At 38.5% G+C, this 123,334-nt stretch overlaps 2 protein-coding genes and 1 pseudogene across 2 annotated transcripts; 1 reads left to right on the forward strand and 2 right to left on the reverse strand.

Annotated features, from left to right (window-relative positions):
* Nucleotides 1–11,132: 11,132 nt before the first annotated feature.
* Nucleotides 11,133–11,907, forward strand: LOC107811161 (homeobox-leucine zipper protein ATHB-52-like). The gene has a single exon (XM_016636040.2). It carries the CDS (start codon nt 11,206–11,208, stop codon nt 11,722–11,724), a length of 519 nt encoding a protein of 172 aa, XP_016491526.2. The 5' UTR covers nt 11,133–11,205; the 3' UTR covers nt 11,725–11,907.
* A 28,419-nt stretch (nt 11,908–40,326) lies between these two features.
* LOC107811165 (glutaredoxin-C9-like) lies at nt 40,327–40,716 on the reverse strand. Its single transcript, XM_016636042.2, has one exon. The coding sequence runs from the start codon at nt 40,714–40,716 to the stop codon at nt 40,327–40,329; it is 390 nt and encodes a 129-aa protein (XP_016491528.1).
* Nucleotides 40,717–42,259: 1,543 nt separating this feature from the next.
* LOC107811160 (MLO-like protein 6) lies at nt 42,260–114,055 on the reverse strand (annotated as a pseudogene).
* Between the last annotated feature and the right edge of the window lie 9,279 nt (nt 114,056–123,334).

Below are 123,334 nucleotides of genomic sequence, written 5' to 3' on the forward strand. Positions count from 1 at the left end.
TACAAAAATAAGATAGAATGCCACTGGGAAGAAAATCAAAATATCAGCTCAGAAGCAACCCTACAAGTACAAGAGCGTGGAGGTAAGTAACTACAGATAATTATAGTTGAGGAAGGACATCGAAAATTCCGTCGAGTATATGATATAACAAGCTTGCAACTTTATAAGAGCCAGAAGGTCTCCTTAAGTACTACACAGAAAGACTAGCCGAGGAAATAAGGAAGAAGGCTTCAACTTAAGCATAATGACATAAAGAAGAAATGGTCATGTAACAATAGTTTCACTACAATATTGTATACACTCCATAAGAAAGTGGCACCATCGTGGCTAATGAATAGGAAGTAAAGTCAAAAGTAATATTCGAGATCATATGAGTTGCACGAAAATTCCGGCGTGCGCGGGAACTAAGATAAGCTAAGTATGCACGCAACAAGGAGGCAGAAGACCAGGAAAAGTAATAGCTTACATTTAAAGAAAGTTGAAAAGGAATGAAAGGAACTATTCGATCAATGATCCAGAGTTGGTTACGTTATGAATGCACTTGCGATTTCGGAGTATACATATATGTTGACAATCATACAGCCATAGAAGACTCCAATATAAGCTAAAAGGAAGAATTGAGTCCAGGTCATAGACACAGAATTGAATTGTTAAAAGATTATATCCTGGATATTCTATAACGTCCATGAAGGACTAAAGTAATAGATAATTCCATGAGCCGCAGATCGGAAGATAGCTTAAGCTTACACGAAGGTTGATCAAAGGGAAGAGGAAACTAAAGAGTTACATCAACTAAGTAAATCAGGAGTCTGATTATTGGACCTAGAAAATTATAGAAATCGTGATCGAGAACATTGCAGGACCAGCCTTAATATCAGAGGTTCAAGAGAGATAGTACAACAACTATAGTCTATAACAGCTCTACGATAAAGCCAGTTAGAAAAGTAACAGCCTCATAAGAAGTCAGTATAAAGCTCCCACCAGATTGTAGTATTATAATAAAGCTCCAAGTTGGATGTAAATCATACCTATGTGGAAGGGAGGTTATGAAAGAGATGCAAGATGTGATGCATGGTTTTAAGGTAAGTAATGTAAAGGTAAACAACATACGAGATACTCAAATGCAGAAGGCTGTGAATAGTCCATACTTCGAATATAAGGCTAGAAGCACGGGGATTCAGTATCCAAGAATGATAGCAGCATCGTCAATGGTATATTTTTCAGCCTATGGTTTCTAGGTACCGAGAGATCTAGCCAAGAGAGTAAAGAAGAGCTAGAGACGATGAGATGTCTCGCTTGATGTTCCAGAATAATACAAGGAAATCTATGGTGCAAGAAAGATTGCGAGCAGTATAAATGGATATATGTAGGTCGCAAGCTAAAGTATGATAGAGCGACAAGGTTTTAGGAAGACAAGAGTAAGAACAAGAAATGGTGAGTGAGAAGGTGACGAGAATGAATAAGTTCTCGGGATTAAGCCCATGAAAACAAGAGAGCTGATGGGTTCTCTAAGTAATAGAAGGCTCAGTATAGCCTGAATGAACTCAAATGAGTCTAAGACTAGTAGCATTTAGAAGAGATGGAATGTTGACCTGGTAGTGAAATGAAGGTATAATTGTGACAGATAAAAGATAACATTTGCGCCTTCGATTGAATAATGATTTGAAGAAAAAAAAGGAGAATAAGAAAAGATTTTGCGGACAGCACGAGATCAGAATACCCCCATAAGGTGAATCACATCGAGATACTATGTAATATGATTATGGAAATAACTTCAAATATTCCTCGATGCAACGTAAGCCCTAGTGGCAAGGTCTTACGTAAGAAGTTTCAAGTTATCAGTGGTATATTGCAGATCAATATTGAGGCAAATCATAATGGATGGACAAAAGTCACAAAGTATGAGCTGAGATTAGGTCGTCATTCTTAAGATGAACAATAACGAGGAAGCACTAAAGGACTTAGATTTATACATATGGATAAGCAACAAGAGTAAGCTGGAATTTGATAGCAGACCTCCGCAACGATAAATCGAAGTAAGAATTATGGTATAGTATGGCCTACTTAGATGTAGTAAAGCTAATGACGCCCAGAGGGACAACTTGACATAATTTTTATATGTTCACAAAGTGAAGCCTAGAGATTGGCTAAAAGCTGGAGGAAAGAGAAGAGAAGAGTCGCATAGGCGCACATACAAAGTTAGAGTCGTAAAGGTTGCATGATAGGAGGTAGAAACCGTTACGAGATTAGAAGAATTCCGACTACAAGTCGTGGTGTGAGAAAGAGGCTTAAAGAGGGGAATGCCCTGGCCTTTGGGATGCATTCACAGAACAGTTGCCTAAATAGCAAGAAGATTATTAAAGTATTCGCAAGTGCTATGGGTTATGAGAATGATAAGTGCATTAGTCAACATTCGAGGACGAATGTTCCAAAGGGGGGAATGATGTTACACCCCATGTATTCGTACGTAAAAGTATGCCATAAACAAATTGGTGAAAGCTCGGGAATGAGATATTACATCCCGCATTTTCGTACGTTAAAGTTTCGTCGTAAGTTAATCAACATAAATTCGGGAATGAGATTATTTTGAGATTATAAGCATTATGCTATTTCAAATAAGTGATGAGTAAATTCGTGAAGTTGAGAGGGTAAGCAAGTCGAAGAAAATGAATTTCGTCGAGGTTTGACATTTTGGGATAAAATACGACCCGAACTAAAATACCCGGTATTTATGAACTAGTATCATACAAGGTACCCCATGGCCATGATAGTAAGCTGTATAAGGTGTGTTAAAAGTGAGTAGTATTTTAAGTAATTTAAAATAATTCTTAATTATGCGAGTAATTAATTAATTATTAGTTAATGGGAGATTAACAAGTTGATTAAGGAATTGTGGATAATTAACTAAGGTCTTTGGATGAGCTCAAGGTGTAGAAATGTGGCATCCAATTATGTTCAAATTAATGACTCTTAATGTCACATGAAAGGTGGCAAAATTTGAAGAAATTATTGGTCAACTAAGCCATCAAGTGGGGCCACTCCCAAAGGTTAAGAAATCCTTTCTAAGTCTTTTTGTAAATCTCTACAATAACAAGAAAGCTTCAGCCAAACACATAGAAACGTTACCACTGAAATCACTTTCTAATCCAAGAAACATAGCAACTTTAATTCACTTTCCAAATAGCAACGTTGTTGCAAAATTCTTAAGGAAAGGTTTCGGTCAAGATTTTCTTTGCATAAGCAACGTGATTGCTTCGAGTTTTTCATACGACTTGTTCCGTATTTTGTCGCAATTAACGCATGTTAGAGGAATTGTCAAGAGAATCGACTCAGGTATGTTAAGGCTATCCCTTCTTTCTTTTTGGCATGACCCAAATGATACTGAAAGAAGCGAGCAAACACACAGTTTTCATAAATGACTCTATTTATAGAAATATTAGGGGTGTCTATATTCTTGATTCCCCATGTGAATTATTATTATATCTTCTGTTCATGGGTCTCAGAAAAATACGTATTTGATAAAATTTATCCGACAGGCATATTATTTTTATAACATTCCGAGAAAATCTTATTAACATATTTCTTAAGGCATATTATTTTTATGACATTTCGAGAAAATATTATTAACGTATTTCTTATGCATTTCATGCATTTATACATATACATTGACCAATGACCATATGACGTTGTATACGCGTAAATATGTATATTATATGTATATGGGATATGGAAAAAGGTTATGGCATTATATCCACACCACCACCTGATCAACTGGTATACGTTGATGATTTGCCCACAGTGGCCGAAATAATATGATGGGATACCCTTAGAGGCTTGACGATGTTATGAACACATATACCTATGCATGGTATGACATTTATATGCATATTCATGACATTATAAAGATGAAATGATTCACAGAGCTATGCAGACGTACATGTCGAGTCTTTTACTCCATGTTTCTCTCATGTCTATTATTTACTGATTTTTATTCCTTACATACTCGGTATATTATTTGTACTGACATCTCTTTTGCCTGGGGACGCTGCGTTTCATGCTCGCATGTCTCGATAGATAGGTCGAGAGTCCTCCAAGTAGGTGATCAGCTCAACAGAAGATATTGGTGCACTCCATTTGCTCCGGAGTTGCTTGTTTGGTCAGTATGATTTAGATATGTATGGTTTGGTATGGCGGGGCTCTGTCCCGACCTTTATAATATTTATGTACTCTTAGAGGCTTGTAGACATATGCCGTATATGTGAAAGATTGTACGGCCTTGTCGGCCTATGTTTTGAGTTTATAAATAATCATATTGGCCTATTAGGCCCGTATGTTACGTGTATATGATGATGTAATAAGAAAGATACGTTACGTTGGTACTCGGTTGAGTAAGATACCGGGTGCCCGTTGCGGCCCATCGGTTTGGGTCGTGACAGGGTACCTACTAACAACCCATGTACGAGGTTTAGCAGTAGAGAAATTCTCTTCAAAATCCTTCGAAGTACTAAGCCTCCTTGGGATGATGGAATCCACTGTTGGAGGAATGGAGTCCTCGGTTTTGTTCTTATTCTTTGAAGAACCACCATGTTTGGAAGAAGAAGCCATTGAAAAAGAATAAGGTAAATAGTTTGTGTTTGAAGAAAATCAGGAAAAGGATGGAAAACAAGGATGCAAATCAGAAACTCAAGCAATTGTGAAGCGTAAAGGAAAATAAATTGCATATAAGTAAAATTCTGGCGGCTAAATTCATGACCATGATTACCTCGATAATCGGCAAAAGCTGTGCTGAATCATGGGATGACGCGTGTTCAGGGAATTAAATGCGGAGAGACATGTGCCTAATCAACTGTCAGAGACCTTCAGAGGGAGTTATAGTAATTCTCGCCAAAAAGGTGTTTCTACCAACTTTGCGGTAACACAAAGTTATGTCACCGGAAACCAGGGGGACTATCTGTATAGGGTAAAATATGATATGACACGTGACTGACTAAAAGGAGGATACGTGGAATCCAAGGTAGGATGTTTGAGGACCGAATGCAGCCACTGCGCTTGTCACCAGAATTGATAACGTTCATAAAAGTGTATTAAAAGTTCTGCGCCCGATAGCATTTACTAAGAAATATTCTATAGCATTAAGAGCGACAGTTCGTTACAGAGAATTTGGCATTTATGTTCAACGTTACATCTCAATCAATGACCCTCATAATTGGCATTAAAGGAGGGCATGACCCTAAGACCTTTTTCCCTAGACATAGCTATAAATAGTGAGCTCAGTTACCATTGTAAAGGACACGAAATTCCTGGCAAGAACATATATTATATTCTATACAAAGTTTTATACAATTTTACTCTCTTGCTTTTTGATCTCATCATTGCTATGTTCGGGAACGGTATTCACGGAATCGTCGTCTTTGCTATTTCATCTACTTTCTAAAGCTAAGTATTGTGTATTTCTTTAATTATTATATTATTTCATGATCAAATTAGTTCACTTATATAGAAACCACGTATAAATTCAACTGTATCATTTTACGGGTAAATTGTTCCCAAGTTAACTTTGTAGTTCAATATGTAAAATTTTTGTCTCTCTGTCGTTTAGCAGAATGATCCTTAGCAATGTAGAAGGTGGCTCTATTTTCTTCATTCATAACTTGCTGACGCATTTTATCTAGAACATGTCAATATATTCCTGATCCTCTGCAATGTAGAGTATATTCTTTGTCTATTTGTTTCCCAAGTTCCCTTCTCTTTTAAAGTTTCTGTTGGATATACGTGTGTGTGAAACAACGTAAAAGTAATACTATTTTAAGGTAAGAAATTAATTAAAGACCATAATTAAGACGCAAAGCATAAACAAAACTTTGAGTTAGGATTAAAATATGTATCGTTCAATTCTATTTATGTACCAACGAACTAATCATCGGTTAAGCCCGAGAGTTAGTTTCTAGTTATCTCTTTTCCCAGGTACTCAAGGAAATAGAATAAGCTAGAGTTCTTCTTATGATAGCTCAGGAAGGGGATTTGACCTATTTCTAAAGAGTATCTACTCATTACATACCAATAGTTAATGAGCCTTATTGCTTATCTAGTATGTATAATTTAGAATCATATATATATATATATATATATATATATATATATAATTTTCACAAGTTGGATCAAGACATTATGTATACTTTTCAAAATCTAAACCATATATAAGTCCAAATTCCAACATTTAATTCCAAGGAAAAATTTGTATCTGGAAAGAGAGAAACGAAGTATATGTGAATGCGTAATCCCTTATTAGTACCGAATGCTTTTAAAATACAACATGGTAGACCTTCTGTAACTAGAATAAGAAATTGATTTAACAATGTAGAGGTTCAAAGATGAACAAACTTTAAAGCATGGGTGAGGCACTTTTAGCTGGCAAGATAAGAAATTAATTAAAGAAACGTCTAGTACAATCAGCATCATATGTCACAATTTACAGAAGATATAGGTATAATTTGCTTTAATAGCTCCCCTGTTCTTTTATCATGATAATATTAGAGTGCAGTCACCCTAATATGGCCCGAATGTTATGGAAGTGACCAGTATTGACTAATCAATCAGATTTGATAACGTAGCAACATACCATGTGTTATTGACCCGATCGACTAAAAATATGTCATATCTGCTTAATACTTTAGTGCGATCTCTTGTGCTCTATCTGCAATAAAACTCAGAATTTGTTTTCTAAATTTGGGCAGTCCTCAAATTACATATATTTTTTCGTATTTGTACTCTTTACTTCAATAAATGCATGTCGAGGTGCTGAAAGGTTTTCTAAAGTTAAACTATCAAATTCTTTAAGCAGTAATTAATCTAGTAAAAATGGTAATTAACATGCGAGCTAGCTATGTGCATATAACTTAAAATCCAATTAAAATAGTTGGAGCCAGTGGCGGACCCAGAATTTTGTGCAAACGGGTTCAATCTTAAAAGTACATAATTTTAGTCGTAAAATAGTAGTTGTCAAGTGGGTTCAAATAAAATATTTATACAAAATTTACGCAGTTTTAATCCTAATTTATACATATACATAATATTATTTTTTGATGAAGCGGATTCAACTAAACCAGCTTGCCACTACTTGCGTCCGCCGGTGGCTGGAGCTACCTGCTTTTAGAATGTTGACATCAATAAGCCAAGCTAAATGTAGAAAGTGACTACTCAGAATGACAGCCTCATTTCTGTTCTTGTGTGTTCATTAGTGCTTTCACTTAATAGTATTAAATGAATAACTTCTGAGTGAATCTAAAACCAGGATTATTATTTTTTTCTTTAATTTGGAGTTTTCGTCATGATAGGTAGATTAGTGTCTTTAAAATCAGATAAACGGACTGATCGATGGTGGTAACTAGGATATACCAAAAGATACTTAAATAGTTGAAGATCTGAGGTTAAATTCATACAACTTCGTCTGTAGAAAATGACCTTTGTTGTGTGGAACAGTAAAGAGACTTAATATAGTTTAATACCGTGTGCTGATTATTTAAGGAAAACCAGTAGAATAAGAAAAAAAGGGAACTTACATAATTACAAAGATTAAAATTCAAATGTTCCTTCGAGGACTAGGGGTGTACAAAGAAAATCGATAAATTGCATCAAACCGATAATCCGAGTCAAACTGAGAAAAAAATCCCGACTATGGTTTGATTTGATTTGGTTTGGTGTTAGAAAAAAAAACCCGAATATAATTGGTTTGGTTTGGTTTTAACTAAAAAAAGTCAAACCGAAACCAAACCAACCCGACATTACATATATACAAGTTTTAAAAATATTTTATACATAAAAGTAATTATTGTAATGTAATTTATAAATATTTTTTAAACTTTTTCGTAGTTCTCTCTTTTAATATATTATTTCAAGCTTGAACTTAGAACTTTTGAATGGTCAAATATGTTTTATAACCCATAAAAGTTAGTGATTCAAATAAAGTCCAAAGCAAAATCAAATCAATGAAAATGCTAACAAAAAAATTCAATTCAACACTAGGAATGATAATAGTATCGGATATTTATTTTCTTAGTTTTTCATTACTTTAGATAGTGAAAATGCATAACTTGCTTTTAATATTATTTAGACATGTAATTAATATTTAGTTCTTATTAGTCGTGCTTATATTTTAACATGATTTAATACTTTTAGATTATGTTTATTTTTATTATGGTTTATTAATTAGCAATATTTATTTTATGCGATTTGTTAAGTATTTTAGTATAATCATGACTCATCTCACATTATTTTGTATTATTTTATTGGGTAACATCTTTTATAGTTTTATCCTACTAGGACCTAAGAAATATTAGAGCACAAATTATAAATTTTATGCTATGAAGATTTTGTCGGGAAAAACCCGAAAAACCCGAGAAAACTGAAAAACTCGAAAAAAATCGAGATTGAAAAATCCGACTTTTGTTGGTTTGATTTGGTTTATAGATTTAAAAATCCGAGACAATTAATTTGGTTTGGTAATTGAAAAATCTGAAACAACCCTACCTATGTACACCCGTACCGAGGAGATAGCATTTGGAAGATTGTGGGATTATAGGTGGACACGAGAGTGGTCCAATAGCAGTTCATCATTTGATATATCACTTAGGAATCTAAATTTTACATTTTGGAAAAATAGAGTGCTGGAAAATCGCTTTGTTACAACAATTAAAATATATGTGAGAAATATAAAGCTTTTGTGCTTGAATTCCAAATAAAAATAGCATCCCATTAAACTAAGATTATGTTACAGACATGGTTCTAAAAAAGTTCGAATCACATTTGATCTAATTATTATGTTACAGACATGGTTCTAAAAAAGTTCGAATCACATTTGATCTAATTATACTTAATTTTACCTTGTATTTCTATAAAAATATTGTGTTTAATTTTATGACTATCCCGTAATTTTTGCTAATCGTTTGACAATAACTTTTACGGTTACGCCAATTAGACTTTCTTTCCTGCGCTCCAATTCCAAATTCCTTCAAAAGTATACTTTTTGCAAAAAAAATTGAAATGACAAGATATAGCGTGACATGATACGTCTATAGATCAAAGTAACTACACGGGCTTCAATACACTGAATATAGTGTCTTACGTAATATAATTGAGGTAGTTTCAGAATGAATTTTCTTTTTGTTTTATTTCTTATACTCCAATTGTTTCCAAATTCACACGATGTCTTCAAATATTAATTTATGGGTCCTCTATCCCTTGGTCAATATGGTCTACTCTCTTCTTTATGTCCCTTCATACTATGCTAGTTCTAATTAATACTTTGAATTCAAATAGGTCAAGTTGTGAGAAGGGGAATGAATGTAGAGCGTTTCAATGTTCATGCACTTTCCCGAAAAAGCCAAGTACTCATGATTGTATACGTGCAAAGCTTCAAAATTCCTAGAAAATGGATTTTTTAAAGGATTTAATTTAATATGACTGATAATGTTAAAAAAATTAGGTTATTCGTATAACCTAACTTGTTGGAGTATGTCACATGCTTTACTTTTTAGCTTTATAGATCGCTAATTTCACTTATTATGATCTCTACATGACTTATAGTGAATTTTTAAAAGTTAAATTCTTTTTTAAAATAACATGTCATGAAAAATGCCAAAGAATAGTACCCCACTGGTACAGATGAAAATTAAGTATAAATTTGGCATTTATCAACCATTGTGAAGTGGGGCTAATATTGCCCTCCTTCCAAACGACAATTTCTTTCAAATGCGATATCAATTAAGCATTGGAAATAGTAATTTGCCCTACCCAAAATAGTATATTTTTTTTATCAACAGCCGTACGTAGCCTTCTACAATTTTGAGTAGTTTTCTAACATTTTCTGTTTGCAACTTCTAAGGTACATTTGACATATTAAAAAAAGAAAAACATATTGCTAACCTATGCAGAATTTTATAAAATTTCAAATTAGAGGAGTGTATGTTCTGTACACGGATACTTCAAATTAAGTCCAACAACTAAAACTCTTCATATCAAACCTTATACAATACTAGCAGGAAAATAGAAATTAAATTTTACGGTTAACGTAAAAATTCTTTACATGTTAGTCTATATAACTGGAACTCACTGTGTGATAAAAGATATGAAGAATGTTAGAGTAGATTCCAACCATATTCAAGGTCTAATTATAAGTTTCTGATAGTCATTAATATGTAAGTATTTTGTCATTCCTTATCCTTTTCCTTAATGCTTGGTGCGGGGAGAGAGAGGGTTTGTGGGTCTGGCCCGGATTGAATGGGTAGTTAACATGTCCTTATAGCTGATTTAAAGGAGGATCAAAGTCTTCTAATCAGAGTTCAAAGGAGTAACAGTTAGTATTAATTATGTACAGCTAAATATTATCCACTAACTTAAAATCTTCACTATATATTAGAGCTTTAGTGGTTGATTACTCTATTATCTCTAGTGTTAGCACCTTGTGCAACTAGGACGTTCCAATTGTCTAGTCGTATACAGTTACTAGTACTACTACTACATGATTTTCATTAATTAAGTTCTCACTTTAGGAGGGATATTACTATGTATATGAGGAAGTCAAATAAGAACCAAGTTGTTTGGCATTTGCATGCTTCTCTTTTGTATTTTTAATTTTTTTGAAATCATTGAAGTTGGTCAGCAAACGTATACTTCCCATGTTTGTCTTTGGTTTTTGAGTCTTTGGCTTTTAAGTGTTTATGGCAGTGGTCTCGATCCATGTAATGTTGCTTTTCTTTGTTTCCGTTAATTTATTATAACCACTTATGTGTCTTGAGATTTCTCTATATAAGAATATTCTAGAAACACAATGATATCTGCATTCTTGAAAATCATAATTATTTTATTTAGCAATTACAAGGTGGACACCTAAGATAATAAATCTTCAATCAAGTTTTCTACTTAAATACTTCGAAGTTAGACATAAACCAAACCAAAGCTTACTAATTACAGATTTAAAAGTATCATACGTATAATTTTAAATTGATCAAAAGATTTAATGTCAGTGTACTATCATAAGTAGGCCACACCCACGTGATGACCTCGTGTATGCATGAAAACGATATCTTGCCCAACTTTCTTTCATCTCCCCTAGCTTCTAGCTAGTTATGGGATCAAAACACAATCATTCTCTCCTTCTTATATGACTCCCAAATTCTAGCACTTTTCATAAACTTCCTATTAATCATAATGGATTTCTTCAATTCTCAAACTCGGAAGAACAATCTCAAGTGTCACAAGAAAAGGCTCACTCAAGATCAAGTAAGGCTTTTGGAGATTAGCTTCAACTCCAACAACAAGCTCGACTCCAATAGAAAATCCCAGCTCGCTCAGGAACTGGGATTGCCACCCAGGCAAGTTGCAATATGGTATCAGAACAAGCGAGCACGATGGAAAAGCCAGAGCCTTGAGGTTGATTACAAGGCCTTGCAACAAAGATTAGATAATGCTATGTTGGATAATGAGAGGTTAAAATTGGAAGTTGAGAGGCTTAAGGAGGAACTAAACAAAGCTCAAGAAATGTTGTTGGCATTCAACACCACAACTAATAATTATTCATCAATTTCAAGTTCTTGTGATGAAGTTGGGAGTTCATGTTTGCAGCTTCATGATCAATCCAAACATCATCTTGATAAGGAGCTCTATGCTTGTTTAATTGGTGATGAAGGCCACTTTGGCCATAATTTCTTTGCTTCATCTATGTCTTGACCATGATATATTAAGCTACATATGCATATGGTAACTAAAGTACATGGGCCACAAAAAATGAAGGATGTTTATGTGAGATGCTGTTTTTTTTTTCTCTTTTAGCCGCCATAGTAATTAAGGTTTTCCTTTTTCTTCTTATTATTATAAGTTTTTCTTTTATATTTATTCCGCTACTTTTTTCCATTTGAAAATTTCTTGTGCATAAAACAAATAATTGAGCCAGATAATTTAAAAATTAATGCTAATTTATTAATGAACAATGTGGTAAAAATTTCAGATATTTAAAAATGCCCCGGTTTCACCTTTTCCTCCCTGCAAAAGTTTCCCAATAAGAGGAAAAGGAAAATTATATTTTCCTATAATCCTTTGTTCTACGTTGGACTAGACCAAAAATGTCATGCGCAGTGTTAAGTTTAAGTAAATGCACTAGCTGGCATTAATTTTAGTGAAACCTAGCCATCGTGGTGGAATGTTACTGTTCTTTTATCCTTAACTAGAGGTTTTACTTTCGAGCTTTGAGAATGAAAGAATTTTTTCAGAGAGTGCTTCCCCTTTTAGTAGACTTTATGCGGCAGGTATCAGAATTAATCGAAACCTCAAAACGTGTACCGGACAACGTGCGAGAAAAAAACTGTATAATGGTTTGAACATATTGCATCCCATGTCTTAATTAGTGCAACCTAACAGTTAAAATAGTTTGCTTATCTATCCACTCCTTTGGTTTCTTTTAATGTCTACTCAAAATTGCTCCCATGCATGATTCACGACAATTTCTAGAGACTAGAGAGTAGGGCAAAATTGGTTCCAAAGTGACCACGTTCTCCTACGTTTTGCACTATAGGAGTATAGGATGATGAGCGAAGAAATCGAAAGTGATTTGAGGCAAAATACAAAGCCCTATTTTCAGAAAAGAGAGAGCTTCTATATTATTATAGAAATGATCCCTAAAAAGTCTATTGTACATGTGTGGCCCTTTTTATCTTCTTAACACAATGAAATGAAATATACAGAAAAAGAATAACTTGGGCTTCTGACCCGATTGGGCCTAGTTATGAAGTTTGGGCCTGGAATATGACTCTGTTATCAGCCCCCCTCAAGCTGGAGGTCGACTGAACTCCAAGCTTGGATAATAAACGACGATGAGGAACACCAGAAAGAGCTTTAGTCATCAAATCAACAAGTTGATCAGAAGAGGGAACATGGAGAAGAGAGATGACACCAGACTGCAGCAGATCACGCACATAGTGACAATCAACCTCAATGTGCTTTGTGCGCTCATGAAAAACTAGGTTTCGGGCAATGTGAATAGATGACTTGCTGTCGCAAAAGACAGAAACAAGAGGCGTAATGGAGCAGCCCAGATCATGAAGAATGCGTAGCAACCAAGACACTTCAGCAACAACCTTGCGCAAGGCCCGATACTCTACTTCAGCAGAAGATAGAGAAATTGTAGGCTGCTTCTTAGACTTCCAAGAAAAAGAGGAACTACCAAAAATAATGTAAAACCCAGAGACATACCTCCGTAAAATGGGGCAAGCTGCCCAGTCGGAATCAGATAGGAAAGAAGAGAAAAATCAAAAGAAGCACTTAGAAGAATGCCCTATCAAGGATCATTAAGAAGGTACCTCAATACATGAATGACACCAAGCATGTGTGGCACCTTAGGATCCTGGAGAAACTGACTTAAATGCTGGACAGAGAAAGCAATATCAGGTTGAGTGTGCTGCAAAATATTCAATTTACCTACAAGTCTTCGATACACAGAAGGATCAGGCAAGCAGTCAGCCTCAATTGAAGATAGCTTCATTAAAATATCTACAGATAACCTTGAGAAGTATGATGTACCTCAAGCCCCAAGAAATAATGAACATCACCAAGGTCTTTAATTTTGAACTGTTCATCTAAAAAGGACTTAAGTGCGTTCATTTCAGTAATATCAGAACCAGCCCATAAAATATCATCTACATATACAACGATGACCACCACAAAATCACTAGAACCCTTAGTGAACAAGGAATTATCATTTTTACTGGACAAATAGCCCTAAGACAGTAAGGACTCACAAAGCTTAGCCAACCATTGTCTAGAGGCTTGCTTCAACCCATATAATAATTTTTTGAGTTTGCAAACTAAAGGAGAAGAGGGGAAAGAGGAACAAGGAGTAGTGACAGTCAAACCAAGAGGTACATACATGTAAACTTCTTCATGTAAATACCCATGAAGGAAAGCATTATTGACATCTAATTGGTAGACTGTCCACCTTCTCTTGGCAGCAACAGTAAGAAGACATTTGATAGTGGTAATCTTGACTACCGGAGAAAAAGTCTCAGTATAATCTACACCCATCTAACAACTAATCTAGCCTTATACCTTTCAATTGTGCCATCTGATTTTTGATTTATCTTGTATACCCATTTACAAGGAATAACCTTCTTTTTTGGAGGAAGATGAACAATGTCTCAGGTCTTATTTGCATCAAAATCTTGGAACTCCTTCAACATAGCCTCCTATCATGCAGGATTAGAGGCAGTCTGGTGATAAAATTGAGGCTCTTTTAAGTGAAGGTCAGCAGAAGTAGCCTTAGAATTAGGAGCAACATGAGAACAAATGTAATCTTTGAGATAATAAGGATGATTGGAGGGTCTATTAGAACTTCTAATAGGTGGAAGGGAAGAAGGAGTATCCTGAATAGGAAAGGCCGGAGACTGAATATGAGAAGGAGCAGGAAGAGGTGAAGGTGAAGGGGAAGACTAGGAAGAAACATGGATAGAGGAATAGAAAGAGTAGGGGAAGTTTGAGGGGGAGAAATAGACTGAATGTCAACAAAAGGGGAAGTATCAGGAGGAGATAAAATGGGAGGTGTAGGAGAGGAGGAGTGGTAAGGGAAAATTTGCTGATGAAAAATAACATCTCTCGAATAAAAAATGGAATGGGAGGAAAGATTAAGAAGTTTGTAACGCTTTTTACCTAAAGGATATCCCAAGAAAACACAAGAAGCAGCTCTAGGTTGCAACTTGTCTCTACCATATTTAGGAAGAGTAGCAAAACAAAGATAACCAAAGGATCTCAAATGTTCATATGATAGAGGGAAACCGTGAAACTTTTCAAAAGGAGAAACATTTTGTAAAACAGAAGAAGGAAACATGTTAATAAGATAAGTAGCAATAAGCACACAGTCTCCCCGGTATTTTAAAGGAAGTTTGGATTTGTATAAAAGAGCCCTAGAAGTTTCAAGAAGATGTTTGTATTTTTGTAACGACCCGACTGATCGTTTAGAGAGTTGTAGCCATGTTCCTCCATTTACTACTCATTTTTATGCTTTACAATTGTTATCTGACTTGCCGAGGTAGTTGGTTCATGAACCGGAGAGGTTTCAGAATGAATTGAGATGGTTAATCTCAAGGATAAAAACTTAAGTTGAAAAGGTTGACCAGATGTGGACTTATATATTGACGACTCCAGAGTGGAGTTTTGATGGTTCTGTTAGCTCCGTTGGGTGATTTTGGACTTAGGAGCGCGTCCGGATTGTGATTTGGAGGTCCGTAGTGGAATTAGACTTGAAATGGCAGAAGTTGGAAATTTGAAAGTTTGACCGAGAGTGGACTTTGTGGATACCGGGTTCGGATTGGGGTTCCTGGAGTTGGATTAGGCCCGTGGTGTCATTTGTGACTTGTATGCAAAATTTGAGGTCAATCGGATGTGATTTGATAGGTTTCGACATCGTTTTAGAAGATGGAATTCCTTAGTTTTCATTAGGCTTGAATTGGGGTGTGATTCGTGTTTTTGATATTGTTTGGTAAATTGGTATGGTTGTACTCGTGGTTGAATGTGATTTCGAATTTTATGACTTTTATTGGGTTTCGAGACGGGTGGGCCCGGGACCGACTTTTGAGTTGACTTTTGAATTTTGATTAATAACTTAATATTTTCTTATGGAATTGATTCCTTTAGCTCGTGTTGATTGTATCGAACTATTTGTGGCTAGATTCGGGGCATTTGGAGGCCGATTCACAAGGCAAGGGCGTGTTGGAGTAGGATTTGTACGAATTGAGGTAAGTAACAGTTCTAAATTTGGTTTTGAGGGTATAAAACCCCGTATTACGTGTTATATGATTGGTTTTGAGGTGGCGCACATGCTAGGTGATGGGCGTGTGGGCGTGTACCATAGGAATTGTGACTTGGTCAATTCCATGGAACTGTACAGTTGAATAATCTATTGTTATTTGTATATTCTCCATGTGTTATAAAAATTGAACTGCAAATCATGTTAGAAATCATGTTTAGGTTATGTGTTGGCACTGTAGGGACCCACAGAGGTCGTGTTACATGTTGAATTATCTGCTAAATTGTTGTTTTGTACTCAATCACATTTTTACTGCATATTATATCCCAGTCTCTATTGTTCTTTATTGATAAATTATATTATCGCTGTTTGGGCTGATTATCGTGATTATTAAGAGCCCGAGAGACTGCAGATATTGATGACTAAGTAAGGTCGAGGGCCTGATTGTGAGGATATTTATAGGAGCGATCTGCACGCCGCAATATGTTTTATTGATTTATGCCATGATTGACTTGCTATAGCGCTTGGGCTAAAAGAGCCCCTCCAGAGTCTATACACCCTTAGTGAGCGCAAGTACCTACTGACTGCGAGCGCGAGCGCGAGTGCCGAGTTTCTGAGAAAAATAAGAGATTGTGAGGAATGAGTGACTGTGAGGTTGGAGTGAATGGGAGGACAGAGTGTTTGTCACCCTGAGAATATGCACTTGATTTCATTACTGTTGTACTTCAACTGGCATATATCACTGTCATGAAATTTCTGAGAGATACTATATCATGTTTCAATTGAACTTGGCATGAATTTTCTGTTTTAGCTTTAACTGTCGAACTTGAAAGCATGCCTATTTTTCTGTATTGTATTTTCTGAAATTGAACTGTATCCGTGAAGCTTGTCACTACTTTCAGTCCAATAGTTAGTCTTGTTAGTTCCTGAGTTGGTTGTATTCACTCTACACCCTGCACTTCGTGTGCATATCCATGTGTTTCCGGACTCGGTGGGTGTTGATTATATTAGCCGCTTGACCATTTCAGAGATTTCAAGGTAGCTGCCCGGCATTTGCAGACCTTAACTCTTCCCCCTATCTTTCAGCTTTATGTATTTAGTTTCAGTTTTTCATTGACAATATTTTCAGACTTGTGTTGTATAGAGGCTCATGTACTCAGTGACACCCTGGTTTTGGGAACTTTTGTATTGATTTTTGACTTCCTATCTAGTTTATGAGGACTTTAGTTATTCAAACATGTATTATTTTATTGTTTACTTTAAAGTGTTGGAAATATTTTGAGGTGTCGGCTTGCCTAGTACCAAGTTAGGCGACATCACGACATGCTAAGTTTTGGGTTGTGAGAAGTTGGTATCAGAGCCTAGGTTACATAGGTCTCACGAGTCATGGGCAGGTTTAGTAGAGTCTTGCGGATCGGTATAGAGACGTCTGTACTTATCTTCGAGAGGCTGCCAAACCCTTAGGAAACTTCACATTGTTGTATTCTTGTAATGCAGATTTGTTGATTCCGGAAACTAAAATATTATATTCTATTCTCTCACAGATGGTGAGGACACGTGCTACCAGATAGGACGGCCAGCCACCAGTACCACCAGCTAGGGCTACGAGAGGCCGAGGGCAGCACCTGCAGATCTACCAGTTGATCCAGCTCAGGAACAGGTTCCAAATGTGGTTGAGCTAGTGGGGCCAACTCAGGAACCAACTGTGCCCATTGTGATTCCAAGCCTTTAGGAGGTACTCAGGCTCCCATCGCCCGTACACCAGAGCAGGTGATGCAGGGACTTCTGACACCAGGGGTACCACTAGCCCAGCCGATTGCAACTACTCAGGCCAGGTAGGCCCCGTTATGACTGATGATGAGCAGAGGAGACTAGAGAGATTTGGGAGACTCCAACCTCCAGCATTCAGTAGGGCTGAGTCTGAGGATGCCCAGGACTTTTAGGATAGGTGTCAGCGGATTCTTTGCACGACATGTATTATGAATACAAGTGAGGTCTCATTCACCATTTTTCAGTTTACTAGGACTACCTTCAGGTGGTGGGAGGCTTATTAGAGGTGCAAGCCAGTCGACGTGGAACCACTTATATGATGTGAGTTCTCCGTTCTCTTCTTGGAGAAGTTTGTGCCACAGTATCGCAGGGAGGAGCTGCGCAGATAGTTTGAGCAGCGATGTTAGGATGACATGTCTGTGACCCAGTACGAGATGAGGTTTTCTGAGTTGGCTCGTCACACAGTTTGGTTGGTTCCCACGGATAGGGAGAGGATTAGGAGGTTCATTGATGGCCTCACATATCAGTTGAGATTTCTCATGACTAGGGAGAGGATATTTGGTGCTACTTTCGACGAGGTGGTCGATATTGCTCGGCAGATAGAGATGGTCCGTAGTCAGGAGCATGAGGAGAGGAAGGCCAAGAGGCCTCGAGGTTCGGGTGGTCCCAATGGTGTTCATTCTGGGGGACAGTCTTACTACAGTAGGGGACGTCCTTACAGGCATGCTCAGATGGCCTATCCAGTTCATCGTGGAGCATCATCCTGCTATGGTTCATACAGTGCTCGTCAGAGTCAATCATCTCTCAGTGCCCTTCCAGATTAGAGTTCGTCCCGTGCTCCATCAGTTCTGGGTTCATCTATGCCAGGCCCTTCTAGAAGTTACTCTGGTACTCGGGGCCCGATTCAGTCCCCGCCACCACCACTTCTGAGGAGTTGCTTCTAGTGCAGGGAGTTTGGGCATATATGGAGGCAATGTCCTCATCGACCGTGAGGTCCAATGCAACAGAAGAGTTAGGTTATGACTTTAGCACCAGTTACTTCACCACCCACTCATCTAGTTCAGGGTAGGTCCTAGGAAGCTAGAGGCCGCCCTAGAGGGGGAGGCCAATCAGGTGGCGGTCAGGCTCAATTATATGTTATTCTTGCCAGGCCAGATGTTGTTACTTCAGATGTAGTTATCACATGTATTGTCTCAGTATGCCACAAGGATTTTTCCGTATAATTTGACCCTGGTTCTACTTATTCGTATGTATCATCGTATTTTGCTAATTATCTGGATATGCCCCGTGAGTCCTTAGTCTCATTTGTCCATGTATTTACGCAGTGGGCGATACTATTATTTTGAACCGTGTATATCGGTCATGTGTAATGACTATTGGGGGATTGGAGACTAGAGTTGATCTCTTATTGCTTAATATGGTTGATTTTGATGTGATCTTGGGTATGGATTGGTTGTCTCCATGTCATGCTATGCTGGGTTGTCACGCTAAGACCGTGACGTTGGCGATGCCGGTGTTGCCAAGGATCGAGTGGAGAGGTTCTCTAGATTATGTTCCTAGTAGGGTGATTTCATATTTGAAGGCCCAACGGATGGTTGGGAAGGGTTATTTATCTTATTTTGCCTTTGTGAGGGATGTTGGTCCTGATACCCCTACTATTGATTCCGTTCCGGTGGTGCAAGATTTCTTGGATGTGTTTCCTGCAGACCTACCGGGCATGCCGTCCGATAGGGATATTGACTTTGGTATTGACTTGGTGCCGGGCACTCAACCCATTTCTATTCATCCATATCGTATGACACCAGCTAAGTTGAAGGAATTGAAAGAGCAGCTTCAGAAACTTCTTGATAAGGGGTTTATTAGGCCTAGTGTGTCGCCTTGGGGTGCACCGGTTTTGTTTGTGAAGAAGAAGGATGGTACTATGCAGATGTGCATCAACTATAGGCAGTTGAACAAAGTTACAATCAAGAACAAGTATTCTTTATCGCGCATTGATGATCTATTTGACCAGCTCCAGGGAGCGAGGGTGTTCTCTAAGATTGATTTGAGGTCTGGGTATCACCAGTTGAAGATTCAGGACTCGGATATTCTAAAGACAACATTCAAGACCCGTTATGGTCCTTATAAGCTCCTTGTGATGTCTTTTGGGCTGACCAACACCCCAGCAACATTCATGCATCTGATGAAACAGTGTATTTCAGCCTTACCTCGACTCGTTTGTCATAGTATTCATTGATGATATCCTGGTGTACTCTCGTAGCCAGGACGAGCATGCCCAACATTTGAGGATTGTGTTGCAGCGGTTAAGGGAGGACAAGCTTTATGCCAAGTTCTCCAAGTGTGAGTTTTGGCTTAGTTCGGTGGCGTTCTTGGGGCACGTGGTGTCCAGTGGGGGGATTAGAGACATAGTGAGAGTGTTTAAAGTGAAAGTGTTCAAAAGATGAACCATACGAAGAATACCTACCTGCTTGACAATCAACCCATAGATGATTTTCACCACATTTAAAACACATAGCAGACCGCTGACAGTGTTCAACTGCTAACTCGTCAACCGTTTTTATAGGCTGGTTGTAGGAAGAATACCTACCTTCTTGACAATTAACCCATAGACGATTTTCATCGCATTTAAAACACATAGCAGATCGCTGACAATGTTCAACTGCTAACTCTTCAACCGTTTTCTTAAGCTGGTTGTACTCCATCTTCACATCATTTAGAGTTCAATAACAAGAATATGTTCTTCGAGATTTTTTTAAAAATAAAAGAAAAAAAATTAAAAACTAATTCCTGAATTAGCACTACGAACTACTTCAAACACCATTAATTGCCAATCCCTGGCAACAACGCCAAAATTTGACGAGCGCAAAACACACACTTAAATTGTGCTCGCTAGTCAAAGATAGTATAATATAATTATCGTGTCCACAGAGATTGGATTTAAACAATATTCTCGTAATTTATAGCTTGATTGCTATACAGGAGGATCAACAGTTGAGATTTATATGATTAATACTAAAATTAATTAAGAATCTAAAGCTAATTAGCTAATGACAATCGAAGTAAGGACTAAGAAAGAAAGATATCAATGGGAGAAAATGAGGTTTTGATAGGATATGTGCAAGATAATTGTCTGTGATTTAACTCTAGATAATTCACTTCTAATGTTCAAGTGAGTCTCTTGAATTCACTTAATTATCAGTACAATTATTTAGTAGAAACTCCTCTCTTGATTAAGTCTCAACCTCTCAATATGGACCAATTTAAGCTCTGTGAAGATATGTAAGAATGCGTAATGGATTGGTCTTTAGGAGAACCGCTCTCGATTATCCTCCTAACTAGGTTTAATCAATGATTCAACTAGCATGTTTCAATTAATTAGAAGAATCTATGAACTCAACCAACAATATAATACAAAGATATCACAAGTTATGCCTCTTTCGATTACAAGAACAAGTGAATATATATGCAACAATTAAATCTTCTAAAATATATTCAAATACATAAAAATAGAGTTATAATCCACAAACAATTATCAATACGCCAAATCTATCAAAACCCAAAAGGTTCTACTCCATAGACATGGAGAAGTTCTTCACAAATGTAACTAAAGTATAGGAAAACATAAATTCAATCCACTCCTTAGGTCGAAACTATGTCCAAAAGTTTTAGAAATAGTGTTTTTCCCATGTATTTAAGCTATCCCCAATAAACCCTGGACGAAAATACCCCTTTTAGAGGAAATGGAAAGATACTCTAAGATTTTTGTACTACCACAGCGCATGTCGTGCCGCGGCATGCGACACGCTTGTGGCAATTTCCAGAACACTTCGTAAAATGGATTCTGGGCATAATTTGCACAGTCTCCCCGCCCCATATGGCGCCCCAGGTGGCATGGCTGTGTAATTTTCTTTGAGTAAGTTTGTTTTTCCAATTTTTGACATCCGGACTTGGTACTCGACCCCCGAACGCGATCCCGGTTTAATCCCTTGGGCTTCTACTCAGACTTCAACGCTCCAAATATCTCGAATTTGCTCTGTAACATCTAAATAACTCGGAATCACTCCTACATGGCATAAAACACACAATAAGTGTAAAACACTACTAATTAAAGCTCAACATAAGTAAAGTGCAGTAGAGTGCAATAAGTGACTAAAATACGAGATTATAGCCTACCATCAACACCCCACACTTAAACCATTGATATCCCTTGAGCAATCAAACTACATTTCACATAGACACGACCTGTTTGTTTAACAACTCTCCTAACTCATCACACTAAGAATAATAAAACAGATTAAGCACAATACCGTGACATTCTCGCCTCAAGATTTAACTCAAAAGCACCAAGCATTTTTTACAACCCGCTCACTTGCTCTAACACAGAGGTCAATGACATTACCTATCCTTTATGAATTGAGTGCCCTCACACACAATAGAGAGTAGTTCCACACACAATAAAAGTTAAGAATAATTAGGAACTCAAGATATAAAGAATTCAATCACTCTCAGAAACAACATTCATATGCCACAAAAGATGCACCATAGGTTTGCCCGTAGTGTACTACTCTACTAATCGAGCTTATTTAGTCAAGGATCAAGTAAGACTTTAATTGGTTGTAATGTAGGCTACGGGACGGGTATGATACATTTAGATATAAGAGTAAATACACCTCCCTGAGAAATTTTAATACATATATACTTAACCTTTAAACCCCACACTTAAGTCAAACCATAACTCCACCTTCACATCCGCATATGTCAACTCCCAACTTCTTTAAGCACAAATACATCAAGGGTTACCATCATCAATGAATATAAACTATTTTTTCTTCATTTTCTTTTTCGAATCAAGTGGCTCATACTTTTTCACAACAGTGCACCTTTCTCCTTATATCAATAGTTCCACTCAAGCCAAACCAACCACCCCACACTTCAACTTTTACAAAGTTCATACCAATTCAAGTGCTCACGAGAGGTAAATGGTTCAAATAGATGGTCAATTCAAACAAAAGCGTAAGGCCTGTAATGTGGTTACCAAAGAAACAGATTACAGGCTCAACGAGATTAACTACGATACATATGAAATTGGTGGATAAAATATATAGCTGGCTCAACAAAGAAATGCATATATCACTTCCAAGACTGAACAAATCTACTATTTCGCTTTGCAAACACACGTGGCAAGTTCTAGACATCAAATGTAATGCACAGAATATACAAACCTCACACACACACACATGGCACATAATTCACTCAGGATCGGACTCATCAAGATACTCCAATCAAAGTAGTTAAGCAAAGTTAAGATCATACAATTTAAGGTGCTTATACAAAAGTCAAAAACTGAGCATAAGCGTCACAAATAAAGCACTTACTATTCTCAAGGCATAATAAAGTCAAGAGATATTGCTTTTATTTAAAATCACAGCACAAGGTCTCCTACTCCAAAAACAAAAAAAACTAACTACATCCGATTCAAACAAAACCCTTGGAAAAGAACCGCGGCACAAAGAAAAACCAAGGGGGAATTATATATATATATATATATATATATATATATATATATATATATATATATATATATATATTCGACTTTAAAATTTTCAATCAAAAGAAACAAAAACACACATAAGAAACAAAACCAAACAGTTATTTACATATTTACATCCCCATCCCACTTTAAATTGTGGCATGTCCACATGACACACAAATAAAAAGCAAGAGGTAAAGAAAACTCTCCTGGACTTTTTCCGTTTCCGAGAACTTGTGAACTCCACCCCTAATTCTGAATGCATTTTTTGATTTTGCTCCTCGGGATTCTCTATGGAGCTTATCAGGCCAAAGTCCTTTCGGGATTTTTGAAAGACCCATTTTTTTCTTTCTTTCTTGGCCTCATTTTGAGCGGTGGATTGTTTTTGTATGATTATCCTCAACTTGTTTATTCATTTATTTACAAGATTAATCCATTCATATTCCTATAAATCCCCAAAAATAAAATCCACATGATCAAGGTTAGAATAATAAAATGAAGAAGAGGGGTCATGTAAGTGTTCCTCTAGTATGTCCAAGACCATTTGTTCCTCATTCTCTTCTACTGAAAATTGTAATTGTGGATAGGTGGATGTGGTTTTGAACTCTTCTTGTATTGCTTCATAATTAACCAAAGCCTCATTTTCAATCATCTCAGTTGAAACAGAGTCCTTTTGTGGAGTAGAAAACTCTCTCTGTAGATGTTCATCATATCGGGTAGGTTCATTTTCACATGGTATCTCTTCCATATATTCACCATCACAATGCAACGAACTAAGTCTATTTACTAATTGATTCACTTGTATTGTTAGGTTGTTAGTGGCTTCATCATCTTGTATAAATTTCTCTTCCACCTTATTTATGAACTTATACATAAGCTCTTCTAAACTACCATTCTCCTCTTGAGGTGGTTGTCTCACTTCGCTTTTATTCCAGTCATAATAAGGGCATTCATCCCAACCAGAGTCAGAATTGTACCCATATGAATCCTCATACCTGTACGTACTAGAGACAAAGTGAGAGTGTTCAAAAGATGAACCATACGAAGAATACCTACCTGGTTGACAATCAACCCATAGATGATTTCCACCACATTTAAAACACATAACAGACCACTGACAGTGTTCAGCTGCTAACTCATCAACTGTTTTCATAGGCTGGTTGTAGGAAGAATACCTACCTGCTTGACAATCAACCCATAGATAATTTCCACCGCATTTAAAACACAAAGCAGATCGCTGACAGTGTTCAGCTGCTAACTTTTCAACCATTTTCTTAGGCTGGTTATACTCCATCTTCACATCATTTAGAGTTCAATAACAAGAATATGTGCTTCGAGTTTTTTTTAATAAAAATAAAATAAAAAAATTAAAAACTAATTCCTGAAGTAACACTACAAACTACTTCAAACACAATTGATTGCCAATCCTTGGCAATGACGCCAAAATTTGACGAGCGCAAAACACACACTTAAATTATGCTCGCTAGTCAAAGATAGTATAGTATAGTTATCTTGTCCACGGAGATTGGATATAAACAGTATTCTCGTAGTTTATAGCTTGATTGCTATCTAGGAGGATCAACAATTGAGATTTATATGATTAATACTAAAATTAATTAAGAATTTAGAACTAATTAGCTAATGACAATCGAAGTAAGGACTAAGCAAAGAAAGATATCAATGGGAGAAAATGAGGTTTTGATAGGATAGGTGCAAGATAATTGTCTGTGGTTTAACTCTAGATAATTTACTTTTAATGTTCAAGCGAGTCTCTCGAATTCACTTAATTATCAGTACAACTGTTTAGAAGAAACTCATCTCTCGATTAAGTCTCAACCTCTCAATATGAACCAATTTAAGCTCTGTGAAGATATGCAAGAATGTGTAATGGATTGGTCTTTAGGAGAACCTCTCTCGATTATCCTCCTAACTAGGTTTAATCAATGATTCAACTATCCTCTTTCTATTACTTAGAATAATCTATGAACTTAACCAATAATATAAAGCAAAGATATCACAAATTATGCCTTTTTTTATTACAAGAACAAGTGAATATAGATGCAACAATTAAATCTTCCAAAAACGATTCAAATACATAAAAATAGAGTTATAATCCACAAACATTCATCAATTAACCAAATCCATCAAAAACCAAAAGGATCTACTCCATATACATGGAGAAGTTCATCACAAATGTAACTAAAGTATAGGAAAACATAAATTCAATCCAAAGCCGGATCTTGAGTGAGGAAGGAATGATGAAATCCTTGTGCTTTTATTCTTCCAACTCCTCCTTAGCCTCCTTGGCCTCCTTAGGTCAAAATTTTGTCCAAAAGTCCTAGAAATACTGTTTTTCCCGTGTATTTAAGCTATCCCCAATAAACCCCAGACGAAAATACCCTTTTTAGCAGAAATGGGAAGATACTTTAAGATTTCTGTACTACCGCATCGTGACGTGCTTGTGGCAATTTCCAGAACACTTTGCAAAATGGGTTCTGGGCACAATTTGCACATTCGCCCCCCCCCCCATGCGGTGTGGCTGTGTAGTTTTCTTTGAGTAAGTTCGTTTGTCCAATTTTTGACATCGGTACTTGGTACTCGACCCCCGAACGCGATCTGGTCTAATCCCCTGGGCTTCTACTCAGACTTCAAAGCTCCAAATAGCTCAAATTTGCTCCGTAACATCTATATAACTCAGAATCACTCCTACATGGCATAAAACATACAATAAGTATAAAACACTACTAATTAAAGCTCAACATAAGTAAAATGCAGTAAATTAGAGTGCAATAAGCGACTATAATACGGGATTATAGCCTATTATCAATCGCATCAGAAAGCGCCAATATGATGATCCCCGTTTGCTTGTCCTTAATGACACAGTTTAGCACAGAGACACCAATGATGTTACTATTGGGGATGATGGGGTGTCGAGGATGCAAGGTCGGATATATGTGCCTATTGTAGATGGGCTACGTGAGTTGATTCTTGAGGAGGTCCACAGTTCGTGGTATTCCATTCATCCAGGTGCCGTGAAGATGTACCAGGATTTGAGGAAGCATTATTAGTGGAGAATAATGAAGAAGTATATAATGGTATTTGTAGCTCGGTGCCTTAACTATCAGCAGGTGAAGTATGAGCATCACAGACCGAGTGGATTACTTTAGAGCTTAGAGATTCTAGAGTGGAAATGGGAGCGGATCACCATGGATTTTGTAGTTGGGCTCCCACGAATTTCAAGGAAGTTTGACGCTGTTTGGGTGATTGTGGATCGACTGACCAAGTCTGCAGACTTCATTCCAGTTGGGACTACTTATTCTTCGAAGTGGTTGGCTGAGATTTACATCCGCGAGATTGTTCGCCTTCACAGTGTGCTAGTGTCCATCATTTTAGATGGGGGCTCGCAGTTTTGGAGAGTGGTACAATGAGAGTTGGTCACCCAGGTTGGGTTAAGCACATCATTTCACCCTCAGATGGACGGACAGTCCGAGCGCACTATTTAGATATTAGAGGACATGCTACGTGCTTGTGTCATTGATTTCGGGGGTTCTTGGAATCAGTTTCTGCCGCTCGCGGAGTTTGCCTACAACAACAGCTACTAGTTGAGCATTCAGATGGCTCCATATAAGGCTTTGTATGGGAGATGGTATCGATCTCCGATGGGTTGGTTTGATCTCGTAGAGGCTAGGCTATTGGGTACTGACTTGGTTCAGGATGCTTTGGACAAGGTTAAATTGATTCAGGATTGGCTTCGCTTAACGCAGTCTAGACAGAAGAGTTACACTGATAGGAAGGTTTGTGAAGTTGCTTTTATGGTTGGGGAGAAGGAACTGCTCAAGGTGTCACCCATGAAGGGTGTTATGAGGTTTGGGAAAAGAGGCAAGTTGAGCCCTCGGTATATTGGGCCGTTTGAGGTACTTCAGAAGATCGGAGAGGTGGCTTAAAAGCTTGCCTTGACACCTAGTTTGTTGAGTGTGTATCGAGCATTTCATGTTTCTATGCTCCGAAAATATGTCGGCGATCCGTCTCATGTTTTGGATTTTAGCACGGTTCAATTGGATGGTGATTTGACATATGATGTGGAGCCGGTGGCCATTTTGGATCGGCAGGTTCAAAAGTTGAGGTCAAAGGACATAGCTTCAGTGAAGGTACAATGGAGAGGTCAGCCAGTTGAGGAGGCCACTTGGGAGACCTAGCGGGAGATGGAGAGTAGATATCCACGCCTATTTGAGAGGTACGTTTCTCTACCCGTTCGAGGATGAACGTTTGTTTAAGAGGGGAGGATGTACTGACCCGGCCGGTCGTTTCGAGAGTTGTAGCCCCGTTCCCCTATTTACTACTAATTTTTATGCTTTACAGTTGTTATGTGACTTGCTGGGGTAGTTGGTTTGGGACCGGAGAGGTTTCAGAATTAATTAAGACACAGAGTCTCAAGGATGAAAACTAAAGTTGAAAAGGTTGACCGGATGTGGACTTATGTGTAGACGAATCTGAAATGGAGTTTTGATGGTTACGTTAGCTCCATTGGGTGATTTTGGACTTAAGAGCACATCCGGATTGTGATTTGGAAATTTGAAAGTTAGACCGAGAGTGGACTTTGTGGATACCGAGCTCGGACGTAAATTGATAGGTTTCGACATCGTATGTAGAAGTTAGAATTCCTTAGTTTTCATTAGGCTTGAATTGGGGTGCGATTCGTGTTTTCGATGTTGTTTGATGTGATTTGAGGGCTCGACTAAGTTCATAATGTGTTTTAGGACTTGTTGGCGTGTTTGGTTAAGGTCCCGGGGGCCTCGGGTTGATTTCGGATGGTTAACGGATCGAAAAATGAGATTTAGTGCATTATTGAACTAGGAGCCTTCTGGTGTGAATCGCATCTACGAGGGTCTTGGCCGCAGGTGCGGCTGGAGTGGCGCAGAAGCGAGGTTGATCTGACTTTGGGTGTATCGCAGGTGCGGAAGGAGGAGCGCACATGCGAGTTCGCAGAATCGGGTTTGTGGTCGTAGGTGCGGAATTGGGAACACGGCACTAGGCGTGCAGAAGCAGACGCTGGGCCTCAGGTGCGGTCTCGCAGGTGCGAGACCTTGGCCGCTGAAACACGACTCGGGGGTTGAGTGTAAGACCGCAGGTGCGGATCCCTGACCGCAAATGCGGTGCCGCAGAAGCGGAGCCACTGGAAGTGCATATTAATTCAAGGATTCACAATTTTTCTTCATTTTGAACATTTCAAGCTCGGGATTGGGCGATGTTTTAGAGGATTATCTAGGGGTTTCTTGAGATAAGTTACTTGTGGTTAAATTCATTCAATTTTTTTGTTTCCCCATTAATTTTTCCACCTAGATTGTGTAGTTTTGAGGTGTAATTTTGGAGTTTGAGGCTAGAGATTTTGAGAGTTTAATTTGGGGATTTGAGTGACGATTTGGTGTCGGATTTTGGTAAAATTGGTATGGTTGGACTCGTGGTTGAATGTGCTTTCAGAGTTTATGACTTTTATCGGGTTTCGAGACGTGGGCCCGAGGGACGACTTTTGAGTCGACTTTTGACTTTTGATTAGTAACTTAGTATTTTCTTGTGAAATCGATTCCTTTAGGCCGTGTTGATTGTATCAAACTGTTTGTGGCTAGATTCGGGGCATTTGGAGGCTGATTCACGAGGGAAGGGCATGTTGGATTAGGGATTTGCACGGATTGAGGTAAGTAATAGTTCTAAATTTGGTTCTGAAGGTTTGAAATCCCGTATTACGTGTTATGTGATTGGTTTTGAGGTGATGCACATGCTAGGTGACGGGCGTGTGGGCGTGCACCGTAGGAACTGTGACTTGGTCAATTCCATAGAACTGTATAGTTGAATAATCTATTGTTATCTGTATATTCTCCATGTGTTATAAAAATCGAATTGCAAATCATGTTTAGGCTATGTGTTGGCACTGAAGGGACCCACAAAGGTCGTGTTACATAATGAATTATTTGCTAAATTGCTGTTTTGTACTCAGTCACAGTTTTACTGCATATAATATCTTAGTTTCTATTATTCTTTATTGATATATTATATCATCGCTGTTTGGGCTGATTATCATGATTATTGAGAGCCCGGGAGACTGGAGATATTGATGACTGAGTAAGTTTGAGGGCCTAATTGTGAGGATATTTATATGAGCAGGTTGCACGCCGCAACATTTTTTGTTGATTTATGCCATGATTGACTTGCTATAACGCTTGGGCTGAAGGAGCCCCTCCGGAGTCTGTACACCCTAGTGAGCGCAGGTACCTACTGAGTGCGAGTGCGAGTGCCGAGTTTTTGAGAGAAATAAAAGATTGGGAGTAATGAGTGACTGTGAGGTTGGGGTGAATGGGAGGACTGAGTGACTGCCACCCTGAGAATATGCACTTGATTTCATTACTGTTGTACTTCAGCTAGTATATATCACTGTCATGAAATTTATGAGAGATACTATATCTTGTTTCAATTGAACTTGGCATGAATTATCTGTTTTAGATTTAACTGTCGAACTTGAAAGTATGCCTATTTTTTTGTATTGTATTTTCTGAAATTGAACTGTATCCGTGAAGCTCGTCACTACTTTCAGTCCAATAGTTAATCTTGTTACTTTCTAAGTTGGTTGTACTCACGCTACACCCTGCACTTCGTGTACATATCCAAGTATTTTCGGACACGGTGAGTGTTGATTATTTGAGCCGCTTGACCATTTCAGAGATTTCAAGGTAGTTGCCCGGCATTCGCAGACCTTGACTCTTCCCCCTATCTTTCAGCTTTATGTATTTAGTTTCAATTTTTCATAGACAATATTTTCAGCTTGTGTTGTATAGACGCTCATGTACTCAGTGATACCATGGTTTTGGAAACTTCCGTATTGAGTGTCGACTTCCTATCCAATTTATGAGGACTTTAATTATTCAAACCTGTGTTATTTTATTGTTTACTTAAAAGTGTTGGAAATGTTTTGAGGTGTTGGCTTGCCTAGTTTTGGGTCGTGACAGTTTTCTTTCAACCACTCCATTTTCCCGGGGAGTGTAAGGGATTGTGGTTTGATGCAATATGCCAACAACAGAAAAGAGAGATGAGGCTTCAGAGCTGCTGCCCAACTCATATGCATTATCAGACCTAATGGTTTGATTAGAAGATTTGAAATGAGTTTTAACCATTAAAACAAAAGCTTTGATGATGTACATGGAATTACTTTTGCAGGAGATAAGATGTGTCCAAGTTACTCTAGTATAGTCATCTATAATTATGAGAAAATATTTTAAGCCATTGTAAGTTCTAACACTATATGGCCCCCAAACATCAATGTGTAGAAGTTGGAAAAGCACGGTAGATTTTATGGAACTATATGAAAAAAGTAATTTTTGTTGTCTTGCCATTGGACATACAAAACAGAGAAAAGGTTGTTTAGATGAAAGTTGATTTCTTATAAAAGAGAAAGACAACATTCTATTGTAAGGCATATGACCCATTCTTTGATGCCAGAAAATAACAGTTTTATTCATATTTACAGAATGTACATTGCTGTCAGTACATGAATCAACATTGAAAAAATGGGAATTATTTATAGTGGGGGTAACATAAGACTGGAAATAAGCAGTAGAGTGAGCAACAGTGGCAGAATCCTCGGAGTGGAGAATGTAGAGACCATTTAGAGCTTTACCCATTACTGGTGGTCTCTTCAGAGAAGGGCCCTGCAGTGTGCAAGAACATTTGGTAAGTAGAGCAGAAGACCATTGAATTTGGTCAAGAAATTGACTAACTGAAATGAGATTGAATTGAAAAGAAAATACAATTAAGACATCATGCAAAATAATATTAGAAGTCAAATGTAAGGCACTAGTAGAAACTACTTTAGATCTATAAGCATTAGGGAGAGTAACAAGTTTTGGGAAAGGGAGAGGAGAAATATCAGAAAGTAAGCGTTTGTGTGGTGTCATGTGATTTGTTTCCCCTGAATCTAATATCCAAGGATCACTCTTTATTTGATACAAACAACGCAGAAGAGTACCCACAACAGCAACAACAGAACTACATAACATACCTCTAAAGCTTGTAGAACCAGAGGAATTGTTTAAGGGATCCCGCGCTACTTGACTCAAATGAACTTGTTGAAAGAGTGACATGAGATGTTGATACCGTTCCTTACTGAAACCATAGGGATTATGCTCCTCAGCACCCTTGGAGGAACCACATTTAGATTTATGCTTCTCACTTTGGACACAAGAAGCAGACCTCTTACCCCTAGTGAACTTGAAATCAGATGGATATCCATGTAATTTGTAGCATTTCTCAATTGTATGGCCTGGTTTCTTGCGATACTTGCAAGAAACATTGGAGGAACCTCTCTTAGGGTCAAAATTCACTCTCTGGCCAAAAGGTCTATTGTTGGTGGTGTTGTGAGCAGAGGCAGAAAAAGACATGGAGTCATATGGAAGTCTAGGCACAGGAAATGAGCCTTCCTTTTGTTTCTCATCGTGTTGGAGCATGGAATATGATTTACTGACTTTAGGATAACGAGATATCATGAGAATGTTGCTTTTAGCTGTAGAGTAAGACTCATTAAGTCCACTAAGGAACTGAAAAAGCTTCTAGTCCTCAAAAAATTTAGGTAATGCCCCACAAGAGCACACATGTCCTATATAAGTTGTGTTGAGTTCATCCCATAGACTCCTGGGCTTTGTAAAATAAGAGGCAATATCAGAAGAACCCTGGGCAATAGAACTGATTTCTTTCTGTATCTGAATGTACTTAGAACCATTCGATTCCCAAACCACTCATTAATGTCCGTCCAGATTTCTTTGGCTGTATTAAAATAAAAAAAATACTTAACGCAATATCTCTGGACAAGGAATTAGTAATCCATGCAATGACCATGTCATTGCAACACTCCCAAAATGGATAATAAGGTGAATTAGGTGCTAGTTGAGGAACCAAACCATTGGTTAACCCAAGCTTGTGCGGAAAGCGAAATTAACATGCTTTTCCTCCAAGAAACAAAACCACTTCCATTGAATGGAACGGGTACCGGCTGAGTACTTGGGTTGTCGGAGGAATGAACATAGAAAGCATAGGACAGAGGAATTGCTCATCAAAACCGGCATCGGAAGAAGATGAACTATCATGCAAATTTATATTATGCGCTACGCTCCCCATATCTGTACAATCATTACACAGTAATACAAATGACCATTCTCAAATGAGATAGATGAGAAATTACCAGACTTCTTCATTAGCTTGAAGAAGTAAAAAAAATTTTGTCAGCAAAGTATGTCGCCTGAACTGCCTCGGAAAGCATAAAGCGTCGCAATCCACCAAAGAAAAATCAATATCCCACAGAATAACCATAATCAACCGCAAAAATAGAGATAAATTTGAAGCCCTAAAAAAACTTAACTTTGAGCAAGCATCTGAATCGAGCAAAAAAACACCAACCAAATTCGACGGGGGTAACACCGGAAGGAAGAGCGGGTTGAGTACTACTCAAATTCCAGCTCCGATACCATGATAAGCGAAGAAATCGAAAGTGATTTGAGGCAGAAATAAAAATACAAAGCCCTAATTTCAGATAAGAGAGAGAACTTTTGTATTATTATAGAAATGATGCCTAAAAGGTCTCATGTAGATGTGTGGCCCTTTTTATCTTCTTAACACAATGAGATGAAATATACATAAAAAGAATAACTTGGGCTCCTGAACTAATTTTAAGCACGTGAAGATATGCAAGAATTCGTAGTGGATTGGTCTTTAAAAGAACCTCTCTCGATTATCCTCCTAGCTAAGTTTAATCAACAATTCAACTAGCCTCTTCCGATTACTAAGAAGAATTAATGACTTCAACCAACAAAATATAATGCAACAATATCACAAGTTATGTCTCTCTCGATTACACGAACAAGTGAATATAGATGCAACATATTAAAACATCCACAACGATTCAATACATAAAAACTAGATTTAATTATCTACAAACAAGTATCAATATACCAAATCCATCAAACCCTAAAGAGAACTACTCCATAGATATGGAGTAATTCATCACAAATATAAAGAAAAACATAAAACGATCCAAACTCTTGTCTTGAGTGAGGATTGAATGATGAATCCCTTGTGCTTTCGCTTCTCCACCTTCTCTCTAGCCTCTTTAGGTCTTAGATGTGTCAAAAGTCCCAAAAATAACGTTTTTCCATATAATTATACTAAGTAGGGTCGGGCCCAGATGAAAACATGTTTTCCTATGCGAATTTAGAAAACACTCTGTAAAAAATTGCACACGCGCGCCGCATGGGGCGACGCGCCAGGCGGGGCGGTTATGGGGAAATCCAGATAGCTTTTAATTTGACAGGAGCACAAAAATGTGCAGCCGCGGCGCCCCACGCGCCGCGGCTGTGGAAGTTTCTCAGAGTAAATCTTTTTCGCTCGCTTTTTGATATCCAGGCTCGGTCCTTGACCCCCGAACGTGATCCCGGCTTAATCTTTAGATCTTTTACTCATACTTCAAAGCTCCAAATCACTTTAATTAGCTCCATAATATTTACATAGCTCAGAATCCTCCTATAACGTATAAAATAAATAATTAGTGCAAAATACTAGCGATTAAAGCTCAAAATCTATTAAAGTACAGTAAATTAAAGTGCAGTAAGCGACTAAAACACGCAATTATAGCCTACCATCAAGTATGTTAAAATACAATACTAAAATTCATAACCAACAATAGAAAACAGGAAGAAGAAAGGAAAAACTCATAGTTGAATCTTCCTCCTTGTTCCTAGTGTATTCTTGCCTCCAAAGGTGTTGTGTAACCCTAAAGTAGTGTCTCCTCCTCTAAAGTTATGTAAAAATCATGTTTAGTGTGTATTTATATGACCTAGATAGGGTGGAGGGCCGTCCAATACAATCCAATCTCGGACAGGAGAGCTGGAATCTGCGTCTGCGTTCGTGTGTCGCGCACCCATGGACGCGGACTTAGCTTTTGCAATTTTCCGGTTCGTGAAGCGATCCGTGCCTTCGTTGTTTTGTGCCTTCAGTTTTCTCCTTTTTCGCATCCGTTTTCATGCCACACATGAGATTGGACGAGCTCCCAATTCTTTGCATCTCTTTCTTTTTGTGTCAAATTGTCATCTTTTGATCATTTATCATCCAAACTCGTTCATACACATAAGAAACACATAATGAGAATATTTCACTTCAAAAATCACGTAATCTCTCGCGACTCACATAAGAATTATATGCAAATATAGTAAAAAATATGCACTTTTCATCATTTATCATCACCCCACACTTAAACTCTTGTTCGTCCTCGAGCAACTTAAAATTAAGCACGTCGGCAAGTACACTTTTCAAAACATACTCAAGCATCCTACCAATGACAATGGTTTATATCAATGCTTAGAACTCGACATAAGGATACTTCATACTCTCCTTATTTTTTGACTAATGCCAAGACTATTTAAAATATTTGTGTGACTCTTCTAACATCCTAACCTCAAAAAGTGACTCCACTACATTCCTCTTTATGACTCGCTTCTTGTGCAAACTAAAGATACGAGTTTCTTACCAATTCGTTGTAAAGCATGTGCCCTCACCAACAAAACAAAGAGAGTAATCAGTCTGCACACTCAAATATGAATTCAAGTATAATTTAAGGAGTGAGGTAATGAAATTATTCACTCACTCTCGCAAATAAACTCACGTGCCCCCAAAGCTCGTACCATAGGCTTGCCCGTAATGTAAGTCTCTACTAATTTAAGCTTGCAAAGTCTAGGATCAATTAGGTCTTCATGGGTTGTAATGTAGGCTAAGGGATGGGTAGGATAGATATGGATAATAGTGACTAACCCTCCTAAGCACTTTTAATACAATACACTTTAACTTTTAAGCACATCCTCTTCATGATCACCATTGATTTAAGCACATCTATATAAGAACTAGCACATATTAGAGTGAATTGGAGGGACTTTTTTATTTTGTATTTTCTTTTTATTTCCTTTTTTTCAAAATCTTTTCAACACCCTCAATAAATTGGTATTTCCAACTAGTGGCTTTCTCAATACACATATGCACCTTTTGGCCTTTCTTTGGCTCTACTCAAAAACTACCCAATCTCTTTTCCTTCTCTTCTAGCGACTTAAGTGCTTTCAGAGGTAAAGGTTCAACAAAATTTAATTAAGAGCAAAAAGGATTCTTCTTGTTATGTGGGTACCAAAGAAAAGGTTTACATGCTCAAATGGGCTAACAACGAATAATTTTATCACTGATAGGCAAGTAGTTCAAAGGTCAATCAAAGAAACACCTATATCATTTTTTAGACTCGCAAAGCTTACTTATTTCGCTTCAACTCATACACAGGGCAAGTTCTAGACTAGCAAGGGACGACACAGAGTACAACCAAATATCTCTCCCGACACAATGCACATGACTTACTCAGGATAACTCAAACCCAACTCTCAAGTTAAAGCAACTAGCACAATCATCATATAATCCAAACACTAGGAAGTAAAAGGAGTCAATAGACGAGCCCAAGTGTCAAAAGAAACACATATACTCTCAAAGCATATAGTTACAAGAATAAAGAAGGAAGTACTCAGTGCAAATGCTCCAGCTCTAAGCCCCAACATAAAACATGTCAAAATGCATAGATACTCAAGTTCTTCCCATCTGAATTATGCGCTACACTCCTCATATCCGAACAATCGTTACACAGTAATACAAATAACCACACTCAAATGAGATAGATGAGAAATTACAGGCCTTCTTCGTTAGCTTGAAGAAGTAAAAAAACTTGTCAACAAAGTATGTCGCCTGAACTGCCTCGGAAAGCATAGAGCGCCGCAATCCACCGAAGAAAAATCAATATCCAACAGAATAACCAGAATCAACTGCAAAAATCGAGATAAATCTGAAGCCCTAAAAAACTTAACTTTGAGCGAGCATCTGAATCGAGCAAAAAAATACCAACCAAATTCGACGGAGGTAACACCGAAAGGAAGAGCGGGTTGAGTACTACTTGTATTCCAGCTCCGATACCATGATAAGCGAAGAAATCGAAAGTGATTTGATGCAGAAATGAAAATACAAAGCCCTAATTTTAGAGAAGAGAGAGAGCTTCTGTATTATTATAGAAATGATGCCTAAAAAGTTTCATGTACATATGTGGCCCTTTTTATCTTCTTAACACACTGAGATGAAATATACTTGAAAAAGAATAACTTGGGCTTCTGACCCATTGGGCCTAGTTATGAACTTTGGGCCTGGACTATGACTATGTTATCATTGGACCACTTTAAAGAAGAATTAACCCAAATAGCCGTCCACCCAATCACTTAAACTAAAAATAGCCGGAAGATGTATAATATAGTCATAATTTATGTATTATATGTGTATAATTGTGTATAATCAATGTATAATGTATATAGATGGCTAAAAAAAGTGAATAGTAAATATGGTCGGCTATTTATGTAAAGATCACTTGTAATTTTACTTATAGATTTCTCAAAATATTTGCTCTAGTCCATCATGGTAACAAGAAACTTGTCCATCAAACAGAAATAGGAAAAAGAAAAGTAAATGATTTTCGGAAAGAGTTAGAAATCATGGTCAACACTTTTTCGGTGCTTTAGCAAGCTTTGGCCTTTTTTAGTTTTTGGTGTTTAACCGGTTCGAATGATAAACTGTCAGTTAATGACTTCAAATGAAAAGGAAGCAACTTGGCAAAAGAAAACACTTCCAGGATGCGAGGATATATGCAGGAACTGTTTAAATTTGAAGCTAAATTAGCTAGTACTAATGAAACAAAGGTACACAATTAAGATCATTTACTATTTAAATTTAGTAATTCAATTTTTCGAACTAAATCTATAAAATTCAACCCATTTCAACTCATAGCACTTTTAGTAAAATCTACTCCAAGAGAACGTAAACTCCTAGAAAATAATATTGGGTTATTTTTGGATAATGGGCCTAGAATTCGTAAAAATAACACGGGCTAGCCAGTTTTTGCCAGCGTTTGCAAAGTCATTAAAAATAGTCAGTATTTTGTTAAAATACGGAAAATTTCAGTATAATATGCTGGAATGTGGAGTTCTTGCGTATAAACTTCCAGCATACGGAAAGTTCCAGCATAATAAGCTGGATTATGGAGCTCCTACGTATAAACCTCTAGTATATTATGTTGGAACTCCAACACATTATAAAAATTCCTGTACATTATGCTCGAATCTCATATATAAAAACTTCAAATTCTAGTATATTATGCTGGAATGTTTCCGGATTTTTATGGAAGGTTTTGTTTAGATTTTATCTTTACATGAAAAAGTGGCTACCTTTGGATTACTTTTGAAATTGTGACTATTTTTTCAATTATCAATTGTAAATCTGACCATTTTTTATATTTTCCCCCCATAATTCTTTCAAACAAGAGACCGACTTACCTACATTTCCGGCACTTGTTAATAACCTACATTGGCATGAAAGAAAGAGCTCAAGGACCATTGACCCATACAATTCTAAAATCTTATGCATGCGTTTAGAGGTAATTATTTTTCTTTTCCTTTTTTAAAAGAAAATATCATAGGTCTCAATTCGTGCCAGTGTAGTCTTCTTCAAAAACAATAAAATCAGAGCCTTAAATAAGTCTCTAATCGTCATATTGATATTTGGTTGATTCTATGTATTTTACACTAGCGTTATCTTCCTTCTAACTCTTTCTCACTTGCTCTTAAACTTTCCCTCTCATGCTCTTAGTTTTTGTCACTCAGTTTTTTAACAAATATTTTCTCTCAAATTTTAGTTTAGTTTTTGTGTCATTAGTTAACCATGTTTGATGTCGGACATAGTTAATGACATCAAAGATGCTTAATTAAATTAATTCCTACGACTTAATAAGTCCTGTAAATGACACGAGAAAGGTAAAGTTGGTGAGACATAAATTAGCTAGCACGTCAAGCTAGACCTCCCTTGATGTACTAAACGATAATTACAAGTTTATAGTTATTTTTTATCTTTCATAATATCTTTATAATTACGTAATTTGATTCTAAAAACTACTGTACTAATAGGGAGGACGCGGCTCCACTCAAGTTTTCCCCAGTAGTCAAAAGTCAATGAAGTCAAACTGTTAATATTGCAGTTCTAATTATGACCTCGTAGTCTATGAGTTGTCTCCACGAGATTATATATATCTATCATAATGTTTTGACAAAATAAAATTTTATTACTAGTTCTGAAGGAAAAAAAAAGTTAAGATAGTGGAGGTTAATGGGGCTAGTACAAATATTTCTATTCGTGAATATGAAAAACTACAGTGTTACACCAGCCACACACTGGATGATCTGTATGGTGTAAGCTATATATCCTTACTAAGGACGAAGGATTGACATGCTAACTAGTTATTAAGTAATATAATTTGGATTATCATCTCCATCATCAAAGCCATAATCCATTCTATTAATATTCATGTGATGACGCATATAGTTGACTTGAGAACACCACTGTTCCTTCACAAAATATGAGATCATCTTGAGCAACAAGAAGAAAACAAAAAATAAAACAATTCGGATTCGTTTTCTACATAACTAATTCATTTTTTCATTATTGTTTTGAATAAAAGGCACTAATTGTAGAAGCCATCCTAGTCAACGTAGGTCTAGTCGTAAGATTCAGTGGATTACAAACTATTAATTATTTGATGTCACGCAATTTACAATCACATTAAACTAATTCAAACAGTAAACACGGTTGTCTTAGACTCTTAGTCAAATCTTTAGACCACTGTATAAGGACGGCATTTAGGTTTGCTTCTAATTTAACTTATGTGAACAATTAATTAGAAACGTTTTAGTGGTTTCGTTATCCATTATATCATCTATTGCGCTGTTCTATTCCATCCCATTTGTTTTTCTCATTACACGATTATCGTGAGGTTTCAGTATGAGCATAAAATATGATACACAGTACTCATATATTCTAATCTATAGCAGTACTCACATATTCTAATCTATAGTCAATTTGGATAATGAAAAATTAAATCATCATGTGAAGTGCGGTTGGCGCTTCGTAATTATATTGACCGTTTACGGTCATGAGTCAACTATTGAATTAATACTACTACTGAGATCGACAAATCTTCCTTGAGGCATTTTATGATCAGTAGTTGGTTTTTGCTGACAGTAGTTGTTTAATATGTTATACTTAAACCAATTATACACGTAACTAATTAACTTGATCTCCAAGAAGACAGTTGATATTAATGATAAGAAAATCAACTAATTAAATTATGAGGGGTAGATTTTTCGCTCTGGTTAGAATATTTTTTAATGATTCTGGTTGTTTACCTGAACATTTGACTCTTAAATATTGCAAGCAAAAATGAGCTAATAATTAAAAGTACTGCAGGAACAAAGAAATATACTAATTTTACTGAATTTTAGACCAATATTTAAGTAGTTGTAACGGTTTTAACCCTTGCATAAAGATTATTGGACTATTAAAACATTTTATCAATAAAACTATTGTATCAATTGCAACCGTTGCCATATATACGTAGATATAACGCTTGTCCAAAAAGAATATGTCTATAGAGCAACGGTTCGTTAATTAACTTTCTCGCTCTATTTTTTATTTCTTTTTTCCTTGTTTCTTTTTCTTTTTCCCCTCCTTTCTTTTCCGCCGTCAATTATAACTCATGTGGATCAGCTTATTGCGAGGCAGCAAAATTGTATCCAAATTTTTTCTTTAGTCCACTTTGGATTCCTTTATAACAAATTAAGTGTCAAAGTAGACTCACGGTAAATGGGATTATATACAAAATCTACATAGTGACATATTCCTAACTTTGACACTAACAACTGATCTTCATGGATTGGCATTAAACTTCTCATTAAAATTCTAAGAACTTATATTTTTGTATTCATACAATTGTTTTCCAACCGAAATAGTTAATGCCTTATTTGATCGTTAACTGTGTACTTTAATTTTCGCCTTTTTCCTCTTGTTTGGAATGTTCATGCTAACATGAATTTTAATGTCATCTCATGACCAAAAAAGAAGTTCTTAATTAGTGAGGAAAAATGGTGGTGAGGAACTGCAAAATACACCACATTAAGGATTACTCAAAATCATAGAAAGATAAAAATGGATATTCTTCTTCTCTTTGCTTTTTTTTTTTGTTACCACCCAAAAGATTCCTAGATTTTTTGTCAATAAACACGAAAGACAGAGAATTAAGAATGAGTAAAAGTCAAAGCCATAAGGCTCCAGCTTTTTTAAGCAAGGGAACTAATTCACCCGAAATGTGAGTCTCCATCACTCTTTCTACCCCTCCTAACAATTTCCCTCCTACAAACACCGCCGGCAACTTCTCCTGACCGCCGCCACCGTCAATTCTCGACAGCTCCTCCAACACGGCGGCTTCTTCCTCTGCATCGATTTCGAAAATAGTAGGGTTTACTCCCAAACCCAGCAGCAAATGCTTCACGACAAGGCACATGCAGCACCCACGTGTGGCTACCACGATTATCGCATTTTCCGCGACCAAGTTCGCCAACCTCGTATTCATGTTACTCTCACTAGGCTGTGATCCACGACTGGTGGAGCCGCCGCCGTTCTTGGTGGCGGAGGAGGAGCTCATGCCTCCGCTTCCGCTGCCGCTGCCTGTAGGGGTAGTTTGATTCTTGGTATTGATAAATGGCAGGACCGAGGCCGAATGAAGGGGGAGAGGGAAGTGAGGCGCAGGTCAGAGTGGAATATATACAGTTGGAAGCGGGAGACTAACGTCAACGGCTGTGATGTAATAGTGGGCGTCACACTTACTATTGCCTACGTGTAAAATACGTCACAAACTACTTTTCTATTCCAATTGACTACTTCATTTGATTGTGATGATCACTTTTAGTAGCTTTTTGTTTTACCCAAAATAATTTTGATCCAAAATAAGTTTTACTTTAAAAAATTGGAGCATTCACTTTACTTACGTTGGAGTATTCCCTAATAACAAGGTACAATCGGAAATGCATATGGATTTAATTTATAATACTAATAATCACGATATTAGTAAATTTTAATTTTAACATGTGATAACACGTTAATTATTAGTTTTTTCAAGTTACCTGCTAGTATTTATTAAAATTTACTTATAATTACCTAATAAGTAATCTAATTGTATAATTATTTTTCAACCAACAAATCCTTCTTTTATGACAAGAATAAATTTGACTAATATTAATATCACCGCCAAATTCCTTTTTCTCCATGTCGGCTGTTAGATTTTCTTCTATCATAATTAACAGAGAAAGATCGAAATCTAGCTGGTCATAAATATTTAAGAAATCTAGAGATTTCAAAGTTTTAATACTATGATTTGCATATTGCACGCTGGGATGGTGTAGGGATATTGTCCTGCATCTCTTTTCGCATCTTATAATTACTCGGTCAGGAGTAAATTGATTTTTATGACATTTTCAGTTATCTTATGTACAGAGACTTACTAACATGAGACATATATATAAACAAGATGAGATTCGAAATTATATGTTCAAGTCAACTTTAAATGTGAACACACAGAATTATTTGAGAAGTGCTCTTAACAAATTAATCAGATTATTTATGTATAAGATCATAGCACGTCGATTACATGATTTTCAACAATCAGGGAAGAAACTAGCTAGGCTCTATGTAGACCACCTCAACTTTCTTCACAATTCAAAACCAAATATGTTAGAATGGACTCAGTCGGTCCTTATTATTATCAATATATATATATATATATATATATATATATATATATATATATATATATATATATATATAGAATCAGAGGCGGATGCAGGATTTGAAACTTATGGGTTCGGAATTTTAAATCTTTTAAGTTATTGAGTTCTAAATTAATAATTTATACATGCTCAATGAATTTCTTAAGACAAATACATGGTTTGAACGAAAGCTACTGGGTACGGCCGAGCCCGTAAGTTATACTCTCCCTCCGCCACCGTAGAGAATCATGTATATATAGCGTAAAGGGTAATAGTCATCTATCCTTCTAAATGGGCACTTAAATTTCTTATATACTAGCAAAACAATGTTCCCATCAATATAATCAATTGGAGAAGAAAGCATACTTAAAGTTCAAGATAAATATAAAACAAGTTGCCTAGCTCTTTAAATCTTCATTATTTTCAAATGGGAGTGTCCAAAGAAGTTCTAAAAGATGGTGGAATTTCCAAAGACACTGCAGTATGCACCAAAAGATGGTGACATATCCAAAGAAGTTGATGCCAAGTAATTACTATTTCTTTGAGCCAAGTTTTTCTTTGCTTGTGCTTGCCATCTTCTTAGCCCTCTAATCATCCCATCAGTGAAAACACACTTTTTAATTTTAGTTCACATCTGTTCCAAAAGAAAAGGAAATTATACACAACTTAATCAAATATTAGCTTGAAAATTAAAATTAATTTTTTTTTTTTTACTTATACGATAGAGTGGGTTGGTTTGTCATTTGTCAATGTATCTATGAACCTGGGAGACGAGAGCATATAAAGGCAGTGTGACATATCCACAAAGGAAATGTACACAATCCTTGTGACAATGTCTACTGTATTTCGATGAAAGCAAGAATCCAACCCATACGTGTACTGCTCAAAATAACAACCAAAACCAAATTAATTACTACACTAGCTAATTAATTAAAAATTGTGCTTAAGAATCCTAAAGGAAAACAATTAGAGAAATTTAAGTTGTATTGTGGTCCAAAATCATGGAATCAGATTGTAAAGAAGCTACAATGCGTGTCATTACAGTTAAACAAATATAATGTCTCATATAAGGTGTACAACAACAACAAACCCAACATAGTCCCACAAGTGAGGTTTGGAGAGGTTAATCATACGTAGCCTTACACTTACCTTGTGAAGGTAAAGATATTGTTTCCGATAGACCCTCGGTTCAAGAGAAGCATATCAGGTGTACTATAAATTTATTTAACGCGGTTTATAAAAGTCCTTAACCATACAGTGGCTTAAATTTTTTTGATGAATGTCAAGAAGCTTACCGTGGTCCACGTAAAGAATGCCAACTTGATAAGTTATGTGCCTTTTTGTGTTTTGATGATCTAACAAGCTTTATGATAAGAACCAGATCGTAAACTTGTTACACATCCTCAAAATGCTCAAAAATAACAAGTCTCAAGTCGGGCACACGTTCCAACAACTAGAATCAAAGAAACGATAGAGGGAACATATGGACATCAGTTCCCTTGCTAACTGTACCAGTCAACTCCCCACAGCTGTAAAGTCGCTGTAACTGTTCCTCTGCACACACACAACAATGCAAACAGTGCATCACTCACTTTATCGGGAATGCCATGTACCAGATATTTGCTTGCATCATCCAAGTGACATAACTTGGATACTATTAACATGAAGCAAAGGAAAAACACACACTCACACATCTAAAAATCAATTGAGTTTCCTCTCAAGTGTGTTGCCATCTTGCAAGTGACTTCCAGGCTTCAAGAACAAAGAAGAAACAAAACGAAGGACCAGTTTCTAACACTGTGTTATTATATGTCCTTAGTTGTATTGTACTTTTGTTAAAGTAATCTACTTGTAATTCCTACTTATCTTAGTTAGAAGCATTGTGTAGAAAACCATTTGTAAAACCATAAACCTTGTATTTGTGTCTTGGCTAGAGTTAATTGAGTTGTGAGATTTGTAATAGAGTTATTACAAAGAGGCTTGTAATAGAGTTATTACAAGTGAGTAAGGGATTAAGAGTTTAATTCCTAGGCTACAACAGGTTGTAATCTGAAGTTGCTCGGTTAGTGAAGTTAAAATCTTATGAGTGTAGGTCATGGTTTTTAATCCCGTGAGCTGGAAGTTTTTTATGTAATACTCTGTTGTGTCATTTACTTATCTCTTATTGTGTGTTATGTGGGAACTGATAGAGAACCAGGTTCTCTATATAGTTTTGTGAACCCTAAGCTTCCATCAATTAGTTTAAGAGCAATCTCTTTCTATCAGGCTAACACCTAGAAAGGATCCAAATGGATACTCCACCAAACTTTGAAGAAGGTCAATCAACCTACAGACCACCAAGATTCAATGGACAATACTACGGATGGTGGAAGACAAGGATGCATGATTTTATCATGGCTGAAGATTCAGAGCTCTGAGATGTTATCTGCGATGGACCCTTCGTTCCCATGAAAACTATTGGCAAGCCAGTAGTGACAGTTCCAAAGACAAGGAAGGAGTACAACGATGCTGACCGAAAATCCATAGAGAAGAACTTCCGAGCAAAAAAGATCCTCGTATATGGTATTGGACCAGACGAGTACAACAGAATCTCTGCATGTCAATCTGCCAAGGAGATCTGGGAAGCTCTCCAAACAGCACATGAGGGAACAACTCAAGTCAAGCAGTCAAAAATCGACATGATCACCACTGAGTATGAACTCTTCACGATGAATGATGATTAGTCCATTCAGAACATGCACACTCGATTCACCTCTATCATCATCGAGCTCCACTCTCTAGGAGAGATCATTCCAAGAAACACACTTTTTAGGAAAATACTTAGTGTATTACCTGGTTCCTGGGAAAGCAAAGTAAATGCTATCACGGAGGCAAAGGATCTGGAAAAATTGACCATTGATGAACTCGTTGGTAATCTGAAGACTAATGAAATGAAGAAGAAAAAGGACCATGAAAGTAGAGATCCCAAAAAGGAGAAGAACCTAGTCCTCAAGGCGATGCTGACATGGCCTACCTGACGAAGCGATTTCAGAAAATGGTTCGCAGGAATGGAGGCATTCCAAAAAGGGGTAGCTACACCAAGCCAAGAGGTTATGACTTATATCATAAATGTGGGAAGCTAGGACACTTCATCAAGGACTTTCCTCTCCTCAAGCAAGATCAGTACAAGTACAACACAGACAAGGCAGACAAGAGGAACCCGATTCCCGACAAAAGATTCAAGAGAAAAGATGTTACTGACAATGTTGTGAAACAAGCTCTTACTGTATGGGGAGATTCTTCTAGTGAATCTGGAGAAGATGATGAACAAAGTGACACCTCCATGATGGCAGTTGAAAGTGAAGCAGCTGAATATGACACTATCTTTGCCCTGATGGCAAAATTAGACGATAATGAAGCTGATGATGATGATGATGATCAAAGAAATTTGAAGTCTTACTCTCAGAAAAAGCTTATATCTTTGGAAAATGTTTTAATTAATGCTTATCATAGTCTTATAAATGATAAAAAAAATGCATTAACTGTGGAACTAGAAGAGATAGAACATGAGATAGATGATCTGGTAGTTGTAGTGGTTGACCTAAAAGAAACTATCGAGGTTCTAAAGAAAGAAAAAAATGTAATGACTGAAAAAACTGAAAATGTAGAACATGAGAGAGATGACATGTTAGTAGTAGTTGTGGATCTAAAAGAAAAAACCGAGGAACTAAAAAAGTGAAACAGTTCTGGGAACAGCCAAAAGGGAAAAGAAGTTGCAAGTGAGGCACACATTAATCTTGAAAATGAACTCAAATCTGTGAAATCTAGTCTGTGTGCTGAACTTGAAAGAAACACACAACTTCAAAAAGATCTAGGTAGAGTTAAAAATGACCTAGAAAAATTTCTAAAGTGAACCTGGTCCTCTGATACAATCACTACCATGTATACAAGCATGGTGGGAACGTGTAGAGAGTCGGGTGCCAAAAGGAAAGGACTCCCTACAATCCGCATAGCAAGTATGTTACTGTCCCTGATAACTGGCCTTGCACTCACTATGGCAACACTGGACACTTTAAAGAAAACTGTAAGGCTAGAATACAGTCCCAACACAAAAACAAGATTTTTGTTGAAGAGGTAACTAGTGCCAAGGAACCTGTTTCCTCCATTAAAAAATGTGTATTGCCTCCTTGGACAAAAAGAAGTTTAATTCTCTATTTTCCTCACTACAAGGGACCCAAACTTGTTTGGGTTGGGTTTCTAAGCCTAATCCTTGATTTTCTTGTGCAGAGAGCAGTGCAAAAAAATATCCAAAAATGGTATATGGATAGTGGCCGCTCTAAGCATATGACTGGAAGCATTGATGATTTTCTTTCATTCAAAGCCCTGCAAGGAGGGAGTGTGTCCTTTGGCAATGGCAAAAAGGGATACATTTCGGGAGTAGAAAGAATTGGGAAGACGCTCACTCATTGAATTAAGAATGTGTACTACGGGAATGGCTTGAGATATGGCCTACTAAGTGTCTCTCAAATCTTCGACAAAGGAAACGAAGTTGAATTTTTTTATCAAAAACCTACACAGTCACAAATCTCGTGACTGGTGAAGTGGTTATGTTGGCAAAAAGATTTAAAAATATCTATGTTGTTGATTTTGAGTCCTTGCACAATGGGGATCTTATATGTCCGAGTGCTGTTGATGATGATGCTGTGTTGCGGCATAGAATATTGGAACATGAAAGCTTTTCATTGTTGAACAAGTTGGTCAAGAAGGACCTGGTCCATGGGCTGCCCAAGTCAAGGTTCAAAGATCACAAGGTGTGTGATGCTTGTATAAGAGGAAAGAAAGTTAGGTCTTCTTTCAAGCCCAAGAATAAAGTAAGCACCTCAATGCCACTTGATGTTATCCATATGGATCTATGCGGACCTATGAGGGTGCCAAGTAGAGGATGAAAGAAGTACATCTTTGTCATAGTTGACGACTACTCCAGATTTACATGGACCTTATTTCTCAGAACTAAGGATGAAACCTTTCCAGTCTTTGTTGCATTTGTGAAGTAGATTCAAGTGAAGATGAGCCAAATTGTTATAAGTATAAGGTCCGATCATGGCACAGAGTTCGACAATGCAAAATTAGACGAATTCTGTGCTGAAAATGGCATAAGTCACATTTTTTCAGCTCCCAGAACACCCCAATAAAATAGTATTGTGGAGAGGAAAAATAGAACTCTTCAAGACATGTCAAGAACTATACTAATTGACAGTGGCATAGCAAAAGGTTTCTGGGCAGAGGCAGTCAACACTGCTTGCTACTTGGTGAACAGGTGCATGATCAGGTCCCTCCTGAAAAAAACTCCATATGAATTGCTAAACGGAAGGAAGCCCAAGCTAACTCACCTAAGAATGTTTGGATGCAAATGCTTCGATCTCAATAATGGTAAGGACGCTTAAATTTGACGCCAAAAGTGATGAAGGAATCTTTCTTGGATATTCCTCACAAAGGAAAGTATACAAGGTCTTCAACAAAATCTCTCAATGTGTTGAAGAAAGCATACATGGAATCTTTGATGAACCACACCACCGATGTAGGGAAAATTCACATGATAAGATTGATCAAGACAAACAGAAGTTGAAGGATCCTGGAGAAGTCACTGATATGGAAAATGGAAAGGCATAATTGATGAGCCAATTCAAGGAATTCAACGAAGAAAATACAACAGAACCCTCACTTGGTGCAGAAGAACCTGGTTCCTCCATCACAATAACTGAAGCAGAGGATAAAGTTGCTGATGTCGTGCAAGAAACTCCTGATACTGAGTAGAGAAGTGGTACTCACCCATCCATAGATGCCACCAATGGATCCCATTCTGAGGAACCTGGATCTTTCCACAATGAGATTCAGGTGTCTAACTAGAAGCATAAAAGTTCACATCCTCTCCAAAATGTGATCACTCCTCTTTATTCAGGAATTCTAACCAGATCAAAGATAAGAAACTGGGTTGCCTTCTCAGCTTTCCTTTATCAAATTGAGCCTAAAAATATCAAGGAAGTGTTGAAAGATTTTGACTGGATTACTGTTATGCAAGATGAACTTCATCAATTTGAGAGGAACCGTGTATGGCACCTAGTCCCTCGACCCTCAGATATAACAGTCATAGGAACCGGGTGGGTATTCAGAAACAAGCTTAATGAATTTGGGAATACAACAAGAAATAAGGCCAGGTTAGTAGTTCAAGGCTGCAATCAAGAAGAATGGATCAACTATGATGAAACTTTTGCTCCAGTTGCTCGAATGTAAGCCATCAGAATTCTCATTGCTTTTGCATCTTATATGGAATTCAAATTGTTCTAAATGGATGTCAAAAGTGCATTTCTGAATGGATATTTAAAGGAAGAACTCTTCGTCAAACAACCACCTGGGTTTGAGTGTCATGAACATCCTGAACATGTATTCAAACTTGACAAGGCATTATATGGACTGAAGCAGGCCCCTCGTGCATGGTATGAAAGGTTGTCCAAGTTTGTTTCTTAAAAATAGTGTTACAAGAGGAAAAATTGACAACACCCTATTTCTGAAGAAACGGGGAAGGAACCTGCTCATTGTGCAAGTTTATGTTGACGATATCATTTTTGGTACAACAAATTACTCCTTATGTGAGGAGTTTACAAAGCTTATGGGAAGCAAGTTTGAAATGAGCATGATGGAGGAATTAAATTTTTTCTTAGGGTTGCAAGTTAAGCAAACCCCTAAGGGAATGATGATAAGCCAGCAGAAGTACATTAAAGAGCTCCTGAAGAGAGTTGAGATGGAAAGTTCAAAAACCATTGATACTCCTATTACCACTACCACCCGTCTGGACTTGGATGAACTTGGTTCTCCTGTGAACGGAACCATGTACAGAGGCATCATTGGTTCACTCTTGTATCTTACAGCTAGTAGACCTGATATTGTATTCAGTATGGGAGTATGTACTAGATTTCAATCCATTCCAAAGGAATCTCATCTTAAAGCTGCCAAGAGGATTCTAAGGTATCTTAAAGGAACGGATGACATGGTTCTCTACTATCCTTTAAGGGATAATTTCAATTTAATTAGGTATATTGATGCTGATTATACTGGTTATCTGGTGGATAGAAAAGTACATCTGGCATGACACATTTTTTGGGATCATGTTTGATTTCATAGGGTACAAGGAAACAAAACTCTGTGGCTCCTTCAACTGCAGAAGCTGAGTATGTGGCAGTTGCCTCTTGTTGTGCTTAATTATTGTGGATCAAGCAACAACTGGAGGACTTTGGTGTATTTTCTGATTGCGTTCCATTACTGTGTGATAATACCAGTGCTCTAAACATGACAATGAACCCGGTTCAGCATAAGAGAACAAAGAATATCGATGTACGACATCATTTTATCAAAGACAATGTTGAAAATGGTCTTATCTGCATGAAGTTCTGCAAAACAGAAGACCAAGTAGCAGATATCTTCACCAAAGCACTGAGCAGAGAGCACTTTGAAAAGAATCGATTGGCACTAGGGTTGATAAAATTAAACTGAGCAACCTGGTCCCTCAATGATTGGCTATAAAAGAAATGAACAGGTAAAACAACTAAAAAGTATTTTTGGCAAGTTCTAACTCATCTTTATACCGTTACAGGTAGACATGCATGACAACTACAGAGCAAACAAGCAACTAATGACATTACATATATGTAAAAGGATGAGGCTCACATTTACAAAATTAAGTCAGGGAACCCGGTTCCCTTGTACTTTCATGCACGTTTTTAACGACTATAAAAGTGCCACGTCATTTAAAAAATCAGTCTTTATCTCTCATTTCTTTAGAACTCAAACGTCACACATGTTACCAAACGACCCGTCTACCCAGTAATTCATGCCCGTTTTGTAATCGGTCCCTCACTTCCTCTAAATAACCCCCAAACGTTGTCTCTTTCCTCACTATTCACATCAAAGTCAAAAATTCCCTTTTCTCTCTTAAAGCAAACACTCTTACTCTTGTGTCCTCACTTCAAATCTTCACTATGTCTGAGAACTTCAAAGTTTGAGTCCCCTTTGTCACCCAGTCAAAACCCCATACCATACCAATAACCACCTACTACTTCCTCTCCAACCCAATTGAATTCTAGTTCTCACCGCAGTCATAAGTCTCAGAACCATAAACGTTTCATTGCTGCAACCTCCCCTTCTGCCTCCAAAAACCAAATGGCAGAAGGCAAAATAGTAGATGGAGACGAGGGTCAGGAAGTTTCTAGTCAGAATATTAGGGAGAGTTCTGAAGCCCAACAAAGTGTGTTTTGTAGTAGTGAAGACTCAGCATCGCCCGTTTCAAGCTTTGATCTGAATATTGCCAATCCTACAGGTAATGTTCCTCTTGTATCCTCTGATTCTACCTTGGGGGTGAATGAACAAGAAGCCATTGAAAATAAGTTACTAATCGTTGTAGATGGAGGTTTGGTTAGTGGGTATGAGCGTGAAAATGAGACCATTGGGTCTCAGGGGGAAGGTGAAAGCTATAAGGATGAGGGTAAGGAACTGGTGCCCTCTGAAAATTTGTCACCTATCAGTACTACTGGGGAACCAAATGAGGGACCTGATCCCTCAGCCCAAGAGGATCCCTCTGCTCCTACTTGGAATGAAACTCCTTGCTCCTGAAAAGAGCCCCAGGTTAGTACTGATCCTGCTCCTTGTCCTCACTTTGATGTTGAGCTGTTAACCATTGTCTTTCCTGAGATGAGATCTCTATCTGAAGAGGAAAATAAAAACAGTGAGGATGTCTATGACAATGTGTCTGTAGCAATCTTCTTTGCGTCTAGGGTAGAAGGGCAGTTCCCAAAGAACCCACTCCTAAAAGACCCACTACTAGGTTGCAAAAGAAGGAATCCCTTGAATCTATTCTGAAGAAAAACAAAGATGAGAAGAAAATAAGGAGGCTGGTGAAAGGGGGAAAGCTGGTGAATGAGCAATAAGTGCCTATAACACTTGTTGTTAATGTTGACTATGAAGAGGTGAATGAGGAACCTTCTTCCTTAATTCGTAAGTCCTTTAAGTGTGATTCCAAAGCCCAGGAGAGAGCTATTTGTGAAAGCTGTGGAAGTGAAAAATATTGAGGTAGACAGGTCTGGTGAAAATGTATCTGAAAAGTCTGGTGAAAATGTGTCTGAAAAGTCTGGTGAAAGTTTGTCTGAGAAGTCTGGTGAGAAATTGTCTGAGAAGTCTGCAAAAAAAGAGAAAAGTGTGAGAAAGTCTGTGAAATGGAAGAAAACCTAAGAAAATGGAGGGTACTGCGGGGAAGAACATTTCCCCCTGACATTCTTGATATGAAAGGAATGCTTCAAGTGGTTGATATTTGTGAGTTTCAAAAGTGGACACACTTGTTCACCAATGAGAGCCCCAAGGTGTATGAGGAAGCGGTGCGTAGCTTCTACGCAGACATGTTCACAGTGGAAGATGATAACATCTGCTTGAAGGTCAATAGAGTAGATTTTGTGATAGACGAGGCTGTGTTAGGGAACATTTTGGGAGTGCCTACTGAAGGGATCTCATCCATTGAGGGGACTTGTTCTCCCAATTTCAGAAGTTCCATTCTGAAGGATGATGTTGTGCAGCAAGGGAACGGGGGTACAAGAAGGCCCTCCTTCGAGTGTATCAATTTTTTTTGAGATGGTGAATAAGGTCTTGCTTCCCCGTGCGGAAAGGCGTTTCATTACTTCAAAAGCAGATCTATTCCTCATGAAAGCGCTGGATGCCTACACCACTATCAATATGCTTGGTCTGATGATAGAGCATATGAAGAAAGTGGCAGACTTCAAGGATGGTAATCATGGTTTGCCCTATGGGTTCCTCCTCACTAAGGTTTTAAAATTTTTCAAAGTCCCCTTGGGAAAAGCAAAAGTGGGAACACGCAAGTAGACCTTCTCAAAGACCACCTTGGAGGAATGTGAGTGCATTGATAAGAAAAGAGGGGTTGGCATCAATTACACTATCTCTCAATTGATTGATGCTCAAAATGCTACAAATGAGGATATAAGGAGGTTGAATTCACGGAATGCCGTTCTTGAGGGCCAGCTTAGTCAGGCCCATTAGGCACCTGGTTTCAGTAGTGCACAAGGTACAGAGTTGCTCGCCTGGGCAAGAAAAATACAGATCTCAAAAAATAGGTCGAGGACCTGAAGGAGCGGGTGCTTAGCGAACAAGTGTCTGCAAATGCTCGAATGGATATTCTCCTCAGAACACTTGCCTCCTCATCCCTGCCTCCTCCTTCTAGTGCTCCTTGAAGCAGTTCCCTTCCCAGTATCCAGTTAAATATTGTTTGTCCTACCTTGGTCCTCCTTTTTGTTATTTTTGTGGCTGGTACTTTTAAGTTGTTTTTTTGTGAATGATTATGTAACAATGGTACTACTATTTCTGTTCTCCTTTCCTTCATAATTAATGAGCATCTTGTCTTTTTGCTATGCATGTTATACTCTTATGCTCTATTTTTTGCCACACTTGTGTTCACACAAGTGGCATGAGTTAAACATGCTGGACTTCTTTTTTGCTTATTACTTATGATTAATCTTTTTTATGATGCTAAAAAGGGGAAGAAGATTGAGAGGGGGACGAAGGGGGAACAGGTTCTCTCAGGGGGGAATACCGAAAATATTGTATGGTGATCTGGTTCCCAGGGGGAACTTCAATTATAAGTTTGTCATCATCTAAAAGGGGTAAATTGATAAGTTATGTGCCTTTTTGTGTTTTGATGATCTAACAAACTTTATGAGAAGAACCAGATCGGGAACCTATTATACATCCTCAAACTGCTCAAGAGCAACAAGTCTCAAGTCGGGCACAAGTTCCAACAACTAGAGTCAAAGAAATGACAGATGGAACAGATGGGCATTAGTTCCCTTGCTGACTATACCAGTCAACTCCCCACAGCTATAAAGTCACTGCAAATTTACTTTGCACACACGCAACAATGCAAACAGTACAACAGTCACTTTATGGGGAATGCCTTGTACCAGATATTTACTTGCATCATTCAAGTGACATCACTTGGATACTATTAACATGAAGAAAAGGAAAAACACAAAATCGCACATCTAAAAATCAATTGAGTTTCCTCTCAAGCGTGTTGTCATCTTGCAAGTGACTTCCAGGCTTCAAGAATAAAGGACAAACAGAACGAAGGACTAGTTTCCAGCACTATGTTATTATATGTCCTTAGTTGTATTGTACTTTTGTTAAAGTGATCCACTTGTAATTCCTACTTAGCTTAGTTAGAAACATTGTATAGGAAACCATGTGTAAAATCATAAACCTTGTGTTTGTGTCTTGGCTAGAGTTAGTCGAGTTGTGAGCTTTGTAATAGAGTTATTACAAAGAGGCTTGTAATAGAGTTATTACAAGTGAGTGAGGGATTAAGAGTTTAATTCCTAGGTTACAATAGGTTGTAATCTAAAAATTGTTCGGTTAGTGAAGTTTGAAATCTTACGAGTGTTAGTCGTAGTTTTTAATCCCATGAGGTGGGAGTTTTCTACGTAAAACTCTGTTGTGTCATTTACTTATCGCTTATTGTGTGTGTTCTGTGGGAATTGATAGAGAACCAGGTTCTCTATATAATTTGGTTGACCCTAAGCTTCCATCATAACTGATAAGAGCTCTGAAGTTTTTCCAAAACTAACAAATTAATTGAGAATTAGTAAACATATGATTTATTTTAAAGTAGAGAAGTTATGACCATTTTAAAGAATTTGTTTTGAATCGGACTTTGTTGAGACCCAAAAGAATCATAAAAGTACCTGAAAAAGGACGAAGTGCATGAGATGGAGAAGCAGTTTGGGTTTTCCAAACCAGAAGAAGTGATCATCATGTCTAACCACTAAGTTTCCTCAAACAACATTGACTTATAATTACTGTCTAAGCACATTTTTGTTATAATTCCTTGTAGCTTTGTTCCTAGCACCACTAACATCTTTTGTGGTTCAAGGAAATAAAAGAGTGTTGGTGAGCTTCATCTAATTACTCATTTTAAAAAACACCAATTAATTAACTTTTGGACAGTTACATATAATTATTTTTTAGATAACTTGATAGTGTAATTTGTTTCTTATACTGTTAGTGTGTAAAAGTTAAACGCCAGAAACACACAATAGAGTCTATTCTGTTCTTCTTTTCATTGACTTACCACTATAGGAATGAAAGGAAGCCAGTAAGTGCTGTGAAACACTGCAAAATAAACAAATAAATTAAATAAATATTGTTGACAATTTCGTCATAGTTAATAGATGTTTGTTGTGCAAATAAAAATAATGTTCAGTCTTTCTTAGGATTAATTGTAGATACAATACGGTGATATAAAAGGGAATGGCTAACTTTAAAAGTTAGGGGATACAACACAACCCCCCAGGTGTATTATTCTGTACCAAGTTCAGAATTAACATAATTAAAAATGTTTACTACAAGACCAAGTACAGTGATATTGGAATCTATAAATTTGATACGCTGGGATAGGATTAAAGATAGTTAATTTTACACTAATGGTTACAATAGCATGTGGAAAGAAGATTAATTAAAATCGTTAGCAACTTTAATCATTTTACCATTATTGTATCACAGGATAATTGACAAAATAAAATTATGTTTATAAGTTATTAAATTTGATACCATGTAGAGTAGCTTAAGAACTGCTACCATATGCACTGAAGAACATGAAGATCACAGAGAACGTCCAAATCCATGGGCTGCATCATCAACAAAGAAAAGCAAAAACATGTTTAATGTCCAGAAGTCATCTCCTTGAGTTTAAATCCAATATGAAAAAGAAAAAGTATTATTCCAAATAATATACTTACCTAATTTCCACCACCACTTTAAATTCTTTATCTAAAGCTCTTCTTATATACTTCTGAAAATCAAAGTTTGTTCCCTCTGCAAAATGGGCCTAAAAAAGAGGCGTAAAAACAAAACCCAGATCAAGAATTAATCTTAAAAAATTCGCTATATGATTGAACTATTTTGTTTTTCTTCATAAAATGACTTCTTTTTTGGGATTCTTTTGGAAAATAGTTTTTGATATTTGGTTGGAGAGAGAAAAGTACCTTTTGAGAAAAAGTATTTGCTCCTATTAATGATTGATCATAACGTTAGCAAATTAGATGGTGCTTTACGACTTGTTTGGATGATTGTTATGTATCGTTTCATAATATATCATATCATATTGTATTATATTGTATTGTATTGTACTGTGTCATTTTGATGTATATAGTTTTTGTATAGATTGTATTGTTTGTTGTCGTTTATCTACTAATAATATGAAGAATTAACTTGCAATATTACAAAGAAAAAATAAGGTACGTCATAAAATTATTATATAAAAAGGTATGATAAAAAATAAAATAAAATTATTTAATAACAAGGAAGGGCAAGATGAGAGAAAAACAAAAGGAAACGACGTGATCACACCAAATCAGTCGTTCCATAAAGTGACGCTTTTCGTTTATATAACGATGGATTTAACGATACTATACATTAGAGTTTAAGTAACATATTGGTGTATATAAGTGTTAGTTAGTTAGTACTATGGACCTTAGTGTACATATTAAAAGTTATGGTATGTTATAGTTGTTGTTAGGAAGTTAGTACCTAATTGTTAGTTAGGACTGTATATAGTCGGTTGTGATGATCCGATAAGTCATTAATAGTTTTAACCCTACATTCGGTGTTTCGAAAACCCGAATAGTTCTGTTTAGCCTTCCTCAATTTGCGTGCGCAGTCCGTGTCATTTTTTGAAAGGTTTTTATGTGAATAATAGACGAAAATGTGATATCGTGCTTTAAAATTCATCTGAGTTGACTTCAGTCAATGTTTTGAGCAAACGGAGCCGAATCAGTATTTTGACGGTCCCTATAGGTCCGTATCATAATTTGGGACGTGGGCGTATACCCGGAATCGAATTCGGAAGTCCTTAACTTGAATTATCGCCATTTGTTTAAAACTAGAAGTGTGAAGGTTTAAAGAAATTCTAAGTTTGACCAAAGTTTGACTTTGTTGATACCGGGTCCGGATTCTGATTTTTGAACCTGGTATAAGTTCATTACAATATTTATGACTTGTCTGTAAATTTTGGTGTAAAATGGAGTTGATTTGACATGATTCGGACGTCCAGTTGAAAAGTTACTTGTTCGTAAGTTTTATTGAAAATTTCATTCGTTTTGGTATTCGATTCGTAGTTCTAGGTGTTATTTTAATGTTTTGATTGCGCTAGCGAGTTCGTATGATATTTTTGGACTTGTGTGCATGTTTGATTTGGAGCCACGAGGGCTCGGGTGAGTTTATGATAGGCTTCAGAGTGCTTTTTCACTTAGAATCATAACTAGTGTTGAACTGTAGATCTCGCATTTGCGAGGTCTGGCTCGCAAATGCGAGCCTCGCTTTTGCGAATTACATTTCACATTTGCGAGCATGGGATGGCTGGGCAAGACTCGCAATTGCCAGGAAAAGTTCGCATTTGCAGACTAAACAATGATCGCATTTGCGATCTTAGAGTCGCAATTGCGGCTCGACAGTGTTAAAGCAGGCTTCACATTTATGAAGTAAAAGTGCGCAATTGCGGAGGCTGGGTGTTCGTAAATGCGAACAAATTATCGCATTTGCGACTACAACAGACTCAGTGACTTCTTCGCATTTGCGAAGGGTTGATTGCAATTGCGAACTATATGTCGCAATTGCGATAAATGTAGATGGGTAAAAGAAGGAAAAAACGGGATTTAGCTCATTCTTTCAAATTCTCAACCCTAAACACCTTAGAGGCAATTTTTCTAAGAGTTTTTCTTCCTAAATTCATTGGTAAGTGACTTTAATCTATTTCTTTTCAATTACCCATTATATTTCATAAGATTTCAATATCAAATCTAGGATTTTCATGGTAGGAATTAGGGATTTGGTTAGAATTAGGGAGTTTTATAAAATTGGGATTTAGACCTCGAATTGAGGTCAGATTTCGAACTAAATTGCATAACCGGGCTCGGATGTAAATGGGTGATCGGATTTTGGTCCAAACCTCGTGTTTTGACCAAGTGGGCTGAGGGTTGACTTTTGTTGACTTTTTCAATAATTATCTAAATCGAACCTCTTTCATTCGTGAGTAGTTTCTAAAGCTTATTTTGAATCGTTTGGTCAATAATTTGCTAGATTTGGTTGGTTTGGAGGCTTGTTCGAAAGGCAAGGCCATGGTTGAACTTTGAGTTGATTGCAAAGTGATGTAAGTATTGGGTCTAACCTTGATTTGAGGGAATTAGGAACCCTTGAGCTATGTGCTATATGAATTTTATGAGTAGCGGCGTATACGCGAGGTGACGAGTGTCTATACGCCGTCAATTACTTGTTTCCATGTCTACCCATATTTCATTAATTATAGAATTCTATGTCTTGATTGTTACATGCCTTAATTGCTTCCTATGCCTTAACGTGCTACTTGTCATTTATTATTCTCGTATTATAAATGTTAACCCCTTTCATGCTCACATGCTTAATTGATACTTGCCTTAATTGTCTTACTTGTACCCTTTAACTATCATATATTTGACTAGCCTTATTGTTCAGTATTAATTGTAGCTCTTTATGATTTGGTACGAGATTCCTTCTTAATTTGTAGCTTTCTTATTCGCTAATCATAGAGATTCTTGTGATCCGTGTTGTTAAATTGATTGCACTTATTGACTTATTTATGGATCGGGTTGTACGCCGCAACAAGAGAAATAAGGGAGGATTTATATTGATACGGTGGTATCGGGTTGCGCGTCGCAACAAGTGAAATAAGGGTGGATTGATATGGTGAAATAAAGGAGAATTATGATATTGACTCTGATTATATGGTGGGATCGGGCTGCGTGCCGCAACATCTATTTACTTATTATTATTGATATTTATATGGTGGAATAAGGGAGGATAGTGTTGTACGGTGGGATCGGGTTGCGCGTCGCAATAGTTTATGTGTTTTCTATTCCTTATTGTATTGTGTTGGTTTCGGTACTTCCGTACAAGATTCCAAGGATTTGGTAATTCTGGCATTTACTGGTTTTCTTTGAGGATTGAGTTATTCTCATGAGTTAACTGCCCTATTTCGTTTTCGTATTTTTCTTTCCTATCATTATTTTATATTGCGTACAAGTTATTGTAAGTGATCCGCCTTAGCCTCCTCACTACTTCGTCGAGGTTAGGCTCGGCACTTACAGAGTACACGGGGTCGGTTGTACTCATACCATACTCTGCACTTCTTGTGCAGATTTTGAAGTCGGTCCCAGCGACTGTCAGTAGATTGCTCGGGTTGACTATCGGTACGGAGACTTGAGGTACAACTGCTCGGTGTTCGCAACCCTGAAGTCCCCTTTTGCCTTACCTTAGTTGTGTATTTTCACTCAGACAACTTTACTTTCATTCAGACCTTTATCTGTATTATTTTAGTAGCTCGTGCACTTGTGACACTAGATTCGGGGTTGTATTAGATATTTCAGTTGTTATGATTTTCCTCACTTTACTTCAGAGTTATTTTAGTTATTTTAGCTTCTTTATTATTATTTAATCTGAATTGTTAAAAATGGATAAACTATTCTAACATTGGCTTGCCTAGCAAGTGAAATGTTAGGCGCCATCACAGTCCCGAGGGTGGGATTTTCGGGTCGTGACAAGTTGGTATCAGACCACTAGATTGCCTAGGTCTCACGAGTCACGGGCAAGCTTAGTAGAGTCTGGAGGATCGGTACAGAGACGTCTGTACTTATCTTCTAGAGGCTATGGAGTTTAGGAAAAATATCACTTCTTTCTTACTCTATCGTGCGATTTTATTCTGTCATTGAAGCTTGAACCCTTCTAGTCTTACGCAGAGCCCCCTGTAGCAGCTACGATTAGGGGAAGAGGTCGAGGCCGAGGTCGCGCCAGAGGTCGAGACCGAGGCAGAGCTCAGCCTAGAGCTCGAGCAGCAGCACCCACAATGGAGCCTCATGCGGATTTCGAGGAGGAGGTTCCATCTCAGACTGTACCTGTCGGACCAGCTCAGGTTTCGGAGGGGTTCATAGCCACTCCAGTACTTCAGGATGCCCTAGTCCGTTTAGTGGCCTTATGGAGAGTATGGCCCAGACCGGTACCTTTCTGGTGGCACCAGTTGTCTCTCGGGCTGGGGAAGGAGAACAAAGTCCCGCTACTTACACCCTGGTGGTGCATCTTCTGAGGATCTATAAGATTTTCTGGACCGTTGCCACGAGGTGTTGCGCAACCTGGGTATAATTGAGACCAATGGGGTTGATTTGCAGCATTTCAGATGACTGGTTCCACTCGGAGATGGTGGGGAGATTATATGTTGACTAGACCAGTTGGGTTGCCTGCACTTACCTGGGATCAGTTCTCATAGCTATTTCTAGAGAAGTTCATCCATGTCATCCTAAGAGAGGAGTACCGCAGGCAGTTTGAGCGACTTCAGCAGGAGGGTATGACTGTTACCCTGTATGAGACTCAATTTGTGGACTTAGCTCGCCATGTCACTATACTTCTTCCTACTGAGAAGGAGCAAGTGAGGAGATTTATTGATGGGCTCACTTACACTATCAGGCTTCAGATGGCCAAGGAGACATGGAGTGATATCTCCTTCTAGACGGCCAGTGATATTGCCAAACGTATCAAGTTGGTTTGTGCTAAGGAGAGGGGGTCGGTGTCAGATAAGAGGTCCCGTCATTTTGGTAGTTTCAGTGGTTCCTCATCTGGAGGCAAGGGTGCTTTTGATAGAGGTCATACTCCTAGGCCATTTCATTCAGCGTTTCAGGCATATCACTGTGCTTCAGGGAGTCGTGGTCCTTATGTGCCTTATTCTGGGCAGCCAATCTACAGTGCACCATCAGCTCCTAGCAATGCACCTCCGATTCAGAGTTATCACCGTGGTTATCCGGCCCGTTCAGGTGAGCTTCAGTTTCAACAGCCACAGCAGCAAGATGGGTGTTTTTAGTGTGGTGGTATTGGGCATATCAGGAGGTCTTGTCTGAGATTATTGGGTGTCATGCCACAACAGATTTCTCGTGCCATGGTTCCGGCACCGGTTGCTCCACCGCCCGCTCAGCCAGCCAGGGGCAGGGGTCAGGCAGCCAGAGGTAGGGGTCAGGCCGTTAGAGGTGGAGGTTAGGTCATTAGAGGTGGAGGCCAGCTAGCTAGAGGTCGTCCCAGATATGAAGTTCAGATTGGTGGGGGCCAGCCCCGATCCTATACTTTCCTAGCTAGGCCTGAGATCGAGTCATCTGATGTCGTTATCACAGGTATTGTTCCCATTTGCCATAGATATGTATTAGTTCTATTTTATCCGAGATCTACTTATTCCTACGTGTATCCTATTTTGTTTCATAACTGGTTATGCCTCGTGATTCTTTGAGTGCTCCTGTGTATGTGTCCACGCCCGTGGGAGATTCTATTATTGTAGATCGTGTCTATCGCTCGTGTGTGGTTACTATTGGGACTCTTGAGACTAGTGTAGATCTTCTACTTCTTGATATGGTAGATTTTGATGTTATCTTGTGTATGGATTGGTTGTTACCTTATCACGCTATATTGGACTGTCACACCAAGACGGTGACCTTAGACATGCCGGGGTTGCCTCGATTAGAGTCGAGAGGGACTTCTGGCCACTCTACCAGTAGAATTATTTCTCATGTGAAGGCTCGATGTATGGTTGAGAAGGGATATATAACTTATTTGGCCTATGTCCGTGATTCTAGCGCGGCGGTTCCATCCATGGATTTAGTACTAGTTGTTCATGAGTTTCCCGAGGTGTTTCCTGCAGATCTGTCGGGGATGCCACCCGACAAAGATATTGATTTCTGTATTGATTTGGCTCTGGGCGCTCAGCTCATTTCTATTCTGCCATATCGTATGGCCCTGCCAGAGTTGAAGGAATTGAAGGAGAAACTGCAAGTTTTGCTTGATAAGGGCTTTATTAGACCTAGTGTCTCGCCCTGGGGTGCGCCTGTGTTCTTCGTGAAAAAGAAGGATGGGTCGATGAGAATGTGTATAGACTATCGGTAGTTGAACAAAGTCACTATCAAGAACAAGTATCTGTTGTCGATGATTGATGACTTATTTGATCAGCTCCAGGGTTCCAAAGTGTTTTCGAAAAATGATTTGAGGTTTGGCTACCATCAGTTGAGGATTAGGGCATCTGATGTCCCTAAGATGGCTTTTCCGACTCGGTATAGGCATTATGAGTTCCTAGTGATGTCATTTTGGTTGACAAATGCCCCAGCAGCATTCATGAATTTGATAAACCAGGTGTCTAAGAACTACTTGGATTTTTTTGTGATTGTATTCATTGATGATATCTTGATATACTCCCGCCATTGAGAGGAGCATGAGCACCATCTTTGGGTTGTACTTCAGACTCTGAGATATAGCCAGTTATATGCCGAGAAAAGTGTGAGTTTTGGTTAGACTCAGTCACCTTTTTGGGGCGCATGTTGTATCGGCAAAGGGCATAAAGGTGGATCCTAAGAAGATTGAGGCTTGAGGTAGTTCTGAACTGGCCTAGACCTACTTCAGCTACAGAGATTCAGAGTTTCCTGGGTTTGGCAGGTTATTATTGCCGGTTCGTGGAGGGTTTTTCATCCATAGCAACCCCATTGACTAGATTGACCCTGAAGGGTGCCTAATTCAGATGGTCGGGAGTGTAAGTTGAGATTTCAGAAGCTCAAGACTCTTTGACTACGACGTCAGTGTTGGTGTTGCCCACCAGTTCAGGATCTTACACGATGTATTATGATGTATCTCGTATTGGGCTCGGTATAGTATTGATGCAGGATGACAAGGTGATTGGATACGCATTACGGCAGTTGAAGGTTCACGAGAAGAATTACCATGTTCATGACTTAGAGTTGGCAGCAATTGTTCATGCGCTAAAGATTTGGAGGCACTATCTTTACGGCGTGTCGTGTGAGGTATTCACGGACCATTAGAGTTTTCAGTATTTGTTCAAACAAAAGGATCTCAATTTGAGGCAGATGAGGTGGTTGGAGCTGTTGAAAGATATATCACTATTTTGTATCATCCCGGGAAGGCCAATGTGGTGGCCGATGCTTTGAGTAGAAAGGCTATGAGTATGGGCAGCCTTGCGTACATTCCAGTTGGTGAGACGCCGCTTGCTACAGATGTTCAGGCTTTGACAAATCCGTTTGTGAGGTTAGATGTTTCAAAGCCTAATTGTGTTTTAGCTTGCACAGTCGCTCGGTCTTCCTTGTATGAGTGCATCAGAGAGCGTAAGTATGATGCTCCATATTTGCTTGTCCTTAGGGACATGGTGCGGAACTTTGGTGCCAAGCAGGTTACTGTAGGGGATGATGGGGTTTTGAGGAAGAAGGGTTGTATTTGTGTACCTAATGTGGATGAACTTCGTAAGTTGATTCTTGAGGAGGCCCACAATTCCTAGTATTCTATTCATCCGGGTGCCACCAAGATGTATCAGGACTTGCGGCAACATTATTGGTGGAAGAGGATGAAGAAGGATATAGTTATAAATATAGCTCGGTGTCTAAATTGTCAGCAAGTAAAGTACGAGCATCAGAGACCTGGTAGTTTGCTTCAGAAGTTAGAGATTCTCGAGTGGAAGTGGGAGCGTATCACTATGAATTTTGTTGTTAGACTCCCATAAACTCAGAAGAAGTTCGACGCGGTATGGGTCATTGTGGATAGGTTGACCAAGTCGGCATATTTCATTGCAGTGGTAGTTACCTATTCTTCTGAGCGGTTAGCCGAGATCTACATCTGAGGGATTGTCCGAATTCACGGTGTGCCCATGTCTATCATTTCTGATCGAGGTACACAGTTTACCTCGCACTTCGGGAGGGTCGTACAACATGGTTGGGCACGCAGGTTGAGTTGAGCACAACATTTCATCCCAAGATGGATGGACAGTCCAAGTGCACTATTCAAATATTGGAGGATATGCTTCGCGCTTGTGTTATGGACTTCGGGGATTCTTGGGATCAGTTCTTGCCACTTGCAGAGTTTGCCTACAACAACAACTACCAGTCGAGCATTCAGATGGCTCCATATGAGGCATTATACGGGAGGCAGTGTCGTTCACCAGTTGGATGGTTCGAGCTAGGGAAGGCTCGGTTGTTGGGTATAGATTTGATACAGGATGCCTTGGAAATGGTCAAGATTATTCGGAATCGACTTAGCACCGCTCAGTATAGGCAGAAGAGTTATGCCGACCGTAGAGTTCGTGATGTTGCATTCATGGTTGGAGAGAGGGTATTCCTCGGGGTTTCACACATGAAGGGTGTGATGAGGTTCGGAAAGAAGGGTAAGTTGAGCCCTAGGTACATCGGACCCTTTGAGATTCTTGAGAGAGTGGGTGAGGTGGTCTACAAGCCCGCAATTCCACCTAGTTTATCAACAGTCCATCTAGTGTTCCATGTGTCCATGCTCCGGAAGATCACAGTAATCTATCCCATGTGTTAGATTTCAGCTCAGTCCAATTGGACAAGGATTTTACTTATGAGGAGGAGCCGATGGTTATTCTAGCCTGGCAGGTCTGATAGTTGAGGTCTAAGACTTATCCTTCAGTTCGAGAGCAGTGGAGAGGTCAGCCGATCGAGGAACCCACTTGGGAGTCCGAGTCGCATATGTGGAGTTGATATCCACACCTTTTCACCTGTTCGGGTACTTTTCTATGTCTGTCCGAGGACGAATATTTGTTTTAGAGGTAGAGAATATGATGACTCGTTAAGTCATTTATAGTATTAACCCTATATTAAAGATCGAATAGCTCCATTTAGCCTTCATCGATTTGTGTGCACAGTCCGTGTTTTTTCTTGAATGGTTTTTATGTGAAACATTGACGAAAATGTGAAATCGTGCCTTAAAATTCATTTAAGTTGACTTCGATCAACGTTTTGAGCAAACGGACCCGGATCAGTATTATGACGGTCCATATGGGTCTGTATCATGACTTGGGACTTGGACGTATTCCCGAAATCGAATTCGGAAGTCCCTAGCCTGAATTATCGCCATTTGTTGAAAATTAAAAGTTTAAAGGTTTAAAGAAATTCCAAGTTTGACCGTTGTTTGAATTTATTGATACCGGGTCCGTATTCTGGTTTCAGAACCTGATATAAGTTCATTACAGTATTTATGACTTTTCTGCAAAATTTGGTGCAATATGGAGTTGATTTGATGTGATTCGGACTTCCTGTTGAAAAATTGCATGTTCATAAGTTTCATTGAAAATTCTATTCGTTTTGGTGTATGATCCGTAGTTTTAGGCATTATTTTGGTGTTTTGATTGCACTAGCGAGTTCGTATGATATTTTTGGACTTGTATGCATGTTTGGTTTGGAGCCACGAGGGCTCGGGTGAGTTTCTGATAGGCTTCAAAGTGGTTTTTGACTTAGAATCATAACTGGTGCAAGTTTTCATCTGGTGCTGAACTGCAGATCTCGCATTTGCGAGGTCTGGCTCGCAAATACGAGCCTCGCTTTTGCGAAGGACACTTTGCATTTGCGAGCATGGGATGGCTGGGCAGGACTCGCAATTGCGAGGAAAAGTTTGCATTTGCGGACTAAACAATGATCGCATTTGCGATCGAAGATTCGCAATTGCAGCTCGGCAGTGTTAGAGCAGGCTTCGCATTTGTGAAGTGAAATTGTGCAATTACAGAGGCTGGGTGTTCACAATTGTGAAAACATTGTTACATTTGCGACGACAACATGCTCAGTGACTTATTCGCATTTGCGAAGGGTTGATCGCAATTGCGAACTATATGTCGCAATTGCGATAACTGCAACTGGGTTAAAGAAGGAAAAATAGGATTTTAGCTAATTCTTTCAAATTCTCAACCCTAAACACCTTAGAGGCAATTTTCCCAAAAGAGTTTTTCTTAAATTCAGTGGTAAATGACTTTAATCTATTTCTTTTCAATTACCCATTACATTTCATAAGATTTCAACATCAAATCTATGATTTCCATGGTAGGAATTATGGATTTGGCTAGAATTAGAGATTTTAGTAAAATTGGGATTTTGACCTCGAATTGAGGTCATATTTCGAATTGAATTGCATAACCGGGCTCGGGGGTGAATGGGTGATCGAGTTTTAGTCTGAACCTCGGGTTTTGACCAAAAGGGCCCAGGGTTGACTTTTGTTGATTATTTCAATAATGATCTAAATCGAACCACTTTCATTCGTGAGTAGTTTCTAAGGTTATTTTGAATCGTTTGTTCAATAATTTCTATATTTGGTTGGTTTGGAGGCTTGTTCGAAAGGCAAGGCCATGGTTGAACTTTGCGTTTATTGCGGAGTGAGGTAACTGTTGGGTCTAACGTGCTACTTGTCATTTATTATTCTCGCATTATAAATGTTAACCCCTTTCATGCTCCCATGCTTAATTGATACTTGCCTTAATTGTCTTACTTGTACCCTTTAACTATCATATATTTGACTTGTCTTGTTTCTCAGTATTAAGTGTAGCCTTTCATGATTTGGTACGAGATTCCTTCTTGATTTGTAGGTTTCTTATTCTCTAATCGTAGAGATTCTTGTGATTCGTATTATTAAATTGATTGCACTTATTGATTTATTTATGGATCGGGTTGTACGCTGTAATAAGAGGAATAAGGGAGGATTTATATTGATACGGTGGGATCAGGTTGCGCGCCGCAACATGTGAAATAAGGGTGGATTGATATGGTGAAATAAAGGTAAATTATGATATTGACTCTGATTATATGGTGGGATCGGGCTGCGCGCCGCAACATATATTTACTTATTATTATTGATATTTATATGGTAGAATAAGGGAGGATAGTGTTGTACGGTGGGATCGGGTTGCGCGTCGCAACAATTTATGTGTTTATATTCCTTATTGTATTGTGTTGGCTTCAATACTTCCGTACGAGATTCCAAGGATTTGGTAATTCTGGCGTTTACTGGTATTTTTTAGGATTGAGTTATTTTCATGAGTTAACTGCCTTATTTTGTTTCCGTATTTTCCTTTCCTGTCATTATTTTGTACTACGCACAGGTTATTTTAAGTGACCCGCCTTAGCCTCGTCACTACTTCGTCGAGGTTAGGCTCGACACTTATAAAGTACATGGGGTCGGTTGTACTCATACCACACTATGCACTTCTTATGCAGATTTTGGAGTCGGTCCCAGCGGCGGTCAGTAGATTGCTCGGGTTGACTATCGGTACAGAGACTTGAGGTATAGTTGCTCGGTGTTCGCAGCCCTGAAGTCCCCTTTTGCCTTACCTTACCTGTGTATTTTCATTCAGATATTCATTCAGACCTTTATCTGTATTATTCTAGTAGCCCGTGCACTTGTGACACTAGATTCAGGATTGTATTAGATATTTCAGTTGTTATGTTTATTTCACTTTATTTCAATTATTTAGGCTTCTTTATTATTATTTAATCTGAATTATTGAAAATGGATAAACTATTATAACGTTAGATTGTATCACGATCCCAAATCCATTAGTCGTAATGGCACATAACCTAACCCGCTAGGTAAGCCAACTAGTAACTATCCAATTCCAATGATATTAACAAGACAATTAAACGAAAGTAATTTACTGAATCTTATACATTTCCCAAAGACTGGTAATACAAATCATAATCTTCTAAGAATAGAATTCACAAAGTTGAAATGAAATAAAAACATCGTCTATTTAAAAAGTACATAAACAGAGTTTTATAGATCTAAGGCTACCACGAACAAGAGGCAGCTACAACCGGGACGCAGGTATATCTTCAATCCACTCCCATCGATCTCAGCAACATCAGCAGCCAACATCTGCATGTAAGGTGCAGAAGTATAGTATGAGTACAACCGACCTCATGTACTCAGTAAGTGACAAACCTAACCTTAGGTTTAAAGTAGTGACGAGCTAACGTAAAGGTCGGGTCCAACACCAATATTCCATAACAGTTCATAACAGCATAGTACAAGTAATAAATGAGGTATCTCATAAATAAAATGCTCAGTCCGTTCACAGTTCCCAAAAAAAAATAGGCATGCTTTTCAAGTATCTCAGTAAAAACCCACATCTTTTACCTAAAATGCCAAAATACGAGTAAGTTTGAAAACTGTGATTTTTCTCAAAAATCCTTTCAACAATAAGTAAGATGTTTTATTGTCAGATAGCATGCGGAAAGTACGTCTCTATGCCTACATCTCAAGATACATGTAAAATCATAAATGTCCCCAAAACTGGGTAGCAGAAGGAAATGCATCTCCATGCATGTATCTCAAGTACGCATGACAAATGCAATGCATCTCGATGATGAGCTTGTGTACTCACACTCCCAGAGTACTCAATCTCACGGTATCGCATTCTCTCTCACTATGCTCAATGCTCAGCACACTCGATCACTCAGTGATGTACAATAACTGCTGCGGTGTGCACCCCGATCCACATATGACTATAAGGCCCGTTGCGGCGTGCAACCCGATCCACATATATATAGTCGATTGCACTCACTGGGGGTGTGTAGACTCCGGAAGGGCTCCTTCATCCCAAGTGCTATATCGATGCGGCGTGTAGCCCGATCCCATAAAATGTAATCAATATAACATATTGCGGCGTGTAGCCCAATCCCAAAATATCACTCACTCAGGCCCTCGGCCTCACTCGATCACCAATCTCTCCAGTCTCACTCATGGGCTCACAATGTCATGAAACTAGCCCGACAATAATGATATGATGTATCAATAAATAATAACTGAAACTGAGATATGGTATGAATGCATGGATATGACTGAGTACAAAATACCAATGAAATCAGTGAGATTACAGTAAGAAACGACCACTATAGGTCCAAACAGTATCGGCATAATGCCTAAACATGATATCTAGCATGATTGATATCTTAACTACTTTATCACATGGTAGAAAAATGGATATCAACAAAGTAGGACCATTATACAGTACCATAGAGGCAATAGAGTCCCAATTCACATAGTGCACGCCCACACGCCCGTCACCTAGCATGTGCGTCACCTCAATACTGATCACATAACACGTATTACGGGGTTTCATACCCTCAGCACTAAGTTTAGAAGAGTTACTTACCTCGAACAAGCCAATACCAATGCCGAACAAGCCAAGCGATGCTCCAAAGATGCCATCACGCGCGTGGCGACCCTTGAATGGCTCAAAACTAGACAAAAGCAACTCAAATACATAAAATAAAGCCCAAGGAAACAATTCCAAATGATAAAGATCGAATCCATAATCAAAACCCAAAACCGGCCAAAACTCACACCCGAGCCCGCGCCTCGGAACCCAACAAAACTCATAAAATCCGACAACCCATTCAATTACGAGTCCAACCATACTAGTTTCACTCAAACCTGACTCCAATTCGATGTTCAAAACTCAAAAATTCATATTATGAAACTTTAGGCCAAAACCCCCAATTTCTCTTTAAATATTCATCAACTAATTGCCAAAAATGAAGCTAGATTCATGGAATAATATCAAAACCAAGTGTAGAACACTTACCCCAATCCTTGTGATGAAAATCACTCCAAGTATCGCCTCAATCCGAGTCCCACATCTCAAAATATGAAGAAAGAACCAAAACATTGATTTATAGCTTTTGCCAGCATTTTCGCACCTACGGCACATTAGCCGCTTCTGCGGCGTCACTTCTGCGACATAACCTCCGCTTCTGCGGAATTAGCTGAGGACAACATATTTTCTTCTGCGACATTGCAGGTGCAAGCCACCATCTGCACCTGCGAAATATCTCGCTCCTGCGCTCCATCACCACGCACCTGCGCATCCGCATATGCGCCTAAATCTCGGCTTTTGCGGTCTTCCTCACCCAATACTCTCCCCACCTCTGCGACGCCTCTGTCGCTTCTGTGGCCATCACACCTGCACAAACCAGCCGCAGGTGCGATCACATCAGAACCAACAACTTAGCAAAAGTCCAAAAATGTAATGAAATGATCCGAATCTCGTCTGAAATTCACCCGAGCCCCTCGGGACCCCGACCGAACATGCCAACAAGTTTTATAACACAATACAGACCTACTCGAGGCCTCAAAACACACATAACAACGTCAAAACAATGAATCACACCTCAAATCAAAATCTATTAAATTTAAACTTTTCAACTTCAATAACTCGTGCCGAAACATAGCAACTCAACCCGGAATGAAACCAAATTTTGCACAAGAGTCCAGAATAACATAACGAAGCTATTCCAATTCCCGGAACCATAATCTGGATCTGATTTCCTCAAAGTCAACTTCCAGTCAAACGTTTGAACTTTCCAAACATTTAAATTTCCAGATTTTTGCCAATTTGAGCCAAAACCTTATAGAAACATCCAAATGCAAATCCGAGCACACGCCCGAGTCAAAAATCACCATCCGGACCTAACAAAACCATCATAACTTCGTTCTGGGGTCAATTTCACAAAAAGTCAAACTTAGTCAACTCTTTCAACTTAAACCTTCAACAATGAAATTCATTCTTCCAAATCGATTTCGAATAACCTGAAACCCAAAACTGACGATTCACATAAGTAATAATACATCATACGGAGCTACTCATACCCGTAAACTACCGAGCAAAGTGTAAATGCTCAAAATGACTGGTTGGGTTATTACGGATTGCCTAGTAAGTGAAATATTAGGCGCCATCACGATCCCGATGGTGGGATTTCCGGGTCGTGACATCAGTGATTATGCTTCAAACAAATCAGTTGAGCTAATTCCAAATTACTGATTCTTCTCAATTCTTCTTTCTTGCTAATTCTTACACGGTATCAAGTTGTGTCTCTTACATCAAGTGTCTATAATGACAATTGGATAGTGGACTCATGTCACGACCCCAAATTCCCTCTGTAAGATGTCATGATGGTACATAGTCTATAAGACTAAGTAAGCCTAACAATTTGCGGAATAACTGAATATAAATCTGAAATTAAATCCTTAACAGCTGAAATAAATAAATACTGCAACTTAAACAAATTACAACTCCCAAAATTTGGTAGAAATAAGTCACAAGCTTCTAAGAATTTATTCTAAGTGTCTATGTACATTAGAATCTAAAGAGAATAAGGAAAGCGACATAATTAGGATAGAAGGGAACTCCGAGGTCTGCAGACGCTGGTAGATATACCTTAAAGTCTCCGCGTATGACTAGTTCACTGATACCTGGTTTGATAGAAAGTACCTGGATTTGCACAAAAATATGTGCAGAAGCATATTATGAGTATACCACAGCGGTACCCAGTAAGTTCCAAGCCTAACCTCGGTAGAGTAGTGACGAGGTCAGGTCAGGCCCTACTGAAAATAATAAAAGACATGGTGAAAGTTTAACAATATAAAAATAATAATGACAATGGGAATAGTTCAAGTAAGTAGTATGCCACAATTCAACAACACAGAATAAGGGCAAATAATACCTCATGGAAGGAAAACAAAAATTTACAACTTTAAGGAAAATACCAAAAATAACCAAAGGCAATGCAGCCATAAAGAAATATCAATAAGGGCACCCCCGAGGTACCGCCTCGTAGTCCCAAATTATAAATAAATTCACAATATCTCATTTTCTTATATCACCGTGGGAGCCTTCACATTTAATTTTAAAGAAAATATTTTTCCCGAAATAGCATCCCGCATTTTAGCCACCTTTATCATAACGCATGACTTCTAGTAGTCACCCCTACTAGCCACGCGTATCAAGCCACCCTTATATCACCGCATGCGTTTCAACACCCAGACCTTATACCACCGCATGCGTATCAATATCACAATATATCACAATTTGTACCTCAAGTACCCAAATATTTCAACTTGCCAAAATAAATCAACAACAACATTATTTCCACAATAAGGAGCTCACACCTCAATCACAATAAATACAAAATCTCACAAAATATTCGGAAGTGAATAACTCAACAAAAATATTATTTTACAAATTTAACACCTTGCCTCAATACCAATTTTTTTTATGTCAAATACTTCATATTAATAATAATTCAATTAAGAAATTCAACTTTCAAATAATGAATACAGAATAAAAGAAATAAAGTTTCAACTAAACAGGTAAAGCAATTAGCAGGAAAAATATCAGGCAAATTTAAAATATAAAAATAAATCAATGATGATGAATATAAATGGATAAAATAATTTACTTAATGTGTAACAGAGATCTACACAATTTAAAATCAGAGTTCTTCACATTTAGCCCGTGTACACACTCGTCACCTCGCGTACATGATTTTCAACACATCACAATTATCATATCAATACAAATCCTAAGGGGTATTTTCCCCACACAGGGTTAGACAAGTCACTTACCTCGACTTGTGTAATTCTTTACTCTGCTATTCCTTTGCCTCGCGAATTGGCCGCCAAAAGCCTCGTATCTAGTCACAATTAATTCGATTCAATCAATACAAATTATTGGAATTTATTCCATATGAAAATATAAATTTTCCAACAAAAACCAAAATTTAACTCAAAAATCGTTCGTGGGGCCCACGTCTCGGAACCCGACAAAAGTTACAAAAGATGAATGATCATTCAACCACAAGTCTAACCATACCAAAACTACTAAATTCCGATAAAAATTCGGCCATCAAATCTTCAAATCTTATTTTCGAATCCCTAGGCCGAAATCCTCTAATTTCACCTTAAAAACACGTAATCTAGTCGAAATACTCAATGATACTTCAATATTGTTGACTAACAATGATCATAAATGGCTTACCTCAAGTTCCCGTGAATCCTCTCAGAAAATCCCCCCAAAACCGTGTTGGAAATGTCCAAAAATGACAAAACCTCAGAACCCTCTGTTTTTGTACACTACCCAGAGGTTCCGCTTCTGCGGAATTTTTAACCGCATATGTGGTTCCCCTTTTGTGTTAAATCTCCCGCTTCTGTGACTGTCTTCGCTTCTGCGGACAAGGAGTTCGCTTCTACGATGAAGCGTCCGCTTCTGCGGTCCCAACCGCACCTGCGATCCTTCGTCCGCATCTGCGGTCGCGCAGATGCGGAAATTTTCCTCTGCACATGCGGCCACTGCTCCACTCTCCCTTTTCCGCTTCTGCGCTCCCATGGTTGCTTCTGCGAGCCAAATTCCGCAGGTGCGATTGCATTAGATGACAGAAAGTTTCCAGCTTTGTTCTAAGTTCAAATTTCGATCTGTTAACCATCCGAAACTCACCCGAGGCCTAAGTGACCTCAACCAAATACACCAACAAGTCCTAAAACATCATACGAACTTAGTCGAAGCCTCAAATCACATCAAACAACTCTAAAAACATGAATCATACCATAATTCAAGCCTAATGAAACTAAGAAATTCCAACTTCAACATTCGATGTCAAAACCAATCAAATCGTGTCAGATTGGCCTAACATTTTGCACACAAGTCATAAATGACATAACAGATCTATTCAAATTTCCATAATCGGATTCTGACCCTGATATTAAAAAGTCAACTCCCCGATCAAACTTCCAAACTTAAATTTCTATTTTAGCCATTTCAAGCCTAATTTAACTACGGATTTTCAAATAATTTTTCGAACACTCTCCTAAGTCCAAAATCACTATACGGAGCTATTGAAATCATCAAAACTCTATTTCGGGGTCGTTTACACATAAGTCAACATCCGGTCAACCATTTCAACTTAAGCTTTCAACCTTGAGTCTAAGTGTCTCAATTCACTCCAAAATCTCTATCGGCAAGTCACATAACAACTATAAAGTACAAAATGAGCAGTAAATGAGGGAACGGGGCTACAACTTTCAAAATGACTGGACAGGTCGTTACATCCTCCCCCTCTTAAACATACATTTGTCCTCGAATGGGTTTAGAATCATACCTGGAGTGGTGAAAATATGAGGATAATAGCTGCGCATATCATGCTCGGTCTCCCAAGTCGCCTCCTCTACCGGATGACCCCTCCACTGTACTTTTACTGAAGCAATGCTCTTCGATCTCAACTTTCTAACCTGTCTATCCAAAATGACCACTGGTTCCTCAACATAATGTTACAACCCAAATTCGCATATCATAGATCACGCCGTAAGGTAGTCGACGTAAATTCAAGAAGAGAATATCTTTGAGATGATAATAAGTTAATCCTATTGGTCTTAAACGATACAAGGGTGTATAAGAGTGGTTAACAAGTATTTGAAGTTAAGCTAATCAAGGATGTTGTAACCCGTATTTTCGGATAACACTAGAGGTGATTAACTGTCCCAAGAGGTCTTGTTTTAATTTATTTGAATCATATAATATCCGCATCATAAGTCTTGAAGTCAAGCGAGTTATGAAATAAAAGTCGATAAAAGTTGTCGCAACTTAGGTTTATAATTTTACTTAAACTTTAGGTCAAATGTTACTGCATTTTACTCCCAATGTGCTTGGAATTATGGGGTGATCTACCTATCAAATTGAAGATCTATGAGTCTAGTTTCCAATGCATTAAACCGTTCCTCAATACGATCTCGGAATAGAGAGATATTCGCGTTTTCGCGAGAGTGCGCCAAGCTGCTCTCTATGGGGCCCACAAAGGCGGTTTAAGACATATGGACATATATAAGATACCTCAACCCCGTTTTAAGTCATTATTTTTCAGTATATTCAGACCTTATAACCCTAAAAACTGTCTCTCAAGGTTCTCTCATGATCCAAGACCCAAACAAAGGGCAAACAACACAAATCAAATATCGGGAATCCCGTGGCGCTAGTAAGTTTCTTGTTCTTCTTGTTGTTGCTGATTTTTGTGTTGTTCCAGCACGTGTGGGAGGTTGTTTTAAGTGTTTTATGTTCTGTAAATACACCTTCAAGTTTTTAATATCAACCCTAGGTGATTTCAAGTCTTCTAAAGTAATTCTAGTGCCGAAAAACCCGAATTAATTGCTAGTTTCGCTTCCTTGTTCTTGTGGCAGAATTGAAGGGATATTTCGTAGAAAATTAAGGTCAAATTGGAGTTGTTCTTTCTGTTTAAAGGTAAGTAACCTCTTACTCTATATATATTTAAGATTATCCAAGTTGCAGCTAAGTCGTTGAAGCTAGAACTTGTGAAATATATATCGAAAAGCTTGGTAGTAATGTTGTTGGTTGGTGGACTGTTTTGGAGGCTCAATATGATTATTAATGATGTTGTTTGGGCTGTTTGGTGATTGTATTGACTTGTGGGAAGTCATATAAATAGGGGAGGTGCTGTCCGTTTCATCGTAAAATAGGTTGTGGTCGATACATAATAGTTACGACGCTTAAACGATAATGATAGTGTCATTTATCTTATTGTAGACTAAGGAGTCGTGATATTTGCATAGCTTGAGGTTGGGCAGTATATACAAGGTATGTGAGGCTATCCCCTTCATTCTTTTGCACGACTCTAATTGTACATAATGTAATGAACGAGCTCCCAAAGATACTCTACTCTTAGAAGCTAGCAGTACTTACATTGCTGCCCTTCTTATGAAACGATTGATATTGATGTTACTTCTCTTATTCTTATATTATCAATATTGTTGGTAGTTCCTGATTCTTATAAGATTCTTGATGAAGAGTTAATCCTAATAACGTGTACGAAGGATACCGACCTTACGTCACTCCAAAAGGTTCAAAATATGATTCCAACGAGTCCAGCATGCATCATATATATGTATCTATTTTACTCTACCGAGCCGCGCTATAGTCGGCCGGGTATGGCACCTATTGTGCAACCACTGATCAGTTGGGTTTTACCGAGCTCCACGTGGCCGGGTACGATTCTACCGAGCCCTATGATGGCCGGGTACGTTTTACCGAGCCTATTACGGCCGGGTACGATATGATGATGATGATGCCCACAAAGGCATATGTTTTAAAAGTTTATTTATGTATATATATATGTATGTATCATGTATTTCATGTCAGTAGCCCTCAGAGGTACCCAGATGTCACAGGTTGTATATTCTCTATCCATGTTTACATTACTGTTCTTACTTATGCTTTCTTGCCTCACATACTCAGTACTTTATTCGTACTGATGTCCTTTTTATTTGTGGACGCTGCATGTCGTGCTGCAGGTCCTGATAGACAGGTAGACGTAGCTCCCCCACCACAGTAGGCTGTCCAGTTCAGCGGTTATTGGCGAGATCCCTTCTCCGGACTTGCCGTGGTCTTGGTATGCATTTTTGTTATCGACATTATGGGTATGTCGGGGCCCTGTTCCGGCAATGTTGTAGCACTTATGTTCTTTTAGAGGCTCATAGACAGGTGTCGACTCATGTATGGTTTGGAATGCCTTGTCGGCTGATTTTTGTTGTATAGTCTTTCATGGCACCATGGTAGCTCGTACCTTATATATAGTTTCTTGACAGTCTTGTCGTCCCATGTTACGTATGTTCATGACATTATCTTTCATTGTTGGATGTTCATGATCCATGTCTTTCATTTATATTGGTCTTGTCGGCCCTTAAAGATAATAAGGAAGGTTAGATAAAATGTACGTTGGTGCTCGGCAAGTATGGCCCGGGTGCTAGTCATGACCCTCCAGTTGGGTCCTGACAAACTTGGTATCAGAGCAAGTCTGTCCTAGGGGTTGTCTATGAGCCGTGTCTAGTAGAGTTTTGATTATGGATGTGTAGCGCGCCACATTTATAATCAGGAGGCTACATGACATCTAGGGTTGTTACCTTCTTCCTAAATCTAGATCGTGCGTAGAGTTGAGTCGTAAGTGTTCATATCTAATATTCACATTGTTTTCTTTCAGCGATGCCTTCGACTAGGAAGCAAGCGATTAGTAAACGGCTTGATACAGCTGTGGGCGAGGGTAACATTCAGGTCCCTCCAGCCAGAGCAGGCCAAAGTGAGGCTCAGAGTGAGATGCTGTCTCATACCTCTCCGTCTCCTCCAGAGGATATTAGGAGGCACCCAGTACATCCAGTTCCACCGTCTGGCACTACAGACCACGATATGCGCAGTGCAGTGCAGTTGTTGACTAGCTTGGTAGCTGCTCAGGCTCAGAGGCAGAATACCGGTGTTGCTGATAAACCGGTTAGTGCGAGAGTTCGTGATTTTATTAATCTAGACCCTCCAGTGTTTACCGGATCAGATCCCAAGGAGGACCCACAAACATTTATTGATCAGGTTCATCGTACATTGCGGGTTATGCATGCTAGTGATACGGAGGCAGTAGAGTTGGCTTCTTATCAGTTACGGGATTTAGCGGTTTTCTGGTATGATAGTTGGGAGAGATCTAGGGGTCCGAACGCTCCTCTAGCCGTGTGGAAGGAATTTTCTGAGGCCTTTCTTCGTCACTACTTGCCAGTTGAGATACGACGAGCAAGAGCTGATAAGTTCTTGAACCTTCGACAGGGTAATATGAGTGTACGAGAGTATAGTATACAATTTGATTCTTTAGCAAGGTATGCTCCCCATATGGTGGCCGAAATGAGTGATAGGGTGCATCTGTTCGTGAATGGGTTGGGACCACATCTGATAAATGAGTGCACAACAGCCTCCTTGGTAGAGGGCATGGATATTTCCCGTATTCAGGCTTATGCCCAGACCCTAGAGGATCGTAAGCGCCAGCAAAGGGCAGATAGGGAGCAGGATAGGGGCCAGCATAAGAGGGCAAGATTTGCAGGGTATTCTGATGAGTTCAGAGGCAGTATCAGGCCCCAATCTTCGAGGAGTTCGGCGCCACCTGTAGCTAGTGCTCCTCCACAGTTTTAGAGGCCTCGGTATGATCGATTTACCTATTCTGGTTCAGGTCAGAGTTCGAGGGCATCAGGCTCACAATTTCATAGAGATACTAGTCAGACGAGACCCCCAACACCTCGTTGTGATCAGTGCGGCAAGGCCCACTTTGGACTGTGCCGTCGAGGTTCCGATGCGTGCTATTCTTGCGGACAGCGTGGCCATATGATGCGGGATTGTCCTAACAGAGGAGGTGGTGGTATGGCTCAACCGACTGGATCTGTGTCTGGTTCTTCCTCATCAGTTCGACCTCTAGCACAAGGTTTTCAGCAGTCGACAGGTCGTGGTAGAGGTAGAGGTTCAGTGCCGAGTTCGAGTGGTGCTCAAAATCGAACCTATGCTCTAGTAGGTCGACAAGATCTCGAATCGTCTCCGGATGTTGTTACAGGTATATTGTCTGTGTTTTCTTATGATGTATATGCGCTAATTGATCCAGGATCTACCTTATCATATGTTACACCCTTTGTGGCTAATAAGTTTGGCATTGAACCTGAATTGATAAGTAAACCACTTGCGGTATCCACTCCGTTAGGAGATTCTGTGATTGCTAGAAGGGTATATAAAGGTTGCACTGTGATGATTTGTAGTCGTCAAACCTCGGCAAATTTATTTGAGTTAGAAATGGTTGATTTCGATGTGATAATGGGAATGGACTGGTTGGCCTCATGCTATGCAACTGTTGACTGTCGTACGAAGATGGTTAGGTTTCAGTTTCCGGGTGAACCCACCATTGAATGGAAGGGGAACATTGCTATGCCGAAAGGTAGGTTTATTTCCTATCTTAAGGCAAGGAAGATGATCTCAAAAGGTTACATTTATCATCTTGTTCGTGTTAGGGATGTGGAGGCGAAGCCGCCTACTCTACAATTAATCCCCGTGGTCAATGAATTTCCAGATGTTTTCCCAGATGAACTCCCAGGCCTTCCTCCTGAAAGGGAGATTGAGTTTAGCATTGATGCATTGCCTGACACTCAACCGATCTATATCCCTCCATACAGGATGGCCCCGGCAGAGTTGCGAGAGTTGAAGGCACAGTTGAAGGACTTGCTGGATAAGGGTTTCACTAGGCCTAGCACTTCACCTTGGGGTACGCCAGTCTTGTTCGTGCGGAAGAAAGATGGGTCGTTAAGGATGTGTATCGATTATCGACAGTTGAATAAGTTTACAATAAAGAACAAGTATCCACTTCCAAGAATTGATGACCTGTTTGACCAACTCCAGGGTGCCAAGTATTTCTCCAAGATTGACTTGCGTTCAAGGTATCATCAGGTGAGGATTAAGGAGAAGGATATTCCAAAGACGGCCTTCCGGACAAGATATGGGCATTTTGAGTTCTTGGTGATGTCGTTCGGGCTAACAAATGCCCCAGCAGCTTTTATGGATCTCATGAATAGTGTATTCAGGCCCTATCTTGATGTGTTCGTGATCGTATTCATTGATGACATTCTGGTGTATTCTCGTTCGGAGGCGGAACATGCGGGCCACTTGCGGATAGTATTACAGACCCTTCAGGATCATAAGTTATATGCTAAGCTCTCTAAATGTGAATTCTGGCTGAACTCAGTAGCATTCCTTGGCCATGTGATATCTGATGAGGGTATTAGTGTCGACACTCAGAAGATCGATGCAGTGAAGAATTGGCCGAGACCTACAACACCATCAGAAGTCCGCAGCTTCCTGGGGCTAGCAGGGTATTATAGGCGATTTGTAGAAGGGTTTTCCTCTATATCAGCACCATTGACTAAGTTAACACAGAAAGCTACCAAGTTCCAGTGGTCTGATTCTTGTGAACATAGTTTTCAAGAGCTAAAGAATCGATTGACATCTGCGCCAGTGCTCACTCTCCCAGAAGGAACAGAAGGTTATGTGGTATATTGTGATGCCTCAGGTATATGTTTGGGGTGCGTATTGATGCAACGTGGGAAGGTGATTGCTTATGCATCAAGACAATTGAAGAAGCATGAAAAGAATTACCCAACTCATGATTTGGAATTGGCTGCAGTAATATATGCTTTGAAGATATGGCGGCACTACTTATACGGCGTCCATGTTGACATCTACATAGATCACAAGAGTTTACAATACATCTTCAAGCAGAAGGAGTTGAATTTTAGGCAGCGTAGGTGGCTTGAATTACTGAAAGACTACGATGTCGAGATATTGTACCATCCCGGTAAAGCTAATGTTGTGGCAGACGCTCTCAGTCGTAAGTCAATGGGAAGCTTAATACATATTGAGGCAGGTAGACAAGGGTTGACCAAAGAGCTTCACCAGCTGGCAAATATGAGAATCAGATTGTTGGACTCTGATGACGGAGGTGTTACTGTACAGAATACAGCAGAATCATCTTTGGTAGCCGAGGTAAAAGCACGGCAATATGAAGATCCTACCTTAGTAAGATTGAGAGAGGGAATTCAGCAGTGTAAGATTACAGCTTTCAAGATCGGAGGAGATGGGACACTGAGATACCAGGGCCGATTATGTGTACCTAGTGTGGCAGGGTTGCGAGAGAAGATTATGATTGAGATTCACCAGTCCCGATATTCTATCCATCCTGGCTCGACAAAGATGTATCATGATGTTAAGGAGCAGTATTGGTGGGATAACATGAAGAAGCCTATTGCAGAATTTGTAGCCTAGTGTCCTAATTGTCAACAAGTAAAGATCGAGCATCAGAAACCTAGTGGATTGATTCAGAATATAGAGATTCCGACCTACAAATGGGAGGTGATTAATATGGACTTCATTATTGGATTACCTCGCTCTTATCATAAGTTTGACTCCATCTGGGTGATAGTTGATCGACTTACAAAATCTGCCCATTTTCTACCAGTTAAGACAACTTACACGGCTGAAGATTATGCGAAGTTGTATATCAAGGAGATTGTTAGGCTTCATGGTGTGCCGGTATCTATTATATCAGACCGAGGAGCTCAATTTACGGCTAACTTTTGGAGGTCTTTTCAGAAGGGTTTAGGCACACAAGTAAATCTCAGCACTGCATTCCATCCGCAGACTGACGGACAGGCTGAACGTACCATCCAGATGCTTGAAGATATGCTACGAGCATGTGTTCTAGATTTCAAGGGGAATTGGGATGACCATCTGGCACTTATAGAATTTGCCTACAATAATAGCTACCATTCCAGTATTAAAATGGCCCCGTATGAGGCACTGTACGGGAGGAGATGTAGATCACCAGTTGGATGGTTCGAAGTCGGTGAGACAGAATTATATGGGCCAGATTTGACTCACCAAGCCATTGAGAAGGTGAAAGTGATACAAGAGCGACTGAGGACGGCACAAAGCAGGCAAAAGTCTTATTCCGACGTCCGACGTCGTGATCTGGAATTTGAGGTTGGTGATTGGGTTTTCCTGAAGATCTCGCCGATGAAGGGTGTTATGCGTTTTGGGAAGAAGGGTAAGTTGAGTCCGCGGTATATTGGGCCGTACAAAATTCTTCGACGAATTGGACAGGTTGCTTACGAGTTAGAATTGCCATCTGAATTGGAATTTGTCCACCCGGTATTCTATGTATCTATGTTGAGGAAATATATTAGAGACCCTTCTCGGGTCGTCCCTATCAAAGATGTACAAGTTACAAAGTATCTATCATATGATGAAGTGCCAGTGGCTATATTAGATCGACAAGTCCGCAAGCTGAGAACAAAGGATGTAGCTTCCGTGAAAGTATTATGGAGGAACAAGAATATAGAAGAAATGACATGGGAAGCAGAAGAGGAGATGAAGTCTAAATACCCTTACCTATTCCAGAGTGAAGATAACGAGGATGCCGGGGGAAAGAAGGACGCATTATAAGATGAAACGGCTCTATGAGGTAAGCAATAGCTTGTGAATACTCTTTTTTTTAATACAAAATGGTGATATGCAGATAATGTACATATCCATAATGCTTTGTATAGTCTTGTAAGGCCATAGGTTGGGTTTAACTGCTTGCAAGTTTGGCTAGTGTCCATTTTATGGGGGAAACTCAGCCGGAAATCTCCGTCGGAATCCACGATGAGTTAGACACCCCATAAACCCTTACATTCGAGGACGAATGTTCCTAAGGGGGAGAGGATGTTACAACCCAAATTCGCATATCATAGATCACGCCGTAAGGTAGTCGACGTAAATCCAAGAAGAGATTATCTTTGAGATGATAATAAGTTAATCCTATTGGTCATAAACGATACAAGGGTGTATAAGAGTGGTTAACAAGTATTTGAAGTTAAGCTAATCAAGGATGTTGTAACCCGTATTTTTGGATAACACTAGAGGTGATTAACTGTCCCAAGAGGTCTTGTTTTAATGTATTTGAATCATATAATATCCGCATCATAAGTCTTGAAGTCAAGCGAGTTATGAAATAAAAGTCGATAAAAGTTGTCGCAACTTAGGTTTATAATTTTACTTAAACTTTAGGTCAAATGTTACTGCATTTTACTCCCAATGTGCTTGAAATTATGGGGTGATCTACCTATCAAATTGAAGATCTATGAGTCTAGTTTCCAACGCATTAAACCGTTCATCAATACGATCTCGGAATAGAGAGATATTCGCGTTTTCGCGAGAGTGCGCCAAGCTGCTCTCTATGGGGCCCACAAAGGCGGTTTAAGACATATGGACATATATAAGATACCTCAACCCCGTTTTAAGTCATTATTTTTCAGTATATTCAGACCTTATAACCCTAAAAACATTCTCTCAAGGTTCTCTCATGATCCAAGACCCAAACAAAGGGCAAACAACACAAATCAAATATCGGGAATCCCGTGGCGCTAGTAAGTTTCTTGTTCTTCTTGTTGTTGCTGATTTTTGTGTTGTTCCAGATCGTGTGGGAGGTTGTTTTAAGTGTTTTATGTTCTGTAAATACACCTTCAAGTTTTTAATATCAACCCTAGGTGATTTCAAGTCTTCTAAAGTAATTCTAGTGCCGAAAAACCCGAATTAATTGCTAGTTTCGCTTCCTTGTTCTTGTGGCAGAATTGAAGGGATATTTCGTAGAAAATTAAGGTCAAATTGGAGTTGTTCTTTCTGTTTAAAGGTAAGTAACCTCTTACTCTATATATATTTAAGATTATCCAAGTTGCAGCTAAGTCGTTGAAGCTAGAACTTGTGAAATATATATCGAAAAGCTTGGTAGTAATGTTGTTGGTTGGTGGACTGTTTTGGAGGCTCAATATGATTATTAATGATGTTGTTTGGGCTGTTTGGTGATTGTATTGACTTGTGGGAAGTCATATAAATAGGGGAGGTGCTGTCCGTTTCATCGTAAAATAGGTTGTGGTCGATACATAATAGTTACGACGCTTAAACGATAATGATAGTGTCATTTATCTTATTGTAGACTAAGGAGTCATGATATTTGCATAGCTTGAGGTTGGGCAGTATATACAAGGTATGTGAGGCTATCCCCTTCATTCTTTTGCACGACTCTAATTGTACATAATGTAATGAACGAGCTCCCAAAGATACTCTACTCTTAGAAGCTAGCAGTACTTACATTGCTGCCCTTCTTATGAAACGATTGATATTGATGTTACTTCTCTTATTCTTATATTATCAATGTTGTTGGTAGTTCTTGATTCTTATAAGATTCTTGATGAAGAGTTAATCCTAATAACGTGTACGAAAGGATACCGACCTTACGTCACTCCGAAAGGTTCAAAATATGATTCCAACGAGTCCAGCATGCATCATATATATGTATCTATTTTACTCTACCGAGCCGCGCTATAGTCGGCCGGGTATGGCACCTATTGTGCAACCACTGATCAGTTGGGTTTTACCGAGCTCCACGTGGCCGGGTACGATTCTACCGAGCCCTATGATGGCCGGGTACGTTTTACCGAGCCTATTACGGCCGGGTACGATATGATGATGATGATGCCCACAAAGGCATATGTTTTAAACGTTTATGTATATATATATGTATGTATCATGTATTTCATGTCAGTAGCCCTCAGAGGTACCCAGATGTCACAGGTTGTATATTCTCTATCCATGTTTACATTACTGTTCTTACTTATGCTTTCTTGCCTCACATACTCAGTACTTTATTCGTACTGATGTCCTTTTTATTTGTGGACGCTGCATGTCGTGCTGCAGGTCCTGATAGACAGGTAGACGTAGCTCCCCCACCACAGTAGGCTGTCCAGTTCAGCGGTTATTGGCGAGATCCCTTCTCCGGACTTGCCGTGGTCTTGGTATGCATTTTTGTTATCGACATTATGGGTATGTCGGGGCCCTGTTCCGGCAATGTTGTAGCACTTATGTTCTTTTAGAGGCTCATAGACAGGTGTCGACTCATGTATGGTTTGGAATGCCTTGTCGGCTGATTTTTGTTGTATAGTCTTTCATGGCACCATGGTAGCTCGTACCTTATATATAGTTTCTTGACAGTCTTGTCGTCCCATGTTACGTATGTTCATGACATTATCTTTCATTGTTGGATGTTCATGATCCATGTCTTTCATTTATATTGGTCTTGTCGGCCCTTAAAGATAATAAGGAAGGTTAGATAAAATGTACGTTGGTGCTCGGCAAGTATGGCCCGGGTGCTAGTCATGACCCTCCAGTTGGGTCCTGACACATAAGATAGATCTTTGTCCAACTGGACTGACCTGAAGTCTAACACATAAGATGGATCGCCGTGATACTTCCGGAGCATGAAAACATGAAACACTCGATGAACTGCAATGAGACTAGGTAGTAGTGCTAGTCTGTAAGCCATCTCTCCAACCCTCTCAAGAATCTCAAAAGGCCCAATATACCTAGGGCTCAACTTATCCTTCTTCCCGAATCTCATAACACCCTTCATAGGCGAAACGCAAAGCAAGACTCGCTCTCCAACCATGAATGCAACATCACGAACCTTCCGATCTGCATAACTCTTCTGTCTAGATTGGGCAGTACGAAGTCGATCCTGAATAAACTTAATCTTTTTCAAAGCATCCTGAACCACGTCTATACCCAATAGCCTAGCCTCGCCTGACTCAAACCAACCCACTGGAGACCAGCATCGCCTCTCATATAAGGCCTCATATGGAGCCATCTGAATGCTCGACTGGTAGTTGTTGTTGTTGTAAGCAAACTCTATAAGTGGCAAGAACTGATGCCAAGCACCCCCAAAATCCATCAAACACACATGAAGCATATCCTCCAATATTTGAATAGTGCACCCGGACTGTCCGTCCGTCTGAGGGTGAAATGATGTACTCAACTCCACACGAGTACCCAACTTTCACTATACAGCTCTCCAGAACCGTGATGTAAACTGCGTACCTCAGTCAGAGATGATAGATACTGGTACGCCATGAAGCTTGACAATATTGCGAATGTAAACCTGAGCGAGTTACTCCGAAGAGTAAGTAGTAACCACATGAATGAAATTAGCTGACTTGGTCAATCTATCCACAATCACCCAAACTGCATCGAACTTCCTCTGAGTCTGTGGGAGCCCAACAATGAAATCCATAGTGATCTGCTCCCATTTCCATTCTGGAATCTCTTACTTCTAAAGCAATCCACCTGGTCGTTGATGCTCATACTTCACCTGCTGATAATTTAGGCACAGAGCTACATACTCCACTATGTCTTTCTTCATCCGCCTCCACCAATAGTGTTGTCTCAAGTCCTGATACATCTTTGCAGGAACCGGATGAATGCAGTACAACGAACTGTGAGCCTCATGTAGAATCAACTCACGCAAGCCATCTACATTGGGTACACATAGCCTGCCATGCATCCGTAATACACTGTCATCTCCAATAGGGACTTCTTTGGCATCGCCGTGCTAAATCGTGTCCTTAAGGACAAGCATATGGGGGTCATCATACTGACACTCTCTGATACGATCATAAAGAGAAGACTAAGAAACCACACAAGCCAAAACTCGGCCCGGCTCAGAAATATCCAATCTAACAAACTGGTTGCCCAAGGCCTGACCATCAAAGGCTAAAGACAATAGAAGATAAACCCTCTACAAATCGGCGATAATGCCCCGCCAAGCCAAGAAAATCCGGATCTCAGTAGCTGATGACGGTCTGGGCCAACTCTGCACTGCTTTCATTTTTCTTCGGATCTACCTGGATCCCTTGTTCGTTATCACATGACCCAAAAATCCTACTGAATCAAGCCAAAATTCACACTTTGAAAATTTTACATATAACTTCTTTTCTCTCAAAGTCTGAAACACAGTCCTCAGGTGCTGCTCATGATCTTCCCAACTCCGGGAGTACACCAGAATATCGTCAATAAACACAATGATGAATGAGTCAAGATAGGGCTGAAATACACTGTTAATCAAATGCATAAATGTTGCCGGAGCGTTGGTCAGTCCAAATGACATTACAAGGAACTCATATTGACCATACTGAGTCCTGAAGGCAGTCTTCAGGATATCTGGCTCCCGAATCTTCAACTGATGATAGCATGAATGTAAGTCGATCTTAGAGAACACTCTGGCACCCTGAAGCTGATCAAATAGGTCATCAATACGTGGTAATGGATACCTGTTCTTCACTGTAACCTTGTTCAACTGGCGGTAATCAATACACATCCGCATAGAACTATCCTTCTTCTTCACAAATAAGACAGGAGCACCCCAAGGCGATACACTGGACCGAACAAAACCCTTATTAATCAGTTGTTGTAACTGCTCTTTTAATTCTTTCAATTCTGTTGGGGCCATACGATATTATGGAATAGAAATGGGCTGATTGTCCGGTAACAAATCAATGCCAAAGTCAATATCTCTGTCGGGCGGCATACCCGAAAGATCCGCTGGAAATATATCTGGAATATTCCTTACTACCGGAACTGACTCCACGGTAGGAGTATCAACACTAACATCCCTCACATAGGCCAGATACGCATCACATCCCTTCCCAACCATTCATTGCGCCTTAAGAAATGAAACAACCTTGCTTGGACAATGATCTAAGGTACCTCTCCACTCTAGCCGCGGTAGACCTGGTATAGCCAACGTCACCATCTTGGCATAACAATCAAGGATAGCGTGATAGGGTGACAACTAGTCCATGCCCAAAATATTATCAAAATCCACCATACTGAGCAATAATAAATCATCTCTGGTCTCAAAACCACTGATAACAATCAAACACGACCGATACACGCGGTCAACAATAATAGATTCACCCACGGGTGTAGATACATAAACAGAAGTACTCAAAGAATCACGGGATAGGCCCAAATACGGGGCAAAATAAGATGAAACATAAGACTAAGTGAAGCTTGGATCAAATATGACTGATGCATACCTATGACAGACCGAAACAATACCTGTGATAACAGAATCGGATGCAACTGCCTTCGTCCTAGTAGGAAGGGGCATACTATCTGGCCTGGCCTCCCTCTCTAGGGCGACCTCTACCTATCTGACCTCAACATATAGCTGGATATGCAGGTGGAGTGGCAATTGGTGCAGTAATCATGGCTTGAGAAGCTTGAGAGCCCTTTGGAATGGGTGGGGCCTGAGAAATATATGGAGGTGCACCCCTCCTAAATCTGGGGCAATCCCTCATTATATGACAAGTGTTACCACACTCAAAACAAGCCCTCGGAAGACATGGCTGCTAGGACTGGCTAGGGCCTGATCGGCTGGACTGAACGCTGAAAGCACCTCGTGTAGGAGGTACAGTAGACACTAGCGGTGCATAATATGGAATATGAGGTCTAGGAGTAGCAGGAATACCCCTAAAAGCTGGAAGTGCTAAATGAATAGGACAGCTCACATAGCCTCTACCATGACGGGCTGCAGTTGGGGCACAAGAACTGTTATATGTGCCAGAATCTCGAGGTCTCTTAGCTTCCCTCTCTTCTCCATCCTGAGTCTGCATACCCTCCATTCTCCTAGCAATTGACACCACCTGTTGGTATGTGATGTCCAACTCCAGTTCTCGGGCCATACTGAATCCGATACCAGGGTAGAGCTCCTCAATAAATTGACAAACCTGCTCTCGAACAGTAGCAACCAAGGCTGGTGCATACCTAGCTAAATCACTGAATCGAACCGCATACTCTGACACAGTAATAGAACCCTGGCGCAATTGCTCAAACTCTACGTGCCATGCATCTCTGAGACTCTGAGGAATATACTCCCTTAAGAACATATCTGTAAGTGAGTGAAGCTGCCTCAGCCAGACTATCCAACTCGTATGCTCGCCATCACTGGTAGGCCGCTCCTCTAAGCTGGAATGTCATGAAAGAAATGAATCCACAATACCCATAGTACACAGGATACGGTGACATTCCTCAAGAAAACCCCAAGCATCCTCTGAAGCCAAACCGCTTAAAGTGGGAGGGTGGTACTTCTTGTACCTCTCGAGCCTGAGTTACCCCCCCTCTCCGAAACTGCTGTCCTAGCCTCATGCCGAACTGGGATAATTGGCTGCATTGGTATAACCTCTGGAGCATGGTCAACCTAAGCTCATGGCTCTGGGATACGGGAGGCGGGTGTCTGTGCTCCTCCAGCGACCTAAGATGTGGCAGGAGCAGGTGGAATTAACCCTGCCTGAGCTAGAGTGCCAAACATGCTCAAAAACTACGCAAAAGTCTCCTGAAATGCATGAGTAGTAACATGTGTCTCAGGTGCCTGCTCTCCAACTAGAGCTGCTGGTGGTTCCTCTGCAGCAGCTCGTGCAGGTGCCCTAATTGCACCACATGGCCATCCTCGACCTCTGGCTCGGCCTTTTCTCCAGCCCCGGCCTCTTGCGGCCCCAACAGGGGGCACGGGTGTCTAATCATCGGATCCAGTTTTGCGTGTCCTCACCATTTGTGAGAGAATAGAAAGACAAGGGTTTAGAATTTCGAAGTCGACAATGCGCACGATAAGGAATCAATGAAGTGAACCTTTTCCTAACAATTCCATAGCCTCCCGAAGATAAGTACAGACGTCTCTGTACCGATCTGTGAGACTCTACTAAACCTCTTGTGATTCATAATACCTATGAACCTAGAGCTCTGATACCAACTTGTTACGATCCCAAATTCCCTCCGTAGAATGTCGTGATGGCACCTAGTCTCTAAGACTAGGTAAGCCTAACAATTTGCGGAATAACTGAATATAAATCTGAAATTAAATCCTTAACTGCTGAAATAAATAAATAAATAAATAATGTAACTTAAACAAATTACAACTCCCAAAACCCGGTAGAAATAAGTCACAAGCTTCTAAAACTTTATTCTAAGAGTCTATGTACATGTCCCGACCCAAACTAACCTTGTCGTGATGGCGCCTATCGTGGAACTAGGCAAGTCGACTCATTTCCAAAACAAACCGATATTTTCATTTCAAAGATAATTTCAAGGCTATTTAATATAAAAACCTTCGTAAAGAAGTTCAAATCAAAACAAAAGTTCGGAAAAGAAAAGCCCGACATCGGGGTGTCACTAGTCATGAGCATCTACTAAAATTTGTCTGCCAATATCGAGACCAACATAGTCTGTAAAATAGCTAAATACAACTAAAGGAAGATAAGAGGGAGAAGAGCAGGGCTGCGATCGCCAGGTAGCTACCTTGCTATCTCCGAGAAAATCTGCAACCGGAATAATCAACAGCTGCTACCGTGTCCAGATACGCCTGGATCTACACACAAGGTGCGGGGAGTAACGTGAGTACGCCAACTCAGTAAGTAACAATAGTAAATAAAGACTGAGAAGTAATAACGAGCAATAATGCGAGTAAAGTTCATATCACAAAAATTCATGAAAATACAGCATGCTTTTAAAATCAGAGTTTGAAATAAATCAGCTCTTTTAAATCCAGTTCCGATAAAATCATTTAAAGACATAATTCAACAGTTTTCAAACAAAGGTTCAACGCAAAGGTGAGCAAAAATAATGAAATCATAATCAGCCCCTCGGGCAACATCACTCACATACAACCCCTCGGGCAACCTCACAATCACTCGTATACAGCCCCTCGGGCATACCTCACAATCACTCATGCCTCCTAGTCACTCAGCACTCAGCACTGGCACTCGCACTCAGTAAGTACCTGCGCTCACTGGGGTGTGTACAAACTCCGGAGGGGCTCCTTCAGCCCTAGCGCTATATCAAGCCAATCATGGCATAAACCAATGAGGACCTCAGCCTATATCAAACATGTTGCAGCACGCAGCCCGATCCCATAAATATCCTCACAAATCAGGCCCTCGGCCTCACTCAGTCATAAACCTCTCCAGCCGCTCGAGCTCTCAGAAAATAAAGTATTCAGCCCAAACAACATTTATATGATGCATCAAAATAGAGTAATAGAGACTGAGTTATGCTGCAAATATGTATAAACATGACTGAGAATAGAGTATATATTTTTAATCAAAAACAATGAGAGGATAGCAAGAAAATACCTCTAAGGGTCCAAACAACACTGGCATAAGGCCTAAACATAGTATCCAGCCTGACTTACAGAAATTCTTTCCCAAACACATAAGAATCATATAGTTTCAACAAAATATTCAACTTTACAATTGATACGGGAGAGACCAAGTCACAATCCCCAACGGTGCACGCCCACACGCCTGTCACCTAGCATGTGCGCCACCTCCAAATAGTAAAATGATACAAAATTTTGGGGTTTCATACTCTTAGGACCAGATTTACAATCGTTACTTATCTCAATCCAAGCAAATCTCTACTCTACAATGCCCTTGACTCTCGAATCAGCCTCCGAGTGTCTCGAATTTGTCCACAAGCAACACATTACGATCAAAATAGGCTAAAGGGATCAATTCCACAAGCAAAATACCTAATTATAGCCAAAATCCGAAATCGGCCCAAACCCGGCCCCCGGGCCCACGTCTCGAAATCCAACAAAAGTCACAAAACGTGAAATCCCGTTCACTCACGAGTCTAGTCATACCAAATTTACTCAAATCCGACAACAAAATCCCCTTCAAAACCTCAAAAATCCATCTCAAGAACTCTTCCACTTTTTCCCCAAATTTTCACCCCAAATCACAATTTAGATGATAAAAATCAAGATATAATCATGGAATTTAACCAAAAAGAAGTGAGAAACACTTACCCCAATCAACTCCCTGAAAATCCCTTCAAAAATCACCTAAATCCGTGGTCTCTAGCTTAAAATATGAAAAATGGGTTCAAACCCTCGATTTTGAAATTTAACACTGCCTACCCAGATTTTACCCTTCGCGAACGCGACCGTCCTCTCGCGTTCGCATAGGCCAACTTGACTGCCTCACCATGTTACTCTTCGCGAATGCGATGCTTACTAGCTCAGACCTTCGCGAACGCAACCACCACCTCGCGAACGCGTAGAATAAGGACCTGGGACCTGCCTCACTCCTCTTCGCGAACGTGACACCACTCACGCGATTGTGATGCACACACTGCCCTACCCTTCACATTCGCGTCCTCACCTTCGTCAATGCGTAGAACAAAATTTTGCTATCTCATAAACACTCTTCGCGAATGCGAGAGTCCACTCGCGATCGCGAAAGAGGAAACCAGAAGAATGCAGCAGCAGATATCAGCAATCTCACCAAGGCCAAGAATGATCCGTTCACCACCCGAAACTCACCCGAGGTACTCGGGACCTCAACCAAACATACCAACACGTACCATAAGATCATACAAACTTAGTGGAACCTTCAAATCACCTTCAACAACACCAAAAACACGAATTACATACGGATTCAAGCCTAATGAACTTAAAAATTTCTGAATTCCACAAACGATGCCGAAACCTACCAAACTACGTCCGAATGACCTCAAACTTTGCACACAAGTCTGAAATGACACCACGAACCTACTCCAACTTCCGAACCTCCATTCCGACCCCGATATCAAATTTTTCACTGCCGACCGAAATCTCCAAATTTCTAATTTTCGCCAATTCAATCCTAATTTTACTACAGACCTCCAAATCAAATTCCAGACGTACTCCTAAGTCCAAATCACCTAACGAAGCTAATGGAACCATCAGAATTCAAATTCGAGATCGTTTATACATAAGTCAATATCCGGTTGACTTTTCCAACTTAAGCTTCTACTTTAGAGACTATGTGTCTCATTCCACTCTGAAACCACTCCGGACCCGAACCAACTAACCCGGTATATCATAATATAGCTGAAAAGCACAAAAAGAAGCAGAAATAGGGGAAACGGGGCTATAACTCTCGAAACGACCGGCCGGGTCGTTACATTCTCCCCCTCTTAAACAACCGTTTGTCCTCGAACAGGTCTAGAAACATACCTAGAGTCTCGAATAGGCGTGGATATCTACTCCACATCTCCCGCTCGGTCTCCCAGGTGGCCTCCTCCACAGGTTGGCCTCTCCACTGCACCTTCACTGAAGCTATATCCTTTGACCTTAACCTTCGAACCTCCCGATCCAAAATAGCCACCAGCTCCATAATCATAAGTCATATCACCCTCCAACTGAACCGTGCTGAAGTCCAAAACATGGGACGGATCACCAACATACTTTCGGAGCATGGAAACATGAAACACTGGATGCACACTCGACAAGATGGGTGGCAAGGCAAGATTATAAGCCACCTCCCCTATCCTCTGAAGCACCTCAAAAGGCCTAATAAAACGGGGGTTCAACTTGCCCCTCTTCCCAAACCTCATAACACCCTTCATGGGTGATACTTTCAGCAAAACCTTCTCCACAACCATAAAAGACACATCACGGACCCTCTTATCCGCGTAGCTCTTCTGCCTAGACTGCGCCGTGCGAAGCCGCTCCTGAATCAATTTCACCTTATCTAATGCATCCTGGACCAAGTCTGTACCCAAGAGCCTAGCCTCACCCGGCTCAAACCATCCTACTGGAGATCTACACCTCCTCCCATATAAAGCCTCGTATGGAGCCATATGAATGCTCGACTGATAACTGTTGTTATATGCAAACTCCGCGAGTAGCAAGAACTAGTCCCATGGATTACACATGGATTCAAGCCTAATGAACTTAGAAATTTTCGAATTCCATAAACGACGCTGAAACCTACCAAACTACGTCCGAATGACCTAAAATTTTGCACACAAGTCTGAAATAACACCATGAACCTACTCCATCTTTCGGAACTCCATTCCGACCTCGATATCAAATTTTCCACTACCGATCGAAATCGCCAAATTTCTAACTTTCGCCAATTCAAGCCTAATTCTACTACGGACCTCCAAATCACATTCTGGACGCACTCCGAAGTCCAAACTCACCTAACGAAGCTAATAGAACCGTCAGAATTCAAATCTGAGATCGTTTACACATAAGTCAATATCCAGTTGACTTTTCCAACTTAAGCTTCTACCTTAGAGACTAAATATCTCAATCCATTCCGAAACCACTTCGGACCCGAACCAACTAACCTGGTATATCATAATATAGCTGAAAAGCACAAAAGGAAGCAGAAATGGGGGAAACAGGGCTATAACTCTCGAAACGACCAGCCAGGTCATTACAGTACATTAGAATCTAAAGAGAATAAGGAAAGAGACATAATAAGGATAGAAAGGGACTCCGAGGTCTGCGGACGCTGGCAGATATACCTTGAAGTCTCCGCGTACGGCTAGTTCACTGATACCTGGTTTGATAAGAAGTACCTAGATTTGCACAAAAAGATATGCAGAAGCGTAGTATGAGTACACCACAGCGGTACTCAGTAAGTGTCAAGCCTAACCTCGGTAGAGTAGTGACGAGGTCATGTTAGGCCCTACTAGAAATAATAAAAGACAGGGTGAATGTTTGACAATATAATAATAATAATGACAATGGGAATAATTTAAGTAAGTAGTATGCCACAATTCAACTACACAGAATAAGGGCAAATAATACCTCATGGAAGGAAAACAGAAATTTAAAACTTTAAGGAAAACACCAAAAATAATCAAAGGCAATGCAGCCATAAATAAATATCAACAAGGGTACTCCCGAGGTACCGCCCCGTAGTCTCAAATTATAAATAAATTCACAATATCTCATTTTTTTATATCACCGCGGGAGCCTTCACATTTAATTTTAAAGAAAATATTTTTCCCGAAATAGCATCCCGCGTTTTAGCCACCTTTATCACACCGCATGACTTCTAGTAGTTCCCCTACTAGCCAAGCATATCAAGCCACCCTTATCTCACCGCATGCGTTTCAACACCCAGACCTTATACCACCGCATGTGTATCAATATCACAATTTGTACCTCAAGTGCCCAAATATTTTAACTTGCCAAAATAAATCAACAACAACACTATTTCCACAATAAGGAGTTTACGGCTCAATCACAATGAATATAAAATCTCACAAAATATTCGAAAGTGAATAACTCAACAAAAATAATATTTCACAAATTTAACACCTTGCCTCAATACCAAATTATTTTTTATGTCAAATACTTCATATTAATAATAATTCAATTAAGAAATTCAACTTTCAAATAATGAACACAGAATAAAAGAAGTAAAATTTCAACTTAACAGGTAAAGCAATTAGAAGGAAAAATATCAGGCAAATTTAAAATATAAAAATAGATCAATGATGATGAATATAACTGGATAAAATAATTTAATTAATGTGTAATAGAGAACTACACAATTTAAAACCGGAGTTCTCCACATTTAGCCAGTGTACACACTCGTTACCTCGCATACACGACTTTCAACACATGACAATTATCACATCAATACAAATCCTAAGGAGAATTTCTCCCACACAAGGTTAGACAAGTCACTTACATCGACTTGTGTAATTCTTTACTATGATATGCCTTTGTCTCATGAATTGACCTCTGAAAGCCTCGTATCTAGTCACAATACAAATTATTGGAATTTATTCAATATGAAAATACAAATTTTCCAACAAAAAATGAAATTTAACTCAAAAATTGCCCGTGGGGACCACGTCTCGGAACCCGACAAAAGTTATAAAATATGAACGCCCATTCAACCACGATACCAAAATTATTAAATTCCGATAACAATTCGGCCCTCAAATCTTCAAATCTTATTTTCGAATCCCTAGGCCCAAATCCTCTAACTTCACCTCAAAAATACGTAATCTAGTTGAAATACTCAATGATACTTCAATATTGTTGACTAACAATAATCATAAGTGACTTACCTCAAGTTCTCGTGAATTCTCTTTGAAAATCGCCCCAAAACCGTGTTGGAAATGTCCAAAAATGATAAAAACTCGGAACCCTCTGTTTTTGTACACTGCCGAGAGGTTTCGCTTTTGCAGAATTTTTAACTGCATCTATGATTCCGATTTTGCGGTAAATCTCCCGCTTCTGTGACTGCCTTCGCTTCTACGGACAAGGAGTTTGCTTCTGCGATGAAGCATCCGCGTCTGCGGTCCCAACCGCACTTGCGATCCTTAGTCCGTATCTGCGGTCGTGCAGATGCGGAAATTTTCCTTCGCACCTGTGGCCACTGCTCCACTCACCCTTTTTCGCTTATGCGCTCTCACGCTCGCTTCTGCGAGCTCGCACCTGCGAGCCAAATTCCGCGGGTGAGATTGCATCAGATGACAGAAAGTTTCCAGCTTTGTTCTAAGTCTAAATTTCGTTCTGTTAACCATCTGAAACTCACCCGAGACCACCGGGACCTCAACCAAATACATCAACAAGTGCTAAAATATCATACAAACTTAGTCGAAGCCTCAAATCACATCAAACAATGCTAAAAACATGAATCATACCTCAATTCAAGCCTAATGAAACTAAGAAATTCCAACTTCTACATTCGATGTCAAAACCAATCAAATCATGTCATATTGACCTAACATTTTTCACACAAGTCATAAATGACATAACGGACCTATTCAAATTTCCATAATCGGATTCCGACCCCGATATCAAAAAGTCAACTCCCCGATCAAACTTCCAAACTTAAATTTCTATCTATTTTAGCCACTTCAAACCTAATTTAACTACGGATTTTCAAATAATTTTTCGCACATGCTCCTAAGTCCAAAATCACAATACGGAGCTATTGGAATCATCAAAACTCTATTTCGGGGTCGTTTACACATAAGTCAATATCCGGTCAACCATTTCAACTTAAGCTTTCATCCTTGAGACTAAGTGTCTCAATTCACTCCAAAATCTCTCCGGACCCGAACCGACTACACCGGCAAGTCACATAATAACTATAAATTATAAAATGAGTAGTAAATGGGGAAACAGAGCTATAATTCTCAAAATGACTGGCCGGATCATTACAACTCAGGGGCCACAGACCACAAAGCATCTTCACTAGGATTATTGAATGATGTTAAGAATGTGGATAGTTGTAAAAGAGAAAAGGTGAGGTTACAAAATGGAGACAGTACTGATGTTACATATATTGGTAGTACACAATTTTCAGCAGATACTAAGCTGGAAAATGTATTGTATGTTCCTAACTTTAAGTTTAACTTTATGTTAGTTTCAAAGTTAACCAGGGACTTACAATGTGGTGCTCTCTTCCTACCAAAACTGTGTGTCTTTTAGGACCTTTACAGTGGTAAGGTGAATGGGATTGGTAAGGAAACTGGTGGACTATATCTGTTGAGAGGAAGAGAAACAGAACAAATAGTTGCTCATGTTAGTTCATTGGTGAAGAATAAAGATTCAGGAGAGCTTTGGCACAAGAGATTAGGACATAATTCATTGTCAGTGATGAAACATGTTTCCTTTTTGCATAATAAAGTAGATAGTACAGTACAACATAAATGTTCTATCTGTCCATTGGCTACGCAACATAGATTGAGTTTTCATGTTAGTGAGCACATAAGTACTAAACCATTTCAACTTGCTCACATGGATGTATGGGCACCCTATAAGGTTGCTACACATGATAATAAATATTACTTTCTTACAGTTGTGGATGACTATACTAGAGAGACTAGGATTTTTCTTATGCAGCTGAAAAGTGAAACAATCATATTTTTGAAACAGTTCTTTTATATGGTACACACTCAGTTTGGCACTTGTGTTAAGGTGGTTAGGACAAATAATGACAGAGAATTATTTAACCATCAGTGGAATGTATTCTTACAGACTCATGGGGTAATTCACCAAGGTAGTTGTGTGCATACCCCACAATAAAATAGGGTGGCTGAGAGAAAACATAGACACATCTTAGACACTGCTAGAGCACTGAAATTTTTGTAACGACCCAACTTGTTGTTTTAATAATTTATACCTTGTTCAGTGACTTAAGGTCTCTAACAGCTTCGTAATATGTATTATGACCCACGGGCGTGGTCGAGTTTGATTTTCGGAAGATTCGGGATTAAATTGAAAGAACAATTCTCATTTTTGAAGTTTAAATGAAAAGAATTAACCAGAGTTGGACTTTTAAGTAAACAATCCCGGAATAGAGTTTTGATTATTCCAATAGCTTCGTATGGTAATTTTGAACTTAGGAGTGTGTCCAAAAAATTATTTGGAAGCCCGTAATTAAATTAGACTTGAAATGGCGAAAATATGAAGTTTAAGTTGGAAGTTTGACCGAAGAGTTGACTTTTTTATATTGGGGTCAGAATTCAGTTCTGAAAATTTTCATAGGTCTGTTATGTCATTTATGACTTGTGTGCAAAATTTGAGGTCAATCGGACTTGATTTGATAGGTTTCGGCGTCGAATGTAGAAGTTGAAATTTCTTAGTTTCATTAAGCTTGAATTGGGGTATGATTCATGTTTTTAGCGTTGTTCGATGTGATTTGAAGTTTCGACTAAGTCCGTAATATATTTTGAGACTTGTTGGTATGTTCGGACGGGGTCCCGAGTGGCTCGGGTGAGTTTCGGGGTGGTTTCAGACCATTTCTAGGACATTTTTAGTTGCTGGTTTTTAGCCACAGAGGTATGAAGCGTGATCGCGGACAAACGGTCGCAATTGCGAAGAGCAATTTTGCAGTTTGGACACTGTGTATCGCGATCGCAGAAGCCTTTTCGTGATCGCGTAGAGGAAATCTCTATTGCACTAACCCGATTTTGAAAGCTTATATCTCGCAATCCATAAGGAATTTGGAGATGATCCAAAAATTAAAGTTCTAGACCTTTGTATCTAATTTTCAGAAAAGTAAACCATTTATCATTTCGAGTTGTGTACAAAAATATATGGTGGATATACTATAGGCTATCTCGAAAGAGTTTGGAAATCTCTGTTGCACAGGGCTGACTTTGGAAGCTTATATCTAACAATCTATAAGGAATTGGGAGATGATAAACATAAGTTATAGACCTTGGTGTATAGCTTTTAGAAAGTTAAACCATTTGCAATTTGGAGTTTTGTACAAAAAGTTATGACCATTAAACTAGAAGTTGTCTCAAAGAGCTGGGCGCTTGTTCTTCGCGATTGCGAAGCATTTTCCGCGATCGTGAAAGGCAAATTTTGGGCTAAGAAAAGTTGTGCTTTGTGATCGAAAAGCATTTTCCACAATCACGAAGAGTAAATACCTGGGCAGTCACTATATTTCGACGTTTCAGTCATTTTTAACATATTTGGAGCTATGGAGCTCGGATTGAAGCGATTTTTGAGGTGATTTTCACCGTATGGATTGGGGTAAGTGTTCTATATCCTAAAGTGTTTATATTTCATGAATCTATAATTATATTCATCGTTTAATTCGGATTTTAATGGAAGAAATTAAGATTTTGGCTAAATCTTCAAAAACAAAAATTTAAGTTTTGGAGGTCGAGTTGTTATCGGAATTTGATAAAATTGGTATGATTGAACTCGTATCGGAATGGGTGTTCAGATTTCATGAAAATTATGTTGGGTTCCGATAGGCGGGCCCCTCATTAACTTTTGTTGACTTTTTGGAATAAATTTTTAAGTCGGCGTATTATTATTCGGAATCATTTTCGATGAATTTTAATAAAGTTGGACAATTAATTTGGATAGATTTGAGCTGTCCAGAGGCCAATTAAAGTAAGAAGGAGATTTCGAAATATCGGCATAACTTCAAAAAAGTAAGTATCTTACCTAACCTCGAGTGGGGGAATTACACTTTAAGCATTGAGTCTTACGTGAAAATTGTGTGATTGAAAGCCGTGTACGCGAGGTGACGAGTACGTACTCAGGCTTATATGTGAAAATTGTATTGGTTTAAAGTTTTAGGCATTTTTATGTATTAAATTGGATAATTATTGGCATTAGTAAATCCTTGAATTATCACGCCTCATTCCTTATTTGTCAAGTTTGTACTTTATATAATAATTTGGTGTTATTGTCACTTGAATTTTATGTGTATTCCATGTATTTGTTGATTTGATATTTTTCTTGGAATTAAATTCATGATGGAATCCTTATCTGCAAATATTTATTAAATAAGTTTAAATTGGGGAGTTAATATAATTATCAAGAATTTGGATTAATGAAGGCATTGCCCTATACTGAGTATTTTTCACCTCTGTTGATAGTTTTGAGGTTTTATATACATTGTGTGGAGCCTTGGGCTATTTGTTGAGAAATTTATTGATTCTGCTACATATTTGGAATTTGGTTGTGGTCAGTGGAAAATTGTGATATGAATTGTTGTATTATGTTGTGGTTTAAACACTCTCCTTGATGTTATTTATGCTTCTTACCTTGCTTGTTAATGATATACATGTGCTTGGTAAGGAAGAGTGTAAAGCATAAAGGGTGATGTCGTGCCATTTGAGAGTATAAAGAGTGAAGGGTGATTCCGTGCCATTTGAATTATATTATCATGTGAGGGAGAGTATAAAGCACGAAGGGTGATGTTGTGCCATTTGAGCGTGTAAAGCACGAAGGGTGATGTCGTGCCATTGAGAGTGTAAAGCACGAAGGGTGATGCCGTGCCATTTCATTTATATTATCAGGTGAGGATGAGAGTAAAAGTACGAAGGGTGATGTCGTGCAATTATTTTTTTATATTATCATATATTCATGGCACGAAGGGTGTTGTGTATACATCTATGCCTTTATCTTGAGATGTTATTGTGCACCTATGTTTTCTATGTGACTTGTAGTCGTTGTTGCTTCCGGTGTGCCTCCACTTTATTTCTTTTATTGTTATTGGCATTTCTCCACCTTGTTGGTACTGTTATATATATATATGCACAGTGAGAAAGATATAAATGCACGAAAGGTGTTACCGTGCCAATTAATTTGATCTCTCTCTCTCTCTCTCTCTCTCTCTCTCTCTCTCTCTCTCTATATATATATATATATATATATATATATATATATATATATATTGGGTGAGAATGAGACAAGTGCACGAAGGTATTGCCGTGCCATTTGATGTGATATGTTCAATATATTTTTCATGCCAGGAAAGTTAATGAGGTGTCATATGGTGACTTTTATTTGAAAGAATTATATTTGAAAGATATTTACTTGAAAGAATTACATTCAGAAGATATTTATTTGAAAGAATTATATTCGAAAAATATTTATTTAAAAGAATTATAATGGAAAGATATTTATTTGAAGGAAGTATATTCGATATATATTTATTGAAAAGGATTATATTCTAGAGACTTTTATTGAAAAACTTATAGATAAAAGATGTATATTTTGAAGGACTTGATTAATTGTTTGTACCTGTGTTTATTATTCGTTTGAGTAATATTTATGGTGTTCATATTGCCTTGCTGTTTAAATCATTAGTTGATTTGTGTTGCTATCACTGCTATTTATTTTCTATTATTTTTGTATGTTATATTGCACATATTATTTGACTAGTGAGTGTCTTGATTGTACCTCATCACTACTCCACTGAGGTTAGTCTTGATACTTACTGGGTACCGACCGTGGTGTACACATACTACACTTCTGCATATTTTTGTGCAGAGCCAAGTATTGAAGATATCAGATTCGGACAGAGATTAGAGTATGATCGCAAGGATTCAAGGTAGGACTCCTTGGTCATCGCTGTCCTTTGGAGTCTTTTCATTTTATTGTACTGTTAATTTCTTATTCGATCAGTACTGTATATTCGATCCTCGAGATAATTTCATGTATTCAGTTAGAGTTCGTGACTCAGCATTATCAGTCCTGGGAGTTTGTATTAAATTATATGTTTAAAAAAAGGCTTGAATTATGATTATAATCGGCTTACTTAGTCTTAGAGACTAAGTGCCATCACAATGCCTGCGGTAGGATTTTTGGGTCGAGACAGTTTCGGGCTGGGATACCAAGCAAATTTTGGGTGGAATGTGTGCAAACATTTGTTTATCTTATAAACAGACTTCCTACTAGAGTGCTAGGTGGTACGAGTCCTTTTGAGTTGCTCCATGGTAGGCAACCCTCACTAGCACATCTGAGAACTTTTGGTTGTCTGTGCTATGCTACAAATATGGTGAAGGAAGACAAATTTGGACCTAGAGCTAGGGAAGTTGTCCTACTAGGGTATTCCACTACTCAAAAGGGTTACAGACAGTTTGACAGGGCTACTAACTCTTTTTTTATCAGCAGGGATGTCATATTCGGGGAATCTATATTTCCTTTTATCACAGCACAACAACAACAGCATGTTTCCACATATCAATCCTCAAATCACATAGCTGGTATCTTTGAGCCATTACAAAGGGAAGAGATGATCACTATGGATTCAGTAGGATCAGAAATCACAATTGAACTTGGGGAGCCTGCAGATCTCTCAGATTCAATAAGCCAGGAACCCAATCAAGAAGATGCAGTTTCTGATGTAGATGATGATGAAGGTGGTGTAACTGATCAAGCAGATAAAACAGGTATAGCTGACCAAGCAATTGCAGGTGATGTTGATCCACCAATTCTTGAATAGGATGCATCAACTGAACTTCCTATCGCACCAATGAGAACCATTGATCCTAATCCCACTGTCCTTGCGAGGAAATCAACCAGAACAAAGCATCCTCCAATGTGGATGCAGGACTATGTTGTTGCTAGCAAAAAAGATCCCCATTGTCCTTATCCAATTTCCTATCCTATGACAATGTCACATAGAGATACAAAGATTACATTATGGCCTTCTCAACAATCACAGAACCACATATCTTCAAGGAAGCAATGAAAGATGGCAGATGGATACAGGCTATGAAACACGAAATTGAAGCTTTAGAGGATAACAAGACCTGGGAGGTGGTGGTCCTGCCCCCTGGGAAGTCCTCTATAGGCTCAAAAGAGATCTACAAAATTAAGTACAAGACTAATGGAGAGGTGGAAATATTTAAAGCTCGACTTGTTGCCAAAGGGTATAAGCAACAAGAAGGCTTAGACTATCATAAAACCTTTTCACTAGTTGCAAAAATGATGACAGTCAGATCAGTGATAGCATTAGCAGCCACTAAGGACTAAAGTCTTTATCTGATGGATGTATAGAATGCTTTTTTGCAAGGTGACTTATATGAGGAAGTCTATATGGACTTGCCTCAAGGTTTTCAGAGACTAGGGGAGACAAAGGTCTGTAGGTTGCTGAAATCACTATATGGCCTTAAGCATGTATCAAGACAATGGAACCTTAAACTTACAGAAGCTTTACTCAGTGTAGGCTTCAGTCAAGTGTGTATGTCTACTCCTTATTCACCAAGAAATCTAGGAGTGGGATTGTTATCATTTTGATATATGTGGAAGATTTACTATTGACTTGAAGCAGCATTAAACTTATTAATGAAGCAAAATCAGTGTTGCACAAGTAGTTCAATGTCAAAAATCTAGGTGAACTTAGATACTTCCTAGGCATTGAATTCTTAAGGTCTCACCAAGGAATCCTTCTTAACCAAAGAAAGTATACCTTGGAGCTTAATTCGGAGTTGGGATTAAGTGGGAAAAACATGCTCTTACACCCTTAGAGCTTAATCAGAAGCTCACCTCGCTGGAATTTAACAAAGGAGTTAGGAGCAAGGTACATGATCCTTTGGTGGAAGTCACAAACAATCAGAAACTCATAGGAAAACTCTTGTACCTCATAGTTAAAGACCATACATCAGTTATGCGATGCAAACTCTGAGTCAATTTATCCAGACTCTAAAGAAGTCGCATGTCGATGTAGCCATTCGTGTAGTGAGATCTCAAACAGGCACCAAGAATGGGGGTGATTATGAAACGAGGGCCAGCTGATGCCTTAGTTGTTTTTTGTGATTCAGATTGGGCAGTCTGTCTGATAAGCAGAAGGTCTGTTAGTGGTTATCTTGTTAAGTTTGGTGACTCTTTAATCTCTTGGAAGTCCAAAAAATAACACACAGTATCTCGTAGCAATGCTGAAGCTGAATACAGAAGCATAGTATCTACTGTAGCTGAGATAGTGTGGCTGCGAAGCTTATTTGCAGAACTAGGGACTCCAATTCATCAGTCAGTTACTTTATTCTCCGAAATCAAAGCGGCAATGCAAATAGCTGCTAATCATATCTTTCATAAGCGCACAAAGCACATTGAGATAGACTGTCAGTTCATCCGGAAGAAACTCAAACAAGGGATCTTGCAGACACAATATGTTTCTACTAAAAATGAGCAAGGTGACATCCTCATCAAAGGCTTGGCATCACCTCAGCATCAGTTCCTCCTTGGCAAGCTGGGAGTGTTAAACATCCTACACCCTCCAACTTGAGGGGAGTATTGGTGTATATAAGTGTTAGTTAGTAAGTTAGTTAGTACTATGGACCTTAGTGTACATATTGAAAGTTATGGTATGTTATAGTTATTTAAGGAAGTTAGTATCTAATTGTTAGTTAGGACTGTATATAGTCGGTGTTTATGCTCCAGACAAATCAGTTGAGCTAATTCCAAATTACTGACCAAATTACTGATTCTTCTCCATTCTTCTTCCTTGCTAATTCTAGCATAACAATAAAAATAAATATCGTATTTAAAGTGACAATACGATACAATACAACATGTAACAACCATCCAAACAAGCTGCTAATGAGAAGATTAATACTAGTAATGTTTAAGTGTTGATTGAAGTAGTAATAAAAAGTTAAGAAATGAGATATATATAGTTGCGAAAAACTTACTTCCACCTAAATATTTTCTGACAATTAAATACAAGAGAATAACTAGCCCTTGATAAGGAAAAAAAATCTTATTAGGGAGTTCGTCGGAGCCCCAATGACGCCGAGTAAAAAACCAGAAAAAAAAGTTATTCTCCGACAAATATTTTCTGTGACACCCTAAACGGAAAAGAGTGTTAACCAAGGTTTAAGACGCGTACCGTTATGAATCCATGTCTGAGAGTAAAATAGTCTACTTTGTAAACATATCCATAAAATTGTCTTAAGAAAACAAACCTAGCCATCACGAAAGGTTATACTATATATTATAATCTATTTCATTGCTTTTTCAGGTCTAATCAATTAGTAATTAAATAAAGATGATTTAATCATAAAATTAAAACAGCTTACTGGCAAACGCCGAAAGCGGTGTTCAATCCAAAATTTGAGATGCCGCTTGCCGAATGATGTTTGATGAATTAGTTGAAACCTCCTTGAATCCAAAATATTTAACAGACGAACAAAATGTCAAATATTAACCCTCACCTTAATTAACGTATTGTAAGTAAACTATACATTATGAGGATTAAGGAATAGTTTGACTCAAATGAAAGATATTGTTAATAGAAACTTGTGACGTTGTTTGTAGGTAATTTTATCGGTTACATGCTATTTGCGTTTTCCAAGTTTCTAAAATATCATAAGTATCAAGCAGACGGTACATGTTTGATTTTTTTTTTTGGGTTGTATTTTTGGGTTAAGGTAAAGAAAAAAAGGAAAAAAGAGCATGACTTGAACCCACACATCTAGTTTGAAAGATGTTTTGAAAGATGTTTACTAATGTCATTACGTCGAAAGTTTAGAGTTTCAAATTGTATGCGCTAAGAATGTAGTAAAAATATTAACAAAATCAGATCATTAAGATATAACTATAAATAACTCTATATAATAAGGCTACTAATTTAAAATAAAACAAATAATAATATATTAAATTAACTTACCATGTGAAAATTGATACTCTAAGGTTCTTGTTTCTACCTCCCACATTTTCCATCTCCTCATCTGACCATTTACCAAAATAGTAGTAAGGAATAACATAGATCAAGCACATTTCCAATTCTAGCCACCAATTTACTTAAGAAATTTTCTAGAAGACTAACAAATATTGTTAGGATCGGAAACCCGGGTAGTGCGAAATTTAGCCAAACAACGGTATAATGACAATAACAAAGACAATGAAAGTTGATAATAACGGCAATTAAAGAATATAAAGAAGACACAAATTTAACGTGGTTCGGTCAAGGTGACCTACGTCCACAAGCGGAGAGGAGCAATTTCACTATACCAACAAGAGTACAAAAGAGAGTACAAAATTAGAGTAAATACTCTAATTAATCCCAAATACCCCAAGAGAATAACCTCACAAGATCACTCCGAAGAAAGGGTTCACACAAGTGTTTCCCAACACTCACTCTCTTACAAAATACTCTATAATAAAATAAAGGAGGAGAAAGAAAGACAAGAGTGAAAATCTCTTGAATTGGTGTGTTTGCAAATGAGGAGAAACTCCCCTATTTATAGCAAGAAATCCTTGGCCTAATAATGGATATTATGTCATGGCAAATGTCATGATCCACAAATTTGTTATAATGGATATTATGTCATGGCAAATTTCATGAACCACAAATTTGTTATAATAAATATTATATCATGGCAAATGTCATGAAAATTTGGCCATATTACAAATCTCCACCTTGGCCTAATTTCGGCTTATAGTAAATTTGCTCCACCTTCTCCGCAAAATCCCCAATGGGCAAAATCATTCTTCATAAATGCCAACCAAGTTCAGGCAAAGCTTGAACTTGGATATTGGAAGAGGTTTTGTGAACATGTCAGCAGGATTGTCTCTAGTGTTGATCTTCTGAACAGAGACTTTTCTTTCAGCAATGGTTTCTCGGATGAAATGATACTTTATATCAATGTACTTCGTCCTCTCATGATACATTTGATCTTTAGTCAAGTGAATGGCACTTTGACTATCACAGAAAATGGTAATACCACCTTGGTGTAAACTGAGTTCCGCAAATAGACCCTTCAACCATAAAGCTTCTTTGATCGCCTCGGTCACTGCCATATATTCTGCTTCGGTAGTAGATAAAGCTACTGCATGTTGTAATGTAGCTTTCCAGCTAATAGCGCAACCACCGATACAAAATACATAGCCTGTCAGGGATCTTCTTTTTTCAAGATCACCTGCATAATCTGAGTCTACAAAACCAACCAAAGTGTTAGTATTTCTCCCAAACTCCAAACATGTGTTTGAAGTACCTCGCAAGTATCTGAGAATCCATTTCACAGCATGCCAATGTGCTTTACCAGGGCAAGCCATATACCGGCTTACCAGCTCACTGCTTGTGAAATGTCTGGACGTGTACAAACCATTGCATACATAATACTGTCGACTGCACTAGAATAAGGAACCTGTGACATGTACCTCTCTTCTTCCTCTGACTACGGGGACTGAGCAGCTGATAACTTAAAATGAGCAGCAAGAGGGGTACTAACTGGTTTAGCATCTTTCATGACAAACCTCTCCAAGACTTTCTCCAAGTACTTCTTCTAGGTCAGAAATAACCTGTTGGCTTTTCGATCTCTTTTGATCTCCATGCCAAGGATTTTCTTAGCTGCTCCCAAATCTTTCATCTCAAATTCACTTTTCAGCTGACTTTACAAATTGTGAATTTATGTTAAATCCTTAGCAGCAATGAGCATGTCATCAACATATAATAATAGGTACACAAATGAACCATCAGTTAACTTCCGGAAGTAAACACAACTATCATACATGCTCCTCGAATAACCATGACCCAACATAAAGGAATCAAACTTTTTATACCATTGTCTTGGAGACTGCTTTAATCCGTACAAGGATTTCTTCAACAAGCAAACATGATCTTCTTTTCCTTCAATTTCAAATCCTTCGGGTTGATGCATGTATATTTGTTCCTCAAGTTAGCCATGTAAGAAAGCTATCTTAACATCAAGTTGTTCTAATTCCAAATCATACATGGCAACGAAGGCAAGAAAGACACGAATAGAGCTATGTTTAACAACAGGTGAGAAAATATTATTAAAATCAACTCCCTGTACCTGACTATAGCCCTTTGCAACTAATCGTGCCTTTTACCTTGCATCTTCAACCCCTGGAATGCCATCCTTTTTCTTGAAGACCCATTTGCAACCAACAATTCTTTTTCCTGATGGCGGCTTCACAAGAGACCAAGTACCATTCTTGTGGAGAGACTCAATTTCTTCATTCATTACAATCAGCCACTTGGCTGAGTCAGCACCAGAAACTGCTTCTGAATATTTTGATGGTTCTCCAATTTCTTCAGTTTCATGTGCAACTGAAAAATCAAATGCAACATAATCTCCAAACCTTAATGGTTGTTTACCTTCTCTTCTTGGTCTATGTTTGGCTATAGAATACTCCTCTTCTTCTGGTTCAACTTCAGGAGTCTCAACTTCAAGAATTTCAACTTTTGTCTCAACTTCAGGAGTTTCAACTGTATTTTGCTCCAAAGTTGATGAGCTTGGCTCAGAAGGAATGCCAATCTCAATCTCCACCTGGTTCTGTGTACTCTTTCCTTTATCTGTATTACAAGAACTAGAAGACTCTTTTCTAGAATGTAACATAGAGGATTCATCAAAGGTTACATCTCTGCTAATTATAAATTTTGGTGCCGTGGGATCAGGATACCATAGTCGGTATCCTTTCACCCCAGATGCATACCCAAGGAAATTGCACTTTTTAGCCCTTTGCTCTAATTTTCCATCATTTACATGCATGTATGCAGGGCAACCAAATATTTTTAAATTAGAATAATTAGCAGGAGTACCTGACCACATTTCCTATGGAGTCTTAAAGTTCAAAGGTGCAGAAGGAGCTCGGTTGACAATATAACAAGTTGTAGAGATAGCTTCTGCCCAAAAGGCGTTTGTCAACCCAGCATTTGAAATCATGCAACGAGCCCTTTCCAAAAGCGTTCTATTCATCCTTTCTGCCACACCATTTTGCTGAGGTGTCATTCTCACTGTACGATGTCGAGCAATTCCTTCATTCTTGCAAAATTCGTTGAATTCATCATTACAAGATTCCAAGCCATTATCTGTTCTAAGCCGCTTAACCTGTTTTCCTGTTTGCTTCTCAATCAAAACTTTCCATTTTTTGCAATTTAAGAAAACATCACTTTTATTTTTCAGGAAATAAATCCAAACTTTCCTTGAATAATCATCAATGAAAGTTAACATATACCTGGCACCACCTTTTGATGGGGTACGGGAAGGACCCCAAAGATTTGAATGAATGTAATCCAAAGTACCTTTTGTTCTATGAATCGCTGAAGATTTGAAGCTGACTCTTTTTTGCTTCCCGAACACACAATGTTCACAGAACTTCATATTTTCGGTACTTTGGCCACATAAGAGACCTCTTTTACTGAGGATGGAAAGACCTTTTTTACTCATATGCCCCAATCGTATATGCCACAATTTGATGTCAGAATCTGATTTATCTTACATTGAAACTGCAGCAGCACCTATAACAGTAGATCCCAAAAGAGTATACAACGTACCAGATCTGCTTGCTTTCATGATCACAAGAGCACCATGAGAAATTTTCAGAACTCCACCTTCACCTGTGTACTTGCACCCAAGAGATTCTAGAGTGCCCAAAGAGATGAGATTTTTCTTCAAGTCAGGAACATGTCTAACATCGGTGAGAGTTCTCACCACACCATCGTGCATTTTGATTCGGACTGTACCTTTTCCAATAACTTTGCAGGCAGCATTGTTGCCCATCAAGACAACTCCACCTCCAATAGATTCATATGTGGTAAATAAATCCCGACTGGGACACATATGATAAGAACAACCCGAATCTAAAATCCACTCATTGTTAGATTTGAAACTATTATTAGTTGCTAAAAAAATAGTTCCCTCAGTCTCATCAGCAGCTACACTTACTTCGGCAGTGTCAGTATTTTTGTGCTCATTTTTCTTTTCTGTATACTTTTCTTTGTTTTTCAATTTAAAGCATTCAGAAATAATGTGACCTTTCTTATGACAATATTTGCACATGACATTTTTGTATCTGGATTTTGACCTAGATTTAGGTTTCTTACTACTTGAATCTTTCTTATTGGATCTACCTCTTATGAATAAGTCTTCCCCTTGGTTCCTACTAGTTTTTCCAGTAATATCTCTATCTATTTGTTCTTTTGATTTCAAAATAGATTTGATATCTTTATAAGAGATATTATCCTTTCCATAAAGCATAGTATCTCTTATATGTTTAAACGACTAGGGTAAGGAAACAAGCAATAACACAGCTTGATTCTCATCTTTGATTTCAGCATCTATGTTACTTAAGTCCATAAGCAGAGAATCAAAAGTATCAAGATGAGTAAGTATAGAGGTACCTTCAGCCATACGAAAAGTGTAGAGTTTTTGCTTTAGGTAAAGCTTGTTTTCTACTAATCTTTTCATATATAAGGTTTTAAGCTTTTCCCATATGCCTTTGGCTGAGCTTTCTGCTGCAACTTCACGCAAAACCTCATTTGAAAGATTTAAAATAATACCTGCTTTTGTCTTTTTGTCTATGACGGCAAATTCCTCGTCCATCATTTTATCCGGCATCTTCTCATTTCCTTGCAGTGCTAAATCTAGGCCATCCTGAATTAGGATAGCTTCCATCTTTAATTGCCACATTCCGAAGTTTGCACTTCGGTCAAATTTCTCAACATAAGACTTTATTAGAGTCATTTTGGCTATGTAAACTAACCCGGTTAGATCTGGCTCTGATACTAATTTGTTAGGATCGAAAACCCGGGTAGTGCGGAATTTAGCCAAACAACGGTACAATGACAATAATAAAGACAATGAAAGTTGATAATAACGGCAATTAAAGAATATAAAGAAGACACAAATTTAACGTAGTTCGGTCAAGGTGATCTACGTCCACAAGAGGAGAGGAGCAATTTCACTATACCAACAAGAGTACAAAAGAGAGTACAAAATTAGAGTAAATACTCTAATTAATCCCAAATACCCCAAGAGAATTACCTCACAAGATCACTCCAAAGAAAGGGTTCACACAAGTATTTCCCAACACTCACTCTCTTACAAAATACTCTATAATGAAATAAAGGAGGAGAAAGAAAGACAAGAGTGAAAAGCTCTTGAATTGGTGTGTTTGCAAATGAGGAGAAACTCCCCTATTTATAGCAAGAAATCCTTGGCCTAATAATGGATATTATGTCATGGCAAATGTCATGATCCACAAATTTGTTATAATGGATATTATGTCATGGCAAATGTCATGAATCACAAATTTGTTATAATGGATATTATGTCATGGCAAATGTCATGAAAATTTGGCCATATTACAAATCTCCACCTTGGCCTAATTTCGGCTTATAGTAAATTTGCTCCACATTCTCCGCAAAAACTCCAATGGGCAAAATCATTCTTCATAAATGCCAATCAAGTTCAGGCAAAGCTTGAACTTGGATACTGGAAGAGGTTTTGTGAACATGTCAGCAGGATTGTCTCTAGTGTTGATCTTCTGAACAGAGACTTTTCTTTCAGCAATGGTTTCTCGGATGAAATGATACTTTATATCAATGTGCTTCGTCCTCTCATGATACATTTGATCTTTAGTCAAGTGAATGGCACTTTGACTATCACAGAAAATGGTAATACCACCTTGGTGTAAACTGAGTTCCGCAAATAGACCCTTCAACCATAAAGCTTCTTTGATCGCCTCGGTCACTGCCATATATTCTGCTTCGGTAGTAGATAAGGCTACTGCATGTTGTAATGTAGCTTTCCAACTAATAGCGCAACCACCGATGCAAAATACATAGCCTGTCAGGGATCTTCTTTTGTCAAGATCACCTGCATAATCTGAGTCTACAAAACCAACCAAAGTGTTAGTATTTCTCCCAAACTCCAAACATGTGTTTGAAGTACCTCGCAAGTATCTGAGAATCCATTTCACAGCATGCCAATGTGCTTTACCAGGGCAAGCCATATACCGGCTTACCAAGCTCACTGCTTGTGAAATGTTTGGACATGTACAAACCATTGCATACATAATACTGTCGACTGCACTAGAATAAGGAACCTGTGACATGTACCTCTCTTCTTCCTCTGACTACGGGGACTGAGCAGCTGATAACTTAAAATGAGCAGCAAGAGGGGTACTAACTGGTTTAGCATCTTTCATGACAAACCTCTCTAAGACTTTCTCCAAGTACTTCTTCTAGGTCAGAAATAACCTGTTGGCTTTTCGATCTCTTTTGATCTCCATGCCAAGGATTTTCTTAGCTGTTCCCAAATCTTTCATCTCAAATTCACTTTTCAGCTGACTTTTCAAATTGTGAATTTCTATTAAATCCTTAGCAGCAATGAGTATGTCATCAACATATAATAATAGGTACACAAATGAACCATCAGTTAACTTCCGGAAGTAAACACAACTATCATACATGCTCCTCGAATAACCATGACCCAACATAAAGGAATCAAACCTTTTATACCATTGTCTTGGAGACTGCTTTAATCCGTACAAGGATTTCTTCAACAAGCAAATATGATCTTCTTTTCCTTCAATTTCAAATCCTTCGGGTTGATGCATGTATATTTGTTCCTCAAGTTAGCCATGTAAGAAAGCTATCTTAACATCAAGTTGTTCTAATTCCAAATCATACATGGCAACGAAGGCAAGCAAGACACGAATAGAGTTATGTTTAACAACATGTGAGAAAATATTATTAAAATCAACTCCTTGTACCTGACTATAGCCCTTTGCAACTAATCGTGCCTTTACCTCGCATCTTCAACCCCTAGAATGCCATCCTTTTACTTGAAGACCCATTTGCAACCAACAATTCTTTTTCCTGATGGCGGCTTCACAAGAGACCAAGTACCATTCTTGTGGAGAGACTCAATTTCTTCATTCATTGCAATCAGCCACTTGGCTGAGTCAGCACCAGAAACTGCTTCTGAATATTTTGATGGTTCTCCAATTTCTTCAGTTTCATGTGCAACTGAAAAATCAAATGCAACATAATCTCCAAACCTTAATGGTTGTTTACCTTCTCTTCTTGGTCTATGTTTGGCTATAGAATACTCCTCTTCTTCTGGTTCAACTTCAAGAGTCTCAACTTCAAGAATTTCAGCTTCTGTCTCAACTTTCGGTATCATTTCACCCCAGATGCATACACAAGGAAATTGTACTTTTTAGCCCTTTGCTCTAATTTTCCATCATTTACATGCATGTATGCAGGGAAACCAAATATCTTTAAATCAGAATAATTAGCAGGAGTACCTGACCACATTTCCTATGGAGTCTTAAAGTTCAAAGGTGCAGAAGGAGCTCGGTTGACAATATAATAAGTTGTAGAGATAGCTTCTGCCCAAAAGGCGTTTGTCAACCCAGCATTTGAAATCATGCAACGAGCCCTTTCCAAAAGCGTTCTATTCATCCTTTCTGCCACACCATTTTGCTGAGGTGTCATTCTCACAGTACGATGTCGAGCAATTCCTTCATTCTTGCAAAATTCGTTGAATTCATCATTACAAAATTCCAATCCATTATCTGTTCTAAGCCGCTTAACCTGTTTTCCTGTTTGCTTCTCAATCAAAACTTTCCATTTTTTGTAATTTAAGAAAACATCACTTTTATTTTTCAGGAAATAAATCCAAACTTTCCTTGAATAATCATCAATGAAAGTTAACATATACCTGGCACCATCTTTTGATGGGGTACGGGAAGGACCCCAAAGATTTGAATGAATGTAATCCAAAGTATCTTTTATTCTATGAATCGCTGGAAATTTGAAGCTGACTCTTTTTTGCTTCCCGAACACACAATGTTCACAGAACTCCATATTTTCGGTACCTTGGCCACATAAGAGACCTCTTTTACTGAGGATGGAAAGGCCTTTTTCACTCATATGCCCCAATCGCATATGCCACAATTTGGTGATGTCAGAATCTGATTTATCTGATATTGAAACTGCAGCAGCACCTGTAACAGTAGATCCCAAAAGAGTATACAACGTACCAGATCTGCGTGCTTTCATGATCACAAGAGCACCATGAGAAATTTTCAGAACTCCACCTTCACCTGTGTACTTACACCCAAGAGATTCTAGAGTGCCCAAAGAGATGAGATTTTTCTTCCAAGTCAGGAACATGTCTAACATCGGTGAGAGTTCTCACCACACCATCGTGCATTTTGATTCGGACTGTACCTTTTTCAATAACTTTGCAGACAGCATTGTTGCCCATCAAGACAACTCCACCTCCAATAGATTCATATGTGGTAAATAAATCCCGACTAGGATACATATGATAAGAACAACCCGAATCTAAAATTCACTCATTGTTAGATTTGAAACTATTTTTAGTTGCTAAAAAAATAGTTCCCTCAGTCTCATCAGCAACTACACCTGCTTCGGCAGTGTCAGTATTTTTGTGCTCATTTTTCTTTTCTGTATGCTTTTCTTTGTTTTTCAATTTAAAGCATTCAGAAATAATGTGACCTTTCTTATGACAATATTTGCACATGACATTCCTGTATCTGGATTTTGACCTTGATTTAGGTTTCTCACTACTTGAATCTTTTTTATTGGATCTACCTCTTATGAATAAGCCTTCCCCTTGGTTCTCACTAGTTTCCCCAGTAATATCTCTATCTATTTGTTCTTTTGATTTCAAAATAGATTTGATATCTTTATAAGAGATATTATCCTTTTCATAAAGTATAGTATCTCTTATATGTTTAAACGACTAGGGTAAGGAAACAAGCAATAACACAGCTTGATCCTCATCTTTGATTTCAGCATCTATGTTACTTAAATCCATAAGAAGAGAAACAAAGTATCAAAATGAGTAAGTATAGAGGTACCTTCATCCATACGAAAAGTGTAGAGTTTTTGCTTTAGGTAAAATCTGTGTTTCTACTGTTCTTTTCATATATAAGGTTTTAAACTTTTCCCATATGCCTTTGGCTGAGCTTTCTGCCGCAACTTCACGCAAAACCTCATTTGAAAGATTTAAAATAATACCTGCTTTTGCCATTTTGTCTATGACGGTAAATTCCTCGTCTGTCATTTTATCCGGCATCTTCTCATTTTCTTGCAGTGCCAAATGTAAGCCATCCTGAATTAGGATAGCTTCAATCTTTAATTGCCACATTCTGAAGTTTGCACTTCGGTCAAATTTCTCAACATAAGACTTTATTAGAGTCATTTTGTCTATGTAAACTAACCCGGTTAGATCTGGCTCTGATACCAATTTGTTAGGATCGGAACCCGGGTAGTGCGAAATTTAGCCAAACAACGGTATAATGACAATAACAAAGACAATGAAAGTTGATAATAACGGCAATTAAAGAATATAAAGAAGATACAAATTTAACGTGGTTCGGTCAAGATGACCTACGTCCACAAGAGGAGAGGAGCAATCTCACTATACCAACAAGAGTACAAAAGAGAGTATAAAATTAGAGTAAATACTCTAATTAATCCCAAATACCCCAAGAGAATAACCTCACAAGATCACTCCAAAGAAAGGGTTCACACAAGTGTTTCCCAACACTCACTCTCTTACAAAATACTTTATAATGAAAAAAAGGAGAAAGAAAGACAAAAGTGAAAAGCTCTTGAATTGATGTGTTTGCAAATGAGGAGAAACTCCCCTATTTTTAGCAAGAAATCCTTGGCCTAATAATGGATATTATGTCTTGGCAAATGTCATGATCCACAAATTTGTTATAATGGATATTATGTCATGGCAAATGTCATGAATCACAAATTTGTTATAATGGATATTATGTTATGGTAAATGTCATGAAAATTTGGCCATATTACAAATATCATAGTAAAGAGTTCCAGAAATATGTTCAAAGAAGAATTCATTTTCAACTTCGCTACTTCTCTGTTTTGTTTGAATAATATTTACTAGTGACAACTGGTAAAACGTGCAATCATGTAATGAAATAATTGTGACCATAATAAAAAATTAGTCAATATAAAGGTGAACAAATACTTTAACGGATTTTAATAAAGAACTTCTAGTATATAAAAATGGAAATCAATACTATTTCAAGAAAAACCGAAGTGATTCAAGAACTTAATTAATTACCTTAAGAGTTCCAAGATTGAAGGTGAGGAAGCAAGAAAGAATATGGAAGAAAGCCAGAGCAAATATTAACAGTTGAAGCTGCCCCACACCTTCTCTAGACATCAAAGATTTCTTCCCCTGAAAATAAAAAATTTTGACACGTAAAATTCACTTGCAACTAAAATCTATCTCTTTACATTGAACCAAGTTGCAGTTTCTTTATCATTTACAAATACTTGTTGTTCACATTTTGGGTCTTCCTCTTCATCATCACTTGTCAAGCTTTGACATGGAAGAAAAATTTCAGCAGCAGCCTTAGGAATACAGATTTTGGCAATAGGCCTTTGGAGAACAGTCAGCAACAAGGAGAGCAATCCCAAAAGCATCAACTCTTCAAACACCAATATACACAAACACAAATATTGAATACACGCATATACATATATAAAAGTCAAGCAATCATTCTAAAACAAATAAATAATGACAATTAGCTGTTATTTTAATTTTCTTTCGTACCTGATTTGGTATTGTCTAGAGCTTGAATCAAAGACTTCTCCCCTTCTTGATGAAGTACTACAGCAATTAATGCTAAATCAAATGAATCAAACGTAGAAGCAAGACTATATCTAGTAATGTGGAGGGTTTAATTTAGTAACAAAAATGGCTGCAAAGCTACTGCATGACGAAAGTACGTAATAGTAACATCATGTTTCAAATGATGTTAATAGTAAGCTTCACCGTATAGTGAGTCTTTAAGCTTAAAATAGATCTTGAATTTTCTCGAACAACTTGTTCTTAGACAAATAATGATCTTATTGCTACTTTTTTTTATCAAATTAACTTGTTCATAGACAATAAATCATAAAAGTTGTTGCCATGTGACTAGCTAGGAGATCATGACAAATTCAAGATCACTAAAAGCAAGAATGCGTAAAATACACAAACATATTCCCGTCCTTCCTCGACCTGCACTGAGCTGCCCTATTTATTGCTTCCTAATTACGGTTAATCAAACTTATTATATATTTGCAATGGCATATAGGGATAGTAAGACATACCTTATCTAAGATATGAAGGGCATGTTCAATTAATAAGAATGGAAATAGTAATCAAAATGAAACACACAGCAGCAATAGCCCATGTTGGTGTTGTCTCCAAAGTTATGGCGGTGCTGCTTGAACCTGCCATATATATATTGACTGATAATCTTCCCAGAGTAAATCACTTGTCTAGGAATTAAAGAGAGAAGGACAGAAAGAATGAAACAAGTTTTACGTACTTGTCTTGAAGAAGTGAAATGCACACACATATATTAAATAAAATATGTGGAGAGCAGAGTACTCATGGAGGGTCATAGCCATTGAATTGAAAAAAGGTTAGGTTGGTCGAAGCATGTAAGCAACTATCCACGAAGGCCATGACGTAGTACTAAAGTTTTCTTTTTCTCGTTATCTATAACATGGACATGGATATCACGAGGTTAAATGAGAATCAGGTCGCCAACTTTTAAGGAAGAACCTCGCTTTATGCTCAAACAGACACGAGGTAATTAAGCAAGTAACATGTTTCGACTGATAATATTAACGTGTTCTTAATTAGACAATTAATCATCTTGTGAATTGTGGACAAATGATCCGATATATGACCAAATTGTTGGTTGTTTGTCTCTGGTTTTACGGAGATGTTTGTGTTGAATATAGAAGTTTTGATGATTGACAAAGTATGACTAAATGTTCAAAGAATCAGCTCCTCAACGTAGCTCTTAACTATTCTGAAGAACCTGTTCTCAAGAACTTGCTCCTCGGGAGAAAGAATCAGCTCCTCCTGAGTGATACTTGTACGTCTGCACAAGACAGTAACTTTATCTCAAAGCTACCAAGGTTCGAATTTGGTGGACGATGGCTAATATAAGTGATAAGGGTCGTTACTCAAACAAATATGGATAATTCAATCAGAGACTAAAGTCCCAAAGCGTGTGGAATCCTTGAAACAGTAGGAGACCTATCAAAGAGGAAGCTGACTATGAATAGGACTTCTAGACGATCTCAAGTCGTGTTTAAATAGGATTGACTTTGGACTTCTAAACTATTCTTTTGCACATCATTTAAGAGTCATAAGTTGTTCACTTGTGTTGAGTACTTGCATTGTATTCTTCCCAAGTCAGTCTAGTGAATGTGTTTTAAATAATTGAGTTGTAATCAAGTGTCATAAACATTCAGTGAGTCAGAGTTAGTATTTTGCTTTACAAGTTAGAGTAACTTGTAAATCAAATAGGAGTAGCTGGAGTACTGGAGAATATTTAATTACAGTCCTGTAATAGATACATTTTTGCTCAGTGTTTTAGTGGAGTTGGAGCTGAAACTCCTACGTGGTAGGTCGTGGTTTTTGCACCTTTTGAGCCGAGTGATTTTTTACGTAAAAATCCTTGTGTTCATTTTATTACTTGTTTACTTTATGCTTAAGAAACACGGTAAAGAACCAAGTTCTTTAGTAATTTATACGGGCACTCAAACTAACAATGTATCAGAGTGGGTTATCTCATTTACACGGCTAATACCTAGAGAGATCTTGAAAGCAAGATGAGTGCTCCACCCGGAATTAATGAAGGACAATCAACTACCAGGACACCCTTGTTCAATGGAAAATATTACAGTTGGTGGAAAGCAAGAATGGAAGACTTCCTGACAGCTGAAGACTACGAATTATGGACCATAGTGAATCAAGGTCCTTTGATTCCTACTAAACAAAATGCACAAAATGAAACAGTTCCTAAGGATCCCTCCGAATTTGTGGCAGCAGATTTCAGAATGATGGACAAGAATGCAAAGGCTAAGAAAATCGTTATCTGTGGACTTGGTCCTGATGATTACAATAGAATTTTTGTGTGCTCTAATGCGAAGTAGATATGGGATGCTCTCCAAACTGCCCGTGAAGGAACGAACCAAGTAAAGAGATCAAGGACTGAGCTACTCATGAGAAACTATGAGCTTTTCTCTATGAAGTAGTCTGAGCATGTCACGACCCAAGATCCAACTAGTCGTGATGGCACCTAACCTAATCCGCTAGGTAAGCCAATTAACAACTATCCAATTTAATGAGATTTTTTAAGAGAAGAAATGATAATACAACTGCTTTTATACAAAGAATCTCCTAAGGACTGGTAGTACAAATCATGAGCTTCTAAGATTTAGATTTCTTTTTTTTTACAAGACTGAACTAAAATAATTACAACGTTTGTTTGAAATGTAAATGAATAAAATTTGAATCTAATGCTACCAAGGACAAATGATAGCCATAATTGGAACGCAGGTACATCTTCAGATCTAGATCCCGATGTATGCAGTAACATCAGCATCCAACATTTGCACGTAAGATGCAGAAGTGTAGTATGAGTACAACCAACCCCATGTACTCAATAAGTAACAAACCTAACCTTAGGTTGAAAGTAGCAACGAGCTGGAACAAGGGTCGGGGTCCAACACCAATAGCCAACAACAGTTCATAACAGCATAATAAAAATGATACAAGAAATAATTTAGAGGTACGACACTCAACTCGTTCACAATTACGGGAAAATAGGCATGTTTTTCAAAGATGTCAGTAAAATTCAGTTCTTTTCACCAAATCACCAGAGATATGAGTAAATCTGAAAATTGTAATTTTCTCCAAAAATCTTTCAACAATAATTATGATGTTTCATTTTCAGATAGCATGAGGAAAGTACATCTCTATACCTATATGTCAATATGCAAGTGCAACCATGAATGTCACCGAAACTAGGTAGCATGAGTAAATGCATCTATATGCTTGTATCTCAAGTACGCATGTCACATGTAATGCACCTCAGTTATGAAATCATGTACTCAAACTCTCAGAGTACTCAATCTCACTGCCTCGTATTCTCACTCACCATCCTCAATACTCAGCACTCTCAGTCACTCAGTACTGTACAGCGCATATCTAGCCCAAGGCACATCCATCCCAAACATAAATAAATCCTCGGCAGATCCAGCCTAATGCAAATGAATCCAGGGCAGATCCAACCCAAAAAACCATAGCAATTGCACCCACTGTGGATGTGCAGACTCCGGAGGGGCCGATCCAACCCAAGCACTATAATAAGCCAAACCTTGGCATGAATCAATAAAGCATGTTCAGGCATGCAGCCCGATCCCATAAATATCACTCACAACAGGCCCTCGGACTCACTTAGTCATCAATCTCTCCAGATTCTCGGGCTCATAAGAATCATGATAATCAGCCCAAACAGTGATGATATGATGTATGAATATAGAACAATAGAGACTGAGATATGATATGCAAATAATAGTTGTGACCGAGTATAAATTTCAAATTAAGCAATTAATTCAACATGTAACACGACCTCTGTAGGTCCCAACAGTACCAGCATGTGGCCTAAGCATGATTTCTAACATGGATCACAGCTCAATTACTCTAGCATATAGAGATTTCACTGTTACATATAAGATTAGGTAATTACACAGTACCACTGAAATAACTGAGTCACAATTCACACGGTGCACGCCCATACACTCGTCACCTAGCATGTGTGTCACCTCAACACCAAACACATAACACACATATTCAGGGGTTCATACCCTCAGCACCAAGTTTAGAAGTGTTACTTACCTCGACCAAGCCAAATCCAATACCGAGCAAGCCAAACGATACTCCACAGATGCCATCCCTCATGTACTGACCTCCGAACGGCTCGAAACTAGCAAAAAGCAACTCAAATACATCAAATAATTCCTATGGAAATAATTCCAAATGATAAAGGTTGAATCTTCAATCAAAGCCCAAAGTCAACCAAAAATTTAAACCCTAGCTCACGCCTCGGAACCCGACAAAACTTATAAAATCCGATAACCCATTCAATTATGACTCCAACCATACTAGTTTCACTCAAATCTGACTCCAAATCGATGTTCAAAACTCAAAATTTCACTCTATGAAACTTTAGGCAAAAAAATGCCAAGAACGAAGATAGATTCATGAAATAAAATCAAAACCGAGTAGAGAATACTTACCCCAATTCATATGGTGAAAATTGCCTCAAAAATCATTTCAATCCGAGGTCCATAGCTCCAAATATGTATAAATAGCCGAAACTTCCGAAATAGAGTACTTTATAATCACTGGGCAAATCAATAAATTGCGATCGCGGAAATACCCTCGCGATCGCGAAGAGGGAAAAGCACTGCCCCAGAAAATACCTTATGCGATCTCGTATAAAGTCACGTGAACGCGGTACATAAAGCTCATAAACTACACGATTGCTGAAACAACACCGCGAAGAGAAACAGCCTCTGCCCAGCTCAGTTTAAATCACTACGCGAATGCGTGCACACTTGCGCGAACGTGTTGCTCAAACTGTAGCAATCTACTCGAACATGTCTGAGGACTCGCGAATGCGATGAACAACTTTTCCCCAGCCATCAAACAACTCTACGCGATCGCAAACAAGGAAACCAGATGCTCAGCAGAACTAGAAATGCCAAAAGGAAGTAAAAATGATTTGAATTCGATCCAAAACATGCCCGAGCCCCTCGAGACCACGTCCGAACATTCCCAAAAGTCCCATAACATAACACGGACCTACTCGAGGCCTCAAATCATGCATAACAATATCTAAACGATGAATCACACCTCAAATCGAACTTAATGAACTTTTGAACTTTCAACTTTCAAAACTCGCATCGAAACATATCAAATCAACCCGGAATGAGCTCAAATTTTGCACACACGTCCCAAATGACATAATAAAGCTATTTAAATTCCCGAAACCATAATCCGAACCCGATATCATCAAAGTCAACTCCCGGACAAACTTATGAACTTTCCAAACCTTCAAATTTCCAACTTGCGCCAACTCGCACCGAAACTTTCTAGAAATATCCAAATGCAAATCCGGGCATACGCCCGAATACAAAATCACCCTCTGGACCTAACAGAACCATAAAAACTCCGTTCTAAAGTCAAATACACAAAATTCAAACTTGGTCAACTATTACAACTTAAAGCTCCAATCATGAAATTCATTCTTTCAAATCGATTCTGAATAACCTGAAAACAAAAACCAACGATTCACACAAGTCATAATACATTATACGGAGTTACTCATGTCCTCAAACTACCGATCGAAGTGCCAATGCTCAAAACTACTGGTCGGATCGTTATAGAGCCCATCTAAGATATGATGACTAGGTCCACTATAATAACCAATGAACTAAAATCACTTGAAAAGGTGTTTACCTCAGAGAGTTGGTTAGGAATATTGTAAGAATCCTTCCAGCTTCATAGGAATCAAAAGTCACTGCAATCCAGGAAGCCAAGGAATTGGACAAAATCTCACTTGATGAGTTGGTTGGAAACTTAAAAACTCATGAAATGAGAAAGATAGAATTGTGCAAGGAAGAACCAAAGAAGGATAAGGCCTTGGTTCTTAAAGCGCCTGAGGATGATGAATCTGACTATGATGATCCTTATCTAGCAATGTTTGCCAAGTTCAATAGGTTCATAAAGAATTCCAAAAGTGCATCTAAGAGAGAGACAAGTAATAAGTCCAAGCAGATCGACAAAGCTAACTATGATGGGTGCTACAAGTGTGGCAAGCTAGATCACATAGTAAAGATCTGTCCAATGTGGGAAATTGAGCAGAGGAAAGAACGAGCTGAAAAAGAGAAATTGGAGAAGATAAGAGAAAAGGGTTCTAACAAAGGAAAAATCCTTGGCAAAGGATTTAGTAAAGCAATGAAGCAGGCATTCTTGGCAGCATATGAGGACAGTGGAAGTGATCAAGAGGAAGAAAAGGAGGATGAGGCTATAAGTCTGTATGTTGTGATTGATGAACCCCAAACAGTGAAGAAAAAACCCCCAGCACAGCTTGGAATGCACATTGGAAGACCTTCTTTCTTTGATAAACACCATTATAATGAATGGAAGCTATATATGGAAATATTTCTTCAGGATACTGACTTTGACCTATGGGTAATTGTCATTAATGGACCAACACTCCCAACCAAATTGGACAGTAAAGGTAACCGGTGCAACAAAAGAGAAGAGAAATACGATAAGGAAGATCGCCAGCTAGTTCAAAAAAATGCTAAAGCAAAGGACTTCATCTATAGGAGCTTGTCTAGAAACACTCTCTTCAGAGTGTCCTCTTGCATCTCTGTTCATGATATATGGAGGACCTTGGAAACTGACTTTGAAAATGAAAATATCGAAGTGGCTTTGATGGCGATTGAAGAATCCAAAATAAAGGAAGAAGTGATATGAATGATGGCCATGAGTGACTCAGAAACTGAAGAAGAAGCAAATCAGGTAAGTATATCTGACTTGAAAGAAAATATTCATGATATGTCCAAAAAATAATCGATGGCCAAAATTATGACCTTAATGAATGAAATGGATAAAATAAGTACTGAAAATGATCAGCTAATAAGCAACCTTTCTTGTGTCAAACTTGATATCAAAGAACTTGAGTGTGACAAAGCTAGTTTAGAGAAACAGATCAAAGACCTTAAGAACCAGGTTTTTGAGCTTACTTCTGAGAATGAGAAGACTCTTGATATTCATGGCAAAGGAAAAAATGAGTGATCTCGAGGATAAGTTTGAAAAGGAATTAAAAATTGCTAATGATTATATTTGTGATGTTGAATGTAGAAATAAGGTCCTGCATGAAAACCTAGAAAATGCTAATTATGAACTTTCTAGACTAAGCAATAGCATAGATCTTCTGATGCCTTGAATTGGCTGAATGAAAATTGTAGATCTAACAAATCTGGAATTGGCTACAAAAAATATGTCCCTAAGTTTGACCCAAAGTATGTAGGAATTTCTGATAATAACATGTGCACTCATTGTGGTAGAGTAGGACACTTCAGAGACACTTGTCCTGCCTTAATTCATGCTCAGTTTAGAAACACCTTTGGTATTGCTAAAAATGTGAAGAAGGAAGAGGAGCCAAAGCTTAATCCCCCTATACATACTAAGTGGATTAAGGTTAACAAGAAAATAGCTTCTAATCCTCTCCCCTTCTGGGCAAGAAGGGATCTGATTCATCATTTTTCCAACAAAAAGGGACCCAAGCTTGTCTGGGTTCCCAAAACTAACTTGTGAATTTTGGTGCAGGCTAAGGTGAGAGGAAACAATCAGGACTGGTATCTAGATAGTAGATACTCAAGACATATGACTGGAGAAAAGAAAAACTCCCTCTCATTGATAGCCTTCCAAAGAGGGGGTATGTCATTTGGAAATGGGAAAAGGGCCAGATAACAGGTATTGGCAAGGTTGGAAAGTCACTCTCTCATGCTATAGAAGATGTGTATTATGTGGTAGGTCTTAAACACAATCTTCTTAGCATCTCTCAAATGTGCGACAAAGGAAATGAGGTAAAATTCAATTCCAAAACTTGCACTGTCACTAAGCTTGATACTGATAAAATTGTATTAAAAGGTAAGAAACATAATAATGTCTACAAGATATCAATTATGTCACTTTTCCAGAGTGAGAACACATGCTTGAGTGTAGTGAAAGATGATCCATTTCTATGGCATAGAAGACTAGGACATGCCAGTCTCTCTCAACTCAACAAGTTGGCAGCAAAGGACTTAGTCCTTGGGCTACCTAAAGTTGAGTTCACCTCTGACAAGGTATGAGGGTATTTGGCTAAGCTTATAAACTGGTCAAACTAGCTTATAAGCATTTTTCGGCTTATCTACGCATTTGGTAAAGTTAAAAGTGCTTATAAGTCAAGTACTTATAAGTCAAAAATAAGCCAAAAGCCATAAGCTGGTCACCCTCAGCTTATGAATTTTTAGCTTATAAGCACTTTAAGTTTGACCAAAATTTTTACTATTTTATCCTTAAAATATTCTTTTTTAGAAAAAAAACTCTTACATCGATACTCACTGCCTCAAGTATTGTTTTAACCTAACCCATCCTCCTCCGCCTCTTCAAGTCTTGAATTCTCATTGACTATTTAAGAAAAGCAAATTCTCTATTCCTTTGCGTATTTGTATCTTTGTGATTGTGTATTAATCTTTGAACTGTATGTAATAAACGAGGGCATATCAAAATTTTTAGTGTGTTGCTTTCTAAGTGTTGTGGTATAAAGACAATGTTTGTTTCTCTTCAAATATTTTGTCCTATTTAGGTTTATTTTTTACTGAGAAACTTTTATCAATTTATTAATTATTATATCTTATGATTATATGCTTATCATAAAATAAATTATATTTATCATAAAAGTTATCTTATCTAAGTACAGTTGTATTTAAAATAAAATGACAAATAGAATATTTTGTATTTAGATCGATTTGGAATCTAAAATTTTGAAAAAATTACGCCCTTATAAGTGTAAACACTTCTAAGGTTATTTAAGTTATTTTAACATAAAAAGAGCTTATCAGCTCTTTTTTATCAAATACTGCAGCAGCTTATTATCAATTTCAGCACTTGTATCCAAACACACAACTGCATATTTATTAAATCAGTTTCAGCACTTAAAAGTGCTTTTCAGCACCTAATGCTTATCAGCTACTTCAAATCAGCTAATCCAAACGGGCTCTATGTTATATAGTTGTATGAATGGTTATCCTTTAAATCTAAGAAGTTTGTAAGTACCTCTAAACCTCTGG

The sequence above is a fragment of the Nicotiana tabacum genome, chromosome 17 (genome assembly GCF_000715075.1).
Source record: "Nicotiana tabacum cultivar K326 chromosome 17, ASM71507v2, whole genome shotgun sequence".
NCBI classification, from domain to species: domain Eukaryota; kingdom Viridiplantae; phylum Streptophyta; class Magnoliopsida; order Solanales; family Solanaceae; genus Nicotiana; species Nicotiana tabacum.

Excerpts from the sequence above, each read along its gene's own strand:
- LOC107811161 (XM_016636040.2), top strand. The coding sequence starts at position 11,206 with ATGGATTTCTTCAATTCTCAAACTCGGAAGAACAATCTCAAGTGTCAC.
- LOC107811165 (XM_016636042.2), bottom strand. The coding sequence starts at position 40,716 with ATGAGCTCCTCCTCCGCCACCAAGAACGGCGGCGGCTCCACCAGTCGT.